The sequence below is a fragment of the Neopsephotus bourkii genome, unplaced genomic scaffold (assembly GCF_033783945.1).
Source record: "Neopsephotus bourkii isolate Nb327-2 ecotype Australia unplaced genomic scaffold, CSIRO-AGI_Nbou_v1 NB_768, whole genome shotgun sequence".
NCBI classification, from domain to species: domain Eukaryota; kingdom Metazoa; phylum Chordata; class Aves; order Psittaciformes; family Psittacidae; genus Neopsephotus; species Neopsephotus bourkii.
The window spans coordinates 1211587-1333482 of NW_026901264.1; the positions used below are offsets into that span (position 1 = coordinate 1211587).

The following is a 121896-nucleotide window of genomic DNA, read 5'->3' on the forward strand; positions in this document are numbered from 1 at the left end:
CTATTGGAACAAGTCCAGAGAAGGGCCACGAGGATGATCAGGGGACTGGAGCATCCCCCGTATGAAGATAGGCTGAGAAAGTTGGGGCTGTTCAGCCTGGAGAAGGCTGCATGGAGACCTCATAGCAGCCTTCCAGCATCTGAAGGAGGCCTATAGGGATGCTGGGGAGGGACTCTTCATTAGGGGCTGTAGTGGTAGGACAAGGGGTAATGGGTTAAAACTTAAACAGGGGAAGTTTAGACTGGATATAAGGAGAAAACTCTTTCCTGTTAGGGTGGTGAGGCGATGGAATATGTTGCCAGGGAGGTTGTGAATGCTCCACCCTTGGCAGTGTTCAAGGCCAGGCTGGAGGAGGCCTTGGGTGATATGGTTTAATGTGAGGTGTCCTTGCCCATGGCAGGGGGGTTGGAACTTGCTGATCTTAAGGTCCTTTCCAGCCCTAACTATTCTATGATTCTACACCACCACTGCTATCTTTCCTCATGCTCTGTTTTATGCCTTCCACTAGGCAGCTCCCTTGGCTGTAGTATCTACCTCCTAATCGCTCCTAAGCAAAGTGGTGGCTTACATTCCCTACAGGAAGCACATTACATCATTACTGAGAAATTTGCTCATTTTGAACCTACCAAAGCATTGCTGATGCCTCCAAGGCTGCCACCCTTCTTTGTTTTACCATGATAGAAAATCCTCTCGCTACTCTACTGCAGAGCTAAAACCAGAAGATGCCACAGAGACACAGTTTTTATATGTAGACATATATATATGTTTATACAAAAATATATACTTTGTGAGAGAGAGGGACACAGATACATACAGATATGCAGACACACTTCTGGGGAGAAATCTTGTATCTCAAACACATAGTCCTCTCTCACCATAGATATCATTTCAAGATCTCATTTCAACCTACCAGCATCAGAAACGGACAGAACTACAGTTCCTGCTGCCTTTATTTTGTTGGGATGCCATGGGAAGTGGTAAATGTTCTGCTGCCACCCAATGATTTTTCCTGGTATTGCCCATTTCTTAAGACGATGCCATCCTACTCCGTAGCCAGGTAAAAAAAAAAAAAAAAAAACAAAACAAACAAACAAGCAAAAAAAAAAAAAAATCAAGTTAAATTAAAGGCAGCACCTAGAGCTGAAGCACTTACATACCTGTGGTGCCTTGGCCTCTGGAACACGGCACATCACTTCTTCTCTTCACCTGTATGCAAATGGTCCCAGCTCTTTTTATCACAGAAGCAAAAACTTTATCTGAATTCCAAGTCACAAGCACATCATTGTGCTCTGGCAGTTAATTTTTACTGGTTTACAATGTACTTTCCTTTACACAAGAGAAAATGCCAGCTAAGCACAGCAAACCTTTGACACAGCTGTTATGCTTTATAGTTGATCAAAGCACTGACTTCACTGAATTACATCAATGCCAGACATGCTGATTCCCTTTACTGTTTTCACTCCGGGACTGTTCAATTCCTTTCTTTGGTCTCTACAAAGCACAACTTGTTTTATTCCTTAGTACTACATCTAAATTAATTTTGCAGTGGTATATAAACCCAAGTGCTAGCCTATCAGGTTTAAGTGAAAAGGTGAAATGCTATTACTTGTATCTTATTCACCCCACCTATAAGTCTTCAAATGTTTAAACACTTCAGCTTTCATTGCAGTATAAATGTACATTTGTAAAAAGCCAATTTAAAGAAATTCAAGAAACTAGCAAAGAAGTTTTTGTCACTAGGTACTTGCACACAAGAACAAGCTGCTCAGTTCTCAAGAATTTGCCCAGATTGCTAGGGCAGCAACATGTGCATCTCCTCAAATTAGTATAATTTAACATTTACAAGACCAGTTTGTACAATGAATTAAAGTGTGGTTTACATTTTCAGTTATCAGCTTCAGATGGTATAAAAGACCCTGACTGCTCAATGCATGAACGCTCAGTTGAGAGCTTATTGTTACAGAAGAACCACAATTATAGGTTGAAAGGAAGCCCAGCAGTGCTTGACTTATTTTCACATATTTTATTACTGTTCTTGCTTTGCCACATAAGATGTAGCCGCCAGAACATGCAGGTCCTGGAATACACACTAAAAACCTAAAGAAAGGAAAAAATCTGTCTACAGAAAACCTGTCTACAAGAAAATCTGATCACTGTATTAAAAGTCTGAGATTTCTAGAATGTTTTGTCCACTAACTGCTCTCTGGGGTTCTCAAAGATCAGAGATCGTTTTCAGACTCATTAGCAGTTACTGGTATTTATTTCATTCAGTTAGCACAAAGAAACTGGACTGGATACTTTGCAAGAGGTTTCACCTTCTTACTCTTACATTTTCACACTTTAAGCACAACCCAGAACTGTTCCAAATACAAACAGATGTGTATTACCGAATATTCAGTGCCTCAAAACATACCTTCTTACATTTTGCCATAAAAAACAAAACCCAATTGTTTTCCAATCCCCTGACTAAGGCCTCAGCACTTCACTATGCTGAGAATGTTCCATTAAGTGCATTCAGAACTGATGATCAACCAGCCCAACCTGGACGGTCAGTCTAAAGTGGGGTCTTGAACTCTCTCTGCTGGCTAAGATCGCAACTAGAGTATTAAAAATACCCTGCCATGCCAATTAAAAAAAAAAAAGGGGGGGGGGGGGAAATAGTACATAAAGTACCTTAAAAAAACCCACACTTTATAACTTCTTTATATCTAATTGCGCTGGTCTTTAACATTTTCTGTCTCCCTGCATCCCCATTTTCTTTTTACTTACCCCACCCCTGGCAGTGTTCAAGGCCAGGTTGGATGGGGCTTGAAGCAATGTGCTCTAGTAAAAGACATCTCTGCCTGTGGCAGGGGTCTGGAACTGGATGAGCTTTAGCGTCCCTTCCAACCCAAACCAGTCTGGGATTATGTGATTTTCTATAATAGCTAAGAGTTGCAGCTCAGCTTACAAATACATACCAAGCACAGATTTACAAAGGTAAGCCTTAAGTCCTGTACATGTTTGTGCTGCTTCTATGGCAAAGACTGTCCTGGGCTCCTGCTTGATAAGGCTGTTAACTCACCAACATGCTCCTGGAGACAGAAAATATAGTTGTCACAAATCTTGTCAAATTCCTTCTTACACAATGAAACTCCCTTCCTCTCCGTGGGACTCTTACATACACTGATGGATCACAACCCCTTTTTATCTGCACCACCATCTTATCTATATGGGATTTAATTCAACCCTTCCTCATTCAGTAAATTGGATATGGTCCTCCCCAAACACCTGCTCATGAGGTTCTGGTGAAAAGCCAGATAACACCTCTCTCAGTGCACAGCAGAAAATACACGCATGAAACTTCAGGGCAGAACTGAACATAAGGTGCTCCAGATCTAAATTTCACAGTGCCCACTTATACAATGTTGATGATTTTCATAAAATAGAAGCCTGAACCCAAACCTTCAGTCCATGCTTGACTTTCCAGTATCTGCACAATGAGGAAGTACAGGAGCCTGCTGTACAGATTCCTAAAGGACTGTATCAGGATCACTCAGAATACAAGAGAACCAAGGACTTTGGAGAATGTCAGAGGCAAACCTTAATAGTCACTGTGGAGGGTCTCAATCAAGCAGATGTTTCTAATGTGTGCCTAATTTTCAAGTACTGAGTTTGATAGCAGTAGATACTACAGTGGGCATCAAACCAAGGCAAAGTTCAGACTACTGGACAAAACAGGCAGAAAAGCAGAGCATGAAAAGCATTTTTTCACATGCTCTATTAGCCCAAGTAATCTACCCTTGAGAGGTTCCAGCAAGCCAAGTTAACTTCAGACCTCAATTACAACACGTGGGCAACTTTATTGCCCAACAAAAAGTACATTAGACATTTATGATCTCATTTTATTAAATTCTCCTACTTATGACAATCACCACTGGGTGCGTATGTGCACAAAGTTAACACAAAAATCTATACTATATTTGTATATTAACAAGACTAAAAGCTCACCTGCATGGCAGGTGTTACAGTGGCCACATGCATGGGTTATGGATTAACCAACTCCTATCACAAACTGGGGTATATCAACCAAATCTAAAGCAAGAAAAGCAGGTGCCTTTCCTGCTGATCTAGCTGAGGGCCCCGACTGAATTACATCAGGAAAGAATAGCTTTGCTTTCCTCATGAAATCTGATTAGAGAGAGAGGTAACACCTTACACAACGCAGTGAAGCTTAAAGGACAATCTGCTCTTTTCCTGGCCCCTGCTGCTGGCTACTTTGATCTACTTTGATCTGTCTGGCTTTAACACCTTCACCTTTGATTTTTGCAGAGAACTGCTTTAGAGCCGTTTTTTATACCAAGTAATTGTTCAACTCTTTTCAGAGAAACCACCAGTTATCCAGGATGCTGGAAACTAAAAACCTGTAGTTTTGGTGAAACACAAGATTATTCTCACTGGTATTAAGCAGGTAAGGGAAGACACATTAAAAGACTTAAGTTCTACTTTCTAAGATCATTACTTAATAAAAGCACTGGCAACAGCTCAGGACATTGTGCCTGGAACCTATTCATTCCTAAACGCAAGAAGAAGACCTAATATAATAAGATAGACTAGACTTGCTTTTCAACTCCCCTCAGTAGGATGCTCCTTGTACAAGGTCATAGCTACACCACCACTAGCCAGTTCAATGTTACAGCGTTACAGTTCTGTATCACACACTAAACAGTCATTCTTTTCTGGAAGCTAATAGACACCAGTCTGAGCTGAGTTAGAATTCTACAAAATTTGAAGCATAAAAATCAAAATCCTTTCTGGTCTTACCTTATATGACAGGCTGCGTAACAGAATCCTTACAATTTGACTCTAATTATGCATACAGCCCAGCAACCTGTAGTCATGTTAAAGACTTGTATTTCACATTACACCAGCACGCGCCTGCTACAGAATAGGACTTGGTCATAAAAATGCATTCCAGTTCCTATTTTGACATGAATTTCCATTCTCTCAGATGCTGATGACCCTTTGTCAGTGAGATCATGGAGGGCAACTGGCCTCTTAGACAGTCTTCCAAATTCAGTATGAGTTGGCAAGCACTCAGCAGCTCTGAAAAGCCAAACCATTCACTCACCTGAAAGAACTAAACATGCAGTAGAACCGTACATCCACTAAAGGGAAACTCAAGCATTCTTGAAGTGAGTTTCAGAACTAACAGAAATCAAAGTTGGAGCTGTGAAATAACTGCTGTTTAGGATGGGCATCCTGTATTTTTGTACAGCTACAGTAGTACCTTTAACTATTGGTACCAGTTTATTCACATCTACTCAAACTTCCAGCACATATGCCAGCTGCAGATCATCCCTCCTAAATACTTATCAATCAGATGGCAAACCTGTCCTCTTTTGATACGGTGGGAAATAAATAGAGTAAGTTTAGAGCTTCCTTCACTTTTTCTGCCGTTTAAAAAAAAAAAAAAAAAGCTGAAAAGCTGCATACAAGAATAAGCAGTAGCAAAACTTGAAACCAATTGATGTGGAAATGTCAACATCATCTAATAAACACAACTGAAGTTCACAGCTGCTGCAAAAAAAGAAGGCAGCATTGTCTGTTAGTAAAGGCACTGAGCAGGGACTGCAGGTTTTCTTCTTAACTCTCCCACGGATTTCAAGCTCAGCTGTGGGCAGATCACCAAATATCTCAGCTGATCATCTACAAACTATGGATAGTAGTATTTTCCTATCCCAGCAGGATGTTTTCAGGAAAGTACTTGGGAGGCATTCAAATAATGCAATGATGGGGACTGTGAAAGTATTTGTACAGAACAAAGACAACACCTGCTCAACTATCTTAATGGAAAAATGACTGGAAGTGTTACAAGCAGTTTCTAGCATTAAAGGACAACTTTTAAGTCTTCAACTTACAGTTCGAAGTTAAGAAAAGAAATCAGCACCAGTAAATCATTTTTTAAACAATCACTGTAGAAAAATTCTATGTATAGGACTAGATGCGAAACTCAATGAAAAAACGAACAAACAAACAAACAACAAAACAAAAAAAACCCCACCACTACATAATTGGGCTGGGATTGTAAATCAGAGAAGACATTTAGGTTTTCCCTTACAGTAGGTAATATCACAGTATCACAGTATGTTAGAGATTGGAAGGGACCTCAAAAGATCATCTAGTCCAATCCCCCTGCCGAAGCAGGAACACCTAGATAAGGTTACACACAATATGGGTAATTTATGACAAAACATCATTTTGGCAAACAAGTGCATATATGATGGAGGTAACTGTATACCAGTTTTTCCTTCAGAACTGCAACAATTTTAGTTAACTAAGACCCTTTTAAAAAACACACAGACTTACTCTGCCTTGTGACTCCATTGTCTTGAAGTTGTTCTCATGTTCATCATTTCAGGAGGAAATGATAGGTAGTTCCTCCAGTAGTCTGCTGCACATTTCACTATGTATTTAGTATTTGAAGAGTGACATCTCAGCCTCGAGCATTTCCTAAACATTTTCTCTCTTTATGCTGGCAAAATAGTACCTCTACAAATACAGAAAAAGATTTAAGTACAGAGTGAAATAAGAACTTCATCAGTAAGCAAGCTTGAGAATCTAGTGTTTATTCCCGAATTAGAAACAGATTTCCCATGACCTTAACTTCTACATTTCAACATTTTCACATAGATACTCCATCATCTATTTTATCTTTCAAAGAGAGAGATGGTATCCGTGAAGAATGCAGGAAAGCAGAGTGAACAGTTATGAAACACGTTAGCCCACACTTCTACAAACTGACTAATGATACTCAGCATGCTTAAGTCTCTGGACGATGTCCTTTTCTCTACACTGGAGTCTAAATGCTCAGTTCTCATTGGAAGGCTTCAGATCCAGTGAAATATCAGACCAACTTCAATTAACATCATTGCCAATAACAAGTGTTACTTTTTCTAAGATTTTCTTGCTGCTTCTAGGCATTACACAGCATCACTTCCCCAGTAATAACTTTCAATTTCATTTACCAAACCAAGTTTGATACACAAGCAGAAGTGTCAAAGACAGAAGTATCACACATTTTGTGACTACTGGTAGCAAGTAGAGCAGACTGCACAAATTTACTTCATCTTTCCCTTGGTGAGAACACTTATCTGATGTGCTCAGTTTGTCAGTGAGCAAAGACAAACTGGGAAAAGAGCATGTCCCTCCTCTTGCCCAAAAAGGTAAGGGGTGTAGAAATGAGATTAAAGGGAACTCAGCAAAGAACTGCATAGACAACTATGCAGGGACCAGGGCATGCTGGTCAAGTATCAGCCACAGGGATGCTGGTTAAATACCAGCTACAGAGCACATGGAACTAAATCTCATCTTCCTGTTTATAATGGGAAGCCAAGGGAGTTTCACTTTTTTCTCTCTATCCCTACTTGTAAAGTACATGCATGCTGTAAACATTTGTAAGCCATTAGTTAGAACCAAGAGCACATGCTGTAACAACAAAAGCTAGGTCTGTTACAGCTATGGGAATTCTTCCCAGTGAAACCACAGAAAGGGAGGCGGAACAGGATCTCAGGGATCAGCTGAAGCACCACCAAGCAGGGGCAGGTCCACAAACATCCAGACCAAGCTGCAGCAGGTGACTGTCTAACCCTTCCTAAAAGGGCACTCCAGTGAAGGGGGATCTGCAACAATTATGCACACTACAGCGCTCAGAGTTAGGAAGCATCCCTCACATCTAACCACTCTTTTTGCCAAAATCCAAAGCACAACTTGTTCTACAAGTGGCACACAGAGATTGCACAACACCAACAGTTTGCTCCTCTCAACCATTTACATACTTAAATATTATTTTAAAAACTCTTCAACTATCTTTTGTTTGCCTGAAATTATTTCCTTCAGAGTTCTCCCCAACTAAACGTTCCAAATTACAACTTCTGTTACTGTCCTGTAACAAATGCCTTGCCCTACCTATTTTAAAATGCAGGGTCCAAAACAGGACAGTGGGGCCTAAAGGGAAGTATTGTTACCAATTACATAAAAGCAATTTTCTTTTGATTTCTTCCAGATGCTGTTAGCTCATTTAATTGCAGTACATTTAGTAAGCCCTAGAATTAGTCTTCTAATACCACTGACTCCCTGCAATGTACTTTTACATTTTGTGATTCTAAACTGTAACAGCCCACATTTGTTTCTCAAATTTTATCTTGCTAATTTTGCCCATTTCCTCTAGCTTATTAAGATAATTTTGAAAGTGCCCTATATAATGAAGTGCTTAAGAGTTGGAACCGAAATCAAATCTCACCCCTCCATCTCCCCACCTCCAAATTATTTCTACCCAAAGTTCACAACAATATTCAGAGCCATTTGTTATAAAGACTGCAGATCAAGTCAAACCCACCTGATTTGTGGAAAACTCCTATTGGCTGAATGGGCTTTTAAATAGATTAAAATCTAGTTAAAAAAAAAATCATAGAAACCTACATGAAAAAGCAGACAGATACCTATTTCTGTTCTGTTTTCAATAAAAACCCAAGGCATCTGGAGCACTGAAGTGACTTCATCTGACTAAGGCACAACATTGAACAATAGCAGAAGCCACGGTAACATTATGTATTGCTTATAACACACTATCAGGCAAAAAGAGAAACCATCTAACAAGAAAAGGGACACCTTAACCTGACATTTCAGAAATAATTAATCTATACCCTGCACTAGTTTCCCATCGGCCCCATTTCTTCCAAAAGCTTCGTATGTCTCTGTGCTTTTGTGCATATTGAAGTGTTAGAAGGATGAAAAAGCAATGTTCCCTAAACGTGTCAAGAGACATACAGTCTCACCAACAAAGAGAAGCCAAGAAGGCATGCTCATGCACTTTACCACATAAAGCCCTGACACCCAAGTCAGTATTTCTTTTTTTGCCTGTCATTTCTACACAGTTGCTAAGTTGTCTGCCCTATTCACAGCTCTGACCAATATGAGCTCTTTAACTTTCTTCATATTTAAATGTGCTTGTGAGGCCTGACACTGGTTTTCTGGATTTCTACTGAAAGAATCAAGAACACTTAAATTGTGTTCATCCTCTCCTTCCACTCTTAAATCTTGAAGTAATACATAACCATAGCAAATCAGAAAGGAAAAATGTTAATAACCTGAGGACACAAGTTAGCCAACAGTCTGGTGATTAAGGCCCCCCTTCAGAAGCCTGATTTTGTCATGCAAGATGATCTTCTAGTTGCTTTCGTTTTCACATGCTTCACCTAAGCATCTGCAACAGTCATTGTCAGAGACAAGGGCAAGTTTAAGCCTTTAGCTTGACCTAGAATTGGTTTTGTTCTGTTCTTAAATAAATAAATAAAACAAAATCTTCTAAACCAGAACCCGTTTCAAAGGAATGCCACGGAACCTGCTGAATTCTATGCAAAATCTGCCCAATTTGAAATGGTATGAGAATGCTTATTGCACTAATATTTTCAGAAACAAAAATTGATGAAGGAATACCCAGTTTGCAGATGCAAAGACTGAAACACAAATGGAAATCAAGCTGTTCAACACTCTGAATGCCCAGTTCTAGTGAAGATTCACCTTAATAATTAAGTATATCAAGTATCTACAGATGCTGCTATGTGTTTCTAGAACTGGAGACTCAGGCAGCACACCTGAGGTCCCGCATTTTGAAACCAGGGAGTTGCATCCCACTTGTATATAACTTCTTTCATGGCCCCAGCCTTTCAACTAGTAAAAATAATGGGAGTACAGATGCTGAGCACAGCAGAAATCAATCACAAGGAGAAAAGCGAAACCAAACCACAAGAATAATTTCAACACCCCAGTTATTTTCATACTTTATGAATTCTTTTTTTAATAATAATGCAAACCTCAAAGTTCACCCAGTTACATACATTCATTTTCACGATTTATACAATTATTGCATAAGACTTGTGGTCATTTACGTCTTCCAGTTCAAGTGACACCAGGTACCACAATTCTGTGTTAAATTTTAGTTAAACTTTCAGGCAATTAAATGTGAAACAGAACAAGACTAAGATAATTCCATTCAGAAAGCCTTCTTTACATTTGTTCAGATGGAAAGGCTGCATAATGGAGACATCTGTGATATTTAAGATAATCCCAAACCAATTTGAACTGCTTTGGTAGACTGCAGTGGAATGTAATGATAAAAAAAAAAATATTAAAAATCCCAAGAAAAACACAAAACCCAAACAACCTTAATAAACAAAAACAATTAAGCTTGCAGGCTGATAAGAACTGGCCACTTCCTTTTTGGCAAGGCAAAGCTACTTCTTCAAGTATTTAGAAAAATGGACATTAAAAATAGTATTTCTTAGTAGAAAGGTAAAATAGACTATTTAACCTCTGCTAATAAGTGCCAATGAATTGCTGGCAGTGATGACACCATGCTAGGAGCAGAAACCATCTTGATGTAAAGCCATATGGAACAAAAACTCAAATCTAGCAAAAAAAAATGTCGGTCAATGCTTCTATCTACTTGCAACAATGTGTGCTGCAAGTGCATGGCTGAAAATAAGCATGGTAACACCTCAGAAACCAGTGCAAGTGAGTTACTGGGTGGATTATTCTGGAACAGAAACAAGAGACCAAACACATACAAGAGAATGGCTTAAGGGCAAGCTTACGAGAGTAAAGAAAGATTGCAGGAGTAGCACACAGCTCCACTCAGGTTTGTGCTACATATATGCAAGCTGCAATGCATTTTGTTCTGCAACACAAACAGAAGCTGAAGGAGACAAGAATTATTATGCAACTTCTGAACAGTGAAACAACACCACAGAACTATGCTTTTGAGATCAAATGCAATAGCATACCAGGCATTTTTCTCTCCCTTATGCAGGAAAGGAAAAGATGGAAGGATGAAGAGGAGGAAAAGTGTCTGTGCTTTTATCAGTGCAGAGAACATCACAAGAAATTTCAGTTTTGGTGACCAGCATCTCAGCGAGAAGGCAGCACCCCAAAGGGTAGTTTCATTTTTACACATAGAAACAGTAGTTGGGATTGATTCTATTCTTCATAGTGATTTACTACTTATGTGACAAAGATTCAGGCACACACACCTTTTTTTAGAGGAATACTAAGGAATAATGAAAAGCACATGGCCATGGCTTACTGTTCATTCTCCAGTTTAGATTTGTGGACAGTTATTTACCTAAAAAGCATTAACCAGGTGAAAGTGAGTGGAATACAGCATGTGGTTCATTAAGCCAGAAAAGAATGTGATCTTGCAACAGTGGTTGAGTCCTTTCAGTTCCCACAGACACATATGAAAATCTCAACTGCTAAGCATTTTGATTATCCCATTCAACCTTTTTTCCTCTCCCTCTTCTTCTCCCCCCCAACCCTGAAGCAAGAGACTCACAGTGCTACATTCCAGCCAAAGTTCATTCCCTTCAGCTTTTTCTCAGAATATGATACAGCGTAGAACAGGACTTGGGAGAAAGTAGAAAAGGTTCGCTAAAAAGCAACATGAGAATAATTCCTCTACAGAGCTCTATTTTACCACACTAAGAATCACAAGTGCAATTGCTTTGTTTGAAGTTCTAACTGCTCACAAAGTTATCAGCATGATGCAACCCTCGATCAAAACCAAAGAGATTGTGTTCTGACATGATGAATAGATTTTCAGGAGGTGGTAAGATATGCTGGTGTCTCATTTCAATAAAAATAGTGTTTCAACTCTCACTGCAAAAAGCTTATAATTTTGTTCTGGTCCTGCCTAATCCACTCCTGAGCTGCAGAACACAGCCCCTGCCAAGCGGGCCTACCAGAAAAGGCAGTTCCATTTTCTTGTGATGAAAGAAGTAGCAGGCTCAGTGGTTACAAAGTTCATGTTTTAAAGTGCATAGTCATTTTAAACACACTTTCCCTTCTTCCTTAAATAAAAAATAAAATGTTCGGATATCAACAGCTTATAAAAATAACAGCTGCAAAACTCCGCTAAAATCACAACTTAAAATCAAATCCAATCAGCAAGATTCAGATCTTTCACATAAAAAAAAAAAAAAAAAAGAGATGAACCAGAAATAAAACCCTCTTTCTGCAGTGAATTGCCAAGCCAAACCTCACATGCTGTCCTACAAGCCTCTCTCCTAACAGCACCTCCCAGAAAATCCATTCAGTTTCTTCCAGCTGACAACCTCAAGAAAACGGAGGTCTAAATACGTCAGTCCTTCCCAGAAGTCACCTACACAACTGCAGGTGTGGATGCTGGTGCAGTTTTTCCATTAGCTCTTCCTCTGTGGGTTCTTCCAAAACATCTCTACAAGAAAATGCATGAGTTGTTAGGGGCAGCAAAGCAAACTTCTCAGCATTTATTTTTGCAATGCACATACTGAGATGTAACATGGGCTTGTTTCAAGAATGAAACAACTAATTAAAGTTACAATAAGTTGATGCTCCCTGAAGATGCATCTCCTTGCATCTTTCCTTTGTGATCCATCCTTCACAGATGTGTCATGGAAACCAACAGCTGTTTTCCCATAAGAAGCAGGGAAGCAATTTCCTGCACACAGTACAACACAACTGAAGGTCAGGAGATGTGTTTTCCTGAAGAAACTCCCAAATGAGAACATGCTCCAAATGCTACTATTGAATATCCAATGTGCACCAGAAGTTCCATTTATGCAGGATCATCAAGTATCAACTCCTCACCCACAATTTCCTACTAAGCCAACAATGTGCATCATTTTGCTCATCTTCCCTTTTCTTCTCCCTCCCAGCACAGTTGCCCCCATCCCCCCCAATACCTCTTCTCCCAGCATGCTATGGACAAAAACCATATGAAGGTTAGGTGACCAAATCAGCTGAAGCCAGACTAAAGTACTTATTGTACTTTTTGAAACTAACAGATGACACAGTTTGCTTCAGAGGGAGAAAATAGAAGACAAGCCTTTTACCCTCTTGCAACCGGCCCACTCTCTTTAAAACAGATGAACATCAAACACCAGACTGATTATCAAGCCCACGTCAACTCACCTGAACATGAGATCAACTGTCCTCTGGTATTCAATGTCTGAAAGAGGCTCTCGATGACAGTGACGGTCCCACTTGTGAATAAAGTTCTGAAGTGTAAAAGGAATAGGGGGGAAAAGAAATTAAGGCTACTTCTGGTGACATCAGAACAGCGGTTCTATCAGGTCAGTATGTTTGTGGGTAAAGCTTGGGACGGAATGAAGTTTGACTTTAAATGCAGAGTGTCAGAGAAGTGATTTATTCAGGCATATTTTTGGGCTGCTTTAGTAGAGCCTCTTGTTCAAGAATGAGATCACTTTCTCTTCACACACTGGAAGAACAGCAGAGCAAAAATAGCCCTGCTGCCTTCTACTCCTAGCAAGGACTGCCTCTCCAGGAAAACTGTGTGAACTACACACATGAGTTCACCTGCTTGGAATTTTTTCTTCTTATAAAAATCTGACCATACATAAACATACTCCTAAGTCCAGACATCACAACTTAAACTCAGCTTCTGGTTTTGTCATGTTCTCTTATCCACTTTGAACTACTCTAACAAATCAACACCTAGGGAGCAGACAGACAGCTGAGGCAAAGAAAGGGAGAAAATCAGTGACATCCTACTCTCCTGCTACGGAATGCTGCATCTTGGCTATTACAGCAAACTTAGGGAACAGCCCTGCAGAAGGAAGCAGGTAGAAGACTTCATGAGGTTAGCTTCCACCTAGAACTGAAAGTCTTTTCTGAAACACTTATGGGCAAGACTAAGGCTCCACATGAGACTCATGCCTAAGTTACTGTCTAAATATTTGCCACTCTGACTACAGTAGTAAATTTTATTTCTCAATGCAGACAAGAGCATCTTCAACAGAAATGTGCGTAAGTCTTAAGGTGGGGTGAAGTGCCCTCTACAGGTACTTTCCGAAAAAGTTGTCTGGGTTCTTTTCATTCCCCACACAAATCAGAACCTGTCTTTAGTATCTAATACCAAATAAACACATTTCCTTACCTCTAGAAGTAAAGCTACAAAGAGATTAACCCAGATCACAGAAGAGATCAACCACCAGGCTACAAAATAGATTTTTGCCCACCTGAAATAAAGTAAAGTAGGCAGTAAACAACCTCAGCCCAAAAACAATCAAACAGAGCCATGAAAACACATTTTTCCTTGAAATATAATGCATAATGAATCTTAATGTCTAAGAAGGTCTGGTACAGAAAATTAAAGTCTTTGCCTTTCATTAAAGTTAGCCAAAGAGACTCGTTTCCCCCATTTAACATACCTAACTGAAGTCTGAAGGGACAGAAAAGCAACTCTAGTAGAAACTGTACTGGATCACAGCAAAAGATCCATCTGGGCTAGTATCCTCTGAGAGTGGTCAAAGCAGAAGTGCAGGAAAGAGTGCAAAATCATGGCCAGATACCTAAGATGCTACTCCCTAAGTGCTCTCCCAGTCTCCAGCCATTTGCAGTTCAGAGATTTCTTGACCTAGAGGTAGTTTCCACTAACTGCAGATCCCAATGGATTTCTCTTTCACATCCTGTGCAGTTTTCACCAGACCACGTTTAACCATTTATCACACACAAGATGTAAATAAGCACTCCACAACTTCACTATATGCTGGGTTAACCAGCCAAGGACCACTGGAACAACCCAGAGACTAGCCCAGTCCTTTCAAACATTCCCATAAAATAAATACAAATGAAATACATGTCCAAGGTTTTAACTCTACAAAAGATTGTTCATCCACAGGGAAAATATAGTATCAGCCCAAAATGAATTACAGTGATTTGCTAATATCTCACCTCCGTGAGATTGACTCTACAGAGAGCACCACCTACCCAACATGTTGCAAGTTTATAACCCACTTAAGTCATCCACTACCATTTTTTGGAACAAGATGACTCCCAAGCAAGTTTCCAGTCCCTTCTATACGTGACAAAGCATTTCATGGCATCCAACAAGTACCAGACCAACCATCAAGTTGCCCAAGTTAAAGAACAGCCATGAAGTATTAACTTAATTTCCTGTATACCTGAATTGATGCAAAAGAAAGGTAAGCAGCACCCCTCTTCACAGATGTAGGAACTGTGCTATGTGTATAATACTTGTTCAATTACTTTATAAGCTGGATTTATAGAGGACTTCTTTAGTATCATTCCTGCTACTTACGGACTTGAGTATCTTGAAAACGCTTCCAGAAAGACTTGCCAGTTGTTCACCACCATCACATCCCAGAGGGTCACTACTGCTGCCTAAATAACACAAGTAAAACAGGCGTTGGGTGGCTATATTACACATCTAAAGCTCAAAACATGAGGGGAAGGGATAAGCAGAGAGGGGAAAAGCGACAGATTCCACTGATGATCAGACGCACAGCAAAGTCATCAAAGTTGTTTGGCCAATATTCCAGCTGTTCGTAGGTCCCACACTGCAGAGTCCCATTATCATATGTTGTATTGATGGCACTGTAAGAGAATTACAGGATGATGTGAGCATAGCTTTCTACGTATTAGACCTTAACACCAAGATTCTTCCGAGAAGGGAAATAGTTCAAATATTTAAGCTACAGAAGGGTACAATTTCAAGCTACATATAAGCATTCCTGTAATTTCAATACAGCAAGAAGAAACAGAAGGAGTAACAGCTAAAAAGTCTATGTAATTTAACATTAAAAGAAGGGTGACTCCAAGCCAAAAACCAACAAAACCAACCACAAGCAACAACTGAGAGATACTGAGCTGCAGATCTGCTGAAAAAACAGAGTGGTGATGTTACCTGATATTTCCAAAGGGAACAACAGCACCTTTGAATAGCATTATACCAGATATAGCAAATGCATAGAAAACCACCTGGAAGAAATATAAGTAGGTATTAGATTTGAGTATTTCTGTCACTAAGTAACAATGCAGTTAATATGGAAATCACATGAACACCACAGTCCAAGGAACTTCATGAACAAACAATGCCTGAAGGTCTTGAAGTAAAAATACTTCTCAACGTCTGTATTAAACTGTTTGTTCTTCTTTTTAATATCCTATTTAACTTTCAGCTGTTAAAACACATTAGATCAATTTACTCTATTTTAATTTCCTGTGTCTCAGAATGATGATATTTAGCTTTTAACACTGCAGAATAATGACTTAAAAAACAAAACCGGTACCTGTATTCCTTAGGACTAATCTAAATATCTGAGGAGCTTCCTGCTAGATCCAGTAAAAATATGCTTCAACTAAACTTAACCAAAAACAAAACTAAGTATTTAAATTTACATCAGCAACTTCTTCAACACATTTCTGTATTTTGCTACAAAACAGACCCAAGTGGGAAATCTGAGCACAAAAGAGGAACAGCCCTGACCTATGAACCACAGCACTTTGAACAGTCAGTTAAGTTGAAGCTGACATTCCACAGCCTGCCAGAAGATGGGGTATCTGGCTTGGCAGTAATAAAGGTAATTTTATTCTTTGAAAAAGATTATTTAACACACTCACTGCTTCAGAAACTAGCTGATCAGTGACCTTCTCAGCACATGTTTCAGGCTAACCTTATGAAAGATGCTTTGAATCAGCAAGTAATGGAGTCAGACTTCACTTCAGTATAAGCTCAGTGACAGCCTCCACATAGCCTCAAGTAAAAGCAATTTTACTTTAAATTAATGGAAGTGTCAGATCTGCCTCATGATTGGTGCAAAACTACAATTCACACTCCCAGCACTAAGGATAACTAGAAGCAGACATTTAAACAACGTCATAAGCTTTGTGTCTTACATACATGTATAAGGACACCTCATTGAAACATGCATATTTCCTAAAAATAAAATCAAGCCTATTACTACAGCTTCCTGCCATCTTTCTAGAATGCAATTTAAGGCCCCTCCCCTACAAAAAAGCAGACATTACTAGTGACAAAACCAGCTACTCTGGGTAAATTGCATGCTAAGTATACAGACTAGAACAACTTTTTAGACAATACTAACACAAGGCAAATCCTTGGTCTCCAACCATTACCTCAAATTAAGATATCCTAAAAAACCCTACAAGCAACAGAAAAACTACCCAGGAACTTCTTTGCTCTACCGGGAAGACATCATCACAAAGCCAGAAACTCAGGAGTTGGGAAACGGAGAATTTTTGTAGTGGACATGTCCTGATCCACCCTTTAATCACACATCTACACATATTCTACACACCAAAAACAGGATGGCAGAGGCTTTTAAAAATCATGTCCAAACATGCCATCTCAGGACCTTCTCAACTGAAAAGACTGGTAAAGCTGTTTTGCTATTTAATATAACATAATCAAGCCAGAGTAAGGAAAACTAGGCTACTTTTCACACTGGATGAATTTTTATTTGAAACTAGAGTATCCAGCCTGAGGCAGACACTCTGAGGAAGTTCCAATCTATTTTTTAAAGGCACTCCTAAAGTAAACTCATAATTCAGGTACTATCACTGTGCGCAGCCCATAACAAAACAGTAGTTTGTTTGGGCTTTGCAAGTCCTGGAGAAGGACTGGTTGGTTAAGGTGCAATATGACCATTCACGGTTATTGTCAATGAACTTTGTTTGCTTTGGTGATGACATACCCTTCTTACACTGCTAACTATAAGAAAGGAAATTACAACCTTGCATCATGACTTACCACAAGAATTCCTGCAAAGGCTCTCAAGTTTTTTACCAGATCCAGCAACGTAGTTACAACCAAAGCCATGAACTAAAACAAAACAGAATTTTATATGCAAGACAGGGAAAACTAAGTTTGTGAGGTGCTGTGTAGCAGGGTCTGGAGCAGTAGCTAGAGCCGAGTTATAATCCCACTCAGGTGCAAGAGATTGTTATTTTATTTCAAAAGGTTTTAACACATTTACAATTTGACCCACAAAGAAGTGAGAAGCGCGGAGGGATAAACACACACCTTCATATTAGGAATAATCCGTAAGAACCTGAACACAATTAACATGTTCACCAATCGCACCATATCCCACAGGGACAATAAACCCATGAACTCGGGTCTCCTAGGAAAGACAGAAGAAAATAACAAATCAGAGAAACAGCTCATGACAGAAAGACACAGTAAAATCTGCTCATGCAGGTAACTTTAAACTCCCCACAACTTTTGGTTAATTTACTCAGCAGTAATCTCAGCTACAGTAAACTCTAATAATTGATGAAGAGGTCCATTTAGCCTGGGCTCTTAAATATGCATACAGCGCTCTTTAAAGGGCATGTTTGTCCTAAAATACTTGCATAAGTGGTCTTCCTTCTGCTGGGAGGTGCAAGGACCAAAGGGGGTCCTTTCAGAAAACAAAACAATACAAAGATATTGCTATAGTGAGATACTTCAGGAGCCTGCACAAAGATGTGAATTAATCCTTCAGGATATGCCTGGCTGAAGTTAGAAGTACTAATTAGAAGGCTGTTTTGACAGCCTTCTTCCACATATTCATATTCCACAGGTGATACGCATACACTTCAAATGTCAGCCTGAGTTTTAACAGACTTTTACATTGGCATGCTGGATGCTTCTTTGCTGGAACGGTGGGGGATGGAAGATGTTAATGAAAAAGTTCCTTCATAACACAGATGCTAAATCATGATTTGTAGCATTAGTATCTTCAACTCTAATAATGGAGGAAATTAATTAAGACAACATGACGTAGAACACATTCTAGAATACAGTCACATATTAGTCCTGTCCTGAAGATGTTAACCTACAGACCAAGCAATTACCACCAGCACATACCACAAGCAGCATTAGGACTTGGAATGACTCATCTGGGTTGTTATCTGTTGGCAGCCACTGACACAAAAAACTATCAAGTACTACTGGTGCTTCAAGGTACTATTATAGAGCAAACAAGTGTCTACAACAGAATCAAAGGGCAAAAATCAAACCCAAATATAAACAACCAAAAGTTAGGTCAACAGTTAATGCCATTAGACTGTTAGCAGCTAATATCCAAGATTCAGGAAATCTTCCCGAAGCCCTTTGCTTTCTTCTTTCATTGTGGTGGCAGTTGTCAAGTTTTAAGAGGCAAAACTGATTTTTATGCTTGTGTTAACACAAGCAATACAGGATAGGTATCCAAGAACTGTCTGAACATAAGAAAAACCAAACTATAACTCCTAGCTATTGTATTATAAATGGTTTAAGTACATGGGAATTTTTCTTCTAAATTTTACAGCACAAAATTCAGACTTCAAGGGGTTTCACCAGCTGTTCAGGAAGTCGCAACTGACCTTATGGGCAATCCGGTAGTGAAACATACTAGGTTAGCTGGTTGTGTATACTGTACCAAATTCCCACTCCTGCACCTTCAGTAAGCATAGGTCTGCTAACACTTCATTTTACATCAGACTGCAAGTAATACAAATGTATCCTTCTCAGAACACCTAAAGAGAACTCTAAATTTCTTTTTTAAAAATTTATAAATTTTTTTCACTCATCCATACTGCATGGCCACCAGCAACTACAATAATGAGAAATTCTCCTAGGTTTGGTAAATTACTGCCTGCACTGACAATCGTAGTGTCATGACATGAGTGCGTATGAACTTGTGTGTATATTCCCCTGACCCAACCCAGACAACACGCAAAGTGCAACAGTTCAGAGATTACATACCAACCAGGATGAGGAAATCCATATACAGCAAAAGTTGCAACTTCCAAAATCTTTATTTAGGAAAGAAAAAAAGGCAAAACCTTAAATTATATTTCTGAGTTTCAAAAGGCGCATAAGTTCCTTGACAAGAAATACCTTCAAGAGCTTTAAGCAACTAAATTCACCCACTCTGAAGCACTGAAGTCATATTTGACTAAGTATTTACCAAATTAATACAACCCACACACATCATCCAACAGTGACACATAAGAGGACATAGAGTGCATTAGATTCACCATGACTTTGGCCATCCGCCATATGGGTTTCAGGTTTTTACAAAATAACAAGAACAACAATAAGATAAAGAAGAATTTGGGGGGGGTTAATTCAAAAAGTAAAGTGATTTTTAGCTATGTAGCAGAATTCCTTATGTAATTACTCCAAGAGCTGAATTTTTCTAAACAACATTTAAAAGGTTGCTTATAGGAAAGCTCACCTTTTCCATGAATGTAAGAAAAGCCTACCTCCAGAAAGGAGACCTTAAGAGAAACAAATGTTCAAGCCATTGCAAACCACAACACTGTCTTATGATGCTTAGCTTAGCATATTAGTGTTGAAGCAAAAGCAAACCCATAGTTCCTGCAGCTCCTAATCATCCTAGTCAATAAATACAGGAATACAGAAGTCAAAAAGAACTTACCAGCAAAATCACAGTCAGAAGACCATCAAATCTATTGCTTGGGTAGGACAAGTATCTTTTTAAGCCCATTGCTAGGTTTTTTAGCAACATTTCCAGCAGATAGTACAGGATAAAGAAGCAGTTGATAGCCTTCACCCCAAAAAATAAAAATAAGAATTAGAATTACTGACACCTCAGGGAACAGAACTAACTGTAGGAAAATGCTGCATCTTACCCCCAGAAAGAAGTCATCTCTTTTGGATGGCTGCTTATCTGCATCCATCACCAAGACCACCTAAACCAACAAGAAACATTTTATGAAACCACTCTTCTACTTCTGTAGATTTTTAAATACAAGAACAGTTTTTCATGCTTTGCAGAAATCTTTTTAATATGTATTTTTTGTATATTTTTTTAACTGCAGGTATTCTCTTCTTAGACTTGGGCATAACCAAAGCATGACAAACATGGACATTTGATACAAAAAGTGGTATTAAACTAGAGACTGGAGAACAACTGAAGTTTGTAGCAGGGAAAAAATTAACAAGCAAACAACCCCCCTCCCCCACATAGACACCCTTTTACTTACACAGATAGAAACAATGTTTGCAAGGGCTACAACATTCCCCAAATACCCAAAGTAGGGATGGCCAAAGGCAAACTGCATTTTCTGCATAAATTGTGATTGGTACTCCGGACTGGGAGGATGCTGGAAAAGAACACAAAGATTTGCTAAGGCACAAAGCATAAGCATTTTAGTGATATTATTAATAATGCAGGAAACACACATCTCCTCTCAGAGTTAAGAAACAGACATTTTCAAAGCAAAACTTAAAACCCACAGGCTAATTTTGACATTTTAGCACAAAGATGTTTTCAACCTGTCGCTATGAGCAGCAAGAGATCATTTCTGATTAGCAAGTGGATTGACTGTTATAGTATAATACAAGATAATGGCAAAGAAGGGAGATAATCCAACCTCTCTCCAATGCCCCAAGCATCTGAACTGAACACCAAGCTACTAATTGCAAAATTCCTACCCTATTTCTCAACATTTTATCTATATTAAAAGATTCAGAAGTCTTAGTTATATAGCAGAGAACATTTCCTAACCCTTGAAAAGTCTGATTATTCTTTTTCTTTCTTTCCCCAAGTGGATAATGCATTCTGTGCATCTTCATCTGAACACTTAGAGAACCCGCATTTCACTTTTCAATCAAGGACCAGAGGAAAGACTTCGCCTGAGTATATTTAAGTGTTACCCTGCAAAGACTAATATATAGCAGAGATGCATTGCTTTAATATAGGAGTGTCACAACAAGACAAATTCCTCACATTTCACCAAAACAAGTTTACTACAGAGGTATTCATTTCTCCACAAGGCTTTTCAGAAAAGCTATGACATAAGGTCTAAATCCTATCCCCCATTTCCTTGTAATGAATCTTCCCAACATAAACAACCATGCTTTTTGTACATTTAACACTACCTGGCAAGCACAGTCTAATGCTGTAAAAGCCCCCAAAGCAATGCTGCTTGTGACTATAACAACAATCCATGAGCAACTTCAAAAATCAGTAAGTTCAGAAAGTTGTGAAGTTTGCTTATATGCTTTATAGCAGAACACAATCACTTATTTTTGTGCAAGACCATACCGAACTTATGACACTTTGTAAATGATTGTCAGATACATACTTGCTTAATGGCGTCTTTGTCTAGTTCTTCAAAGAGCTTCTGAAACTGGGCAGCTGACAGCTGGTCACAGGAGCATGTTTTGAGCAGCTTCATGGGAAAGAGAAACATTCAAATCAACAACTGCAATAGATGCATCTTCAAAGAGTGCCAACACTCTCAGACCATCTTAAAAGCCCAGGAATAGATATATAATAAAACCTACACCAGGTATTAGAGTGAGCTTCTGTACTTATTTGCTTTAACACAAAACTGCCACATGATGGGATTTTTCTCACCATTTCTATTTTCCCTCTCCAGGATCACATGCTGGTTAAGAAGGAGCATGCTCTTTTGATGTACTTGAACTTTTAGTGCCATCTAGTATTGCCATTATGTTATGATCCAAACAATTAAGATACTATGTCAATTATCACTGTTCTGCCGAAATTACTACCTGAAAGGATGGAGTTATTTCACACACCAACATGATAAACAATTCCACAACATGCTAAATACTAACTACAACTGTAGCACACACAACAATTAAAAAAACTGAAAAAACACACAAGCTACAAGAAGGAAAACTAAAACCTGGATTTGTGTAACTAACGCCATGGACAGCTAAGGATAATTACAGTGCAGAGGCAGTATTTTCATGCAACTCTGCTTATACATCCCCTACCCCAGTCAACAACCATCAGAAAAAAATACATGTGTACCTCTTCCAACCTTCACATTAGAGGCAGACAACTGCTTATGCTGTAACTGTCAGCCTGGAATTGCCACCTCCTTTTGGCAGAAGATCTTACAATATGGACTTCAAAGGACTCGCAATGTTGCTCTCAAAAAGCAACATCACTTTCAGATACTTTTTCTGAAACCACACCAATAATCTCAGCATTTCTTGATAGAGCCAAGTAATTTCTCTAGTCCCTGCAAATCATGGCATGAACTGCAATGTTGATTAAGTTTTCAGTTAAGCAAAACCAACCCCTCTGTACCCTGATACAAATATTAATACCTAGAGAGAACAGCACAGCTAAAATCCAATGAAAAAAAGATGTTTTCAGATGGTAGAGGGAAGCTTCTAAAGACAGCAGTTCTAGAGTACAGTGAGAAATGCCTCACTTAGAAAGTAAAGCAAACAAAAAAATAGCCAAAACAAGAGTTTTCATTACTCTATACCTCTCTACAGGTGAATGCATTCCTCATCACACCAATCAAAGTAGCAGCAGACTTTAAGTGAAATCACTGCCTGGACACTGGTTTTGTTCTGAGAACAAACACTGAGATGGCCCTCTGTTCACACTTAAAGTAGCATTAATGAAACAGAGCTGAAAGCTCCTACATCAAACGGTGTGATTAAGGAAACTTCAGTTTCTACAGCTGTCTCATCATAGGGTTTGCTAGCCACCAATATAAAGGCTAAGAAAATACAGTTCTTACTCTCATGATGGCTTGCTTGCAGCGAGAATCCATTTCAACTTTCTGCAGCACTTGTAGTAAGGCCCCAGTGCCAACATGCAACCTATTGAAAATAAAATAGAACGGCCCAAGGAACAGGTAACTGTCTTGACGGCAAGAACAGCTGTTCCAAATGCATTCCTGCTGCCTCTTTTTTTTTTTAAAAAAAGCAGATAAAATTAGAAATAAAAAGGAAACAGACCCCATAGGAGTCATAAACAGTGAGTTATAAACATCCAGTTAAAGAAAAAAAAATGAGAGATAAGCAAATTGACATTTTTCCAAGACAGGATTTTCAGTAATTATACTAAATAAGATGATAAAAAAAAAAAAAATCTGCTCTTTTCTCTTAGGTAATCTACTGTTTCAACATTCTCCACTTACTGTTGTGCATTAGTAGGAGTCTCTCTGAGGGAAGAAAGCACTTCAAATGCAGCCCGGATTCCCAGTCGTCTCCTGAAGAGGGAGGACTGAACTGATTTCTGGACAGTCAAAACACCAGGGGAGACAACTTACTCACACTTGTTTAAAGGAAACCCAACTAGGTGATGTAAGTAAGACCAGTAAATTATTTGCCCAGCTCTTTGGCAGAACCTACTGCAAGCCTCAGAAAAAGCCATATCTGTTCAACCAGAGTAATTTTTCAGGTAGGAAAAATATTGGGGTTTTTTTACCCTGCTGCTAAAGTCCCCATCATCAGCCACTAGATCGAGCTGTCTAAAGATGAGGTCCAACCAGACAGAAACTCCACAGTTTAAAAGGAATACCATAAAGAGTCATGGGCTGAAATCAGCAAAGTCCACTCCTATCCTTAAGAAGAACTTAAGGAATATCAGGGCTACCCAGCCCCTCATGCAGTGCTCTTATGGTCAGAAAATATACCGATCCTCTAGATGTACGATTAGAGATTGGAACAGGAGACCTAGGCCTCACTCCCCTCAAGAACTCCCTGTACAAGAAGGAAGGAAGCAAGCAAACAAGTTTCTGGAGGTCAAGTAAACATCCAGGTCATGGTTTATTTTTAATTCTGGATTGACATGCCAGTTCTCCAACTTCAGCTTCTTGCCAAGCAAAAAGAGAGCCAGAGCCACAGTTTTTCATGCTGCTTTCCCTCCCCTTCCCCCCACCCCCAACCTTAACTGCTTTCTTAAGTCAGATTATTGCATACTCTCACAAGGGAAAGCAAAAAACTGACACAGATTTTTCTTAGAAGAAACCAAGAAGGAAGAAAGGTAGGAATTCCTCTTTGCATGTATTAAACATCCTTTTCCCACAAGAAGGCGGAAGCAATTCCTTTTCTGTTATACTCCTTTAGGCTCACTATCCAACAAGAATTACATTCTGTCTGTAGCTCTACCAAAGCAGCTATTATTTCACTTTCACCCCCAGTCCCTCAACTCCACTCCTCTGAAGGACTGAATGATCTATATGAGTATTTAGGTAAGGAGAAGGAACTATAAGACTATATATAAGTAGAAGGGAGAAGAAGTAATGAAGGAACTGTAAAACCATACGTAAACAATGGGAGATGATACCCAAAGTCAAAGGTACAGTTTCCCCTGCCACTAAACCTGAAGGAAACTATATACATAAGAAAAGACCAGTTGGAACATACACAACGAGGAACCACTGTTCATTCCAAGCTACAGAGACTGATCCCTATACTGGCACAAAGGGAAAAAATCTTAACCTACAGCCCAGAGGTTTAGCTGTCAGATTCCAATGCTTTTGCATAGCATTACCCTGACTCAGATTTACCAAACACATTGCTGCTGAGTTGTGAAGTCTTCTAAAATATGCAAGAGGAAAGTAAAAAATAGAGGTGGAATTGAAACTGCTGAAAAACTCAAGAAGGAAAAAAAAAAAAAATCGCCATGGAAGTTACAAAGCTTAAAGAAAACTCTCAAACACTTTGAAGGTAACACCACAGAGAGTCTTGGCCTGTTCCAAGGAGCAAGAGACCAACCCTTTTGACTGATGACTGCCTGACCAAAGATTCAGTTGTGTGCTGTGAGCATGATGAACATTAATACTTAGCCTAGCACTGTGTTCTTTCTACTAACCTACCATGTGTGTTAACTGCTAAGTAGCTGCAATGTGCCTTGGATGTTCTGTATTCATTGCTGGAAATAAACCCAGTTCTGGAGATCTCCAAATGCACCCATGCAGCCAGTCAGTTACTTCTTTTTGGAATAGCTATAGGAAAGTCACAAATTTAACCTCCTGCATGAAGTACATTTTATTGGAAGTAACTGAAATGATCTTTAATTTGACTTACTTTGTCCCTGCTTTCCAAAATATTCTTACCTCAGCTCATTAAAATTCCTCCCAGATTGTTCAACTGCACTACCTTGTATAGAAACAAAAGCAATTAACACTATTTCCTGCTAAGGGAATCCAGACTGCACTCCCAGCTGGAAAATATACAACTCATGTACATAATACAACAAAACACACTGCACAGCTTGTTAGCAAAGGAAAAAGAACTTTTAGTGATGAGTTTAATTGTCGCCACAGATTGCACACTCCTTGAACAACATGCAGAAGTACACTCAGTCAGCTTCTACTTCTCAAATATAAATACCTGAGTCAAGAGGTACACTACACTTCAGATTCAGTGCACAAAATGGGGGGAATCATGAATGATCAGGCACCTTCCAGAATCACATTAAAGTATTACATGAATAACTGGCATTGCATGGACAGTAACCACAGGTTCCTTTTATTTAACACTGAATACTACCAAGAATATCTACTATCTCTACTGGCAACTACTCTGGTACAAGTTAACCACAAGGCCCAACTCAAGTCCATCTTTCAGTAGCAGCAGACTGCCTTAATCATTCTAACATTACATCCGCCCACCATAGTAAGGATGAAGTGAAAAATACCAAATGCAAATAAGTTTTAGTCAGCAATTCTGTTATATTGAAGGTTCCTAATGCCATGCTACTCAGACAAAATAAGTGTCAGGGTTTGCAACAATAGCTATTTAAATAGTACAGCAGGTTTTGTTCCCAGAGGCCAAGTTTAAGTTCCTTGTTCACTTGTCCTTGTTCAATTTTCTAATAGTTTGGGGTATAACCCCTCTATAATATTCAAAGTATATGGAAGTATACAAGCAGGTAATTTTGTCATGGAAGGGGTATCAAGCCACAGCAGCATATAAGGGAAAAAGTATCTACATCAAAGATTCTTTAGTATCTTAAAACTGTATCTACAATCAGGGTGGGCATACTGCTTTAAAACACAGTTGAAACTTTTAATACTCAGGGCTTCACAGTTTAAAGGTTATGGTAGAACAGAGAAATTAGGAATGCTTTACTCACCAGAAGGTAACCTCGAAACTGGTTGTATATTATTGCTGTAAGCAAGTTCATTAAAAATAAGTTGCCTATTGGAGAAAAAGAGGCAATAACAATCATAAAAATATACTGAAACGTCTTTTAAAAACAGATACGTACATTGCAAGTCAGATGTAAAACTGAAAAAGGATTAGTTTTCTTCTGTTTGGTTTCCAAAATGTTTTTCATGTCTGAATATGATGTAATGTATCCATTCCCCTATCACCTGCTGCTGACAAAACCCCAAACCAAAGTACCTTCCATGAAAGTTATTTTACAAGCCACTACGCAGTAACTGGAGACACTACACACACACACACCCACACACAAAAAAAAAAAAGAAAAAAAAAAGGAGAATTTTACGATTAAACTTTCCTAGCAAACACTGTAGCTGGCATGCACAAGTGTCAAAGTTAAAGTGCATTTAAATGACTGAGGGCAGGAGGCAGCTTACCCAATACAGTGAAAAGTATGAAGAAGATTGAATATGCTCGATTCTTAGAATATGCAGGAATCATCACTGTAGAATTAACAAAAAAAATATTTAATCCTTAAGATAAAAACTAGATATCTCTATCAATTTTTGGCAATTGGTAGAAGCTGTTATATAGCTCCACTTTAGAGATGCATATAAAATTACACCAAAGGGAAGGCAAGAAACAAGTTACTAAAGGCATGAAAAATGTCTACATAACCTTCCTCTAGCTCTGCTAAGAACTATCAGCTGAAAGAATGGTTACAGTAGTCTGAAGATAACCTTACTCTATTATTCTTTGAAAAGAGATATAAAAGCTACTTCTGAAAGACTGCTCACCATCAGGATTATTTGCAGTAGTCAGCAGGACCAGCAGGGATGTCAGTGAATCTGGCAAATTCCGGAAATACCCCACCCACTCCTTATCCTGCTGGCCATCCTAGTCAAAGAGATGGAGGAACACCAAAGAATCGCTCAGATTGTCTTACCAAGGAAGGGAAAAAGAAATTTTAAATATATCAATCAATGTCTTCCGAAACACAATCACATCTACCCCATGAAAAAAAGCATGAGAAAAGCATAAAAATTAGGACAATGTGTAGGAATACAGTGCAATCACTTCACTTACTAACAGCCATTAAAGAACATAAGGAAGAACAGCAAGCCAAGCCAGACACAGGAAGCTCAATATAGAAATTATGTCTAGCTAGCACCTCAGACACTGGAAGAACAGCAATGCCACAAACAATACAGAAATCTGAAGCCACCCCTGATATAAAAAGCATCACCTCTTAGCCTGCAAGAGATATTAGTCTGTTGGAGATACAAGGACTCCCTAAACATGATTTTAAAAATGTAATTTAAAAATATAATCACATATTAATTCAGTCCCAACTTACATTATAAAATTAGCATAGAGTAGAAGCTGCCCTACAGCACGCTATAGATAGAAACCTAGTCAACCCTGAAATGTATACTCCAGGACTACACTCCAGGACTTGTCCAGAAGTATAATACAGTTTGAGGACAATATTAAAATAGATTTTGTCTATACTGAAGAACAGAAACAAAACAGCTTCCTCAGTAACGAAGAGCTGCCTCAACAACTACCATGCTACAAAGTAATCTTGCCTTTACATTAGAAGCAACTCTCAAACACCTACAGCCCTACTAGCACACTCACTGAGGAAGAAATGTGTCTCTCACTTCACCTTTGACTTCCAAATAGGAAACTTAACATCCTCTGCATTAGTTACTTGCACAAATGTTACTACCACTACTCAGAACAAAGTTTTTTCCCTTTCTTCGGTTATGCCCTTACATACCCAGGGGGTTTTGTTTAATTGAAGTAAGATCTACACAGAACACAGCCAGACAAGTTTTAGGACTCTCTTCAATAACATACTTGAAGGTGTACTTAAAAGAAGGAGTGCAAGGATAGTCCTCATCTTATTTTAGATGAAATAAATATTTACACAAGTAGGATTACACAATATAAGGCAATATGTTATAACTAGAATTAGAGCACATTTCAGGAGCTCTTGGTCAGCAAGAAAACACGGAACTGTTCTGTTTTCAAGAGAATAAAGATTCAAAATGCTATGTACACTATCAATAAAAAGATCACACAGCACTTAAACTCCTTCATGGAGGAGGGGAGAAGCAGTGCTATAGCACCCAAAAATTATTTCCAAATACTTTGGTGACTAAGGTGGTTCTGTGGCTCAGTGATAGCATCATCTGATATGCTGAAGCTCATATTTTATCATAATTTTCATCAAAAACCCACCAGGAGGCTAATCTTGGATCATTCACTTATTTATTTTTTCCTCCCAAGTTCAAGCAGAGACAGCTAAAAAAGATGCAGCGTGCAAACAATACAAACATTAATCATGCAGCACAGAACAAACAGCCTTTGAATCTGCTGCAGTGACAAAAAAATGTACCTCTAGAGGACATACACAAGCCAATGAAAAATCTATGGGCATGAATTTTACTACTAAATTTTCAGAACTTGCTTCCAGTGTTTTGCCTTGTTAGGTACTATTAGTTTGTAATGGTATTAGACTAGCAAGTCAAAAAAGTAAAGAGACTGCCCTCCAATTTGTTATTGTTCACCCAGATGTACACAAAATTGACTGGTTCAGGTGTACAAGTCATATTCTCATCTGCTGCAAATGCTCATAACTGATATTAGATGTGACATACAAAGATCAAACAAAGATCCAGTCTACAACTAAACAAAAGGGGAAAAATAAAGCTGTGCTTTAAATTCAGAACTTCTTTAACATGGAAATTCAAGGAATTTGCCTATCACAGAGGAAACTAGGGGCAGGCTCAAGTGCAAACTGCAGTAAGAATGAAGGTGCAAAACTGAGGTTAAGGAGAGGGCTAATATTATTGAGAGAAATGTGTGACTAATCTTTGTGCCCAGAGGAACACATTTATTGGAAGGCCTTAAAAAAAGTAAGGACAAAAAAAGATCTGCATGATATATTAACACACAGGAAGATTAGGAGAGAGGCAACATACCAGAAACACTGGGACACAAAAGTGATTTTAACCACAAAATTTCAAATTTGCTTTCTGGCAGCAGAAAGAGGGGAGGGGAAAATAAACAAAAAACACAGAGGAAAACACAGAAAGACCAGAAAACCTACCAAGGCATGGCCAGGGATAGCAGTATTGGATGATAAAAGAAAACACAGAAGAAACTAACCTTAGCAAAAAGCTAGATAAATGAGTGATAACATAAACAAAAAAGTGACAAGATGAAATGCTTTGGATACACAACAGCATAGAAGTTTTCAACAAAAGCAGAGAAAGTAACCCAAAGGATTAAAATGGAGAATCGTACAAGGAAGCCTCTTGTATAAACAGATTTTCAATTTCTTACCCATGATACTGGCATCAATACCAGTAAAATGCAGGACCATAAAGACGTGAACCACATTTTAGCAATGAACCATCTGATTTCACCCTGAGCAGCAGAGCTAGACTAATAAAATAATATGCAACAACCTACAGCAAGAGTGAAATATTTCACCTATGGTGTAGGAAGTAGCATTATCACTTCAGAAGCACAACATGGAAAATAAATTCTTCACTAAAAGACAGAGATTCTAACACTATTTTGAGGGGCCTTCTAATGCACACTTACAGAAACAACACTCTACATGAATACTATGCGCACCTTAAATCCCTTCAATTGGACTTCAAACTCATCTAAGTTTGACAAGTAACATGACCTTCTCAGGGGAAACAGGTTTCACTAGTTTCATTATAAAACTAGACATGCAGCAGCTAAGTGAGTAAAGAACAAAAAGACAACATTGAGATGTATTAAAGCATAAATATCATTGGTTACCTTTGTTCGAGCAAACAGCAGCATGGCAAACATGGCAAAGAGAGACAGATGAACAGCTAGAAGAAGAACAACACTGTTGGAAAGAAAACATATCATATGTATTAATGCCAACTTGATCTTAATCTTAATATCCTTTGCTAAAAGTGCAAAAGGATGCTCTGCAGAGAAAACCAGGGGTAGTTTCAGGAAGCTATATGGAGATAAATGAAGATGACCTGAGTTTTGATTCAAAGTAAGAATCATACTTGCTCAGGACTCCTCAGCATGAGCTTAGACAGTTGTGAGGTCAATGAGATTTGTTTCTCAAGATCAGGACTACACTTACACACCCCAATCAAAATACAACCTGGCTTGCATACACCTTTTATGCTCCTGGGATTTGTTAGTTAAAAAGTAATAGGCATGGACAGCAAGTCTTATGAGCTGCACACATACATGACCCATGTCACAGGAAGAGATCTCTTTCAAAAAGCATCATGCTGTCTTTAGTTAAGAACACATCTGTTGCTAAAACCATTTAGAAATTAAAAAGATGAAGTAAAGCACTTTGAAAATATAAAGAAAGAGATCTTCTTGTCTGGCACTCATGACTGGAAGACACGTCTGTCTACCCATACCTTCAAGAGGCCTTCTCAGAAAACACAGCATAGACCTTTACTCAGATGATGCCTCATCTGATGCCCTTACAAAAGGGCTGTAAATACACAGATTTAAAAAAAAACCCTCTCAATTAGCATCAAAAAAATCTTATCTGTCATATACAGAGTCACATCACATGCATTCTAGAAAATTTTACATATTAAAGGAATCAAAAAGTCAACACAACCTCCATCCACTGCTACGTATCTCACCAGCCACTTAGCTGGGCAGTCAAGAAAGAAGCTCATACACCAGAATTCTGAGGGTTACTACATGCTTGCTGGGAAAGAAGGTCTTCTAGACCGTTACCTACCTCCCCATTTCAGGCAATGTGCTGTTGATACTTTTTAATGTTTTCTTCATCATAGAAGAATTCTGAAGCAGAAAGAAAGGCCGTAGAATTCTTCTTATTCTCACATTCTGCAAAAGCCAGCAGATCAGACATGGAGTTCCCATTAAGACTAGCACCACAAATCTTTTTAATATAAATCTGTTGAAAACCACTGAGACACATATCAAAAAAAATAGCAGTTTAACGTAAAAAGGTTATGCTCAGAAGCTCAAACTGTCACATTGTGATCACAAAACTCACAAAAGATTTTCTATCTATGGGTGCCTCATTAAAGAGTAAGAGACTGCTTTTAAAAAAGCACAGTGACATTTCAATAGCCTCATCAGGCCACTAGTTATAAACTAACTTTACTGCTCGGTAGACATAAGCAGCTCAAGAGAGGACATTTTCAGATCTTCTGCCAAGGTCCACTCCAAGAAGGGAACAGGCAAGCTCCTTTCAATAATAACAGATTCCCATTCTGAAAATAAGTGCTTGATAACAATTTTCAGACTTTTTTTTTTTTTTTGCAACTTTTTACAATTAAAGGGCCTGCTTATTACTCAGCAATTTCTCTCTCTGGCAAGACTCAAACAGGTGATTGACTTTATCTTCCTTAACATGCACTAAAGCAATTAAGCTCTTTGATTCTTGCATCCAAGGCACTTGCCAGCCTTCAAGAGGTTTCTGTAACTTATCAGCTACTTCAAGGATTTCAGCATCCTGCATTGACCATCAGCCTTCTCAGTAACAGCAAAGAAGAGTCACTTTCTTCCTTGGTATTCCCTTGTTCATGCATTGCAGCAGCTAAACTGCTCCTTCTGCCACTGTTGTGTATGGAAGGCTCCTGGTCAAACAACTTGTTCACTACAATACCTAAAGATTTTACAATCATTTCTTTCCAAATCACATTCTCCATGTTGTAATTAACCTCTTTCAGCTGTATTATATTTATTTGGCTTGAACATCAAAAGAACATATGTATTTTTCTTATAGTTAGATGCTTATAAGCTTAACTGACATATTCTTTCAGCATTTTAAGATCATCTCTTCGAAACTACATCACAACCTTGTCAGCAGTATCCAGTGGTCAACTATGGCCATTGAAGTATGCACAATTACACACTGAGTTACTAATAGTAGCAACTTTATCCAACCTAACCCTGGCTAATACAGACAATTATTTGAAATAGGTTTGAAAGTTACCTGAAGCCAACAGATTATGGCTTTGACACAAGAACTTAGTCAAGCAGCAAAAATTAGGATTCCTGCCTCACTTCCCAGCATTTTTACCATATTAGTATTTTCTTCATTATGACTGTAAGTGAACAACTAATTTTATGCAGATTTATGTCATAGCAAAGACCACCAACTGGGAGATTGCATTATTCCATAAAAGAGGGCACTTAAAGAACAGCTTCACAAAACGGACATTCCTCTCAGGACACAAATGTTTCGAAGACAACATAAGCTCATCTTAGGAAACAGTTGTTAAACTGTACAATTATCTTTTACTTATATGTCACTACATAGACTCTGCCACTGAATCAAGTTAAGAACATAATTCTCCAAATGTACAATAAAATCAGTGCTATGCAACCAGAGTTCTCTCTATAGCCTGACTGTTGACAGGTTATAGCAGCAAAGCTTTATTTTAGCAAAGAACTCACATCTTCTATTAAGAATCAAACAGAATCCCTTGAGAAGCTACATTACACCAAACGTTTTCTATGGGTCAGTGTATTTTCCAGCTATCAAAATCCAAAAATGAACCATCTTGCCCTCCTCCTTTAATTCTCCAATAAACCACCACCAGTTTACAGGTTGCTTTTCTCTGCCATTCTCCACAATGAAGCTGCTGCTTGTTTCTGCAGAAAGAAGCTCTTACCTCTGTGCAGAAAAAACTCAGCGAAACTATCCAGTCAGCAAGGGAAATAATTAATGTCAGTATATACGCCATTAGCCATTTATTTTTCCAAAATTCTGCCCATCCAATTAAGTAACTCTGAGAAGGGAAAAAACAAAAAGCCAACTTACTTTAATAATAAATTCCAATACCCTAAAAAGTAAGCACCGATTGTTTTTCAAGTATTTGTAGTTTTACATCAGTGCTCATAAAGAAGTCCCCAAAATGCAAAGCAAAATACACTGATCAGAGATATTTTCTACAAGAACTAAATAAAGGTCAGTAGAAGTGAGAAGTGTACACTGGCCATGCAAGAGGAATCCCCTGAATGTAAGAAAAATGTCCATTTCATAAGCATAAAATAGATTTTCCAGAAATAAGTATCCAAATAAAGGTTCCATTTCTGACTTTTCATTAAGTTTAAATGAGCTAGCATATATTTGATTATTATATACACCAATTTTTATAACCTAATAAAAGCAGCTGAGGCAAAATCACTACTATTAGCAAAATTTCACTTTTTCCACACAGAGGTTTATATTTCATCATGAAAATCCAAGATTAGGATAACACTTCTAAGGCATTTCCTGAAATATAAAACGGAGAAAAGCCACATTGCCTACACCTACTGATCTGCCCAGTATGTCTGGCATTTCATTCAACACCATATGAATGTGATGCTCACCTTCACAGATACATCAGCTGTGAATACAAGAAAGCAAAGGAGCTCAATGCTTTCCGTTAGGCCACATGGAGGATTCCACGCAGGAAGGCGGTATCGTACATCCGATGTGACAGTAAGCGAAGAAGGGTTTTCAATGAAAGCCAAAGCCAGGATTATAGTGATGGTTAAACTCAAAATCCTATATGGATAGAGATGAAACACAACCCTCCAGAATGAGTCAAAACAAAAACGAAATACTTACAGTAAAGCAATTTTCTTACAAGTAAACCAAGCTTTATAATACCACATTTAACACAAATGGGTTTGGCAACAATGCCACAGTTGCTTAGAATAACTGCTGACCACCAAACAGAAAAAGATACTTGGAAAACTCTAACACACAGCCCTGTAAATCATGCCAACAGTCCATTCATGCACCAGCCCTGTTTGAAAGAGCCATCTACATGATCACACTTTAATTTGTTGCTTTCCACTTCTATCATGTTCACATATAATCAATCCACTTGATTCCTATTGTTAAGTTCTTAGAAGGATAAAAGCACAGCTATCTAATTAATTATCAACAATGAAAGATGAAGAATATTTTTTTATTAAGACTTACTCCTAAACAAAAAAGCAAAAAGAATACCAAGCTCTTACCACTGGCAAGTTCTCGAATAATACCATCGATAAAGCCACAGGGATCTGGAGTCCACACGGTGATTTATAGATCGATACTGAAAGAAAAACAAAAGGGATAATTCAGACATTATATTCAGTCAGAACCAAAGACAAAGATAAGGTTACCAAAATAAACCAAATACTAATCAACAAATATCAAGTCTTAAGATAATTCCAGTTTCACGATAAGATAAATTATTGCATAAGTTATTAAAGTATCAGTCACCAATTACAATAGCTGTACTCTACATGCATGGACTGAGATAATATTGTGTGCTCAGATAATCAAACTGTGTGACAGTCATCTGAGAGAGCCATTACCAACAGTACAAATAACAGCATCTGTAACAATTCAGTGCCTAGTCTAGTTACTCACCAAAACAGCCCACCTATTTAATTCACCTTTCTAGCATTCATTCCATTCATGGATCTTTTTTCTTTTGTCTTTCTTTTCCAAAAAGCCATAGGATGCAAAATAATTCTGAATATTATAGACCACAATCTATATCTTTCAATAAAATGTGCTTTAAGTTCAAGCAAGTACCTGTGATTCTTCAGAATGGGCCCTTCCTCTGTGACTGCTCCTTGACCACTGTTACCCTGCCTCTGCTAATAAAAATCCACTTACAAAAAGGGGTCGTGCACTTTAAATGTATCTGATCCACAGAAATCTCCCAACCAAAAGTAGCAAGAGAACTCATGAACTGCACTCCAGCATTCCCACTGCTTACAACTAGTAACTGGGAGATAACAGCATCTAGGAATCTGCACTAAAGGCCAGTAGAGACAGAGAGAGAAAAGAGACTTCCAAAGACACGAAGTTCAGCTGAAGCAAAAGAGTTCAAGCTTAGTGCCTGAAGCTAGCCTTAAACTTGATCACTTCTTAGCAAGTAATCAGATTTAGAAGCAAATTCCAGAGTCTGCTCAGCTTGTTCTAGCAGTAAGGCCAGTCACTCTCAAAAAAGTATAAAGAATAAAAAAAAAAAAAAAACCACAAAAAAAAAAACCCACAACTACCCAAACAAAAACCAAACAACCAAAACAAAAAACCGCCCCATAAAAATCATCTCTTTTTTACAACCTTGAAGAGAAGACACTATCTGTTTTATTATGTGGACAAACATGTTTTTCTCAGTCAAAAGTTCACTGAAATTTGCATACCACAGGAATCCTGAATTCTGATTCTGCTTTGTACATCAAGAGGACGTGAAATGTTGGTTGCCTGAACAGACAGACTCAAAAACTAGCAGAATGTGTGACAAGTAGCCAGCATGGGAGGCGTAATAGCCAGGAAACAAGTTATATTTACCTGTATTGCATCTTCAATGAATACTACAGCTTGGTTTATATAAAGGTCATTATCACCAGTACCTGAAAAGTTAAAAAGAAGTAAAAATCATTTGGGAGTTTGGATAAAGCTGACAGCTTGCTTATTAGTTAATATAAGCTCACAACCATGGCTCTCATGACAAATGACACTGTGCAAAAAGTAGAGACACAGCTCCTGCCACTGTGCTCCAACAGCAGCACCCTTCATTAATTAAAATAATCATCACCATGCATGTTTCTGTGTTTTGTGAAAAGGTTCTCTCTTATGCTTAGCTTAAGGAACTTAGGCAACTAGATTACATGAGTAGTTAAATAGCTGTCACAAGACTGGAATATTTCTATACAGAGACAAGTCCTAAGTAACAGGCATTATAATAGAGCTTCAACCAAAATGTTCCTTAACAAAGCATACAGCAAACTGAAGCTGGAAAAATCAAGACAACAGTATTCTAGGCATTTTTACTTCTGTTTAATAAAGGTACTGAGGTTTACACTGATCTCATTCTCTCCAAAAGCAATACAAATCTCCAGTCACTTGAGAATAAAATTAAGTCCTCTTTCAATTTGTCCTGATGATTATTATTAATGTATCAAACAGATCAAGACATGCAAAGGAGTGAAAGTACACAAAGTGAAATAAAATTATCACCAAGTTAGTTACTATACAATGTTTCGAAGCCCATTACTAGGAAGTCTGCATGAAGAATAAAGGACAATGATTTGTGTTCACTTAAGGACCTTTGAATAACTAATCTATTAATGAAGCCAACAAGAGAGACAAAGGCAGCTAAGCCCCAAATGCAAAGGAAAAAGAAAAAAAAAAAGGTGAAGGAGTGGGAAGAGAGAAAGCTGAGGGAGATAGAGATATGAAAATAAGTGCTACTGTAACCTTCCCACAGAGGGGAAGAGTCCTGAAGGGACCATCTTCTCCCAGCAGACAGCAATCACAGACGGGATACAATGAGACAGAATCAGTCCCAGTGCCAACACAATGTTCTCCAGACACCAAGCAACACCAGAAACACCACTGATCTGCATCCCAGATGGTTTTATCTTCCACATGATTCAGCGGCATCAGTTTTCCACAAAGACTGCAAACAGTTTTTAAATGTCACCTTTTATCAGAGCATGAGCAACAACAGTTTTGTACCAATTCTGATATGAATCACAGTGCAAAAAAGACTAAGCATAAACAGGAGACAAGCTAGGCTCATGCAGTGAAGATCTTATCTTTTCTGAGACATGACACATCAGTGAGATGAAAAACAAACTTGTTTGAATGAACAGTAGTTAAAGGAATTGCAAAACCAGCAAAAGGTTTAGGTTCTGAGAGCACACAGAAAGCCTGGAATTCATCCCAACAATTCTGAAAGGGCAGAATCTAAGCAGCTGTTCTTAACACAAAACAGGGAAATTACCAAGAAATGTTCACTTGAAAAATTTCATTAAAAAGTAAAAACTAACAACAACAAAAAAAACCCATCCCAGAAAACAAAACCACACATTCTCAAGGCATGCTACCAATAACATCCAATTTATCTTGCAACTCTTAGTCAGAGCAAGTGACACTTAGTCACAGTGATGAATGAAGTACTGCTCGGCTTGGATGTGCAGGATCTACCAGAAATTCCACACCAGTTTTGACACCGCAACAGAAAGAAATGGTTCACTTCAGTTACACGATACCCTGAAAACAGAGAAGCCGAGGTGTCGAACGATCCTTTCCTGAAGTAACTGAGAAATCAAACCTCCAACATTTACGGAGTTAGAGAAAAAACTTGTCAGAAACTTGAAACAAACAACAGCAACAAAAAAACAAACAAACCAAACCTGATGAAATGAAAAACAAGTAAGAATAATAATCACCGTGAAGCCGAATCGGCACAAGGTTTGCACCTGAGGTCAGCCAGTCGGGTCTGCCGTAGCCGGTCCCTTAGCACAGCCCCAGACAAAACCGGAGGGAGCCCCACGCCGAGACCCGACACCCCGCGGGGTTCCCCTTCGGCGACCGCCCCCCTTCCCGCGGAGAGCAAGCTCCGAAGGAAGGGCAACCTCAGCGGCGCCACCCGCCTCAGGCGCCGGCTCCCTCAGCACCTTACACGCAGCTCGCGGGCCCCCGGGCACGCCGCCACCGCGCTCCCCGCGGCACTCACCGTCCTCGGCGGCAGTGGGGGCGCCGGTCCGCCAGAACCCCCGGCCCGCTCGCCAGCTCCGTGGCGGCAACAGCGGCTCCGCCTCAGTGCCGGCCTCCATCGCCAACACTTACCGCGCTACGCCCGTGCCACCGCCGGGATGGGAGCGCACCGCCTGCCGCACGTGACCGGCTGCCGGGAGAGGGCGGGAACGGGGCTCCTCCCGCCCAGCGACCAGGCCCACTCCGGCGCCGGACGGGGGCGGGCAGTAAGTCTGTGGTACAAAGTGCATTTTCTTCCTCTGAACTGAGGAGAGGAGACCCCGGGCGTCGTCTACCGTGTGAAAAAAAAACATCTCTCGTGAGGAACTGGAGATTTTTTACCTCACGGCAGCTGTAAATCAGTGTCCTCGGCTGGGCGCTGCCTCGGGAGCTGCGGGACAGCCTGCCGCCCTTCGGGGCCGGGCTCAGGAAGCAGAGGAAATAATAGCTGCGTCCTGCTCGTAGTCACATTCCTCATCGTTTACTTTCCTGGCCGCAGAAAGTATTTAATTTGTATTTAATTACTTAGCCCAGAGGCAACTATATATTTAGCTCATGCTGGTGTGACTGTTAAAAGATGCTTCACTTTCGCTGCTCCCCCCCTTTCCTCACAGTCCCCTTCATATACAATATACAATAAAGCTGCGATTTCAAAAAGAAGATGATTTTACAACTACACACTTTTCTGCCACATGGTGGGAGCTGTGGCAGCAAAATGATGAACAGGGAAGTTTATTCATCCCTCACTCTAGTGTTCCAACCCGAGCACCAAAAGTACGTCCATCTTCTACTCTTTAGTTAGCGGTGGGGTAGTTTTTACCTTCAGTTACACGGCCAATGAGTCAAACATCAGTTTTACACGAACATCTAAATAATTCACCCTTTTTAAGAAGCTTAAACTAAATGGAAAACTCCATGACATGACCTTTACCATAACAGCCATCACTACTGAACAGTGAATGTCAGCAGCTACATGTTAGTTATTTCCTGTTCTCAGCACAGATAAAATAAGAGTTAGTGTTGATAATGGTTGAACTAGGGGCTACACACTACAGTGAAAAATTCAGAACAGTAAAAGGAAAGTAAGGGTGGGCTGGTACAATCTGTATTCAGCACTAGCAGGTAAGAAATAATATGCAATTTGCATACATGGTGTAAGTGCCATTGCTAAGAAGCACAACTGTCCAGTCATTGAATGTCTGAAATATTCAGGGTAACAAAAGTAACAGGGAACACATGTAAACACTGTTTTATTTTTGCTATTATTTTTTATTTGAATGAAAGAAAATGTTTCCTTTTTTCTTCCTGTGTGATTGTCACGGAAGAGAATCAGTAACTTCAGGGAATTAAAAAAAAAAAAAAAAGGAAGTAAGAAGCCTTCAAATGTACAGTGAACTTCTGTTCAACATTCATCCACTTCCCTCTGGCAGGAACAGGAAGCAGAAGTGCTCAAATGATGGTGAAGGAAGATGAATTGCAGCTGAGGTTTTCCTTCAAACATCTTAGTACCAGCCACAGTCACTAAGGTCTAAATGCATACCATATAACAAACCCACCAAGAACAATGCAGCATCTTTAACTGCAACTGAATTAACGCTGGCTTTCTGGACTGTGGAAAACAAATGTGGAGAACATGCCCTTTTAGCAGGCATTTTTCATTAGCACAATATATGACCAGTTTTAAGAGTCTCACATGGCCTAAGCTCTTCTGCTGTCGCAGTCACAGCATTGTTTGCCCAGAACCTCAGAAATGCACTTCTAGTTTTTGCTATTAAAAGCACAACTTTCAACTCTTTCTTTTTCTTTTTAAAGCAGGAGAACTGGCCAAACATTAAATGAATGAGCAGAAGAGAAACTCGTGAGAAGGAACCAGACTATCCTTGTACCTTTTTATTATTCCATAGCATGGGACACAGTTAAAAGACTGATGAAGCTCTGAAGTTAAAATAAGTTTTTGCAAACGGTAGATGAAGGTGCTGAAAGGAAGCTGGCTTTATACGCCATTCTGCAGTACTAACTCCATTTCCAGATGCTTGATTCAAACAGTAAAGGGATTACATGGACAACTCCAACCACTCATTGCTGGCATGGTCACTGATAACAGATCACACCTCCTGGACAAACAGCACCAGAGCATATAGGAAGAGCAACGGTGGCGTGGATACCACCCTTGTGTCCTCTCTATTCAAGATATAATGCACCAGAAGATATTTCATATTTCAGGTACATCAATTGCATTTACACATCAAAAATGCCAGGAGGGAAATCACACCAAGCCAACTTTATTCAAATTCCTTAAAATACAACTGAGGATCTTGGTGAGCAGTAAATGAAGCAATTCGCTAACCATCCTGATGAAGCAGGTATTGCTCCTTTCTGAGAAAATCAAGTCAAAGATTTTAAAGTTTATTGTCACAGGCTACACAGCAAGTACATGCAAAACAAGAAGCTGAACTCTAATTCGGATCCCACTAACAATGGGATTACCCATCTGCTTCAAGTTAGACTTACTTCGTTGCCAAATTACACCTTACGTGGCCACTGAAAACACTCGACCAGACTGCATGGCCCATGACAGCTAAATAAAAAACACATAAAGTAAGAACTGAGCCAATTAGCATTACAAAATTACAAGTTTATTGCAAAGTAAAATGAGGTTTTCCCCTCTACAACACATGCCAGAGCTGTTAAAATTTTATATTTTCAGTTAAATGTTATTTAAAAATCATATCCCAAGTTGTCAGAACCAAATTTACTACTTGTATATGTATTCACTTTCACAGAAGAGTAAGTACCCTGCCTTTATTTATGGTTGGTAGCCAAATATTTTTAATTAGAGGCTATTAACTCAAGAAGTTGAAGGAAATCCTTAATAAATGATTCCTTAGCTAAACTACAGTGTAAGTGTATTGGGAATAAAATGGGAAGTCAATCAAAACAAACAAAAAAAAAATTACAAATACCACTTACTATGGTCATGTCAACAACTGTTTGGGTCATCTCTGCCCATCATCACACTATTATCCTGTTTTGAACATTCTGCTATTCTGCTTAGCAAGTTAACTACCACAGTTAAACAAGACAGCAAATCAGTCCGTATCTTCAACTAGAGAAATTTCTTCTTTTTTTTCTAGCTTGGATACCTGCAAGTTAAAAGGAAATTAATAACAACTGAAATAATTGTATATATTTTATGCATATATAAAAAGTAATAGTACAAGTAAGTTTGCATTTAATGTCTCTGGTCTTCTCAGACTTCCATCACAAAGCAGTGTAGAGCCCAGATTTCCCAGTAACTGACAGTGGGGTATGCTCTAGAGGACAACTGAGCTAAACAGGGTGCTGCAGTCAAAACATAAGATCAGACTTTCTTCCTGCCTACCTCCCTAACCTTCCCACATCCGAGTTCCCACTTTTTGTGTTTTGGTCAGTTTGGCGGCTTCAGACCAGGCCATAACCTGAAATCCTGCCTCTAAGGGTCTAGAGTAATTAAAACTGAGAGGAAATGCTTTTCATACACACATACACAATTTTACAACAGTGACCTCCACTGTTCTTAAAACTTAAGAAAAGCAATTACCTTATATTAACTTATATTACCTCTTATTAAGCTAAGCCGTTGATAAGACTAACAATATAAACAGTTTCAGAAAGTATTCTACAAACTCAAGAGGACGAACTAAACACAGTGCTTTCTATGTTATCTATAACTCTGGAAAATCCAGTTCTACATTGCCCAGATCTGTGGGGATATACAGGGAGGGTCATATTAAAAATTCCCTGTTATATTCTTCCTTCAACATCTGCTACTGGTCATAAGAGATACACGCAAAGATACTCAGGTTGAGTTTGACCAAATGCAGCTGATCTCATGTAAGCACTGGAAAAAGCAGAAGACAGACTTGCAGATACCTAATCCTCAGGGGCAAGTGTGCCAGCTTTCTTCTGCACTCTGTCACTGTCCTTCATATTATGCCAGCTATTAAAATCCCAATGAACATTTCAGCACCTAGAAAGTGCACGCTCTGACCACGTATCCTTTATGTAAGGTACAACTCAAAGGCAGAAGCTACTGGAGTTCCTAGGGCTTCTCTATACCACTATAAATTTATCACCCAGGTGGAACCTTCAGCTAGCTAGAGGTTAATAATATTAAGACTCCAAGGGCAAATCTGGCAACTGCCAGCAAACACTATTAGCTCAACTTCCTCATACTGCTGTTCCTTCTGCAGCAAATACAGATGCACTCTTGCACTTCAAAGAATGGGTAACTACATTGGCTTGACTACAGTACAAGCATCCAAAGTAGAAAAGTGCTTTTCACAAATCCAACAGATTTCTCTGTCATAGGCACTCCAAACCATTTCCCTTCACACATGGGCTTAAGATTTAACTTGACTCTTCTACAAGAAAACCTGTAGAAGTTTTCATCTTTCAGCATTACCTAAGTAAAGGTGAATTTTACATCATTCAGAGTTTATGCCCTACTTTCAGTCCTGTTACTATACCAAAAAAGCCTTAAGTGCAGATTAAGTCCCAGAAGCACAATTATAAGTGAGACACTGTACTAGAGAGTGCTTGTCTTCAGAATTACAGTTGTGCTGGATATGCACAGTAAGTGGAAATGTTTACAGTATTCCCTTTTTTGAATAGGGAAGATCTGACTCATCTAACTGCAAGTCATCATTTTCCAGTCTTGCAAAAAGCTAACTCATCATTATGGGTATCAGTTCACATTACTGCTGCCTACATAACAGATTCCTCCCCAGACTTGACTCCCAGTTTCCAGGAATAAGTTGCAAGGGCTAGTACCCTTGCACAGCACTACTGCTATTACATACACATCTAGTTAAAGAATGTAATAATATCCTGGATCATGAAGAGAATATCTTTATCACAGTTACTGTAAGCATTAAATAATTACATTTTGGTCCAGGCCCTACAAAAATATTTTACCCAACTCCCACTGAGGCCAAAAGAACTTTTGTCATGGACTTCAGTGGGAAAAAGTCCAAAATGATGGAGAAAAATCTTCCACCATACAGACCTACAAAACACTGCTGTACATGGCAGGTTTCATACTAGGTTTAAAGGTAATAAAACACCATTACAACATGTCTGGCATTTCACAGACGAGGGAATTAATATTTTATTACACATATAAACATATTCTTAAAAGCAACTGAGGTGTAAAATCTCTGGCAGAAAAAAAGAACCTTCAAGGTGCTAAAATTCTTCAGCACTTTTGCCTTAAAAAATGCATTAAAATAACATCAAAGGCGTAACTAAAAAATACATTAAGCACAGTTCTGATAATTGCTTGAGCCCCTCCACACCTCACAGAGCTCAAACTAGGCACTGTACCATTACTATTGCTGTACCTGAGGAAACATATTTGTGAGTCAACTGACTTAAGGTTGTAGAAGCAGGTGGGAGAAGCTTTCACAACAAATTGTTGCCTCCTACTGGCTTTTCCTACACAGACACAGGTCAGATCTTAATCTCATAATTAAATCCCGAACTGAAACACATAAACTCGTTCTCTGCATTAGCACAGTGAGTATGAGTACATCTATTACTTTCTGGCCTCAGTACATATATTCTCTTTTTGCTCTCTTTTCACTTTCATAGCATTACAACATGCTGTACTTAACAGAAACAAAACAAACGACACAGCCTACACTGAACCCAGAGAATTCTGAGCCTCACAGCTATGTGAAAAGAACACTCAAGAAGAGTCTGTTATAACTATTACATGCTAAATGCTAGCTGTCTTCTATTGGAGATTCACTGGAACTGAGCTTGTCCCATTGTGAGGGCTTTAAATACAAAACTACACAAGAAGCAGAAGGCATTTACCTCTTCATCTATACACCTAAATTGCCAGGACCATGTAGTGTTATAAAGGAAAGGCCTCAGGTCAAATCGGTTGTCATCTGGACTGTAGTTTTCAGCATGGTAGGAAGGAGTGAGGGTTGTCATTTTATGTCTGTTAAGTGAATACATCCTGAAGAAATGCTTAACCTTCGATGCCACCTGGTGTACAAAGAATATAGCTTTAAATCACATGAAGTTTCTTATTTAAAAAATCTAGAGAACTGTATTTTGGAGACCGTGCTCTAGGTTTACACATCCATTTTATTCCATTAACATTTTAATAAATTATCTACCACTAGTATGAATCCCTGTGGATGACCCTGCCTATAAGAGGCATTTAAGACCATTTCCAGACACTTGGAAGACGTCTAAAAGTACACACCAACCTCTCCAATTCAGGTGAAAATCTGACCTTGTTCCTTTATGCACAGGAAGGGAAAAACTATGTAACAGCAAAGCAGATAGCTCTGCAGCATAGATATTCTTTCAAAGCAAGAGCCAAGTTCTGTCTCAGAATACACAACCACAAGGCTTCAAGAGTAGTTAGCCATGTGTATTTCAGAGAATACTTTTCCACTGAAGATACAGTTCTGAAGTAATTGTTTTCAAGTTACCCAATTACTGTTCTAACAATGTGCAACACAGACAACAGACTGCATTAATTCAGGAGATGCATACCAATTCTTCCAGCACATTATGCTATAGCTGTAGAATAATCTCTAAACACAGAATACTTAAACTATCCTTTTCCATTCAAAGGAACTCTACTTAACCTTTCTCCAAACATACTCTTTTTTGGCAAAGACATTATATGATTTGATTAGGTTTTTTTTAATATTACCTCTCTTGGAGTACAAATTTCCTTCCACATATTAATCAGCTTACAGAACATACTGTATGGTCCAGCCTTTGCAATTTTTCTTAATTTGCCATAGATGGAGAGCTCTGCATATGTCATTCCCATATCCACCTGCAATCCCACACACACAAAGTCACTGAAAATCTTAACTATGCAAATTATAATTCATAGTTTTATGAATATATTACAATAAACCAGTTTAATCAAACACCAAAATGAAATAGCCACTGATCACAAAGATAGATAATCATATTACAAGCAAAAGAAAAAGTACCTACTGAAATCTCTCTGAAATAGGAGGTGTCCCTGCCCATGGCAGGAGGGTTGGAACTTGATCTTAAGGTCCTTTCCAACCCTAACTATTCTATGATTCTATGTGAAATCCTTCCATGATCGTATTTGATTTGTATTTGATCTGGCCAGTGAAAACATTTCTTTTCTGACAAATAATGGTTCAGTTTCCCTTCTAGGTGGCTTAAACATAATGTATTTCAGTTAAGGTAAGGCCAAATAAAGAAAACCACTAATTCGAGTTCAGCAACCTACTGCTGTATCATAAAGACCTTCAGTCTTTAATAATTAAATTAAGACGTTTTACAACGTGCTGATCAATAAGCATGGATACATACAAAAGCAAACAGTAGTTATTGGACAAAAGTCAAATTTGGAGATAAGGCTTACCAGAGCATTTTAAAGTAACTGCCCATTACCTCATCAGTTTGAGCCACTTGTCCATCCACCAGGGGCTCTAACTCTGCAGTGGGTGGAGCTGACACAATACTGTAAGAAAAAGGTAAAAAGAAAAACATTAATTCTATCCAGCTTTGTAAATACTAGTTAACAAACTAGTATGCTAAGCCTGGTTTGTTAAAAATCAATACTTTATTCAAAACTTCTTCAGGACATAAGCTACTAAAGAACTAGATAATGCTAAAGAAGTGACACTTGCAAGCTGCTCCAGGTTTAAAAAGCAATGCTTTATACCAAAACATAAAGCATCTGGTTCACACAGTATGAAGACAGGCTAAGAAAGTTGGGCTGTTCAGCCTGGAGAAGAGAAGCTGCGTGGAGACATCAGAGCAGCCTTCCAGTATCTGAAAGGGGGCCTACAAGGATGCCAGAGAGGGACTCTTCATCGGGGACTCTTATGATAGCATAAGAGGTTATGGGTTTAAACTAAAACAGGGGAAGATCAGGTTAGATATAAGGAAGAAGTTCTTCCCTGTGAGGGTAGTGGGACATTGGCACAGGCTGCCCAGAAAAACTGTGGCTGCCCCATACCTGGCAGTATTCAAGGCCAGGTCGGACAGAACCTTGGGTGACGTGGTCTAGTGGGAAGGTGTCCCTGCCCATGGCAAGGGATTGGAACTGGATGATCTTAAGGTCCTTTCTAACCCAAACCATTCTGTGTATCTGTGATTGTATGATTAACACAACCAATGTTTGCATACAGTAACTCCTAAGCCTAGCAGCATTTTCAACACCCAGCAATTTACACTGTGTAAGCCACACAATCATTTAAAAACAGAGCGATGTGCAGAATGCTCTTCTTCACTAGTATTTGCATTATTACTGTAGCATAACTCTATTAATAGAAAAAAAACACCAAAGCGTATTGTCCACAGTATGCTGCATACAAATACAGTCACCAAACACCACTGCTTCACTACTCACCTCCTGAGGGCTGTGAGGTGAAAATTTTCAATGCAATACTGAATGAAGTTCTTCAGATCAGTCTTGCTGATTCCACCAATGGGATTGATATCAGCACTTGAGCAATCATACTTTGTGAGGTAACCTCGGAGACTGAGTAAGAGAGGACATGTTAGAGAGCAATAGGAAATAATAATGTAATATGAGTATAAATGATAATAGTTTATACTATAGAGAATATATGTATGTAGTATGAATACAGGGAAAACCAGACTGCATGTTGTTAATGTATTTATACATCAGAGGCAAACATGCTCAGCTGCAACAGGGCTATCCTAAAGCCAGAAAATTGCCAGGAGGATGAAAATGATATTTTAAACCATTCCGAAGCACTTCAAAACTGCCCATGCTAAGCTAATGGATCTGATGCAAAACACTCAAAATACTGCCCTGACCAACTAAAAAAAATCCAAAAAATTAACACCAAAACACTCACAGTATGAGCACATACTATTTTCATAGCTTTAGAGGTTATCAATCCCACAGTCTTATAGGGATTGCTTTAATCTTCAAACAGTCAGCTGTACGGTCAATAGCCCAAGTTTCTAAAAGCTCTTTTTTCAACTGATAGTTCACAGCTTAACTGCTGATACAGCAATTGAAAGATACAACCAATGAGAGATTGGAAAGTTAACCTGGTAACTACACAGGCAAGCTCTACTGGAAACAGCTAAGGAAGGAACATTTTAGTGGAAGACTTTGACAATACTTTGGCTAAATTTCTGAAAATTACACATTTTTCCATTGAGGCTGATCCAACTGTTTTCATTAATTTTACTGCTATCAGTGTACTTTTAGCTTATTACCTGTTCTTGGTAACACTACACTGGGATTGGTAGAGTTGCAAGAAAATGCAGTGACCTGCTCTCCATTCACCTGGCTTTAGGTCTCTAACTCCTACCAACCTTTCATCCACGTTGGCTGATCCTAGCACTAGAAGTCCCCCTGGCATCCCACGAGTCCATAGTGTCAGCTGGGCAAACAGGTAGGCAAGGACCATTCTTATTCTAGCCTGCAAAGCAAAATGAAAAATAAAGCTGACTTGAGAAGCAGAATAATTCCTCCCAAATCACTTTTCTTAATCAATTCCCTAAACAAACCAACCCACAAGGAACAAAATACAAGAGGGGCAAGCATTACTGCAAGAAGTATGCTCTTGTGGAGAAGACGCCAAACACATGTAGAAAAGCCAGGCTCAGTATCCACTACTGTCACAGACTTCCATGACCAAGCAAGTTCATTCTATTACAAATTGCAGAATGGGGAATAGTTGCCATTTCCTACCCTCTGCAAGCTTCAGTAAGGATCCCTGATGGATAAAGCATGCAGATAACCCATCTGTCTACTGTACCCTTTTATAGAGCATTAGACTAAAGGGATTTACTTACATAAAATATGTAAAAAGTTCTCTTTGCTTTTGTCCCCTGAAACTCAACCTTTTCTAAGGCTGATAACATGGTATAAGCCCAGTTGGTAACTCAGAACCATGCAGCTGTTCACTCACTCCCCCCGTTCTTACTCCCCCTCTCTCCCAGAGGGATGGGGAGGAGAATCGAAAGAATGTAACTCCCATGGGTTGAGATAAGAACAGTCCAGTAACTAAGGTATAACACAAATCACTACTGCTACCACCAATAATAATAATGATAAGGGAAATAACAAGGGAAGAGAATACAACTGCTCACCACCCATCAACCAATACCCAGCCTGACCCAAGCAGTGCTCTAGCCCTTCTGGGTAACTGCCCCCAGTTTATATACTGGGCATGACGTGCTGTGGTATGGAATACCCCTTAGGCTAGTTTGGGTCAGGTGTCCTGTCTCTGCTTCCTCCCAACTTCCTCTCCTCCCTGGCAGAGCATGAGACTCAGAAAGTCCTTGGTCAGAGTAAACATTACTGAGCAACAACTAAAAACATTGGTGTTATCAGTGCTGTTCCCAGACTGAAAGTCAAAAACACAGCGTGGCACCAGCTACTAAGAAGGAGAAAAATGACTGCTACTGCTGAATCCAGGACAGTATTCACCCCTTATTCCATACCATTCACGTCATGCTCAGATCCCAAATTTTTCAATATACCATTGCTTTATCACAGGAGCTGGAGTAAAATCAGCTCTTCCACTCCATCTGGGAACCTGCTCACTGACTGAAGCTGCAGCTTTCATGGGATGATCGTCCTTGACCTTTGTTCTCCTCTTCAATTCACGCACCCGTTCCTCCAGAACTGAGGTAGGTTTTCCATCCCACTTTCTCATGTCTTCTCCATGATCCCACAGGTAAAACTATAAGGTGGCCCGTGGCGTGTACCTTTTATATCTTCTCTGTCAAGCAGTAGGGTGCCTTTTGTTAATAGCTGAGACATGGGTTAGTACACATTGGGAGCTGGATGGATCAGATAGATCGTCTCTCAATTGTTTGAACTCCTGGGACAGTTTTTCCACAGCTGAAATGAGGCAAGGGGTGACACTGCCTTCAAACTCTCGGAGCTGATGAACCAATTCATCCACTGTTGGTCGTGTTACATCATGCCAGGTCATTGATGCCAATGAGTGGGCATATGATGATGGTGCACCCCGGGTAAATTTCTGCCACATGGGTTGTGTACATTCAAATTCACCTGGATCTATGGATGCATTCCCGGCATCCAGCGTGTGATAGATCAGCTCTATAATGGCTGATTCCCTCAGAGACTGGATGCCTTTCTCTAGAGTATCCCACTTGGCCGAACAACTCATAACATCGTCCTTGTATGGAAACCTTTCTTTGACAGCTGCCAAGAGTTACCTCCGAATGCTGAGGGACCATTTCCCTTTTGGAATCACTTAGTCAAATCTCCCTTCCCTAGCAAGTGATCCCAGCTGCTTAGCTTTGCTACCTTCTAGTTCCTGACCGTCGACCCCATTGTCCCAGGATCAGAGCAATCAGGTGATGATGTGCTCCCCTGGGTGATGGGTGAAATCTTTTCGCATATTGCGTAGCCCAGTTGAGGTCTGGGGTTGAGAAGTCACCTCTTCTTCTCCCTCTTCCTCTGATCCACATAACTTTTGTGCAGATGCTGTCCCATCTAGTAAGCCCATTGGTTCTTCATCTTTCTTCACTGCACGGGTTGCTTTTTTGTGCCTCTTGTTTGTTTTTCCCCTTGTGTACAGGGGCAACCAATACTGGCATGAACTGGTCCTTTGGTTTAGCTGCAACAATTATCCCTGTGGTTGGAGTGGCTGCGCTGTCTGCCACTAAGGTTGGAGTGGCTGCAGTATCTGTTGTCGCGGTTGGCACAGCCACTGTGTCTGGGGTTTGAGCAGCACGAGCAGCTGTGTCGTCTGTTGCTGGTCAGGGTTTGAGTACCTGCTGTACTTGTCACTGGGGTTGGTGTAGCTGTATTGCCTGTTGCTTTCCCATCATATCCAGAAACATCTTTTTCCCTTTGAAGGTGCTGGATAGTGTTGAACAGGCCGCTGTAGGTGTCAGCGAAGCCTCAGCACATTGCCATGATTTGTCCCTCTCTGGTATGACCAGGATGACAACACACCTCATTTAAATGTTTTACTAATTTTTCTGGATTTTGCACTTGTTCAGTGGTGAGGTTCCAAAGCACTGGAGGGGCCCACTGGTCTAGATACTTGTCCATACTATCCCACACACCCTGCCACTCATGACTGTCCAGCCTTGAGGAAAATCTCTTGGCCCTCCTTGAGTTTTAGGTATGTCATCTAACCCTAGACAAGACTCAAATCCGACTCTGCTTAACTTTTGAGATCAGACGAAATGGTCATGGGTAAAACACACTCTGTGTGCCAACATGATAATCCCCATCACAATCGGCAGGCAGGTCCCAAGGGTATTCAAAGGCCATTCAAAACCTTCAGAACCCTCAGATGATGCTATAAATAGTTTGGTGGGGGAGCTGGGAATGTAAGGGAATGTCTTCTTCCCAGGCTGACCACTGGCGGAGGGGAAAAAGATGTGTGATTGCTAAACACTTCCATTATATACTTCCCATAGTATAGAGGTGATGATGACATTGGGAACGCAAGCCAGACCAGTGTCATGATCAATAAGTCTATTGTATTACAAGTCATTACTGTAAAGTACAGCGAAACAAGAACCTTAGCCTAGGCCCCCCAGACAATAAACACTAAAACAGCAAATACTGGCTGTAAGTAAGGTACGACACACTGAAGCTCCGAGATCCAGAGCAACAACTTTGAGAGCCAATAAATCAGCATTGTGATGAGTGACTACCAATCTGAAACAATGAATGCTTTTCACAAATACGATTAGACATACTCCGGTCAGATATGTCGTTAACTCAACCCTTCATGCCCCACACTGGGCGCCAAAAAGGAACTGTCGTGGTTTAAGCCCAGTTGGTAACACAGAACCATGCAGTTGCTCATTCACTCCCCCCATTCTTACTCCCCCTGTTCTTTCTCCCCCCCTCTCCTGGAGGAATGGGGAGCAGAATCAAAACAATGTAACTCCCATGGGTTGAGATAAGAACAGTCCAGTAACTAAGGTATAACACAAATCACTACTGCTACCACCAATAATAGTAATGAGAAGGGAAATAACAAGGGAAGAGAATACAACTGCTCACCACCCATCAACCAATACCCAGCCTGACCCGAGCAGTGCTCTAGCTCTTCCAGGTAACTGCCCCAGTTTACATCCTGGGCATGACGTGCCGTGGTATGGTATACACCTTAGGCTAGTTTGGGTCAGGTGTCCTCTCTCTGCTTCCTCCCAACTTCCCCTCCTCCCTGGCAGAGCATGAGACTCACAAAGTCCTTGGTCAGACTAAACATTACTTAGCAACAGCTAAAAACATCGGTATTATCAGTGGTGTTTCCAGCCTGAAAGTAAAAAAATACAGCACTGCACCAGCTACTAAGAAGGAGAAAAATGACTGCTACTGCTGAACCAGGACAGGTGGCAATAACACCAGACCTGAGATTCAGCCTTCAGCTCTAGGCACAACTGTGTGCTGTTAGGCAAATCATTGCACTCCTCTGCAACTAAAGCCTGTTCCATTGCCAAAAAGCTCATAAAGGATTCAATGTTTACTTCCAGGTGAGACAGCTGGGTTTATCCAGCAACAGCAGGGGGAGAAAGATTAAGTCTCCTGCTAACAAAAACAACCAAAGATGTTAGCCAGAATCAATACTGAATTGCTGGTTAGGTTGGGAGCTTTTAAGAACAGGCCAAATAGAAAGCCACCAAGACAACAAAAGGTACAGGAACCAGGGATTAGAAGTCACTAGGAAGCTGTTTTCCATGAGTTTATAGGATATGTATACCAGCACTACCCAGGCACAGTACCAATCTGTTCCAACACAATGAAAAAGCATAATTGGTAGTGTGTATTTAAGTTGTTTTTTTATGAGTCTATCAAAGATTAAATACCTTCCAATGTAAAAAAAAAATAATAATAATTCTCTTCTTCCTTCTAAAACAGAGGACATCTAGGAATTGGGATGGGTAAACTTGACACCTCACACAGAGCCTTTCAAAGGCTGCTAACATTCACCAGAGGAAAGTCTAGTATCCGTCAGCAGTAATTTTGAGTCTTGACCTGCCATCATCCTACTAGATTTCAGACTTGTCTCTTAAAATAGTTTGCTGCTCCTTTTCCTGACCTGGCAATTCCTTTCTATTGGGATGTTTTTCCAAACAGCATCTGTACCAGTGCTATTGATGAGCTATAGGCATGTACGATTTCAGAAGGAGGGGGTAAATAGGAGGGGAAAAAAAAAAAGGAGAAGAAAAAAAAAGGGGGGGGGGTGGGAGGAGAAAAAAGGCAAAAAGCAAAGGTCTGATCTGATGCAGCCCACATGAAACCTACCTGCACATTCTGGAGAGCCAGGTTTTCTCTTCTGCTCCCTCCAAAGACAGAAAACAGGGGAGTTCGACCCGTCACCATGCTGAAAATTCCCACAATAGCTTTCACAGCCACATCTATGTTCAGATTGATGTGATAGCTGAGAATTCAGGAAGAAGTGACTCAATGGCACCATCTGGCCAGATAACAAAGCATTAAATAAAAGGCCAAAAACCCAGCTATCAAATGACATTTTAAAGCTGCTACCATCTCAGATTTGGTATAAAGAAACTTAGGAAAGAATAACACTTTCCAGACTGTTTCCAAATGTCCATGTCCTCCACCAATTGCTTCTAAGTTTGCCTCACGTTTACACACTTAATGAGTCATGTCTGTAGTACTGCTGTTTAACATACCTACTTTCCCACTTCTATAATTTCCCATTTTAGAGTTTGAAAGTTTTGCATTAAAGTCTATGCCACAACAAGATTAACCACCCCCATCATTTTTCAACTTGTACCTGCCTATTTGCTCAGCCAGGAGTTTTGCCCTGTTGCAAGTATCCTGGGAGGAGTTCTCACTAGCCATATAGCAAGTGGTAAAGACACGCTTGCAAAATTCTCGAGGATCCTCAGGGACATAGGTCTCATCATTCACAATCCTGCACACGTCAGCCAGCACATCTGCATCTGGGGACAGGGCAAAAGAGACAAGAGCAAGAGCAGAAATTGTGCTGCTGCTAGGCAAATACCTCATATGTGTCTTGTACTCTAATTAAGCTTTACACTGCCCCTCACAAATAAGATGACTCCATCGTTTAACTCCCCAAACTCATTTTCATATACCGAATAAAAGAATGACTGATTTTGCTCCTAATTTTTAACACGGAAATATTAAATCCTTTTGTTCTATGCCTTAAAGAAACTTCATACAAAATATGATCATATATGTACAAAGCATAGCTAAATGCATATAGCCTACTTAAAGCCAGTTTAAGAGCTCGATCCATATCTAATCATGTTTTGTAGTGCTGAATTTAACAAAAGGAGTAAATGCTCATGATACACTGAAATCCTAAAACTACAACAGCCAACATTTTGAACAATACCTTAAGACAGAAACCAGTCTGAGTTCCACATCTAATCCTTAAACCTAAAGTGAAAACTACTAAGCGAATTCAAAGAACTGAAATTTGGGATTTCTGAAGAGACACAAATGATTCCTTTAGAACAAATGGGCAAGAGTCCACCACTAATGACCTCTTGCAACTACTCTTAACTTGTCCATAACCATTAGTAAGCATAGCTACCCAGACACACGTATCTACTTACTTCCATTCTTGACTGCCAGGCAAACCTGGTGACACATAGAATATACTATGCAAGCTGTAGCAGAGCTGTCAATTCCACCACTAAGAGGTAGGAGGAATCCTGCCTTGAAAACAGAGCAAGAAAGACATTCCAAATAGTAAAATTAGAACAATATATACTGTACTGTTCAGAAACATACTCTTGTAAAAAAATTACACATGCATTGTTCAAGTCTACTTATATTCCGCTAGGAAAAAGCGGACTACCCAGACCTAGCAAACTCTCTTAAACTCTCATCAAAAGGATAATCAAACAAGTAGTCACTGTAAACCCTTGCTAGAAAATCTTTCATTATGCCTTTACCCTCCAGTAAGACAGAAAAGCTAATACTACATTTTTCAAATATATTTCACTGTTAAACTGAATTACTAGTTCACGTCACTGGGTGTTTTAAACACCTCCATTATGCCATTGAAATATTATCATACCTGGAAAAAAACCCAAAACCAAAACCAAACAAAAAAAAAAACAACAAACAAAAAACAACACCAAAACCAAACTAGTGTTTCAAAGGAAAATAAATCCCCTTTATTAGGTAAGCTTGACTGTTACTTTCAAAGAAAGCATGTCTGCTAAGGAAAAGGTCTGAAGAGCATACTGAGTTCACCCTTTCCATATAAGTTTTAAGTCCGATTGAGCTACCTCAATTGAGAAAAACTCAAACCTTGCACCTCCGACTAACATCAGTTTCCACCAACAGCAGAAAGGGTAACAATATGCAGTGTCCCTGTGGCATAGAAGATGATGTGCATGCCAAGACAACGAACAGAAACAATTCTTACCTGTTTGCTACGCCTTAAATAGTCCCAAAGCCAACATGCAGGACCAAGGCTGAAATCAGAGAACAGGTTTATTCGAAGAGGGTTAAGGAATAAGACGCAAGCCAGTCAACATTTTTACTGTGGTCTTCCAATTAGATATTTTCTTATTTAAATATAAATAAGATCTTGTGTTTATCTCTCTTACTTGAGGTTTGGGGTTTGCTTGTTTTAAATCAAAATAATTTTCAAGCAACAGATTCATTATGTACTTACCTGATCTCTTCCTCAGGACTATGATGTCTCCACTTGATTGGCATACAAGTAGGTACAGCTACAATATCAGAACTTGACAGGGCAAAATTCACTTTTACTCTGGGATAAGGATTTACTTTACTTGCCTAGCAAGACAACAGAAGAATTAGGAAGGCATTGATTTTAATGTAACATATTTGCAAAACATCAGATCTATAGAATACTAGGAAAATCAAGACATGCAAATACTTTTAAAATTCAGCAACTGTTCTAAGTTGGCAGAGTTTACAAACACAACCTTCCATCAGGAATTCTTACCGCTAAGTTACGAGAAGAAATCTCTGCTCTGTAACTTCGAACATCTTCCAAGTCCAGAGTGGCCACCAGCACCTCCTATGGAACGGTTTGCAACATTAGATTGCTTCTACACAAATAGACACACAATGTTTGACATGCCTGGACTACAAAAACTGTTGGGGAAGAAGAATGCATGCACTTTGTTTTTCAATACAGATTTTCATGCTCACTTCACAGGTCATTTCTGACTTGGTACAATTACTTACATTACCAAGAGAGCGCAACTCAGGGAGATTTACTTTGGATATGGGGAGATTTAGGTTGGATATAAAGAAGAAACTCTTCGCTGTGGGAGTAGTGAGACCCTGGCACAACCCTATCCCTGGCAGTGCTCAAGACCAGGCTGGATGGGGCTTGGAGCAACCTGGTCTAGTGGAAATTGTCCCTGCCTGTGGGAGGGGATGGAAGTGGATGAACTTTAAGGTCTCTTCCTACCAAAACCAGTCTCTGACTCTATGATTCTAACTGACTTTCCTCACTGAGTACACCAGGACACTCATAAATCACAACAAATTTACAGTGCTCATCAGATGGCCAAACAACAGGTTCACCATCAGTGGTGGCAAAAGACAAAAAGGAAAAGGCAATAAACATACTGGGGAAAGAGATTAATTTGGCACATACTGTAAGGAAACCTAGAACTTGGATAACCAATCTACTGAGAAAGGGTTTCTTGAACTAAAACTCAACCTATCAAACCTTTTGTCTACCAAACCAGGTCATAATCAGTAAACAGCAAGCTTTGACCATTTTTTTTTTTATTTTTTTTTACAAGGGAATACAAGTTCACAGGGTCTCTCCTACACACAGTGATTGCACACGTTAACATTTTCATGAGGTTCCTCCACTGTGACAGCTCTTCCTTGCTCACAAAAGCAGGAGAGCTACTGTAGATCAGGTCTGGGCAATTTTACTAGGAAAAAGCTTAGATCAAGTTAAACAGCATAAGAAAAATACATCTTTAGTGTAGAGACATGGGCCTAGTATCTGGAATGTCTGGAAAATGTTGAGCATAAATATAGCCATACTGATTTCAGCTGTAACTAGCAGCTGTAGGTTGAATGTATTACCACATCATCAAGTGAAAACTGGGATCCTTGTGCAACTGTTTCTCCATTCATCGAAATCATGGCACAGCCATCATAATACAGACGATCACCATCACAGCCTTTCTGGTTAGCTAAAATATATATTCCACCATTCTGGGAGGAAAACAAACACGCAGACAAAAAAAAGTGCTTTTCAGAACATTGCACCTGGCAGAATGTTAAAAGGCAAAATGTTATTTCTCTGTTCCTAACAATTTTGTGCTACAGACAGGGCACCCAAAGACGTACAGTCCCCCACAGCTGGTTCAATTAGGGAAAGTAACTGCAGATAAGAAAACAAGCAACTTAACAATACAGACTGTCAAGGCCCCCACACTCATGCTGTGTCCTTGTCACAGAAAACTGCTTTGAGAAAACAAAATAAATGAGATGCATAACCAAAACTGGTCGGTTTTTTGTAAGCATATACCTTTGCTGTGGCAGAATTCACCAAATCCACCCGGGTGTGAGCCTTCTGCAGCACATGGTGACTCCCTGAAGAGTTAGCAAAGATTTCCACACCATCCAGTCCCATTTCAATATGAGGGCTGTCAAAGCAAAAGGCAGAAATAAATTGAGCTGTGCTGTGAGGTATCATTTAAAATCACTGACAAATAAAAACATCTCTGACAGGTTTCTGCATGTCTTAGCTCAGGATTCTGAAAAACACCTGTTTTGTTGCACTTCCTCACTCTTCTCTCAAAGAGCACTAGCGACTGCAGAGGGCAGAAGGGCTTTTGCTTCTTCTGCTCTAAATTAAATGCCTCCTACTTGATAGAAACACAGACCTCAAAGAAAGAGAGAACAAGACAATCCTGGTCTGAAAGGGCAACACAGAGATATTCTTACAAGGTAAGTTGTCACATTTTCCTTCTCTCAGTAAATCCAAAAGCATAAGCAAACAGAACCATGAACAGGAAATTTTTACTGTTCTTTTTCTTTCTCCAATGTTAAAAGAACCACTGACACCCCCCCCCCCCATCCCTGTCTGTAACATATCACACCTGCAGTTACAGGGAAATGCGCGTCTGTAACTGGAAAATTTGGAATATCATTGGGAAGATATTTTCTGTTGACTGAACAGCTTTCATGCAATTGCATCTCCACTCACACCAGACCTTTGTGAATGGGATCTACTTTGTCATTGGGAAGAACTTCAAATTGCAATAGGAACTAAAATAGCAACAGGAAAAACTGCTTAAGGGCACTAAGTTTTGCTTGCCCTCAGTAACCTTTTGCTGTTTCCTGATGCATTGTCTGATGCTGCTTAAAAAGTAAAGCAGAAGGATTAAGCTAACAGCTAAAGAGAAGAAATGTAAGTGATGTACCTCAAAGTGATACTGTCTAAAAGCTTATGCTCTAGCTTGTCAAATCATAGAATCATAGAATGGTTTGGGTTGGAAGGGACCTTAAAGATCATAGAATCATAGAACAGTTACAGTTGGAAAGGACCTGAAGATCATCAAGTTCCAACCCCCCTGCCATGGGCAGGGATACCTTGCACTAAACCATATTACCCAAGGCCTCGTCCAGCCTGGCCTTGAACACTGCCAGGGATAGAGCATTCACAGCCTCCCTGGGTTCCAACACCCCTCTGTTAAGTGGAATGCTTTGGAGGAGTTGGTCAAAGCCAAAGATAAGAATAAGGTAATTAAAATAAAAAGAACTTCTATTAGTCTCAAATTGATGAGACTAGGTACAGTAAGTGGGGATAATACAGGATTATAATTGCTAGGAAAAAAAAAATCAATACTATAAACTGATACAAAATAACTTCGTCATTTTGACTCGATATGGATCCAGAGAGGACATTTCAACCTCAGGTAGAACTAAAAGCTGAGCAGTATATGGAATGCAAGCACTATAACCATCTGTCATTTGTTTCCTAAGGTCACCTTTTTCATTCTGCTTCTCATTGGTATTTCTCTCTCACTTTCTGTTTCAGGTGAATTTAGCTTACCCACCCTGCATCTAGCCTAGTGAAATCTTTCCCCATGATGTATTTATGGCTCTTAATGCTATTTTAGCTTGCTGGCACTTCCTGGAGGTTATACTACATGGAAGAATAATAAGCATATTTTTTTCCCAAACATTTAATTTGGGCAGGTCCAGGGTATGTTTTAGTTTACTTTTCATTTTGTCTCCTTTACCTGTTTGGTGCCCAGAGTTCTTCACATATTTCTGCTCCCAGGCAGGCATCTTTGGTTGCTAGCACTGCATCCCCAAAAGGAACAGTTTCCTGAGAAAAACCAAGAACACACAGGTAATAGAAAAATCACTTCAAAAAGTTAACCACAAATCTTAAAACCATACAAAAATTGAATTCTTATATGGAATGAGTAACACATTAATTGCACTATACCTTCCTTCATTTTATACCAAATAAAAAAAAAAAAAAAAAAAAAGCTCTAAACTGCAAACTTCTGGACTGTACTAATATTGTGTTGACAGTATTCATACCCAGTGCTTTGCTCCAGGACATGCTTCCAAAATAAGCAGTCAACAAAACAGAGACTGTCTTTTGCTAGGAATCATGCTCATGCTTTAGTGGAAAATAACCCAAGTTTTAGAGCCTTCTGAATCAAAAAGGGTATTTTTTTTTACCTCAAAAGACATAGTCATCTCTAGTCTCCAGCCCAGATACACTCAGAATTGTGCAAAATGAGACAGTCAAGTTCCAGTATATACAAATGACTGAGGCAAACTTAAGGTTTACTTGCTTTGCTGCCAAATGCTAACATAAAGGAAGTTAAATTATGCTCTATAACTTAACTGAGAGCTCACTGAAACCTGTGAAACTGCAACACAACTGAAAGCAGAATTTGGTGTACTACAGTTTTATGTCACCATTTCTATCCATTTAAATTGCTGAATCTGGAAGATGCTAAAGTTAAAAAGAAAAATTAAAAATTTCTTTTTACTTACCTGACCAGTTATTTCCTGAATTATCCTGGGTAGAAAATACTCCTCTACATGCCTAAAGCAGATTTATAGGTTGTTAATATACAGAGTTATGTAAATCACAGCATACACACCAATTGTCATGTCCACGTTTTGTCACCTTCTAACACTGATTAAAGAAACTGTACTTCAGCTCTACAGAGCCGTGTATGTTTAAAAGTCAAAAAAAAAAGACATTCATACTGTGAGATTAATCAGAAATATTAAGATTACAAGATAGCAACATCCCACTTTGCTTCAGAAATGCATGGTAAACACTGCTGCATCCTAACTATAACCTAGACCTGACAAAGAATCAGTTGTACCATAGAATCATAAAATCTCAGAATGGTTTGGGTTGGAAGGGACCTTAAAGCTCACCCAGTTCCAACCCCCTGCCATGGGCAGGGACACCTTCCACTACAGCAGGTTGCTCCAAGCCCTGTGCAACCTGGCCTTAACACTGCCACAGCTTCTCTCTGCAAGTCAAACACCAAATAAACATTTCTCTTTTTGCAGTATTACTACATGAGTAATTCAGAATTCATCCGGAACTGCCTGAGGTCAAGAGGACAGATGCTCTGGGGCTCTCTCAGAAGTACCTCACCGGACTACAAGGTAAGTGCACAGCATCAGAGACAAGCATCGAGAGTATTTTGGAACATCCCAAGGTATGCAGCTTTCATCCACTGCAGTCATTTACAATTCTGACAGAGCTAATCCATTTCACGTTGTTTTCCAGTTTAGTTGATATTGAAGAGGATGCAGCAATTGAGCAGATAAACACAGGCTCTTCCAATCCCAAACTACATATAGTTAAAAGTAAACAGGAAGAAAATGCTTCCTTCCAGCTCAGCAACTCAAGAGTTTCACTGCACTTAAGTTTTCTAACTGACCTTCAATTATGTAGCTCTGCTGACTCTGCCGTGCTGCTCACCCTGCAGCAGCACTCATCATTGCTATAGAGATTTCAGTCCTCCTGTTGGGTCTGCAAGCAGCAAGCTGTGGCTTTAAACACAATTTTAATACTATCCAGCCTACCTGGCTTTGGTCCAAGGGGTAAACCATCGAAGTTCCCTGTAGTTTCCTGTATTTGCCAATGATATTTTTGGTCTAATCAGAAGAATTTTTCTTACAACATAAAACAAAATAGAAAGGGTGAGTTAAGACCTGATGTACAGTAAAACAAAATAGAACATTAATACCAACTCTTTTTAGTATTATTATTATTTACATTAAACAACTACCACATACAGTAATTTTTAAGGCTTCTATTTGCAGAGGTAATGGGTTTGTTTTGTTTCTGGAATCTTTCAGAAAACAGTGAACATTTTCACAAATTCAGAAAGGAAAAAAGGGAAAAGGGAAAACATTAGCTGTCTCTCTAAAATGTAGCAGGTATGAAGACAGCTCTATCACTCTACATAGCACTGAAGAATCTTTCCTGAAGGCCACACAAGTCTCTGAAATTATATACTAATGTATTGTCTCGCAAAACTTACTTATTTAAAAAGATCACTCGACAATTGTAGCGAACATTTCTGTGCAGAACAGGCCTGTGAAAATAAGAGGCAACATTACCAGCAGCTGAGCTCATTAAACAAATAAGCCACAGAATCTATTTCACTGAACAAAACCTCTTTTTAAGACAGGACTTCTACACTGTGTCACAAAAGGGAATTAAACAAAACAAGATACTGAATTTTAGCTTCTAATTCTTTAACTCAAACAGCTGTTTGTAAAAATCAGAGTTACTGACCCTTTAGTCAGTCTCAAACATACCAGCTACTACCAGATTACTACTACTTCCAGCACCAGGAACAAGCAGACCAGAAGAATCCCCCTGGTTGGGATGACTAATTTGGACTTTAAACTAGAAGAGAGGAGACTAAGATGAGATTTTAGTTCTTCCCTGTGAGGGTGCTGAGGCGCTGGCACAGGCTGCCCAGAGAAGCTGTGGCTGCCCCATCCCTGGCAGTGTTCAAGGCCAGGCTGGACAGGGCTTGGAGCAACCTGGTCTAGTGGAAGGTGTCCCTGCCCGTGGCAGGGGCAGGTGGAACTGGATGAGCTTTAAGGTCCCTTTCAACACAAACTATTCTGGGATTCTATGATTTAATCAAGCCTGACTTCCTATGACAGTAGCAGGCTAGTTTGAAATAAAGCTAGCTTTACGTGTTTGTATTAATACTAACAAGCAGGTCTTACATGATAACTATAATTTATCACTCTTCACTGTCAGCATATGACTTGCAACAGTTTCAGCCATTCTGACATACAGGGATGTTAAAGATGTCTGCCAGTCAAAGCCAGCTATGTTAGCTCTGATATTCCTGAAGGAGAATCAATTAATAAGGCCTTTAGTACAGAGTTCTACCCATGGCATCAGGGTTCCTACTTGTCTCTTAAAGGGTTCTACCACCAGAAATCTTTCGAAGGATCATCCTTCAAATCGTGTTTTGCCTGATGCAGTACTAGTCATGGTATTTATAAGGGAAAGTAGTGCTGGTCCCAAGATGTTTAAACATTTGGTGAAGAGCCCTCAGCATCCAGATACACAGCAAGAGGCAGCACTCCCCAAGGACCTAACCCTTGGCCACAAGTACACAACCAAACTTACATTCCCACATCGCAGATAATATCTTGGGTAGCTGGAGACTCCAAAAGCTTTGCCAGAACTTGAAACGAATGCAGGAGGGTGTCAGACTCATAGTAGTGATCCAAGCACCCATAACCACTGCATTTAAAAAGAGAAAAAATAAGACAAAACATCACCACAACCAAGGGACCAGAACTTCCTCAGGCGAGGTACATCTCATCCACACAGGGAATTTATGTGGAACAGGAAGAAGCAACACTTCCAACACTGTCCCTGCTGACAGCATTTAAAACTCCATGGCATTGCTGAGATATTCCTTCCCAGAGCAGCAGCCTGGAAGGAATTCAGAGCACAACAGTTTCTGTGAAGGAAGACTCGCTGGAGAGGTCAAACAGAAGTGGTGGGTACCAGCCACGTTTCCAAGACAAGAGAACCAATGTGCTTTCAACTACCTTGGTTTTCTTTGCAGTGACAGCCGTGTGCTCTAAGCAACATCTCGGGCAATAGAAAGACCAATGGTACATTTTCTTACTGATGGTCCTTCAGTCATCAACTGGGAGCAAACCGAACCCAGACCCAACCAGGCAATCTTACCAGATCTCCAGCTCCGGACCGAGCCGGTACCGGGCTCCATTGCTCTTTGCGATGCCAATACCTGGAAGAAGGTTGGATCAAACACCAGCCGGAGGCACCGGATCACCCCACTCAGCACCACCCACAGCTCCCGCGCCTCCGGGAACCGGACGGCATAAACTTGCTTCCATTACCGCCCCGACAAGGAACGCGCGAGCGGACGGGCACACACACTCACTTCTGACAATCCTCTTCAGGTTGCCCTCAAAATCGAGGGCCCACTGGTTGAGGGCGCAGGCGGCCACTGTCACAGCTCTGCCCATGGTGACCCCGCCGCTTCCGGGGCGGTGCCGTGGAGCCGGCACCCCGCCGCCACGCCCGCTCCGTCCCCTCGGCCCATGGGTTGAGCGCGCTCCACCAATGGGGTGGCGTGAGGGGGAGAGGAGCGCGGCGCGGATTGGTCAGAGCGGAGGAGTGGAGGCGGAGCTTCCCTGAGGAGAGCGGGACGGCCGTGGGAAGCGGCTCAGGTGAGGTACCCTGAGCTGAGCTGGTTTGTGTAATAGGAAACGTGGTGCCGAGCCGAGCCGCGCCGCACCGAGCCGTGCCGCACCGGTAAGTAAGTTGCTCTGCCACTGTTTTCGGGAAGTGGGTAGTGTCCACTGGGCTAGTGAGCCCGCCCGTGGGTGCGTACCTGCCGGTTCTTGGCGAGGGCAGGTACGGATCTCACTAAGTGCTCCCTGACTCCGGAGGGTGTTCTTACCGTGCGACGCCTTCCCAATAATAGCGCCCGTGTCTCATGAAGGGCCTGGTGTGTGGAAAGGTGCTGCCTTACCTGCCCATATGGGCATGCTGAGTCCCTCTGCCCCGAGCAGCCTGCTGCTCTGATCTTCTGTGTAAAGCACGGGGCTATGCGGCATATCTGATGTTGGTAAGGGACTTTTCTTGAGAATACATGTTCTTGAGCAGGAGTCTGCCTTGGTTTTGTAGGACAAAATGTGGGGTTTTGCCATGCTTCCTCATCAAGGTTTCCTTTGGTGATTTTAGAGCATGCTGATTAAAAGCATCAAGCACATGTATTATTGTTTGCAAGGGCTTCATGTGACATTTACTTTGTGAATTGTATGTTAGATCTGCAGCTTAGGCACCAAATGGGGAGAGCTTCCAAGTGAATTGTGTGGTTGCTGTGACTACTAGTTTAACACAGTGTGAGCACTAATGCAGTACTTCATTGTTAAGCCCTGAGGTTTGGAATCTGAGGAAGAGTGCATCTGTGGAGTTCTCTGTGCAGGTGATACATCAATTGCAAATTTTGTTTCACGCTCTTGCTAAGAAGTTGGTTAAAGGTATTGGGTTTGCGTGCCCATGCTAGCCAGCTCCAAGATGGACTGACCAAGGCTGAGCCCATCAGTGACAGTGGTAGCACTTCTGGGATAACATATTCAAGAAGGGGGGAAGGGGAACGCCAAACTATACAATTTCAGCTGGAGAGAGGAGTGAGAATGTGTGAGAGAAACAACTTGTCAAACCCCAAGGTCAGTACAGAAGGTGGGAGGAGGTGCTCCAAGCACCAGAGCAGAGATTCCCCTGCAGGCTATGGTGAGCTAGGCCCCCATGTGGGCCAACAGTGGAGCAGTTATCTACCTATACCCTGGGGAGGACCCCGGCGACTAGCAGGGGGATGCCTGAAGGAGGCTGTGACCCCATGGGAACTGCTCTGTACACTGGAGCAAGCTCCTGGCAGAACCCGTGGCCCCATGGAGAGAGAAGCCCATGCCAGAGCAGGTTTGCTGGCAGGATTGGTGACCATGCAGGGAACCCGCACTGGAGCAGTGTATGAAGAACTGCAGGCTGTGGGAAGGAATGCCAGCACTTCTCATGTAGCTAGTTCTCAGTACTAGTAATCCGGTGATTATCCTGTCTTTGTGTTGTCTGATAGGATTAATGATACACTCTGTGTATCATTACACAGAATGGTGTAGCACCAAATCCCACCTGCTGCTGGCTGCAGGCAGGCTTTTTATGAGTGCTCAGCAGGCTGGGCACAGCTCTCACATAGAGTATGCTGAGCTCAGCAAAGCAGCTGGGCTATTTGGCTACTACAAGCCTAAACACTGGAAATTCTCAACCTAGGATTTCTTTTCTGGGCCTCTTAGAAAAGAGGCCTGCTCTTTCTCAGTAGTACTGACAAGTCATGTGGAATCTTTGGAAATACTCAAAATCTAACTGGGCAAGGTGCTGTTTTAAGTTGTCCTTGCTCTCAGTGAGGACTAAATGCTGTGAAAGGTTTCATCTGAGCCAAATATTTCCAGCTCTGATAATTCCTGAGTAAGAGCCTTTCTATATTGGTAAAATCTTTATTAGTATTGTAACTGCTTATTGTAAGAATTTGGACTACTGTTGTAAAGCAAAACCAGCACAAATAACTGGAGTAAGCTCACACACTGCAATCTTGATATGGTTATTCTCCTGTCATTCCTGTTTCTTGTACATGATCAATCCTCTAGAGGTTGTTTCATCGCTTGCTTTAAAAAATCTTGTAGTGAAAGTATTGATGCTGGGGAAGATGTAGACTTCTGGCTCAAAGTGAAGCAGAAGTTTGACTGTGTTTTGGAATGTTTCTGCTGCAGGATAGGGTGGTAGCACCTACAATAACTGAAATAGTAAATAACTGTAGTAGTAAGTAACATAGGCTTCTTGCCACCCATGTATCTTTTTGCATTATTCGATTAGGATTTCTGCCTAACCTGGTTGGCAATGTTACTTTTAGATTGTTTCTGAAAATAAGCACTTCTGTTGAAATGTGTTGCGTGGAGATGATCACTGCAGAGTAACATACCACATAGTTTTAATCTGAGTGTGGTGCATTATCCCTGCAGCTGGGCTGATCCTGTTTGAGTCCTTACTTTACCTTAATGTGAAATGCTGCTCCCTAGGGGGCTGGGAGCTTATTGGGGATAACACAGCTGTAGGCAGGGGGTTGCCTGTCAGTCCATCCCATAATAACTCCTTGAGGTGAGCACCAAAGACCCAGAGATTATGGACAGGTTAAACCAAGAGTCCAGATAGTCAGGCAGGTTCATGGTGAAACAGTGGGTCTATAGGTCAGGGTCTGGTCCCCTGGTTGCCAGGCAGTCCTGTGGTGATTAGGCCAGGCCAAGGCCAGGCAAGGGCCCATCAGCACAGGGGTAAGGGTCAGGCCTAGGGAGGAAAAGCAGTGTCAGACAGGGATGCAGAATGGCCAGACAGGACCATGGGGATGAGACTGGGCCAGGACATCAGGCCGTGGGACATCAGCAGGACCCATGGTTAGGCAGGGCTCTGGTGGAGCTGGAGACCAGTACTCTTGTGTTATCACTGGGGCAGAGACTGATGGCCCTGGGATGGGCTGAAATGGGTCAGGGCAGGCCCTGGGCCAGGCTGGGTAGGGACAGTAAGGCCTGTTAGTGTCCTCAGGGCACTGCCAGTGTTCTAATTTCTGTTTCAGTGGAAATAACTGCTGGTTTCTGGTTTGAGTTGAAATATTAAAGCCCAAAAAGGTACAAAACTAACAACTTTGCAAATGTCCCCTAAATGGCAAACTACAACTCTCCCTGTGTCTTAGAGTCTGTCTTGTCCGACAAGACCTTTTTTTTTTTTTTTTTTTTTTTTGCTGGAGGGGGGATTACCAAGTATTTGCTTTATGGGATGATGATTTTTAACAACAGAAGTATGTGGGCAAAGCAAAAGAAAGCTGTAATGCATGTTCCACAGAGAGAATTAGGTGTGGCCTAGTAAGTCCTTTTCCATTGCCACTGATTTCTGATTTAGGTGGGATTATAAACTGCTATCTTGTTTTCTGTGACGTAGCTGACAGGTATGAAGCAAGGGGTCTGGGGAAAAGTACATAGTATGCCAAGGTCCAGTACAGGTAATGTTGCAACAGTAGGAATTTCTCTAATTAAGAAAGTTATTTTCAGAGGTTTGTAAGCATGTGGCAAACCAGGGTTTTTTTCCCCTTTGCATCTCACAGGTAAGTAATAAGCCAGGACTTATACAATATATCTTAAAATAAATTTCCTGCTAGGAAGACGTTTAATGGTGTTAATCAGTGTTCTGATTATGTTTTGCTGAATATCAGATTGTAAGGAAGTAGGAAGGATTTTTTTCTTCCTACCTTCTTCTCCCAAATTTCTTGTCAGAAGGCTACATGATAGTTTTTTTAATAACTTCTATTCATGTTTCTCTTCTGTAGAGACATAAGAATTACTGAGAACCAGCTGGAGTAATACCATGAATATTTTCTTTCATACAGGACATCATGGGAGCCCAGCACGAGAAAAAACCTTCTGAAGAAAGAAAACACAAAAGTACCCAAAATAATACTCAAACATCTCAAGTCCAGTGGGGAAGAGCATGGTGAGAGAAGCTGATGACTCTAATTAGTCATTGTATCTCAAATTGGTTCACACTCCTATAGATGCTATATTCCTTTTAAACTTAACTCTATTAATAACAGATTGTTGCATTCCCCTCCTCTTGAAAGCTCATGGATAATGAGCTGTAGTAACAGATGCCAAAGAAGAGTCCTTGAAGATTTTTAGGACAGACAGCTTTCCAGGTGGCTTGGGTTAAAACACAGTCATCCTTGCATAAAACACAGTCATCCTTGCAAAAAGCAGATCATAAGAATCAGTCAAACTTGTAGTTCCTTCAAGGCCGGAACTTTAACCTCAATATTTCCTGAGATTTGAAGAAAAGGCATCCATCTGTGATATTGCCAGCTGACATCTCGTGCTGCAGCAAGACTTATGACTCGTATCCCTGTTCTCAAAGAGTCGTGCAAGCATTAGTACTGTGTTGCAGCCGGAAACAGCCATGGGTGTTTATATGGGTTGCCACTACAGTGTGTGGTAGAACAAGTACAACTCATGGCTGCCCAAGGCGTGTCTTTTCTGTGTTTCGAAGCTTTGCACAATATTCTTGTGATTCTGTTACCACTCCCAACAGAATATCAGTTGTACCTATGATTGCCATATCATAGGCAATCATATGTGATTTGATTGAAAGTTGTAATAATAATCTGTTTTTTGGGGAGGAGATAGTATCTGTTCTGTTGCTCTGATCAACTAGCATTGTTTTATAACAGATTGTGGTAAAGTATGTAACGCCCCATTTGACACAAAGAAATATAAGTGCCCTGAAAATATTTTCAGTTTTCTTCCAGTTAGATGAGGAGGTCCACTGAAAATATTGCCTAACTTCATCAAACCCCTATTCTAACTGAAAACTGAGGGGGTAAAAACTGCTCTGTTTTGAATTACAGGGAGGTGGACTGGTTTTCCTTGGCAAGCGTCCTTTTCCTGCTTATGTTTGCACCACTTATCGTGTATTACTTCATAATGTCCTGTGACCAGTACCAATGCTCTCTGATGAATCCACTCATTGACTTGCTGGCGGGGAATAAACATCTGTCTGACATCTGGAACAAGACTCCTATGCCGACCTATAGGGCTGCTGGCATCTATGCCATTTGGGTGACTTTCCAGGTATGTTATTGAGTTAAAATCTAAATGTAGTGTCTGTTTCTTCAAACAGCTGCTTGATGAATACTTTTACATGATGGATAATGGAATGTCACAGAGGCATCTACTTAGTGTTTCTTGTGTGCCATGGCTTTTTGGAATCCAAATGCCTATTATGCATTCAAAAAATAAATATGTAGGAAATATACACAAATATTCCTCATGTGATAAAACCTTTATGTGTTTTTTAAGAACAAGCAACTATATATGACCAATACCCATTTGTCTTAAATTAATACACAATAAATAATCATAAACTAACACTGCAGAAGGGGTGATATTTTCTACAGACAGGCTGTAAAAGAATACTGACATTACATATATTTGTAAAATATCTTCAAACTTAACCATATCACTACTTTTTTTTTTTTTCCCAAATTGGAGATCAACTTACTTATAATACAGATAAACTTCAAAGTAAAAGGATAAGGAATCCAGTTAGCAAATGTCCTGCCTCTCTACGAAAAAGGGTTGCCAGCCATACATGAAGTACATCTTTAGAGCTGTTTAATAACTAAACAACAGCAAAATTGTGCTGTATTTGCTTATCCAATCCTTATTTGAAGCTGCCATGTGTTATATCTGGTATGTGCGTGAAAAGGGCAGTGGTTTGGAGGGTTTTATCTTGTCTTCTTTTGCTGTTAATACATTCTCCTCCTTTTAGGTGGTTTTGTATATATGCCTTCCCGACTTCTGCCATAAATTTCTTCCTGGATATGTAGGTGGTGTACAAGAAGGTGCTGTCACCCCTGCTGGTAAGTTCTTCCTTAAAATACCTGCCAACCATATAGTCTTTTAAAATATTTCTGTGCTTACTCTTTATAACCCATGTGGAACTGAAGGAAACATGGCCATAAATGCTTTCACCTTCCTCATGTTTGCTACAAAGGAAAATAAAAAGCAATCTATGTCATCCTTTAGGATAAGTTATAGAATTTCCAACTCATGCTGTTAGTAAAACTAATGATGTGGCAGGCACTGCACCAGCAATGGAAGAATACAGACTGGTAGTTTTGGCACTTAGAATCAGCAGTGGACTACTGCTGGTATTTGACAATAAAGTTAACCCATGGGATTCGAACAAAATCAGCAGTGGACTACTGCTGGTATTTGACAATGAAGTTAACCCATGGGACTTGAACAAAATGTGTAACGTAAACTTAGCATGTGAAAGGGTAACTTCATACCTTAGGCAATTTTAAGGGAGACAGTAACTTGATTGATTGAAGAGAAAAAACTCAGCCTAGCAGAGCCTGATGGTTACAGTGGAGTCTAATGAAACTTTCAGGTAAGTATCTGAAGACATTTAATTGGGAGGCTGAGGAGTGTAAGGTCATAGACCTTGATTAAGCTTCTGTATGTTGTATGCATATGTCTAAAAGAAAAAGCTGTATTAATGCAATGCCACTAAACACTCATATTTTCTTCATATTTTAGGTATAGTGAATAAGTATGAAATAAATGGACTTCAGGCTTGGATCTTTACCCACGTGCTTTGGTTTGCAAATGCCTATTATTTCCACTACTTCTCCCCTACCATCATTTTTGACAACTGGATTCCTCTCATGTGGTGTGCCAATATCCTGGGATATGCAGTTTCTACATTTGCAATGATTAAAGGCTACTTTTTCCCTACCAATCCGAAAGACTGGTATGTGATTTGTAACAACAGGACATATAAATTGAATGCTGCACAGAATAACAATAGAATATATTTTACTGGCACAGATAGGCCAATATATGACTGGTGTTTTGCTTCGTTAGCACCTTCCTCTGTTTCATGCTACATATCATGTGACTGGTAGCCTCAGTGTCACAAATAAATCCTATTTGTGACAAATAGGGAAGGTTGCATTTAAACTGTTCAAAAATGTTACCAAGAAAAAAACTAGGGTACCTCTGAAGCTAAAATTTCTCTCTGCTAATGGAATGCTTTGGATGAGTCAGTTTGTGTTGTCTTGCACAGCACTGTATGGTTTTACAGTTTTATTATCGTTATATCAAGTAAATCTGAAATGTGCAGTTAGAATAGTATTTGTATGTAACTGCATATATTTCCAATTTTTTATGCTTTCTAGCAAATTCACTGGCAACTTCTTTTACGACTACATGATGGGGATTGAATTTAACCCTCGAATAGGAAAATGGTTTGATTTCAAGCTCTTCTTCAATGGGCGCCCTGGTATTGTAGCTTGGACTCTAATTAATCTTTCCTGTGCTGCTAAACAACAGGAGCTGTATGGCCAAGTAACTAACTCCATGATCCTTGTCAACGTCCTTCAGGTAAATTCAGAGAAGCAAAGTAAGAACTCAATTTGGAAATAAACTCTTTTTATTAAAGTAGAAAAAAAAATTTGTATTGAAATTGATTTGGGGGCCCCCCCGGCCCGAGCAACCTCTTTCAGAGAACATGCACTGGAATTTGATTTTTTGGACACTTTTGTTCATTCAGAGTGCCAGTGTAAATTGCTGTATTCATGCAGTGCCACTAGTGGCATGGTCATACCTGCACCAGCAGATTTCAGTGTGAACTTAAGAAATGCTTCTCTGATCCTATGTTCTGGAAACAGGCATAGCGTGATTTTGAATCCAAAGAGAATAATCACAAATTCTATGGCTTTAGTTGCAGCTAAATTCGACGGGGTTTTTTACGGGGAGCAGCACTACATCTAAGTTGCTGTGTGTGTGTGTGTGTGTGTGTGTGTGTGTGTGTGTGTGTGAGAGAGAGAGAGAGAGAGAGAGATGCAGAACTAGAGATGTCTCTACACCTAAAAACAGCCAGTCTGGTGCCATACTCTATACTGAAGAGACCCCAAAGTCCAAAGTACAAATAATAGTTTGGATTTATCCATTGATAAATGTAAATAAAATCCCACTCAATGGGATCTCTGTTTCCCTTCTCTGAAAGCATAAGGCTCTTTAAGTTGAAGAGAGGTATGGGTGGTTAAGTGCGAGTATACTTCTGAAGTCTGTGCCCTTATGTAGCACACTTGTCTTAATCATTGAATCATAGAATGCTTAGGGTTGGAAAGGATCTTAAGATCATCTAGTTCCACCCCCCTGCCACAGGCAGTGATGCCTCGCACTAGACCGTGTTGCCCAAGGCTGTGTCCAACCTGGCCTTGAACACTGCCAGAGATGGAGTAATTACCACTTCTTTGGGCAACCTGTACCAGTGCCTCACCACCCTCACAGTAAAGAACTTCTTCCTGAAGTTAATATTGCTTTGTGTGACTTATTATTGCTTTATCCATCTGGATGGAGTATATTTGTATGATGCGTTCCTCTTACTACCCTATTTTTGAGGTGTTAACATAAAAAAGCAAGTCAGTTTTATGCTCTTATCACAAGACAGCACAGAAAGATGAGGCTGATGCTGTTAAAAAGGATAATTGGTGACTGTGCTCTGTTATTAATGTGAATAATGTTGTTGGTCTGTTTCAGGGTATTTATGTTTTGGACTTCTTCTGGAATGAAGCCTGGTATTTGAAAACCATTGATATCTGCCACGATCATTTTGGATGGTATTTGGGCTGGGGAGACTGTGTTTGGTTGCCTTATCTCTATACTTTGCAGGTAAAAATGTGGTACGATATGTGTTGGGGCTAAAAGGAAAGAAACATTCCAGAAACATTCTCCTTGACAGTTTGATTTATATCTTCGACAGTTTGATTTGTATCTTCAACCGTTTCTAGACAGTTTGAATGTAACCATTACAATATCCTTTGTAATGATGCACTTGTAGGAAGGCTTACTGTGCTTGCATGGACTTGATATCTTTTCCTCTCCCCCCTTCTTCAGTGTCTTCTTCTATCACTACCTTGTGTCTATATGTTTTTCTAAATCCTTTTAATTCCTTTTTGCACTCCAGCATGTTGAGGGTTTTTTTTTTTGGTGGGTGTTGGTTCATATTTTAACACAAATTCATACATGGGAACATATATTTAAGGTAAATCCCTAATTATTTCCTTTCATTCCCCCTAGGGCTTGTATTTGGTTTACCACCCTGTCCAACTGGGCACAGCCAATGCCATAGGGATATTGATACTGGGCTTCATTGGCTATTACATCTTCAGAATGACCAACCACCAGAAGGACCTTTTCCGTCGTACCAACGGCAACTGCAAGATATGGGGAAAGAAACCAGAGTACATAGAGTGCTCCTACATGTCTGTAGAAGGCACCAAGTACTACAGCAAGCTGATGACCTCAGGATTCTGGGGGTGGGCACGTCATTTTAACTACACAGGTGACCTAATGGGTTCCCTAGCCTACTGCCTGGCTTGTGGCTTTGAGCACATCTTGCCTTACTTCTACATAGTTTATATGACTATTCTGCTAACCCACCGGTGCATTAGGGATGAACACCGTTGTCTCAGCAAATACGGGAAGGACTGGAAGCGCTACACGGCAGCGGTCCCTTACCGGCTCCTACCAGGTGTGTTTTAAGGCTAACACAGAAACCAAGGGAAAGATAAGAAAGACTTTTTGGAGGCGAAGAGAGTTTATCCACATTGTTAAACTAACAAAAACACTTTGTGAAGGACACTCATACTGTTCTGAAGGAGAAGGGGTGGCTGGACAATAATGCTTATTGTACTAAAGGAACATGCAGGTGGACTGTATTTAAAGTAAATGAAATGAGGTATTGGAATGTCCTGGGTTTTGAGAGGACTCTTTTACCTGGAACTTTCTTTTTCCCTCCTATTCAAAATTACCTTGGAATTGAAGAAAAATTCATGTATTGAGACTCCTGAAATATCCCAAAGCTGGAAGAAACAGCAGAGTTCCTCCTGGAATCAGCTTCCTGTGACTTAGAAGAGGAGGAAAACAGTTGTGTGATCCATGTAGGAAAGAAGTTGTTTGATATGGTTGGTTGTGATGGTCATACCTACAGTCAGTAACTCCCGCAAAGGAGGTTTTACTGTGTTTTTGCTTTTCAGGAGGTTAACTGGGGGACCTTATATACTGGTGTGTGGGAAGGTTGTTATAATCTAATACAAATGCTTGTGAAAACTGGTGTAAATTGGTACAGTTCAGGAGTTAGTTTAGTTTACAGCACCTGATAATATGGTGCATGACCAACTGAGTGTTATTTTGAGACTGAAACCAAACTTGCTTTGTGAAGATACTGAGCAGTGCTGATTTTGGTTGAGATAGTTAATTTTCTTCATAGTAGCTGGTATGGGGTGATGTTTTGTATTTGTGCTGAAAATAGTGTTGATAATTCAGGGATCTTTCTGTTATGCTGAGCAGTGCTTGCACAGCATCAAGGCCTTTTCTGCTCCTCACCCCACCAGTGAGGAGGCACAAGATGTTGGGAGGGGACATAGCTGGAACAGCTGACTCTGACTGACCCAAGGGATGTCCCATGCCATAGGACATCATGCTCCACATATGAAGCTGGGGGAAGAAGGAAGGGGTACATGTTTGGTATGATGGCCTTTGTCTTCCCAAGTAACCACTATGCATAATGGATCCCTGCTGTCCTGGAGATTGCTGATCACCTGTCTTCCTATGGGAACTTATGAATTAATTCCTTGGTTTTCTGGTTTGAGCATGTGGCTTCTGCTTTACCTATTAAACTGCCTTTATCTCAAACCACGAGTTATCTCATTTTTACCCTTACAGTTCTCCATCCCACGGTAGGGGGAGTGAGTGAGTGGCTATATGGGGCTTAGCAGCTTGTTGTGGTTAAACCATGGCAGTTCTTTTTAGTGCCCAATGTAGGTCTTGAAGGGTTTTAGATAATGCCAGATTTGTCTGGAATGTGCTAGATGGAAATTGTAGCTGTTATTGCTGTTTAGCTGTTCACTGGCAGACTTCTGTGCTTGCCATGGGGCTTGCTTGTTTTACTGTATATTGCAAACAGTCTAGTGCTTGTTAGTGGCTGCTTTTTTTGCTTTTGGTGCTTGCTGTAGTGCTTATCTTCCTGTGCCATGCCTGGGAACGGTCTGATAACAGCAATGGCCATGTGCCTGGGCTGGCAATGGCCAGGCATGGCTCCTGTGTCTGTGCTGCTCTACTGGACAGACTGGAATTCCGCTGTGAACTTCAGTCAAAGGGACTGTCACCTGTGGATAAATCCACATGGGAGCCATGGATAAGCCCATGCAAGAGCAGGTACATCTACAAGTATCTGTGACCATGGTTGTGCCACAGCAGGTATACCTCTGAAAGGATTGTGGTCCAAGGATAAGCCCACACTGGAGGAGGTATACCTCCAAGTATCTGTGGCTGTGCATGAGGTCACACTGGAGTACCTCAAAGTGTATGGCCATGGATAAGCCCATGACAGAATAGGTATACCCCTGGAGGAGCTGCAGCCATGGGTAAGGCCATGTTGATTTCTTTTGTGTGGATAGAAAACTGTTCATTGTCATTTGTATGAAATAATAATTGTAAAAAAAAATAAGAAATAAATTCTTGGGTTTAAGACAAGTAAAAAAAAAATATTGCTAACTTTCCTTTTAGCTATTCCTTTTCTTATTACATAGTTGTCTTTCTAAGTTGCCAGATTCAAAAGGAGCTCTAGAGTATAATTCCAAGAGCTGGTTCAAGAATGTGTAAAGGACACAGAAATAAAGAGATATCATAATATTAATCATTTATCTTGTAACAAGCTTCGTAGTTACATTCAAGCTAAAACTCGTTTGTTTTTTTGTCATTTTTACACAAAAATATAACCTTAGTTTTTACTGTAAGTAGATAACTGTAAACTGGGTTGGGTTGTTTTGTTTTTTGTTTTTTTTTTTCTTTGTAGGAGCTGCTAAATGCAGTGATCTTCATGGTGAAAAAGCTGGTGTGTGTTGGTTTTGTTGCAGTAATTCCTGGAAGGATCGTTTTGGCAGGAGAAAAAGAGCCTCCCCAAATCTAGAAAACAAATACATGTAGCTTGGCTTTGTTTCAGAGCTGGATGTACAAGGATGTATAGCGATGCCTTCTAAGACAGAGTTCTTGTACACCTAACTAGTTACTAGTAATATCTGCAGACCTTGTAACTGTTTTATTGCAATTTTTTGGATAACAATTTTAATACATTACAGTGCTGTTAATAGCAGAGAAGGAATGATGGCTGTAACAATAATGCAGTCACTGGCAACACATATTGCTGTGTTAGAACGTTTGAACATTGAACTCCTATGGATTAAGAAGACTTTTAATACTGAAATGGGGGAGGAAATAAATGCCAATTGCCTTTATAGAAAATATAGAGCCCAATATCATAACAGTTCGTCAAGGCACAATGCTTGATTTGAGAGAACTCCAATTCAGAAGAAGGGAAAACTTGAGGGGTGGGTTTCTAGGACTGTTGGACCCCATCAGTCCCTGGCAGTGCATTACTTCAGGCTGCCCTTGACTTTGCTGGAGTAATTGGATAGTTTCTTTCCTCAGCTTTTTTAAGGCCCCATACTTGTATCTTTTTCTTATGTAGCCTTGGAAACTGCACCGTCAGTTTGCTGTTAATGTCAAGGCGACTTAAATACTGCAAGGTAACCTGGACTTGAAATCATTGTAGCCTTGCGTGGCACAGTATGCTCTCTTTTTATCACTGATAAATCCTGGATTATTAGTGGAAGAAATTGCCCATTTAAGACCAATGATCAGCACTTTCAATTGGGGAAAATTGAAGCAGAAAGGCATTATTGTGAGTAATAAAAGCCTTATGCATTCAGATGCCTCTTTTAGGTGATTTCTGTTACATCTAATATTGTTCAAAGGACTTTCTGTACTGACATTGGAGCACAGAATAAGCACTTTTATCTCTCTGGTGCAGATTGCTACTCCTGCTGAGAATACTCTACCCTGCAGATAGCCTAGTTGCCCATGTGAGAGCTCATTGTCAGCCAGATTGTTAAACTCATAGTAGGAAGCAATTAGTCAAGGTTTTTTCAAGCAAGAGGCCGTTGCCAGGCTAAACTCACATCCTATTTGTTGTATGGATGACAGATTCTGCTTCTTCAGACTTCTCTGCTGTCCATACAGATATCTTTTTGTTCTACCTGTACGGAGTACAGACCAAGTAAGTATGTACTATATGTTTAAAGGGGCCTGTATTAGGCTAGAAAAGGAAGTGTTAATTTTGTTGAGGTTTGTATTCCTTACAAATAAATTATTTTTGGAGAAGCATAAAAACCACTTTATCGATCTATTTAGCTTCATCCTAATATAAGCAATATGTAACCGGTACTCTAAGCAGCATCCAATTATTGTCCTTTAAAACTTAATCATTTGAATTACTATCAACTTCCTCAACTTCACATAGGGTGATGCTTGTGTCATATTTTGTTGTATGCATGGCAGTGCTGTTAAATTTGCTTCTTCCAGAATAGAAAATAAATAAAAAAATTTAAAAAAAAACAAAACAAAACTGCTTTGAAGATTCTGAGGGTGTATTAGATTTAGCTTTTGTTCTGATATTTAATATTTGATACTATGCTGTCAATATCATCTATTGAGTTTTGAAAGCTTATTTCTCTAGTAGGTTGGGAATTTCACATACAGAATTGCCAGTGTTTGTAAAATGGTACTTATTTAACTTGGGTTATAACTAATGGAAGAATACAGCAAAAGCTTCTGGTAACAACTTGGAGCAGTAACAAAGTAGTTTGGATTATTGTAGGAAGAAAAGTAAGACATGGCTACCTGAGCAGGACCTTGCAGGCTAAGCCACATATCCACCAAAGGGGAAAAAATAACTGACAATTTTCTACTATATAATCACTGTAGTCTGTCGATATTGGATCTACAGATGGAGTGGGGCAGGGAACTTCCAATACCTGGAGAGAGGGAGGATGCCTTCCCATATCTGAAGGGGGCCTACACGGAACCTGGAGGGGGCTTTGAAGAAGGGCCTGTAGGGACAGGACAGAGGGGGAATGGCTTTAATCTGACAGAGAAGAGAGAGAGATGAGATCTTAGGAAGAAGTTCTTCCCTATGAAGGTGGTGAGGCACTGGCACAGGGTGCCCAGAGAAGCTGTGGCTGCACCATCCCTGGCAGTGTTCAGGGCCTGCTTGAACGGGGCTTGCACCAATCTGGTCTAGTGGAAGGTGTTCCTGCCTGTGGCAGGGGTTGGAACTTGACCAGCTTCAAGGTCCCCTCCAACTCAAACTAGTCTGTGATTTAAACTTCCTGTCACTAGATGGCATCACGATACGATAGCATTTCTGAGATCACAGCTCCACCTTTCAGCGTAAAGGTTGTTAATTATTTATAACTCTTCATGCAAAGCTGCAGCTCAATTTATTCTTATACAGCCTGCAAGAATGCTGACACCATTCAGTGGAGGACTATCACATATATAATGTATTTAGACTTTAAACACGTTCATAAATATGTAAATTCCCTTTTAAATCTATGTCTCAGAGCAACTTGGTGCTTTGGATATAATGAGATGTGAGTCTGTAATTCCAGTTTTAGTCAGATAATGTGAATGACAACTGAATTACATGCTGTTGCCTCACAGTGGCAGCCACATAATATTTGCTGCTCTAAATTATCGAAGTTCTAATCATGTGCTAAGCTTAACCTAGAGCTGCACTGCATTACTTGTTTAGATAATGCATTGTCCTCATTGAAAGTTGAAAGCGATGTGCAGTTGAAGGTGAAACTGTAATAGTGTATTTTTCTGCTTCAGTTCATACAGGGGGTGGGTGGGGGAAGTCTAAATGTGTGTCAAAAAGGGTGGAAAGCTGTTTCTGATTTTTGGGTTACAGATATGGACCTACTTTATGATAAGTGGACAGGTAATGAAACTACTATTTCTTTAATTATTCTATTCAAATATTTTCTGGTTTAATCTTTTCCCTTAATTATGTAACAAACTTGCAATTCAGTGTAATTTTAAATACATATTTCATCCTCTTAGCTTAGCTTAAAGTAAATTAAAACAAAAAAAAAGTAAGAAGTACATGTGCTTGTACTGTAGAAGGATCAGAAGATGATTACAAGAATAAACCATAGGAAGGCTCTTCCGGGTGAAGGAAGTGAAAGCTGCAACAGGATTAGTTGAGAAGGAAACCAACTCACCACGCCTTTGCAAAACTTGAAATTAACAAATGAAGTGTCTTTTCTGTGATTAGTATGGAGCTTGTAACTACTGGAAATGAAGAATTTTAATTTCTGATTGTGTTTATCTGGACAATCCAGATAACTAAACTTAGTAATTCTTGCAATTCTGTTATTAGTTCATAAACATGGTTTATAATGCAGGTTATGTTAAAGGTTTTGACAAAGAGTTTATATATATATTTTTGTAAGTTCAAAAGTGTTACGAAAGAGTTGATTAATTCAACGGATAAAGAGCTGGCTGGGTGGCCGCACACAAAGAGTTGTGGTCAATGGCTCAGTGGCCAGCTGAAGACCAGTAAGGAGTGGCGTCACTCAGGGATCTGTGTTGGGACCGGTCTTGTTCAACATCTTCTTCACTGACAGGGACAGTGGGATTGAGTGCGCCCGCAGCAAGTTTGCTGAAGACACCAAGCTGTGTGGTTCGGTTGATACGCTGGAGGGAAGGAATGCCATCCAGAGGGACCTTGACACGCTTGTGAGGTGAGCTGATGCCAACCTCATGAAGTTTAACCATGCCAAGTGCAAGGTCCTACACCTGGGTCGGAGCAATCCCAGGCACAGCTACAGCCTGGGCAGAGAAGAGATTCAGAGCAGCCCTGTGGAGAAGGACTTGGGGGTGCTGGTCCATGAGAAAATGAACATGAGCTGGCTCCAGTGTGCACTCACAGCCCAGAAAGCCAACCCTATCCTGGGCTGCATCAAAAGCAGCATGACCAGCAGGTTGAAGGAGGTGATCCTGCCCCTCTGCTCTGCTCTCACGAGACCTCACTTGGAGTATTGTGTGCAGTTCTGGTGTCCTCAACATAAAAAGGATATGGATCTGTTGGAACAAGTCCAGAGGAGGGCCACGAGAATGATCAGGGGACTGGAGCACCTCTTGTATGAAGACAGGCTGAGAAAGTTGGAGCTGTTCAGCCTGGAGAAGAGAAGGCTGCTTGGAGACCTCATAGCAGCCTTCCAGTACCTGAAGGGGGCCTATAAGGATGCTGGGGAGAGACTCTTCATTAGGGGCTGTAGTGATAGGACAAGGGGTAACGGGTTAAAACGTAAACAGGGGAAGTTTAGATTGGATATAAGGAGGAAGTTCTTTACTGTAAGGGTGGTGAGGCACTGGAATGGGTTGCCCAGGGAAGCTGCTAATGCTCCATCCCTGGCAGTGTTCAAGGCCAGGTTGGACAGAGCCTTGGGTGACACAGTTTAGTGGGAGTGTCCCTGCCCATGGCAGGGGGGTTGGAACTTGCTGATCTTAAGGTCCTTTCCAACCCTAACTATACTACTACTATGATTCATAGTTAGCTACTCCAGGAGCCAATTCCTTCAGCCTTTTTTGTTTAGGCAGGAAATTGATTCAGTTTGGTAACTCCCAGATTAAAAACCCCGCAGCATTGTGCAACACTTAAACCAACATACAATTGTAGATCTTATATGGATTAATGGAAAATTGAGCAGTCATTTGTATCTCTGCTCTGCCTTTCTTTTTAATGTCATACGTCTCTTGAAATATGAAAGGCTTAAGCTACCAGATGAGCAAAACTTGTCAGTTGTGACTATAAAAATGTTTAGTTCCCTTTTTTATTGTGAGTCAGGAGTGCTTGAGGTAACATTTAAGGCAGCTTAGAGTTTTACTCACACTATCAGTCTGAACCTTGCCTTTTGGATTATCAGCCATCAACTATAAATTCAAAGAGCATGACTACATGAAATGAATTCCTGCTACTTTTCTCTGAGAGTAGAAAAAGCACTTAGTTTTGTTCCTTCAGTCAACCTGGGGGCCTAACCAAAGAAAGACAGGATATTCCAACCCTAAATGTGCAGCATGAATGGGAGGTGCTGCACCTTTGTGGGGTTGTGGAAGGTGTCTTAGGCCAGGTAGAGTGCACGACCCACCAGAGCGAGCCCAGCACAGGCAAGAGAAATAACTTCGCAATACCTGAGAGCTTGATAGCGAATAGCTTAACACATTAATTTAGTGTGCTCATGAACATCAGCATTTCTCCTTTTCAGTAGCTACTGTGGATCCCCTTGTAGCAGTTTCCTTTCAGACAAATGAGGATGAGAGGGGGGTTGGAACTGGGAACAAAAGATAACAACGGAGGGTATAAGGATGAAGCCTGAAAGATGGGAAGATCAGACAGTAGAGATGAGGAAAAGCAAATAAAACCCAAGTATAGGAGTGCTCTGAGCAGTATTTACCTACCTCATAAACATACGTAAACCAATTTAAAACCTCAGCTGAAGTTTATACAAAGTGCAAAGTACTATCAGCAGTCATAAAAAAATTAAGTTGCTTTTGTGACTGTAAAGCACCCTGACAGCTGCTTTCTCTGCACGGTCCCATCATTCTCCACAGCATTCTGGTGGGGTTTGTGAGTGTTTTCAATGTAACATTTGACAAGCCTAAGGGCTGTAGGGGTGACACATTCCCGTTTATTTCTTACAAAAAAGTGTTTTGAGTGTTTCTTGCTGAAATTTTCCTTCTCGTCCAGGCATTCACACCTTACAGAAAGTTTGGTAGCTGGCAAGCTCACTAACACAGTATGACCTCCTTCAGGAGCATTGTGAAGAACCAGCCCTTCTCCAAGGCAGCAACACTGAGCTGGAAATACAGCTGAAATGCCAGGCCAGGTTTGTGCTTACCAGATTGGAAATCTCTGCACACAGTCCCCAGGCCTATTCAGATCTCTGTCAGCTCACACTGAGATTTTCCATGCATCGAAGAGGGAGAAGAGGAGGAACAAGAACAAGGAGCAAGGGCATCTTCCAGCTGACTTCCAGACCACAGTGTGAAACCAACAGCCATTTCCAGTTCTCCCAAGATAGCTATTAATGTGGCCATTTGCCAAGAAATACAGAGACATGCCAAACGACTGTTACAAAGGTTGCAAGATCAAACCCCAGAGCAGTGGAGAATGGGTTTATGATTGCCTTAATAACTCTTCTTCTGCCCCTGCTTTACATGCCTTATAATAGAGCCTGTACACTCTCCTCTCCCAGTGTTTTGACCAGTGCTTGGACTGCTAGCAATGAGGCAGTGGGCTCCACACTGGGATAATTCTTTGGTAACCTTTCATACTGTAGTATTTGCTTATAACATTACCAGGTGTCAATACACTTGCAAGCTTTAGGAGGATTGCAAACTCCTCCTCCCATTTTAAAACCTACTGAGAACTCTGTGCTGCTTCCAGGCGTCCTCTGGGCTCCTCCTGTTGTACGAGGTGGTGTGAGCGGGAAAGTTATACCCTTCTTAAGTCCTTCGTAGGCGAGAACTGCGGCTATACCGCTGTCGGCCAGACCTTCTTGCCGCGGCCGGCTGAGGCACAGCGCCCCAGGTGAGGCCGCGGGATATAGCTAGCCCGCACCGCGGCTGCCCGGGCCGTTAGGGCCCGGGCCCGCCCCCCGTAGCCGGTAACCAGGAAGCGGGAGCAGGAAGCTGCGGCAGGCGCGGAGCTGTGGGCACAGCGAGGATGGCTGGTGGCGGCCCGGCGGTGAGGGGAGCCCCGGGAGCGCTGGGGGGAGGGGTGCTGGGCCTGCCCTCGGTTAGTCCAGGGCCTCGCTGCCTAGTTCTTGAGGGCCCCGAGGCCCCGTGAGGCGACGGCTGGGGCCGGCCGGCGGTTTCGGGCTCCGGCGACAGGCTGTCGGCGGGGTGCAGGCGGTTGGAGCCAGGGAGAGGCGCCGGACCCGCTGTGCACCCTTTGCTGGGGCTGCCCCGCTCCCGTGGGGTTGGGGGCACTGGGCGGGCCCTCGCAGCCCCGTGCGAGGCTGAGGAGGGCGGGGGCTTCCTCGCAGAGAGCAGGGAGGGAGCGGGAGGTGTCCGCCGGCTCGTGAGGGCTCTTGCGGCCGCGCTTAACAGTGAGGGGAGGCCCGTGTTCTTCCTGGAGGGCTCCTCTCCTGGAACCGCCCTGCCGGCGGGCCCTGTGGATTCCAACTGTTCTGGCGGTTCAAAACCTGCTCAAGAGATCACAGAATGGTTTTGGTTGGAAGGGACCTTAAAGCTCACCCAGTCCCAACCCCCTGGCACAGGCAGGGACACCTTCCACTAGACCAGGTTGCTCCAAGCTCTGTCCAGCCTGGCCTTGAACACTGCCAGGGATGGGGCAGCCACAGCTTCTCTGGGCAACCTGTGCCAGCACCTCAGCACCCTCACAGGGAAGAACTTATCTAAACCTATCCTACCTAATCCAAACCTTTCTTACCTAACCTATCTTACCTAATCCAAATCTTTCCTTTTCTAGTTTAAGGCCTTTTCCCCTTACCTAATCACTAGGATATCCTTGTAAAAAGTTCCTTTCCAGGTTTCTTGTAGGTATAGGCTGGCATTTCTAGTATGGCAGCATTGCTGTAGGTAAGGGTGTTTTGACAGGAGCCAGCTCTGCAAGGTGCTTAATATCCTTTGTAACTGATGGATCTTAACCGTCACTCTTCCATCTTCCATGTCCCTGTGCTAAATAAAAGGACTAGTCTCTTGTCAGATGGCTTTAACTGTGCTTTAAATGAGCTTGCTTATTCTTATTAATACAATAAGGAGGTGTGGTGTACAGTATATGAAAAGTGTTTGTTGACAGATGCTTTGTTAACCAACAGTGTAAAGGCCATTGCCATGGACCTCATCGACCTCATATGCACAACTGCCACAGTGTCCATGGGGATAAAGATCTCCCAGTGCTACCAGGACTGTATCCCGTCGTTGAAGACCCCAGCATTTGTGATATTGTCAAGGCTACACAGTAAGTATATGTTCTATGTGTGCAGAATGTTGAAATAGGTGGGAGTGTCCTCAAATGTGAGCCAGGTTGGTTGTTTTTGCAAAGGAAAATTTTAGTTTAGTTTTCTCCCCATAGCGAAAGAAGGAAAATAATTTAAAAGTATTGTTGCAAGCATTTTTATCAGAAACAATAGTATCTCAACCATATTAGTTAGGTAGAAAGTTCTGTTCATCAAGGTTCAGGCCAACTCTTTTTGCTAGACTTCCACTGAATGCAATGTGAAATTCGCTGAAATAGGAGCTGCTGGTGATTCTTGATGAGATTTGTTTTTCTTTAGTATGTGGCTGTCTCTAAACTGGGGGATACTTAACAAATGGATGATAAGTATATTGATTATTTTTTTCTCATTTAAGATATGGAATGATAGAGCGATGCAAAGAATTGGTAGAAGCGGGATATGATGTTCGACAACCAGACAAAGAAAATGTGACTCTTCTTCACTGGGCAGCAATAAACAACAGACAGGAGCTGGTTAAGTAAGCTCTAGAGTCCTTGGGAAAGTAACATGAGTATTCTGCCTCCGTTGTTTATAATCACTTTGCCACTATTTTACTTCAAAAGAAGCAAACTTTGTTTGGGAAGAAAAGCATAAAATTCACATTTTTAACCCAATTACATTTGTGAGAATGTCACTTAAATGTAAAATTACCTTGGTTTCTTTATATGTAAAATTACATAGTACATGAAATCATTAGATTTTCCTGCGTTGGTTTTTTAAACAAAGATTGAAGCTGATTTTATAAGTGCCTTGCTAATGACTGTATTTGTTCTTAACCATTTTTTCAAACCAGCATTCTTTACTGAAAAAATCCTCTTGTCCATTTGCTTCTCTAAGTGAATTTTTGTTCCAAGCTATTTACTACTAGAGCTATTTTATCCTTAGTATCATGTTTTAATGTTTTTGGCTATTCTTAATCTTAATGTTCCTGTTACACAGGTATTATATTTCCAAAGGTGCAATAGTGGATCAGCTAGGTGGAGATTTGAATTCAACTCCCCTTCATTGGGCCGTTAGGTATGCTGCTTGCAACTCCTATTGTAAATCTGTTAGTATTAACAGTCATAGTAGCATTTTGTGTAGTACAGCAGTGGTCATTGTAAATCAAACACTGGTGGGTTTAATTTATTGAGGTATAAGAGATTTTGCAGCATGTGCATAGTAGTGGTGAAATCTGTTCTCTGATCCCTGGTGGCTTTGCAAGCCACGGAGTTATGTGAGTATCTGTGCTTCAGTCACTTGAACTCCCATTTTGAAGTTTCTCTGGGGCTGGAACAGTGCTGTTCAGACTTCCTAAGTCCTGCCTTAGGGCAAAGAAAGTTTGTTATATTAGGGTACTGAAGATTGCTGGTGGTGCTTATTAGGGCGCAGTTTAAGTCTGAAAAATTTGTGGTCACCGTTCCCCTCAGCAGCCTGTCTAGTTAGTATGCTTTCAATTGTTTTATCTTCTGTACTAAACACTTCTTAGCTTCTGCACACCACACCTTGGTGTGCTCTCATTAGACTCAGTGTTGCCAGTCCTGGACTTGAAACACAAGTTTATAGCAGTAGGACCACTGTAAGCCACCTTGTTGTTCAGAGGCATGTAGGGAGGACTTTGGCCTTTATCTCCCAGTGCCACCAGCTTTTTCTCCTGGGTTCCTTAGAGCTGCCACCACAAACATAAAATTATAGAATGGATTGGGTTGGAAGGCACATTAAAGTTCATCAAGTTCCAACCCCCTAGCATGCAGTGTCTTCCTGGGCGATGGTGTCTATTGGTGCTTGCATATGTTTAACGTCAGTTTGGATCTGCTCTTTCTGGATATGCTCTAGATGACATCAGGTGATACTTTTAAAATCATTCAACTTTGGCTTCTAGGTCAGTATTTGAGTTAAATGACCAAAAGAACAAAAGCACTGCTCATCTGGGAAGAAGCATAGCCTTAAGTAATTATTCTGGGATAACTTCTCTGAATGCAGATTTTCATATCAGGAGATCAGTACTTTCTACTGGGCTGTCTTAGTCTTCTGCCAAAGTTAGATACTTCTTCAGAGGAAGATTGCTCACAGGAGAAATTACTGTAGAATAACCATTGTATTCTAAATTAATGGTTTGCCTTAGGTTGATCTATTAAGATGTATTTTTAATACAATTTTCTGCTATAAAATTTAATTTAAAAAAAAGTAATTTCCTTAATAAAACCACAACAATTTGAACAGATTCTTTTTCAGAGTACCCATGAGAATTATTAAGGCAATGATTTCATTAGAATGTCTGCCTTTTTTGTCATTTCTAATTTCATTTTATGTATTATTACAGACAAGGACATCTACCTATGGTCATGCTATTGTTGAAATGTGGAGCAGATCCCAGTCTTATTGATGGGGAAGGATTCAGTAGCATTCATTTAGCAGTGCTGTTCCAACACGTTCCCATTGTTGCTTACCTCATATCCAAAGGCCAGGTATGTTGTTGATGTCCCACTGTTGTTTTCTACTTTGAGTACATACCTCTGTGTATGATACGTTTCAGAATTAACTGCTTTGTTTTCTAGATGACAAGCAGGTATTTGACAGCTATTTCCCTGTGCCCCAAGTTCAGAGTAACTTAAATTATTCATCATTTATATGTGTTTGGTTTTTTGTTTTAATACCCTCCCCTGTTCTTGTCACATTCACACACAATTGAGAGCGTTTAAGGAGAGTTGTTAAGACTGCGCAGATTTGTGGTGCTGTAAAGTAACTGGCTCTTACCTGAGAACAAAAAGCACAATATGCCATATCTACATCAGGAAGCATTTACTATTTGATTACAGTTTTATAACTAATGGTCTGTGCAATTGTCCATCAATTGAAGTGTGCAAAATAGATGACCAGCCTAGGTCTGAATTCTATATTACAAATGTTTGTATATTCTGTCCTTTTATATTGTATCTACTCTAGTTGATTTCTGCTTAACTTACATCTGAAATAAGCAGAATTAATTCCAAGTGTAATAATTTGCTAATAAAAATAAGAGTAGAGTTTTACGTGATCTAGATTATTTCTTTGAAGGACTGAGTATTAAGATTTAAAGATTTGGTAAGTTTCTCATAGAGCTCTCTAGTAGAGTGACTGACTTCTAGAATGTAGGTATGGATGGTATACATCCCAGACTTAAGGAAGCTTTTAGCCCATCTATCTTCAACTAAAAAATTCAAGTGATTAAACATTTAAGTTATTCTGCTTTGACTTAACAGTGGGTGGAAGCAGGGAAGAAGGAAATTTTCATTGTGAAGACTATTAGGTAATGCAAGTTAGATGATTAAATAATTATGTTGTAAGATATGTAATCCTTTTTTTTGTTGTTGTTTTAATAAACCAGTTTTTTGTACTTGAACATTCTGTTATTTACTTCTGTTCATACAAAGAAGGTGGTTAACATTGCTTTTCAAACTCCATTTTATGTATAATATCTTTGTGCAAAACAGGACAAGAAATGTGGTTAACATGGTTCCCTTAAAAATGTCCTTAGTGGAGACTCAGTGTGTTAGGAAGGGAATGCTCATGGAATGCTCACAGAGCAAAGAGAAAAATTTTTAAATGAGCATCGGCTTCTTGGCTGGTACAATTTGGTTTCTTTCCATTTTCTTTCTGTTAGTGCAGCTAAGCCAGTTGTATAGCTCCAAATCTGACCATCTAACTCTGTCTCCTGAAATCCCTGGTAATCATGTGCTTGTTATCTTTTTCTTGTACTTAGAACGTAGACACAACAGACTTCAATGGACAAACACCTTTAATGTTAGCAGCACAAAAAGCCATTGGGTAAGTAGCAAGTAACTTCAGAAGAATCTGTTGTACCCAAGAAGCAGTGAGGTGAATCTTGTGAATTTTTTTTTGTTAAACTGACATTTTTTTCCCTTTTAGTTGTACTAAAATATTCAGTATTTCAGAGATCAGGAGTTATGAAGTGGCTAATTGGACATAGCAAAGAAAGTCAAAAGAATTTCTAAAATAAACTTAGTTTTGTGACTGAACCATGTGCAGCATTATTATGCTTTCCCAGAAATCAAAATCAAGAGGTGGCTGCATTTAGAATAAATAAAATTTGAAGATGTAAGCTGATGTGCAGTATTGTAGAAAGATGCGATCATAGAATCACAGAACGGTTTGGGTTGGAAGGGAGACTTTAAAGCTCATCCAGTTCCACCTCCCTGCCGTGGGCAGGGACACCTTCCACTAGGCCAGGTTGCTCAAAACCTGGTCTGTATACAACATGTGTATAGACTCCATATTTGTTAAAATGGTAAAATAATATAGTCTGGAGAAAAACCCTGGAGCCAGGTCCTGAACTGTAAACTCAAGATTTACTGTTGATGAGCAGGGTCTGAACAAGGCTTTGTGTATCTGCTGTTATTTCACAGAGAGGAACAGTGTCTTTTATAAGATGTTCAAAAGTTTCATATCCAGTATCTTCTTCATATTCCAAGATACTCATATCTTCATATCAAAGATTTTCTGTCTGTTAACTTTTATACTTTATTTTCACCTAGACCAGAACCCACGAGGCTTCTCTTAAAGTTTAACCCCTCTCTCAATGCTGTAGACAATGTTCAAAAGAATACTGCACTGCATTGGGCAATAGCATCGGGAAATACTAGTGCAGTGGATCTGTTGCTGGAAGCTGGTGCTAGCCTGGACATAAAAAATGTCAAGGTACAATTTCTTTCATGATACTTCATTCCATGGCACATGGGTGTGTAAAATGAATGTAAAGAAAAACCTGAGTCCTCTCCACTTCGGGTATCCTTTGCACTGGGGGTTGACTAGGAGGTTCTTAGTCTTTCCCGAAAGGAATTATCCCCTTTCTTGTGGTGTGGCTGAAAGTATGGATGCAGAGAATCTTTGCAATATTCATTATATGAACAGCTGAGCCTTTCAGTCACTGATTTTCTTTTGCAAATTTTGTTGCCCTCTCTCCCTCTTTCAGTTCAGTGCTTCAGGTTGTTGGAGACAGTCCAGCAGGTAACTCGAACAGATGCAATCTGAAAACAAGCAGCAGCTTTCTGAACTACAAAGCACTGGATTAAGCATGTTAAAACTCTGAATTTAGCTTTTTCTTGCCTTAAAATAAAAGGGGAGGGGCTGGGAAGTGATTGCCCAGTTATTCTTGTTTTAGCTATATTTATTTATTGCTTCTGTTAAAAGGGAAAGCATATACGTGTTAAGTGCATAAATAACTAAACATTTCTGTTGTTAAAGGGAGAGACACCATGTGACCTTGCTTATCAAAGTCTGAATCGCTTCATGGTTTATATGGTAAAAGAGGAAGAAAGAATGCGGAGCAGAAGAAATGATATGTTGCTGAAAATAGTAGAGAAATATGAGGTAATTTCCTGAGTAAAAACTAAGAAATAAATCTAGAGCAGTCTGTGTTTAGAATAATAATGCAGGCCAACTCCTTCCTAACAAGAGGATCACCTATGGTTTCTGAAACTGGGTGCACAAAACCGAAATTCTTTAAAGCATGTAGCAGTGGTTTGGGTGGGGATTTTGTGTTGTCTATCACCTTACCTTACCTATCTTGAGCCTTTCAGCATTTGTTATTACATTAGCTAAATACTTTTGAAGTAAGTCCTGCTTGAATACTTTGTCATATTTTAACCATAATAATCTTAATAGCTCGTCCTGCTGTTTGCATCTTCCTTGACATTTATGTGGGCCATAGGATACGTCATGAACTTAAGTTCTGATTCTTGGCTTTTGAAAGGAGGTCTGCTCCTCTTCCTGCTGTTTGGGATGGCTCTGTTTGTGAGGTTTGTGGCTCTTTCTCTCTATACATGTATTTCGTTGGTACAGATACCATATAAGGTACCTATTGCAATATTCTTTTCAGAGTTTAGTTTCACTTAGCAAAAAAATACTTCCTGAGAAATGGTTGCAGTGTATGTGAAGGATTTAAATATATGTACTTTTTAGAATGACCATAGAAATGGAATGTCTTTAGGTGTGCAAAATAATAGTTTCACTGAAAAATTTGGGTAAAAAACCCCAAACCACTAAAGTGTTTAAGCAGGCCCACTAGCTAATTTTAGTGATAAAGAGGGTGTTACTGAAGATCTGCTGCCAGTATGATGTCAATGTCAATGCACAATGCTCAGAAATGTACTTTATCTCAATTTTCCGTCTGTATTTGTGGCACAGCATGAGCTTTAATGAACCATTCCATCCCCTCCTGCTCCCCAGAGTTCCCAGTGTTATCCTGAGATGTTTCACAGCTTTCCTGCTTTTTTCAACAGTTTCTACAGCAATGTGCAAATAGACAGAGATTGCAATTTTCACCCACTGCTGCAGCACTTCTGATATTTAATACCAGGCTGGAGTAGAGCACTCTGCAGTTTAATTTGTTGCAGTTAACTCCCTGCACATCTGGCTGAATAATGCATTTGAGTGAGGAGAACTGATTACTTTGAGAGATGTGAAGTGCACTGCATGTGTGAAATTTTAAAAATAACTGAGCAGATGGTGGATACTCTGCGGAGTTATGGTTTAAATACATTTTTTTAATTTTTTTTTTTCTTTTAACATCCTTTTTAGGCAACTTGTGGGGCTCAAGAATCTAAGGTACCTTCCCACAGCATTTCTGCTAAGTTCCATATTTTGGATGTCTGTGACCTGGATTTTCTGGTTCCTGCCTGATATCCTTTATACGCAAGAAATTCAATAGAACTCTCCCTAACAGTTCTTAATAACTGTAGGCCTGGTCATGCAAGTAGTAATGAGCAGTGCCAGATAATTCTACGTGACTGTTAACATCTGGTAAGACTGGTTTACTTCCATCAGGCAGGGGTAAAATAAATTTGACTTTAATTTCAAGTTATATATGGACTAAAAATTTATACCTTTTTATCTGTATCAGATAATTTGTGTATAAATCTGAACTATTTCTTATCTTCCTGGAATATGAAAAGGAAGGCATCTTGGTTATAAACCTGATTGTCTCTTAACATGTCCATGTGACTTTACTGTATGAGAGTCTCAATTAGGAAGGTTAATGTATTTTGGCATGTGGTATAACAGGATAACGAATGCATTAATAATAAACATCTCTTCTTTCTAAAATGACAAGGATTTGACAGTCAGTGAAATTCATGCTTCTGCTTTTTAAAATAAAAACAGTATCCTTACCACCAAAAAAACAAGGAACAAATTTCTTCAGGTCTCTCCGAAGTAGATCTTCCAGTCTCCTATCCATTCACAGGTTATGCTGCATCCTTAGTGTGCAGTGAAGTAATTTCTACGTTTCCTTTGCTTTCTTTCAAGAGGCTTTGCACTGATTAGTACAAAAAAGTTGTAGTAGTTTACGCTTGCTTTTCAGTGCCCTGCGCTTATGGAAACATAAGATCAACTGGGTTGGAAAAGACCTTTAAGATCATCAAGTCCAGCCTTTACCCCAGCATTGCCAAAGCTACTCCTAAACCATGGCACTGACAGCCTTGTCTACATGGTTTGCGAACACTTCCAGGGACAGAGATTCCACCGCTGCCCTAGGAAGTTACACAGGAGACCTCTGTTTATTCATTGGTTGATTTTTATGAAAAAACCCTTTAGAGACATACTTAGAACTGTAAATAATTTTGTGCTAAACCAGCTGAAATACAGTGCTACACAGTTTTAATGAAATTTTTGATTACTTCATCCTTTAAATGGCGTTTTCTTTTGTATTGTTCCCAATTAAGATGTCCTTAATAGAATTAATCAGGATTAACTTGGGAAAACTGATCAAGTATATTCCCTGTGGGGATACATGCATATGCTTGTCTAAATGAAAATCATGCTATTCAGGGTTACACTGTGAAGTTTTAAGATTTTTCTTGGTGTCATATACATGAAAAGTAGATCAAATTCCAACAGTAGGATGTTGAGTCAGGCACTCTGCTGAAGGTAGGGAGCAGAGCAATATTCTTGAAGGTCTAGCCAGAGCTTGGTGACATGGGCAAGTGGATAGTTTCCATTTCAGTATCTAGCCCTTTTCCTCGTGAATGTGTTTTCCTTCTGGAGCTGCTCACAGATTTGAGTGTTATAAAATTGTTCACTGTTTTAGTTAGCTGTATTTATCAAACTGTCAAACTGATCCTCTAGACTGAATGAAAATCCAGCCATTCTAATTAAGGGCTTCTCTCAGCCCTAACACAGCTATAGGTCTGCTAAAATTCAGTGCTAATATGTCATAATTTATCATCTAGATTTTAATTAGAGGTATCTGCAATATTGTTAGTTTGTAAGACAAAACAACCTTGAGGTTGCAGAACTTGGTCTTTAAGAGTTATTCACATTGTGTGGTTATATAGCAATTGAGAGGTCACTGGAGATGAAATCCAGGCTTGGGAGCTCTGACTGCTCCTTGGTGGTATCATGGACTGTTCTTTAGCTATCTGGGCTCTCAAGGTCAATGTTTGGATTTAATTGTTGTGAAATTTGTCCCCCTCCTCAGTCCTCTGTTGCTGTATAGAGACAGTTAATCTTGACATGTTGTTCTCCCCCTTTCACCTGACATACAGATGTTTTGAGTACCTAGTGTAAAAATCATGTTCCTAATGACTGTATATCCTCCCTCTTGCATAATAATTTGTCTGCTAGAGATGTTGCAGCAAATAACCGTACTGAATTTCAATCTGCTTCTACGGCATTCATGAGAGATGAATTCTCTCCATAGACTTAAATGAAAATAGTCAGCCACTGGGTAAAAGCAAATGGTATGCAAGAGGAAAAATGTCTAATTAGACCAGAAGTTTGTCATTTGATCATCATGGCAGAGGTTGCCCAGAGAAGCTGTGGCTGCCCCATCCCTGGCAGTGTTAAGGCCAGGTTGGACAGGGCTTGGGGCAGCCCCTTCTAGTGGAAGGTATCGCTGCCTATGGCAGGGAGTTGGAGCTGGATGAACTTTGAGATCCCTTCCATCCCAACCATTCTGTGATTCCATGGATTTTATCATATATTTGTGAGAGAAGAAGGATTCCCAGTAGCTATCCCATTACCTTCAGAAGTGTTTTGTCAGTGTGTGCTTAGTATAGTTTTTTGTAGTGACAAAGGTATTTCCAGGATGATTTCCAGTTGCATCTTTCTGTCTGAGTTTACTTAGTGGTTTTAGCTAAAACAAACAGGAGGGCAGGACCTAGAAAACAGTACAGGCATGTTCAGTGACTTCGGGGTGTGTGCTGCAGTTAGCCAAATCGCACAGCTGTTGGAAGTTCAAAAACTATGCATGTCTGCTATGCATGTCTGATTGGTATTGCAATCAAATAGACAAACTTGAGTGAGAAAAAGAAGAAATTGAATTCACTTTGAACCTGTGAAACACTCAAAGGCAAAAATCTGCACTCTGCTAGTCAGGATGACAGCTATATTGTTTGTGCAGTTGTAAAAGTCTTCTCAAGTGCTCAAACTGGGCAGAGTATTCAACTTCTGCAATATGATGTCCTCTAAAAGGCAGAAAGGATCCTCCTAGAAAAGTGAAATTTATTCTTTTTCTTTTTGTGTGTTGCTTGTGAAGTAATAAACTAGTTTTAGAGTATTTTCTTTGACAGATAGCAGTGATAGAATATATTCCTTAACCTGAATATTACATGGAACAGATAGAATTCTTGAAATCACTGTCATGCTCAGCATGGTGGGTCTGCTTTATTATTTCTATAAAACTTGGAGAACTGATCCTGGATATATTAAGACCTCAGAAAAAGAAAGGAAAGAGGTAGGTGACTTCATAAAAACAGAGGGAAGGGCTCATCTGGTGCAAGAGATGATCATATTCGTCATCATGTGCAGTTTTGTTAGTCTTGAAAGCAGTGAAATATGAAGGGTTTTTAGCAACAGCATTGAACAATGTAGATAGTAGATAATGTGTCCTTCTACTGCTTGTTTCCTTATCTTCATAATCCTGCCATAATGGCCTTGCTTCCGTCTTCACTGAAATGTGACCTTTGGCAAAACAGTGTACAGAACCACTGTTGTTATCTGTGATATAAACTCACATAGAACTTCACTTCATAAATGTGAATTTTGAATGGTTGCCACTCCAGTTGTCTCAGGTTAGCAAGAGATATTCACAATGCTTTCCTACAACTCTCGGTGCTCATAAAACTAGACATTTCTAACTCAAAGGCTAGAAATAACATAGATTTTGTTAGAAGCTTTCAAGATGCATATAATGGTTTGATTTTTGTGGTTAGGCATCATGTAAATGACATGCAATTTCCTAGCTCTGTCTTAGAATGGCAAAAAGAAATCAGCAGGGACTTTGATATTTGGTCTCCCCAACTTGTGGATTAAGGAAAGCATTGTGTTTGTGATTTCATTACTCTCCAAGAGGTTGTATTTGTTCAGATTGCCAGTGAGAACTGCGTTTTGAACTTTTTGCCACAGGACTAGGAAATGTTGTCTACCTAGTATGCATGACAGAGCAGTGAAGACAGCAGCTCTCATATCTCTGAGGTCTGGCTGACTACATGAGAAGTATCTTGTATCTTAGAATCATAGAATAGTTACGGTTGGAAAGGACCTTAAGATCGGCAAGTTCCAACCCCCCTCCCATGGGCAGGGGTGCCTCATAGTAAACGATGTCACCTAAGGCTCTGTCCAACCTGGCCTTGAACACCGCCAGGAATGGAGCATTCACAACCCCCCTGGGCAACCCATTCCAGTGCCTCACCACCCTAACAGTAAAGAACTTCCTCCTTATATCCAATCTAAACTTCCCCTGTTTAAGTTTAAAACCATCACCCCTTGTCCTATCACTACAGTCCCTAAGGAAGAGTCTCTCCCCAGCATCCTTATAGGCCCCCTTCAGGTACTGGAAGGCTGCTATGAGGTCTCCAAGCAGCCTTTTCCAGGCTGAACAGCTCCAACTTTCTCAGCCTGTCTTCATACAAGAGGTGCTCCAGTCCCCTGATCATCCTCGTGGCCCTCCTCTGGACTTGTTCCAACAGATCCATGTCCTTTTTATGTTGAGGACACCAGAACTGCACACAATACTCCAAGTGAGGTCTCATGAGAGCAGAGTAGAGGGGCAGGATCACCTCATTCGACCTGCTGGTCATGCTGCTTTTGATGCAGCCCAGGATAGGGTTGGCTTTCTGGGCTGTGAGTGCACACTGCAGCCGGCTCATGTTAAGTTTCTCATCAACCAACACCCCCACGTCTTTATCCACAGGGCTGCTCTGAATCTCTTCTCTGCCCAGCCTGTAGCTGTGCCTGGGATTGCTCCTTCCCAGGTGTAGGACCTTGCACTTGGCATGGATAGATGAGATGGCCTTAAGACCATCTCATTTTGAAGAATACTTCATCCACATGATTAATTAATTTTGGCAACGGAGATAGTTTTCTGGATAATTCTGCATGGGGGGAGTTACATCAGTCTTTGCTGTTTGGTGTTTCTCACAGACCTTTTTTAAACATCAAGCACTTATTCCTATCAATGCTTGGCACTCAAAATGCTGATGAGTTGTGAAAGGCCTAATGTAAACATCTTCACATCCCTCTGGAAATGCGATCCAAACACAAGCACAAACTACTTTGTCTTTCAGAACATTGTAGCTCTTGCAGAAGCAAATTCCTTGGACTTCAGAATGTTTTGCACATCATGTCTTGTAAGTGAGGTTTTGGTATTTGTTTGCTTTTTGAACCTGGCTTTTACTCAGTACTGCTATAAAACGCTTTCTTCTTATTGCTTGTCATGTAAGTGTTAGATGCATAGTTTGTTTTGTGTTATTTAGATTTACGTTTTTCTTTTATAGTGACAAAAGAGATGCTTTGATATCCTTGGACTCTAATCTTAATAAAATAATTCTATTATTTTTTTTGTAAAATTAAGATTCATAGTTCTTGTGTATGTTGCTTGTTGTGAGTCTGTTAGAGTATAAAATACGTTTGTTGTACAAAGTAAATTTATGTTATAGAGAACAAAATATGATGATGCCCATGAGTAGATGCTCTAAGGTTTAGTGAAATAGATGCTTTTTCTATGGCTGTATTCTTTTCTTTCCCCTCAACTAGGTAAGGAAGCCTTTGAGATCTGTGCATTGCCTTGCTTGTGATTCATGTGTAGCCAGATACGATCATCATTCTCTGTGGACTGGACAGTGCATTGGTGAGAGGGTTTATTTTATTAGAAAATGCCACATATTTAAAAAGTTGCAGAAATAACATTTATCTCCTGAGAGAGAGAGCACACCCCATGTAAGAATACATAGTTGATGCTGAAGGGCTTACTGATAGGTGCCAGAGGGAAATGATTTTTGAGAGAAAGGCAACTGTAATTGTTAAAGAGATGGGTTGGTCAGCCTGGAAGTAGGGACCAAAAAGTCTGAGACTTCTGCTTTTGAGAGAAAGAGTAACAGGAACAACAGGAAGCAATGAAATAGGTGGCTAAAGTGAATGCAGAACTGGTATTTGCCAGGCACATCATACTAGGGAAGGCTCAGTGAGAATAGCATCTGGATTTAAAATTGGTAAAGAAAAAAAAAAAAGTCTTTACATTGCAGGCAGAGGAAATTTGGAGCTTGCTGCCATAAGAGTTTGTAGATACAGGCAGCATCAAAAGGTTCAGAAAGGGATTAGACAAATGGTTGTACAGTGTGTCCAAAAGTAGCTACTAAAAGAACTAGAAAAGTGTGTACGTATCTGATTTTAAGACAGAAGCTGTGGATGAGGAGAATGAGCTGAAGAAAGTGGCCAGCCTCACATGTCCTCCTGGACTGATGTCCGTTGTCACTGTTAGAGACAGTGCAGTGGAGCAGATGGACCATTTAACCCTGTAGAGCGCTTTGTTTTGGTGTTCTTTGAGAAACTCCCACTTTTACAGAATCAGCTGGGTTGGAAAAGACCTTTAGGATTATCAAGTCCCCCAGCACTGCCAAGGCCACCACTAAACCAGGTCACTGAGGGCCTCATCTACACAGTCTGTGAACACTTACTTCCAAGGATGGTGTTTACATCAGTACTCTGGGAAGCAAGCATATTCTTCCTTTCTGTCTCATTGCTGGTGATGCTCAAGACAGAAAAGTTAGAATTTTCTATCTGTAGCAATGTATTGTGGTGGTGAGACATCCTTCTGATGCATTGTTTCAAAGCTTTGATCAATACTGATTGTAATTTAAAGGAAAATATTTGTGTATCTTCATGTAACAGTTTCTCTGACAGAAGTCTGGGGTTTTTCATGCCTGTGTTTGCAGTTCTGAAGCACACAAAGGTCAAACGATTAAATTGAACAGCTTAGATTTTTCAGTTATAAGGGACAACTGTACTGTGCATATTTAGAGCTGTGGTTGCACAGTTAGTCCTCATCTAGCCAAAACAGCTAAAGGCATGCTCTGAAGAAGAGAGAAATCTGGCTGACTTCTTAGTCCTATGAACTTAAAGGGAAATGCAAGTACTGCTGAATTTTAGAAAGTCAACCTTTTTTTTTATCTTGTCTCAAATTCAGGCATTGGGAACCATTGTTACTACCTGCTGTTCCTGTCTTTCCTTACTATGACCGGTGTCTGGGTGCTTTATGGAACTCTTCTGTGTATGTATCCATGAATTTATTTCAAGTTATCTTTCGAAGATGTGTGTGTATGGTCTTCAGTTTTCAGTATTTCATTTCCAGCAAGCATGATGATACTTGCACAAATAATACCATATTTCAGCAGTGCTACTATCTTGGAATTCCATCTTTAAATGAAAATACATCATATCTGAGTCTTTGGTCAAATGTCTACTTACGTGTGTGCTGAGTAAGAGCTACTCTGCAGCTCTAGTGGGATGCCCATTGGAAAATACAATATCAGTAAGCATTTATCTTAGGTGAAATAGGACAGCCATGTGGAGGAATGTCAGTTACAGGTTCTAGCCTGGATAGCCTTCATTGTAATGGAAAATCAGTTTGTAAATACTTTATTGCAAAGGCTTTATTGATTTTTGTTATTTGGAAATAGCTACATTGAACACTTGCCAAAGTGTCTTTTTAAGGTAGTGATGACTTTGAGAACTGTCTATCTAACTGATAAATCCAAAATGGAAAATAGAGACATTTCTTGGAGAGAGTAGAGCCCTTAGAATGTATTTATACAGCTAACCACTAACCTTTAAGTAAAAAGTTCTAGATTTTGTTTTATATTACTTTACATTATATTGAAATGGGTCAATGTTCAAGATAGTGAAGTGAACCAGCTATGGCAGTGGAGAATGCAGGATACTTGTATGAACATGTGTTGCTTTCCTGTCTTTTAGTGGTGGTCTTATATATATGCAGAAAGCATATGGGTTTTCTCTGTTCCCTTTGTGTGCAGGATCATGGGAGGAAAGTAGAACCTTTTCATTGTTCTACTGACACAGAAGCAAAAAGAAGTTGCTCTGCTTCTAGCTTGTGGGGTTTTTTTTCATAGGTTAAATGTCTGTATAGTAGGCTTTAAGTATCTCTTAAGAAGTTTACAGAAGGTAGGTGTTCCAGTTTACATCTATTTAGTAGTGCTAAATGCGGCTTTCTTGGCATTTTCACCATCGTGTCTTCTTTTGTTGATGATGGTATTAAGGATAAATGATAAGTTCTTGCCCTAAAATTACAAATGTGCATGAAGCAAAATTTCAGAAGTCTTGACAGTGAGAGGTGATGACTTATTTCAATATAATATCACGAATGTAGTCAGTGCCTTGAATGGTCCTTCAAGGAACATGGGGTTATGTGGGTTATAAGTACATAATGTAATGATTATGCAGCCAGAATAGCAAGCAGTCACAGATCTCTGTGGGTGCTTTTAAATGGGAACATGATATATCAAGCATGGTATTCTAGATCATATTGCTAGGTAATATTAATTCCCCATGCAAACAATCCTTGTTCAGTTCTTAAGTGGCCTAATAACATAATTAACTGATTATTCATCTTGCCAGATTGGACAAATCATTGTGCAACAAGTTACCATCAAGATGGAGCATGGACATACTTCACACAGATAATCTATTGTTCCCCGTGGGTTTTCTACATGTTTGTACTAGCCTGTTTTCATACTGGATGGGCTTTGTTGTGGCTGATTGTTCAGCTTTATCAGGTAGTAGTTTGTTTCAGTTTCTGCTCCTCTCTTTAAGAGTCATCATGTTAAAGCTTTTCCCTACATGATCTGCTCCCATAAGAACTGTGCCTGTTTTCTTTGATTGATGAATGTCACATCTAGGTGCTTTCCTTAAATCTCAGTGCACTCCTTTCAGTTTCATAGGTACTTGTGCATTCAGCATTTCCATGTTAAAAGTAGGATTACAGCCTGCAAATCATTCCTGTCACTGAGTTCTGGGTTTAGTGGTCATCAAAAATTCCAAACCTATAAAGACTTATTTAAAGATATTTTCTAATAGAAGCGGTATTACTGCCCCCAAAATGGCACAAAAACTCAATAACGTGATTAGCCTGAATCAAAGATTCCATGGCAGAGCTCAGCAGTGCATCATTAAACTGCATTAAATCCCATTACTGCAATAAAAAGATGAGATCCTGGTGGGGACTGTCGAATTTCTTGGTTATGTTGTTCTCAGACAGCACTTGGCTATGCAAACAAGATGGAGAACAGCTGTCTTAAGAACATGTAGGAAACAGCTTGTTTAGCAGGTTTTAGGAAAGATGTGTCATGCGAATATGTGTTAAGCATACTGAGCTAAAGCCTTTTTTACCATCTTGTTTAAAAAAAATATCCACAACTTGCAGTGTGTACTGCTAGATGTCTGTAATGTCCATGCTTACCTTCCATCACGTCCATTACTGAGATACCATGCTGGAAAAAAACAAAAAACGGTTCTAGGTAGGATATTTACAGTTAACTACCATGTTTTGTGTGCAGTCATTTGTAAATGTACTGCTTTATGATAATGTGGCATTCAGCAAAGACTGTATAAGATTTTGCTAAGAAAAGCAGAAAATGGAAGAAGGAATAGGTAAGCAAATATGCAAAAAAAACCAACTTTCATTTTACGAAGCTCAGTAAAGAAGACATGGAATAAAGAAAAGGGAGAAGTTGAGTCTCTGACATTTACTTTTTTTTTTTTTTACATCTACATCTTTTTTGCTAAGCTACTTGGTCCTTTTGGAGGATCTTTCTTTACCAATTTGTGTGGTAGATTACAGACAAAATCTGAGGAGATAAGTGCTTAATGCCTGTAATCTTAAACTTCTGTAGACATCTGTGAAAGTACAGTCTTGACAGTACAGTAAAGTCATCCCAAATAAGCTTGCCTCCTCAGCACAAGTGTTAATGTTACAGTTTGCTGGGTTGTTTTAGTCCAATTGACATGTAAAAACATACTTTTCAGTCTAATTATGGCAGTAGTTACTTGTTAGATATGGCAAACCTCTTCCCATCCCTCCCTTCCCAGTAGTAGCTTTTGGTAGCACCAGAATTTGAATTTGTGATGTTCGTGTTTTAACCATGTTTTACATATTCATTTTGGTAAGATTGCATTCTTGGGATTGACCTCGCATGAAAGAATGAACCTCCTGATACAGAGAAAATCTTCTAAACATGCTGTTTCACTCAGGAGAACTCCATACAAGTGAGTATTCATGAAGAGCACGTTTTAAACACATTTCAGTACTGATTTGCTTCACTGTTTCATAAATGCAAAAAAGTGGTGTTCTGTGGGTGTGCTGATCATGCCTGTTGGGAGCTGTGCTAAGAGAAGGGAGTGGACCTCATTTATCTTGCAGAGAACTTGCTTTGCGCTGGGAAATAAATTGCCAGCATAAGAGCTGCTGGGGTTCTTTCTTGCATGGCTGAATATATAGGAAAAAAAGGTGCATAGCATAGTGGATCCATAGCATCAGTCCATAGCATTCATCAGTAGACACTATTTTGGGCGTGAGGGGATATTGTCCTTTAATTTATTCATTAATATGTGTGTGTGTGCTGTAGATTCAGAAAGAGACTTAAGCTATGAAGTGACTTCTTTCTGCCTTCTCTTGCAGTAGTTAGTTCAACAGAGAAACCAGTACCAAGGTTTCCCCGTTATACTAGGACTCTCTGTTTCCTCATGTGTGGGAGCAGATGAGATCTTACTAACTTTTTAATATTTGAGGTGAACTTAATTTGTTCTCATTCTATAATGTAATACAGGTTGTAGAAGTCTTTAATGTAATACAAGTTGTAAGAGTTCAACAAAGGAATGATGGTCAATGGAGACCTGTGCTTATGTTTCTTCTCCCAGAGCTGTCTTCATTGACAGCCTTATGTCTGTCTTATGTAGTGTCTTATGGTGAATGTGTATGTTTGATGCTTGCAGTCCTCTTATGTTAAGTTTTATTAATGGGTATTTCTTTCCTTTTCAGTCTCGGATGCTTCCAGAACCTTGCAGACTTTTTTCAGTGCAGTTGCTTTGGTAGGTTCAAACCCAGTGTAATTGACTGGACCAAGCAATACAACCTTCTTTATCTGGCAAAGGAGAAAACTGTTCATTCTGTATGAAGTTTTGCTTAATTTCTAAAACCACTGAGCTGAAAGCTAAATAAAACTGGATATTTTGTTAGTTTTTACAAATTCTTCTGAAGTTCCTTGTTTTTGTTTTCATTACCATTTCAAATATTAAACCTATCATGCATAAGCTACAACAGATTTGTATATGGAACAATCACTATATGTCTGTGATGCATAGTTTGAACCGAAACGATCTGAAATTTTATGTGACTAAGAGTGTATTTTTCAAGGTAAGTTTATAGGGTGGAATTTCAAAACCATATTTTTAGCCTTTGCTTTATTTTGCAGATAATAAAAGAAAATTATATTGTAAATGAAGGGGAGTGTTCATATTTAAAAAAAAAATTGTTACATTTGCACTATAATTTTATTACTGATATTGTGAAAAACTCTTTTAAGTATTTGTGTTTGGAGGGCTTATATGTAATAAAATAGGTCTTTCTAGCTTCTAAGGGTGTTTTTACAGACTGAAATAGTCAAGGGATTTGTGGCCAGTGAGGTATGGTAAGAACAGCTAGGCACAAAGACATAAGAAAACACCTGACTCTTTGCCTCCTGTTTTGCATGTATATATGCCCTGTTAGTGTGTGAAAATGGCTGTTGGTGGTGAAAAAGAGCAATTGTCGTGGTTTAAACCCAGCCAGACAGCTTGTGCACTTGCTCCCAGTGAGTGGTGCCGGGCTGGAAGCAGTCGAGGCCCACATCCCCCCTGCTCCCGGCAGCTCCCCCACTTCCCTGCTCCCGGAGGGATGGAGAGGAGAATCGAAAGAATGCAACTCCCATGGGCTGAGATAAGAGCAGTCCAGCAACCAATGTACAACACAAATCACCACCGCTACCACCAGTAACAACAATGGTAAGAGATAATAGCAAGGGAAAAGAGTACAACACCACCCGCTGAACAATGAGTCTGACCCAGCAGACCCCCTGTCCTTCTGGGTAACTCCCAGTTCCCCCCTGGGCATGACGTGGAATGGAATACCTCTTTGGTCAGTTTGGGTCAGGTGTCCTGTCTCTGCTTCCTCCCGGCTTCCCCTCCTCCCTGGCAGAGCATGAGGCTCACAAAGTCCTTGGCCAAACCAAAACATCATTTTTATCAGCTCTGTTCCCAGCCCGAAAGTCAAAACACAGCACTGCACCAGCTACCAAGAAAGAGAAAAAATGACTGCTACTGCTGAACCCAGGACAGCAATGTTGTCTTGGGTTCAGCTGTACCAGTTATTTTTCTCCTTCTTAGTAACTGGTGCAGTGCTGTGTTTTTTACTTTAGCCTGAGAACAGTGCTGATAACACACCATTGTTTTTAGTTGTTGCCAAGTATGCTTATCCTGATCACGGGCTTGTCAGTCTCTCATTCTCTGCCAGTGAGAGGGGCACAAGAAGCTGGGAGGAAGCAGGGACAGGACACCTGACTCAAACTAACCAAAGGGGTATTCCATACCACAGCACGTCATGCCCAGTATATAAATGGGGGGAGATATCTGGCAAGCCCAGATGGCTTCTTTGGGTCAGGCTAGGTATTGGTGAGCAGGTGGTGGGCAATTGTATTGTGCATCACTTGTGTTCTTTGGTTTCCTTCTCCCCTGTCAGTTTCATATTCTCACCTCTTGTTTTTTCCATTATTATTATTGGTGGTAGCAGTAGTGATTTGTGTTATACCTTAGTTACTGGACTGTTCTTATCTCAACCTGTGGGAGTTACATTCTTTCGATTCCCTTCCCCATCCTTCTGGGTGTGAGGGGGGAAGAAAGAGGGAGAGTGAGCGAGCAGCTTTGTGGTTCTGAGTTACAGGCTGGGCTTAAACCATGACAAATGCATACAAAATGAGGGATTTTGCATAGATCTTTAATAACCAGGTGTCAGCCATGTTCCCAAGAAGAGCAGTGTGGGTTTGACTATAAGTGAAAGTAGCTAATAATGAAAACCAGAAGGGAAACAGATCAAGATCAGAAAAATAAATACCATCTGGAATTGGTAACATGAAAGTAAAGTACTGCAATGAAATGCAGTTCCTGTGGTTAAGACGTGGGGTATTTAATTCATCTCAGTGAAATGCATTTATCTGTGACATTGTAGAGGAATGCACAAGCAAATTCAAGTAAAAACAATGTGAAGCAGTAGCAGAACTTTATTGTAGCTTGTAAACGTACAATAACAAAACTTACAACACTGTATTCTAAGAAAATGTTGATTTTCTTCAGAAATACCTCCCTTTGAGAGAAACAGACACTCAAAAGAGATTTGAAATTCAAAGTGAATCACATCTACTTTGCCTTTCCTAAACTAATCTAAGAATTTCTTAAGATATAAGCTCACAAGTTTTTTCCTGCAAAGTGAAAAAGATTAAACAAATGCCCTAGGTTCTTAGCAATATGTGATCTTTAATGTTGTACTTGACAGCTGTCAGGTGGTGGCATCAACAGCAGCTTGAGTCTGTTGCATCCTTTGCTTCTCATTCACACTCCTTCTTTTCCACTTGAGTGAGCCCACCAAAGCCGATTCCTTTGGGACCAAAATTTTTTGCGTAGCAAACTGCAAAAGGAGAAGAGTGGTAAATGGCATTCTGAATGTTTTCACATAGAGGTAAATGACTTCTGGCTTTAGTACTACTGCAAAATTAAAATTACTAAAAGGAAGGAAATCTGAATGCTTTCTTTCCCAAAGTGTCGACAGTGTGCAACTGGAGTCACATGTTTGAATTAAACAAAAGTCACATCTGGTCTTCTAAAAAAAACCCCTTAAAAACAGTTAATGGACTCTGTATTTAAGATGTAACATTTTCATTAAAGCTACTTTGCTACCTGAAAACACCCAGTAAAACTTGCTCTGCACAAGTAATACAGGTAGAGTAAGAAGTCAGAAATTTTACAAGGAGGTTAAAAGAGGATAGTTCAGAAACTATTGATGGTATTTTAAACCATTCCATTTCAGCTTTGTATTGCTAAGTGTATGCGTAACTGTTGGTCAGAACTCTGCTAAGGAAGTAATACAGATCAGCAGATTTCTGCAGATATGATAATTTGATGACATGCAGTTGTCAGACTGTACCTAAAGCCACAGAATTTAAGTATTCTTCTCCAGGTTTCCCTATCTATTCTAGCCTAGGATATAAAAACTTCGCATATATTTCCTCTTAAGCTGCTTCTAAGAGTCAGGTGAAATCTGTGAACTTTCTTGATCCTAGAAAAACATTTGGATGTATAATGTAGCATTAATGTAGAAGAATCTGAACTTTTACGGTCAAGAATTCAAATTAGGACCGTGACCTGACATGGATGACAACCTTTAGAGCTCTGTATCTTTGTGTATTTTTTACTTTCCTTTTAGTGAGTGAGATTTTGCAGGTACAAGAGACTGCCCAACAGATCTGGCCACTGTTCCTGTCTGAGAACAGAGGTGAGAGGGTGTTATATTTGTAGAAAAATTACAACTTGAAAAATTACATGTTTACAATAGAAGACGAAACTGCAATGTTACCTCTGCTTTCCAAAAGTTGTTAAAAAAAGATAAAATGCAGTTCTGTGGAGTTGTGAAGCCTGCACCAAGGTAAATCATGATGGCAGTGCTACGTCTGAAGAGACTCATTTTTGATTGTCTCAGTAACCCAGTTCAGCTCATTGCAGTTCTTACCCTTACAGTAGAGCTCTCCGTCTTTGTCTGTAACGTTTGTGGATTCTAAGCTCTTCCCACAAATAGCACAACGGAAGCATGTCTTATGCCAAGGCTGAGGAAATGAAGGCAATTCACTGTATATTACCAAAAGCACACAGCTGGCAGATACAAGGAGCAAACTATTTTTAAGGTGTGAAAAGGTTAGCATCATTTTGGTGGTCTTACGGCTTCCATTTTTAGGCATTATGGGTTAGTCTTTCTTCAATTACTTCATTATCCCATGTCAAGGTCTTATCCAGTCACTTTGTTATTAATGGAGGTCAGGTGAAAAGCAGGGAGATATATTCTTACTCTTGGTTTGGCCACTTTGTTTGATATGCAGAGATAATATTCTAGTGAGAGTTCCTAGAGCAGAGAGCTAGCATGTCTGTGAGACAGGCCTTTAGTTTTTCTATTTGCAGGATCTCTTTGATATATCTGCAATTGTCACTACTAATAATTGTTTAAACAGTAAATATCCCCAAAGATGGTAGTAGAATAACAGTGCTAGTAGAGTTAGCCTGAATAGAGACCAGGAGTTGTTCTTCAGACATAAACAAGATGTATAAACTTGAAGGCAACTTACAAAAAGCACATGGTTTTAAACCTTGAATGTACATCAGACTCCAACAATTTGCTGATTCATCCTCATGTTTTTTTTCAGTTGATACTGAGCAAAAACTTCAAATGTCAAGGACCCATTTGCTGTGGTTTCTCACCATTATAGAAGTGTGTTTTGTTTCTGGTCCTGTAGTAACTACTTACTTTTCCTCCTCCCATAATCTTCTCTGCAGCATACACAGATTTGCCACAACGGGGACATTTATCCACATCTACCATCATTTTGGCAAATTTTGATGGATTAGTTGGTGTAGAAGGGCAAGCAGGCTTCGGTGAGCCCCTAAAAGAGAAGTTTCCAGTGGTTTAAAATACTGCTTAAAATGTGGTTGTCATTCTAGAAATGTAATTTAATGATTTTATTTTTTTTAGGAGGTAAATATTAAATGACTGGTTTTAGACATGTGAAAGGGAAAAAAATTGAAAATTTCTATTGAATTCTCTATTGTGTGATTGAAAAGCTGATGTTGTAACCTGTTTGGGACTAAGTACACAGAGCTGATAGCAGCCACATGCAAAAAAGGTTACACTTAATGAAAAGTAAAAGTAGAAGAATGTTGTGTTACTGGGAGGCAAGAGGGAAAATAAAAGCAAAAGACTTCTCTGTTCCTTCTAACTGGCTGTCTCCTGGCACTCAGATAGTGGAAAACAGAAATAAGATGCTGCTGTTTCATTAGTCTGTTTGAGATTTGGACAGGGAACTTAGAAAAGGGGTTATTGACTTGCCTAGCGTCAAAAGCACATCAGGAGAGCAGCTTTGCTTTGTATTTCTATGCTTTGTGCTTTACGTCTTGGTGCACGCTGAAGCCTTTCACAGACTGGCTTTTAAATTATTGGCTTGTTTGGCTGCAACAGGTCACTGAATCTACAGGATCTGACAGTTTTGTGTGCAGAACTGTGCCCATAATGGATTAAAATCTTACAAGGAGCTACAGTTAAATGCATTATTTAAGCTTTTATTTCCTGCACAGAATATTGGTTAATTGGCTTCCCTTATACAAGAAGAAAGCATGACTGATTTGGGAATGTGCAGCTTTTGGTTCAGCTGTAGCAGTTATTTTTCTCCTTCCTAGTAGCTGGTGCAGTGCTGTGTTTCAGCTTTAGCCTCATGTCGTGGCTTAAGCTCAGCTGTAAATCAGCCACGCAGTCTCTCTCTCACTCCCCCCTGCCTATTCTTCCCTCCCCCCACTCCTGGAGGGATGGGGAGGTAACTCCCACGGGTTGAGATAAGAACAGTTTAGTAACTAAGGTATAACACAAATCACTGCTGCTACCACCAATAATAATAATGATAAGGGAAATAACAAGGGAAGAGAATACAGCCGCTCACCACCTGCCAACTGATACCTAGCCTGATCCAGCAGTGAACCAGCCCTTACAGGTAACTCTCAGTTTACATCCTGGGCATGACGTACTGTGGTATGGAATACCTCTTTGGTCAGTTTGGGTCAGGTGTCCTGTTTCTGCTTCCTCCTGGCTTCCCCTCCTCCCTGGCAGAGCATGAGACTCACAAAGTGCTTGGTCAGAGTAAACATTACTGAGCAACAACTAAAAACATCGGTGTTATCAATGCTGTTCCCAGGCTGAAAGTCAAAACCACAGTGCTGCACCAGCTGCTAAGAAGGAGAAAAACAACTGCTACTGCTGACCCCATGGATGGATAAGGAGCTCCTGAGGAAAATTCAAATGAAAAAAAGAGGCTTATAGAAAGTAGAAACAAGGACAGGCGGCCTGGGAAGAGCACAGGGATGTTGTCTGGGAAGCTAGGGACCAGGTTAGGAAAGCTAAGACCCAGTTAGAATTAAACTTGGCTAGGGATGTTAAGGATAACAGGAAGGCATGCTGCAGGTACGTAGCGAATAAAAAACAGACTAGGGAGAATGTAGGCCCCCTCAGGAAGCTCTCGGGTGAACTAGCTACACAGGATTTGGAGAAGGCTGAGGTTCTGAATGACTTCTTTGCCTCGGTCTTCTCACACCACCCAAGTCTTGGAAGGCAGATGCAGGGACTGTGAGAATGAAGACCTTGGGCCCACTGTAGGAGAGGAACTCGTTCGAGACCATCTTAAAAATCTGAATGTGCACAAGCCCATGGGTCCTGATGAAATCCATCCGCAGGTCCTGAAGGAGCTGGCGAATGAAGTTGCTAAGCCACTGTCCATCATATTTGAAAAATCATGGCAGTCAGGTGAAGTTCCCGATGACTGGAAAAAGGGAAATATAACCCCCATTTTCAAGAAGGGGAAAATGGATGACCCAGGCAATTACAGAGCAGTCAGTCTCACCTCTGTGCCTGGCAAAATCTTGGAGCAGATTCTCCTGGAAGGCATGCTAAGGCACATGAAAATCAACAGGGTGCTTGGTGACAGCCAGCATGGCTTCACTAAGGGGAAATCCTGCCTGACTAATTTGGTGGCCTTCTATGATGGGACTACAGAACTGATGGGCACGGGTAGAGCAGTTGATGCCATCTACCTGGATTTGTGTAAAGCGTTCAACACTGTCCCACACGACATCCTTGTCTCTGAATTGGAGAGACATCAGTTTGATGGATGGACCACTGGGTGGATAAAGAACTGGCTGGATGACCGCACACAAAAAGTTGTGGTCATTGGCTCAATGTCCACCTGGAGACCAGTAACAATTGGTGTCCCTCAGGGATCAATGTTGGGACCGGTCTTGTTCAACATCTTCGTTGCTGACATGGACAGTGGGATTGAGTGCGCCCTCAGCAAGTTTGCCGATGACACCAAGCTGTGTGGTTCGGTTGATACGCTGGAGGGAAGGAATGCCATCCAGAGGGACCTTGACACACTTGTGAGGTGGGCTGATGCCAACCTCAGCAACTTTAACCATGCCAAGTGCAAGGTCCTACACCTGGGTCGGAGCAATCCCAGGCACAGCTACAGCCTGGGCAGAGAAGAGATTCAGAGCAGCCCTGCAGAGAAGGGCTTGGGGGTGTTGATCAATGAGCAAATGAACATCAGCTGGCTTCAGTGTGTACTTGCAGCCCAGAAAGCCAACCCTATCCTGGGCTGCATCAAAAGCAGCATGACCAGCAGGTTGAAGGAGGTGATCCTGCCCATTTATTCTGCTCTCGTGAGACCTCACCTGGAGTATTGTGTGCAGTTCTGGTGTCCTCAACATAAAAAGGACATGGATCTGTTGGAACAAGTCCAGAGGAGGGCCACGAGAATGATCAGGGGACTGGAGCACCTCCTGTATGAAGATAGGCTGAGAAAGTTGGGGCTGTTCAGCCTGGAGAAGAGAAGGCTGCTTGGAGACCTCATAGCAGCCTTCCAGTATCTGAAGGGGGCCTATAGGGATGCTGGGGATGGACTCTTCATTAGGGACTGTAGTGATAGGACAAGGGGTTATGGGTTAAAACTTAAACTTAAGGGAAGTTTAGATTGGATGTAAGGAGGAAATTCTTTCCTGTTAGGGTGGTGAGGCACTGGAATGTGTTGCCCAAGGAGGTTGTGAATGCTCCATCCCTGGCGGTGTTCAAGGCCAGGTTGGACGAGGCCTTGGGTGATATGGTTCAGAGCGAGGTGTCCCTGCCCATGGCAGGGGTGTTGGAACTTGCTGATCTTAAGGTCCTTTCCAACCCTAACTATTCTATGATTCTGATTCCTTAATGCATGGACCAACCCCTATAAAGCTTCTGAGTACATCCGGTCCATGATGTCAGGCTCTTTCAGAGCAGGAGAGGCTATGTGCAGTGTTCACACTTGTCAATAACCTGGGCAACAGTGTCCATTGCTAAGTCCACCCCTCGATCATGAGTCCATCTCTGTGTTGCATCTCTGCCCCGATTGCTTGAAGTGTCTTGGGCCTACCAGGCCCAAAATAATCCACCCTTCCCTTCATCAGTTTCTGCAGCTTATTGCTGGAGACTCCATACAGCTGCCTTCCATCTCTGATGCTTCCAGAGTACTGGAGGGTCCCAGTGGACTAGATACTCACCCATATTGTCCCACACACCCATTCCACTCATGACTGTCCAGCCTTGGGTAAAACCTCTTGGTCCTCCTATACTGTAGTCTAACCCTAGACAAAACTCAAGTTAAGCTCTGCTTAACTTTTGAGATCAGACAAAATGGTGGTGGGTAAAACACACTCTGTGTGTGTGCCAACATGCTGATCCCCATCACAATCAGCAGGCAGGTCCCAAGGATACCCAAAGGCCATTCGAAACCTTCAGAACTCTCAAACGATGCTGCTGTACTTGTCACTGGGGCTGGTGTAGCTGCTGTGCTTGCCGGCTCTCCCACCACCAGCTTCTCTTTTCCTGAGTCCAGATCTTCCTCCTCTGCCTTGCTGGGAAATGCTGCGGGGTCTCCTGCATCCTCCACTTGTTCTGGGTGCCTGAGACTGGACCCAGCTGAGGCATCCAAAGGTGGTACTTGCACTCTGCATCCTCCTGGGGCTGGGGCTTGGCAAGCAGCTGCCAGGGGATGCTCTCAGCCGCTATGGGGCTGGGCTCAGCCATGGGGCTCCTCTGCCACCTCCTCCTGCTGCTCACCAGCTGCCTCCTTGCCCTCCTTGACCACCCTGGTCTCCTTCATCAGCAGCTGCCTCCTTCCTGGCCTCTGGCCCCACTCCCGCCACTGCTTGTCCCCGGGGCCGCTCTCCCAGGCTGCTTTGGCCACCGCCGGCTCCTGGGGCCGCTTCCTTTCGGCTCCCTGCAGCCTCACGAAGCTGGAAGTGAGGATGAGGGCCAGGACAGTGAAGAGCAGTGGGACGGCCAGGTTCATCCTGCCCTGCTGCTGGAGCCCGCCCATATTACAAGTCATTACCATAAACTACAGTGAAACAAGAACTTTAGCCCAAGCACCTTATCTGATAAACACCGACACAGCAAATACCAGCTGTAAGTAAGGTACAACATGCTGAAACTGTGAGATAAAGAGCAACAACTTTGAGAGCCAATAAATCAGCATTGTGACGAGTGACTATTAATCCGGTCAGATCTGTCATTATCTCAACCCTTCATGCCCCACATTGGGCACCACAAAGGACTGTTGTAGTTTAAACCCAGTCAGTAACCCAGAACCATGTAGCCACTCACTATTCCCCCTCTTCCTCCCGCTTGCTCTTGGAGAGATGGGGAGGAGAATCGAAAGAACGTAACTCCCACGGGCTGAGATAAGAACAGTTTAGTAACTAAGGTATAACACAAATCACTACTGCTACCACCAATAATAGTAATGATAAAGGAAATAACAAGGGAAGAGAATACAATACCACCCACCGAACGATACCTAGCATGACCCAGCAATGAACCAGCCCTTCCAGCTAACTCTGTTTACATCCTGGGCATGGCGTGCTGTGGTATGGAATACCTCTTTGGCTAGTTTAACCTCTTTGGCTAGAGTAAACATTTGAGCAGTAACTAAAACATTGGTGTTATCAGCTCTGTTCCCAGGCCAACAGTCAAAAACACAGCGCTGCACCAGCTACTAAGAGGGAGAAAAAATGACTGTTACTGCTGAACCCAGGACACCTGAGAACAGTGCTGATAACACACCAATATTTTAGTTGTTGCTCAGTAATGTATAGTCTGACCAAGGACTTTGTGAGCCTCATGCTCTGCCAGGGAGGAGGGGAAGCTGGGAGGAAGCAGAGAGAGGACACCTGACCCAAACTGGCCAAAGAGGTATTCCATACCACAGCACGTCATGCCCAGTATATAAACTGGGGGCAGTTACCTGGAAGGGCAGGATCGCTGCTCAGGTCTGGCTGGGTATCGGTCAGCGGGTGGTGAACAGTTGTATTGTGTTTCACTTGTTTATTGGGTTGTTTTTTTCCTTTCCTCTTTTAGTTTCATATTCTCTCCTCTTGTTATTTCCCTTCTCATTACTATTATTGGTGGTAGCAGTAGTGATTTGTGTTATACCTTAGTTACTAAACTGTTCTTATCTCAACCTGTGGGAGTTATATTCCTTCATTTCTCCTCTGCATCCCTCTGGGAGCTTGGGGGAAAAAGTGGGGGGAGTGAGCGAGCGATTGCATGTTTCTGACTTACCTGCTCAGCTTAAACCACAACAGAATCATAGAAAAATACTACAAAAATGCTCTGTCGGAGAGGACTATGTGCTTTTGGAAGACAGTATCCCATTAGAATTCCTTTGTTCAAACATCTCAGTGTGTTTGTAAGTTTGTGTGTTTTGGCTCTTAAGCCACAGGGGATTTTGAAGTGTTATTTCCTTCACTGAGAGGAGAGCTAACAGTATGTAGTAGTGTGATTATTTCTGTAGCAGTAAAACTTCACTGACTTTTAGCTTCTGACAGGAGGAAAAAAAATAATTCTTATGTTCTGTGATGAACGTGACATTACAACAACTGTGCTACTAATGGTAGATTGCAATTGCAGTTAATATTTATGCCTATGGTGATATATAAGGGCCAGGAAAAGCACCAGCAAAAGGTGCCATCGGTGGGATGTAACTCACTGTTGCAGATTCAAGCCCAGATGGTCACCAGTATCAGTGCTGAGACATCCTGCCCCTTGTCCAAAGCCAATTCCTTTGGGACCATATTTTCTCCCGTAACAAGTTTTGCAGTAGATTTCAGATTCATGCGCTGCCACTGTGGTACTGTCCAGAGCTTTCCTGCAAGCCACTGAGAGCAAGAGAAAAAAAGAGGCATTTTTATACATCAGCATTTTCAAATTGGAATTCATAGGGTTCAGAGTAATGACAATTAGTGTTTAGTTTTGCTTATCTTTATAAATACAGGAAAATAAGATATCCTGTAGTCAGTCTAGAACTTCATTGAGCTGCTGCTGAAGTAGTTGTGCATGCGCTCAGTGTGTTCTTTTACCACTTTGAAGTTCTACTTTAACCCTAGGAAAATCATGGGCTCACCAAGACAATTTGGATCTTGTGAAGGTGAAGATGGATTTGAGAGCATCATCCTAAACTCCCAACCTTAAAAAAAAAAGGCAAAAAGGAGGTTGCAGGGGTGTTGATTCTGCAGTGCATCTGCATCTTTTGAACTAGTCACTTTGAGTCTGTGGCACCTTTCTCATCCCAGCCCATGCTGGCTTATGTGGCATGTTTCTAAAAGAGGATATAAGGTCCAGGGTCAAGCAGGACATGTGTTTTTATTTATTTGATGAGTTGTGTAAGGCAAAGCAATGATCCCAAGTAACTGGTGGGCTCTGCTCTGGTAGTCTTCCTCCAGGAGGGCAAGAGTACAATTACAGCTGTTTCAAAACCAGAGACCTCTTCCTAGTCATGTTCTTATACAGAGATACTTCTTGGCTTAGCTCACTAGGAGCAGCCCAGGAGACTTTTAAACAGGAGGTGCCATAGGAATGCCCAGCATTTGTAATGAAATACAAGTTACATCTTCTACAACACTGCTTGAAGCCAAGCCGCAGCTTGGAGAGACTGAAAGTTAAATGAGTGCTAACAGCTGCTTATTTGGGGAGCTCAACAAGAAAGTATCCATGTTCTGGGAAACACAAGCTGCACCCAGAGCTAAGCAGCATTGCTGAGGTGGGTCTTGCACATGGTTATTCTACTCTGAAACATGGTCAGCATTTAGAGGCTGGATCTGTTAGCACTCCAGGGGGATCTCCTTGCTGCTGATGGATACAAAGTGGACAGAAACGAACGGCAAAAAAAATGGTAGTTTCACTCCTCATCTGCCTGGTGTGCACTGTGTGCTGCAGTGTCCTGGGTACTCAGCATGAGGTAGTTCCCACCCCACTGCGAGAAGGAGAAGCTTTTGGTTCAGAGGGCTTCTAGGGAAGTCAGGGTTCGTAGTATGCTTAGAAATTGAAATCTCAACACTCCGAAATCGTTCACTGTGTCAATGGTGTTTGATATGGGAGAGAGCAGAATAAGCAAAAACTCTCTCTCCACCTCCCTTTTAACCAGTATGTGCCCCGCAGAGCGCATTCCAGTCATGCACAGGCTCTTGAGAGCTGGTAAGTGAAGCTGCTTATCTCACATAAGCCACAGAAACCAGTGAAATACAGAAGTATTGGCAGTGGTCGAAAGTTCAAGCTCTTGCAGAGTTAGGTGTCTGATTAGTCCCTTTCCCCCCATGCTTATTTTCACTGTCCTGCTGTGAGTCTAAAGTCACCCTCAGCAGGGAATTTGAGCTGATACTGGAGCCTTTGCAGTTTTAATTCTATTACTCTGTGTGTGTGTGTGTGTTTGGGGGAGATAATTTGCAAGGACCTTTACAGTTAATAGAAATAAAACTAAGGGCTTCTGTAAATGTGTGAACCTGATCTCGTCATGCTACAGTCTCGTCTGCTTTGAGATGGTAATTGTGTTTGCTAAGGGAGTTAAGGAATGATGGAAACTCTAGGAGTAGATAAAGCGTTTCTATTTCTGACACTTTAGGGATACAGTATCAATTCGCCACAACAGATGGAGCAAAAGCCCTTGGAAGTGCTACTGTTGAAATAACTTTGAGACCTGTCATCTGCCAATAGATACTGTTGGTGAGCTGGCACCAAGAAGTTTCAGGTTAATGATATGGATCCTGCCAAATGTCCATCACACCTGCAGACTGAGTAAAAAGGTGTCAGGGAAACAAGGTAGGCAAACAGCAATCTCATGTTTGGGGGGAAAAACTGTGGAGTGAAGAGAGTGTGATTTATAGTTTAGTTTCTCTGGTTCTTACTGTGTTCACAGGTTGGTTGGACTCATTCATAATTTTGTCCAAATCGAACTTCTTGTTTGTTCTTGTTGAAAACCACGTGGTGTGGTTTGTGTGTCTGCTCTAATAAAATGTAAAATATCAAATATCTTTGAAATATATTTGAGATAAAAATCTAGAAAAGTCTGGATAGGTTAAGTGTTTGTGTACCTGAGATTAGGCTGGGGAGGATTCTTTTTGAAATCCTAGAACTGGCTAATTGAAAAGCCTATGAACATGATATGATACTGAGTTATCCAGAGCTGCTGATTAGTGTGTGAATCATGGGGCAAATAAATCCAATTAACATACCTCTCATACGCCATCTGGGCTTAGATACATCTTTAGCTTCTGACCTTAAACATACTTCTGCTGGGAATCCTTTTTTTAGTATCTAACCTATTTAATTCACACTTACGACTACCAGGGGCCAACCAAACAAACTCCCCAAAACCCCCAACCAACCAAAACCAACCAACAAAAGAAAACCCACAACAAACCAAACAAACAGCTGGTATGTATGTTGCTGATCATGAATCACTAGGAAAAAAACAGTTATGCTAAGAATGAAGCTTAAACTTGTTCCAGTATTAGGAGGGAGAGAAATGTTATTAACTATGCCCTATTAGGACAACTGTTTATATTAGACACTAGAGAGTCTACTCATTTTTTTCCTGATGTATCATTTTCTAGTGTTTAGTAAAGCACGAGCATCATTTAAAGCTCTTTTCATAAATGCTGCAGTCGTGTCCCTTTCCCTGTAGTTTCTCTGATACCCAGTATTAATTGCTATAGTCAGCACATGGAAGCAATAAGAAGTCTCTCGGTTCAATAAAACCGAGCCTTTTTAACCATTCTGTAAGCACCAAGCTGAACGTTGTCAATTAACTGAAAACTTCTTGAGGAAATTCTTTCTTAGTGTTTTAGGCATCCCTTGCAGGGTACTTACAGAAAGGCAAAGACAGCTTTAGGGTGTCCTTCAGACTGAATTCTGCATAGCACTATACCATGCTGTCTGGTCATGTTGGGTCAGTCTCATGCCTCCAAAATGAGAAAGGAGGGTGAAAAACTGGATTCAGTGGCTTCCAAACTGTCATGCTGGAATTCATACTGCTAAATCTCAAGTACTACATCTCAAGCATTGCCTGCAAAGTAAACTATTTAGCTATCTTTAGTTCTTATCTAGATAATGGCTTTAAGCTGACAGAGGGGAGATTTAGATTAGGCATTAGGCAGAAGTTCTTCCTTGTGAGGCTGGTGAGGTGATGGTACAGGATGCCTGGAGAAGCTGTGGCTGCCCCATCCCTGGCAGTGTTCAAGGCCAGGTTGGATGGGGCTTGGAGCAACCTGGTCTAGTGGAAGGTGTCCCTGCCTGTGGCAGGGGGTTGGAACTGGGTGGACTTTAAGGTCCCTTCCAACCCAAACCAGTCTGGGATTGTTTGCTGCAAAGGGCTAGAAAATGGGGCTTGATTACTGAGAGCTGCTTTGGGTGGCATGATGGCATTTCAGAAAACTGGCTGCTGCGTTTAAAAAGAGATATGGTAGTTTTCCATCCTTCCATGACTAAAAAGATGGGAAAGGGCTTTTACCTTTAGGTTTCTAGAGAGTGCCAGACCAGAATCCATCTGACTGTGCTGTACTTCGGGTAGGATGACTAACATGTGACTGCCCTCTACTTTGAACTTCCCCAGAAGTAAGATGCAAAGCTTCACAGAACTTTCTCTGTGTGAAATCCAGTGTGATGCTGGTTGCTTCCACCATCCTGTATGTTGCTCAGGGTGTTTAAACTGCTGTAGGCATCCCATGAGCAAACGCATTAAATTGGGGAACTATGAAACTTCTTTATTGCATGCAGAGTAGTACAAAAGCAAATTCACTGTCTTTAATGGGAACTTTTTGCAGAGCTATGTGAATACGGTGGAGTTAGAAGGGCGTAGCCCAGCTTACTGCACAGGAAGCATGTCTTGTGGAAACTCCTTCCATTGCACTGGATTTCCTCAGCATGGTACACAGTCTTTTCACAGGCACCGCATTTGGCTCCACCTCCCCAGTTCGGCATCTTTATATCTGAAGAGTAGCCTAGAAAATCAAATTATATCATTAAATACATCACCAGAAGTGAATTATTTAAAAAACAACTGTCCTGGGGGGTCCTTTTCTGTAAATAAGGGTATTCCTTAGCTCCGTATATCATGATGGCAAATACGTGAAAGGTGTGTCTGTGAAAAGGTGCCAAGATCACTCAAACCTCCTCTGGAGAGGTGGATCTAGCATTTATTTTCCAACAAATTATCATTTTCTTTCGATTCTGCCCTCCCGTGTACCCCAGGGTAGCCTTTTCCCCTCTGTTTTTTGCTCTATGTGTGTTGATCTGGTTTGGCGAGGAAATTTTTAGTGGAGGTGAGCAGTCATTTTGAAGCATTACAGGAGTTTAAGCAAACATGTGGGCAGTATTTGGCACTGTTTTCTACAGAAGAGCATTCTACTGAGAGTCTCTGCTAAGAGACAGCAGGTAGAACTATTTGTTCCTCCCAAAGCAAGTGCTAGTGCATCCAGTGCCACATGAGCTCCCTTGGTGACAGGTATAGAGGTAAACTTTGGTGTCAGTTATGATATCATTTTACACAATTCAAACCTGGATAATTCCACCTTGAAGTTTCACGGATGTCCAATGTTATTTCGGAGGACATATTAACAGAAACAAGCTCTTTCTTGCTTTCTTGCATGCAACAGCTTCAAGATCACTGTGCTGCATAGCCATTATAAACAAATAATAGCTGGGTTCCTGAGGTGCTTAAGGTTTTTCTTTGCCGATTGTTTTTAACTATCAGGGCAGTGGTTACTGTTCAGTCCTTGTCATTCCAGTTACTGTTGGAGTGACTTGCCCAAGGTCACACAGGAGGGCACGGTGGGAGCCAGCAGCCCAGCTCGAGTCCCCTGACCTAAGTGAGTGCCCTTCCTGATGACTGTGCTATCACTCACCTGAAACAACCCTAACCTATGGTTTGCTCTTCTGATTTCTTGTTTGAGTCACCGTTTCTGGAAAGACTGGGACGTCATCTTGTCACCTGCACGTCGCATTATCGGGTTGTTCCAAGCTGCTGGCACAAGCTTTCCTTCTCCTTCTTGGAAAACCAGTCACCTTCTTTTTATAGTTCTTTTGAAGCCTGCTTCTGCTGTTTGTGTTTGATTAAATTCACCAGAAGACAGTCTTTACTAAGAGAAGGATTTTGAATGTGAATCAGGCCTGGTAACAGAGAATTTTCTTCTGAGGTTGAGAGAGGGGAATTTATCACAGCAGTGCTCTAACACAGCTACTCTTTTCAGTGGCTTGGATTTCAGTCTAACATTTGATGATTTCTGTACATTGGATTCTAATGTCTCATGTTTATCATCCTCTTGGAGACTTCTGCACCGTATCTTGTCAATTTCAGCCTGAAATGAACAAATTCTACATGCTGGCTCTGCAGGCTGGACCTGAAGGTGATACTTTCTGGCATCTAACATTAAAAATTGTGCCGTGGTCTATACATATTATAGGCACATTTGCTGCCTTCCAGCAAAAGGAAGGTAGCATACGAGTGTGTGCACACAGTGAATCAGTACTGCTGAAGACATACATAGATACATGCTCATGTTTTACAATCAGTGTTTGAGAACAGTGGGGATACCAGCATATCCAAACATCTTCACTGTGGTTTTAGTATATCCTTAACCCTGTATAATTCCATTTCACTGTTGGGGCTGTTACCTGTGGTAGGCAGCATACCTGATGTCCTCATGTGAGATCCAACCTGTTCTCCTCTTTGTAAGGCTAGTTTAGGCTCAGCTGAACAACCTCCCTGGCTCATACAACAAGTCCTCTGCTGTCATAGAGCATTCTTCCTCTCCTTCAGGCCCTATCTGCTCTCTTGAGAGGCTGTTCACAAGCTCAACTGCTCTGACAGCCAGAAAATGGTAATACATAAAGGAGAAGAAAACTCAGCTTTTCTCTAACTCTGTTTATTTGTAATGCAACAAGTAAGGAGCAAAAATAACCACACACAGGGAACACACTGAGTTTTGTCCCTTCTTACTAAGAGAAGGCGTTACTCAACAGCACTGTTAAAATCTTTTTTTCCATCGTTTAAATGGGAGATGAAGGAATGGGGAGAAACCTTTCATGTAGATAAAATCTGATTGTCTCATTCCACCATTCTAGCTTTTCTCCTATTTTATAGTACTTTTGTTATGTGCCATTTTTTATTTTTTTGATTAAAGTAATTCAAGTAATGCATTGACTGTTCCAAGAGAAGGGAGATTTAAAAGAGATAAATCAGTTTGGTGGTGCTTTCTTGAATATTCAGATGAGGGTTTTGTGTTCACAGTGTTCCCTTTCAAACCACATTTCCAGTCAGCTCCCTGCCCTGCTGAAGCAGCACCGACAGCTGCCTGGGAGGAGAGCACGTTCTACATCCAGTCTCTGTCAAACTGCTTCTGCTGGTTTAGTTCCCTTCAAACACACACCAAGCATCTTAGTCTGCGGCAAAGGGATACTTGTTGGAAAGCAGCTCTAATTACATCATTAGCTGAAGGGAAAAAATAACTTCTGAATAAAGGCTGATAGTGCGCGATAGTGAACCTTGTGCTGTTACAGGCTGGGGTTAGAGCTCTGAAGAGAGCCATTGCTCCTGGGGCTAATTATGGCAACATGACTGGGCATGCATACACATTTTCCATGTTTTTCTGGAATCACCTGATGGGAAGCTGTAGGAGAAAGAAGTCACAGTGACAACATTCCCATGAGGATCCCAGTGTAAGAAGGGCAACGTGTGCTTGGATTAACTGCTAGGTGAGGAAGCAGGGCAGGTCCCTGCTCCTCATGTCATTTCTGTGCTCATCTATCCAAACACTGAACTGCAGGGGCCATCCCTGGGGGATGCTGCCTGTGCAGCAAGCAGCGTTACTACAGGCAAGTAAATTCCATAGGGGATGTGGCACTCAAGAGATTACTCATCTAAATTATAATGGTGGATAAAGTGAAAATAGAACTCCATCTCCCGTTTGTCATAAGAAAAAATACACCTAAAATCTTGATTTAATTTAATTTCACAGGGTGTCACTATGTAAATCTCCTTGAAATTCCCTGACCGTTGTTGTCTTAATCTGGTTACCTTGCGGTCATTGCTAACCACAGGGTATACAGTGAGGAGTAGAGTGGACCCATTCTAAATATATCAAGTGCATGACAGGGAAACTTGCATGTGTCAGTATGGCAACATTTGCAGGCACTTGCTGTACTCTTAAACTGGAAGAGTGTTTTGGGCTTGCTCTAATAATACGCAGCAGCTTGTATCATTCCCCTTCAAAATGCAGCTGCTACCGGAGCAGAATTTACACACAGTGGATGTGCAGGCAAGGATAGGTGCTCCTCCTTATTTAGGGCTTGTGACATTGCTCTACAGGCCAGCCTCAGAACAAGGGAGCCTTTGAAGTGCTTCTGTGCTCCTGCACAGGCACGAAGAAAAGTGGGCTGTGAGTCGTAGCATACAGATCTGGATGTCACTGATCTGTCAGAGTGTCTCTAATCAGGGTGCTATTGGTAAGGATATATTTAGATCCATTGATCTAAGTGGGAAGTGGATGCCTGATGTAGTTGTGTAGAGGAGTAAAAGGCAGCGCCAGTGCTAGGCAGTGTGGTGCAGGTGAAAAAGATGCTAAAAGCAATTCTGGTATTTCCTTGCCAAGCATGAGGTTTTTCCCTTCAAAACGCCTACATGTGTGATAGTCTAGAGCTCAGGTTGTATCTGAATGGACTATAGAAGTCCTGTATGGTGTGGGTGGGAGGATTAGCTCAGGGGACCACAAGTGCTACAGAATGGCTTTGAAGGATAAATGGAATGAGAAATGTTGATTCTTGAACACTGGTACAAATGGTAGTAAAAGTGCTGGATCAGGACCGATAGCCTGGCATCCCTCTCTGGTTTAGTCCCAGCTAGCTGTTTGGTGTAGACTCGGTTAGAATCATAGAATCCCAGTCTGGTTTGGGTTGGAAGGGACCTTAAAACTCATCCAGTTCCAACCCCTGCCATGAGCAGCGACACCTTCCACCAGACCAGGTTGCTCCAAGCACCGTCCAACCTGGCCTTGAACACTGTCAGGGATGGGGCAGCCACAGCTTCTCTGGGCACCCTGTGCCAGTGCCTCACCATGCTCACAGGGAAGAACTTCTGCCTAGGAGCTCATCTCAATCTCCCCTCTGTCAGGTTAAAGCCATTCACCCTTATCCTGTCCTTACAAGCCCTTGCTCAAAGCCCCTCTCCAGGTTTCTTGTTGCCCCTTTAGGCACTGGATGCTGCTCTAGATTCTTCCTGGAGCCTTCTCTTCCCCAGGCTGAATGAGCCTAGTTAAAAGTGTAAGAATACCAATTTTTTACCTAATAAATAACCAATAATAATATCAAATCAAATCACTGTCTACACTGAAACGCAAGTATCAAGGCCACGCTGAAAATTCTTTTCCCAGCTCCAGTCTTTGGGAAGTGCCAGTGCAGCCAGGACTTCATTGTGGTATCTAATCATAGCAATGCTGCTGACCTGTCCTGTGACCACCAGTGACTCTTCAACTGCCCTTAGTGTTACTGGTCTCTCCAGCAGCGTGGGGATAAGGATATAGATCTTCTTTTTTCAAAACAGTAATAAATGCTTCTATTGTTTTTTCCCTGCAACCACTGCTCACTCTTTTTTTACCTGTATGTCTCTGCAGCAGAAAGCACAATTCCTGACACTGCATGTCATTAAACCTGACTATGGTTTTGCCCAAATCTAATCCATCACAGCAAGCACTCTCTCAGCAGAATAGATTCCCAACAGAGAGAACATTTGTCTTTGAAGATGGAGCTTGTTTAATGAAGACATAATATTATTAGGTATTTATAATTATAGAATTATATAGTCATAGACTGGTTTGAGTTGGAAAGGACCTTAAGATCATCTAGTTCCAACACCCATCTCTTCTATTCCAGTGCATTCAATGGCCTGTGGATACAGGTACACTTTAAGATTACTAAATAGTGTTGTACATTTAGCCTCTACCACCATCTCCTAATAACTAGCATGGTTCCTTTATTTCTGCAGTAAACCAACACATAAGAGATGTGAATTTCCACACTGACACAAGGAAGGAAGTAGTTTCATTGACACTGGTCAGTCCAAGTTACACGAGCCCTTTTGAAACAAAGATTTTAGATGCCTTGATGTGAAGCACAAGTTGTGTAAAGCTGATAGAAAACCCAGAGTCCTGTGTCTGAGTCCTTTGCTTTCACCTCTGCCCTTCCAGGTGATGTATTAATTTATTGCATGGCGATGCCACATTTCTTGTCAAACCTCCTTGATCTCCAGTTTTTCAAGAATTTGAGATAGCACTTGCAAAAAATGCATCCTGGCACTAGAACAAGGTACTTGGTTCTGACTTAAAATACAAGGACCCCGCACACGTTTGCATGTAACCTGCTCAGAGTTCAGTTGATCTGCTGAATCCTGCTGCACAGAAGACCCATTCTTTTTTATAGACCTAATCCTGGGATGTCAGCTTTTACTTTTTCTTCCATAAGATCCTTCTCTAAACCCTTATCTGTGCACTAAGTCTTCTAAGTGCCAAACAAAACTGTTACAGACTGAAACGGTGCCATGATAATTGAGATCACTAATGAGGATCCCCACAGCCCTGGTCTTGCAACACTAGTGGCTACCCAACAGGCTGAGAAGCAGTTGGCTACTCCAAGCCTTAACTACTGCTCTCAGCTCTGTAGCAGTCATATTTCTGTACTATACCTACACATTTATCTTTGTCAAGCAACGAGTTTTTTCTACCACCTGTTAGGAAAAAACAAAGAATATGCAAGCCCTTATATTATTCTTGATAGAACCCAACATATCTACTTACCAGAGTTGCCTGATGTTCCTCCTTATTTTCTTAGGCCTTGAAGGGTTTGAACACTAGGGTTTCCGGCACTCTTTAAATGCAATGGCCACCGCTATCGGCCCTATAAGCTGGAAGGGGAGGGAAATGAGAGAGAGTTTCAGGGATCTGAGCAATGCCATTGCTATCACGAAGCTGAAAATAACCTCTGACAAAAGCCTGGCATTTCATTACCCTGATGTCCACTTGTGAGTAGGTGGACAACAATGCAGCCCCTCAGATTACACTTAGAGGGCATTCCAAACTGCAGTCGAATAGATCAGAAATAAAGATTCAAGTTGTAGAGCTGTTGCTGCATTGCTTAAATGTGAATCATAAAAGTAATGGCTCCTGAGATGAGGATTTAGTCAGAAAGGGTCATGCTGCCAAAAGTAAATTTCCAAAATAGTTATTTAAAAAGCCCCAAAATCAACAACCAAAAACTGTTTGTAGGAACCTCTAAAACTCACTTTAAAAACAAGAATTTCCCTCTGATCTGATAGATACGACTAGTTCATCTTTTAGGGTACAGAGAACTACTCTTTTTACTCTAATCCTTTTACTGTTTAATTCTTACTGGTTTTACACATTAAGGTGGCTAGTACTATATGTGATGTTTAGCATCTCTAATCACTGCAGCTATATTGTCCATGCCTAACTGAGCCTCCTTGGAAATGGATGATTCTGC

At 40.7% G+C, this 121896-nt stretch overlaps 5 protein-coding genes and 1 long non-coding RNA gene across 11 annotated transcripts; 2 read left to right on the plus strand and 4 right to left on the minus strand.

Annotated features, from left to right (window-relative positions):
* Window positions 1-11822: 11822 nt before the first annotated feature.
* Window positions 11823-38490, minus strand: TPCN2 (two pore segment channel 2). Of its 2 annotated transcripts, none has more exons than XM_061355016.1 (25): window positions 38272-38490; window positions 36099-36160; window positions 34769-34845; window positions 34130-34307; window positions 33427-33543; window positions 31521-31627; window positions 30569-30641; window positions 27541-27640; window positions 27181-27246; window positions 26712-26776; window positions 23767-23864; window positions 23365-23446; window positions 21940-22026; window positions 20836-20955; window positions 20482-20541; window positions 20268-20396; window positions 19589-19638; window positions 17882-17981; window positions 17609-17680; window positions 15743-15816; window positions 15342-15432; window positions 15137-15219; window positions 13973-14054; window positions 12988-13073; window positions 11823-12271 (listed from the first exon to the last, which is right to left on the minus strand). In XM_061355016.1, exons 1-25 carry the CDS (start codon window positions 38369-38371, stop codon window positions 12193-12195), a joined length of 2238 nt encoding a protein of 745 aa, XP_061211000.1. In that variant the 5' UTR covers window positions 38372-38490; the 3' UTR covers window positions 11823-12192. The 2 variants fall into 2 exon arrangements, with proteins under 2 accessions (XP_061211000.1, XP_061210998.1); XM_061355014.1 differs by lacking the exon at window positions 38272-38490 and adding an exon at window positions 37067-37556.
* Window positions 38491-40905: 2415 nt separating this feature from the next.
* NADSYN1 (NAD synthetase 1) lies at window positions 40906-62857 on the minus strand. 4 transcript variants are annotated; one of them, XR_009725681.1, is made up of 22 exons: window positions 62733-62855; window positions 62516-62576; window positions 61943-62059; window positions 60828-60881; window positions 60367-60456; window positions 59311-59362; window positions 58536-58624; window positions 56816-56933; window positions 56368-56499; window positions 55259-55333; window positions 54962-55086; window positions 54710-54758; window positions 53889-53991; window positions 53078-53246; window positions 52582-52717; window positions 47646-47752; window positions 46702-46833; window positions 45738-45807; window positions 45010-45138; window positions 44151-44327; window positions 42204-42300; window positions 40906-41434 (listed from the first exon to the last, which is right to left on the minus strand). XR_009725681.1 is itself a non-coding variant. In XM_061355017.1 (21 exons), the coding sequence occupies exons 1-21, from the start codon at window positions 62815-62817 to the stop codon at window positions 41381-41383; spliced, it is 2124 nt and encodes a 707-aa protein (XP_061211001.1). In that variant the 5' UTR covers window positions 62818-62855; the 3' UTR covers window positions 40906-41380. The 4 variants fall into 4 exon arrangements, 2 of the variants coding, with proteins under 2 accessions (XP_061211001.1, XP_061211002.1); XM_061355017.1 differs by lacking the exon at window positions 42204-42300; XM_061355018.1 differs by lacking the exons at window positions 42204-42300; window positions 62516-62576 and having other exon boundaries at window positions 62733-62857.
* A 2445-nt stretch (window positions 62858-65302) lies between these two features.
* On the minus strand, window positions 65303-69110 carry LOC133213060 (uncharacterized). The gene is made up of 2 exons (XR_009725683.1): window positions 68872-69110; window positions 65303-65692 (listed from the first exon to the last, which is right to left on the minus strand). It is a non-coding gene; the product is annotated as an uncharacterized LOC133213060 (long non-coding RNA).
* DHCR7 (7-dehydrocholesterol reductase) lies at window positions 66731-73656 on the plus strand. The gene is made up of 7 exons (XM_061355019.1): window positions 66731-66889; window positions 67797-68019; window positions 68720-68810; window positions 69493-69706; window positions 70134-70338; window positions 71500-71631; window positions 72040-73656. The coding sequence occupies exons 1-7, from the start codon at window positions 66792-66794 to the stop codon at window positions 72502-72504; spliced, it is 1428 nt and encodes a 475-aa protein (XP_061211003.1). The 5' UTR covers window positions 66731-66791; the 3' UTR covers window positions 72505-73656.
* Window positions 73657-81528: 7872 nt separating this feature from the next.
* On the plus strand, window positions 81529-100406 carry ZDHHC13 (zinc finger DHHC-type palmitoyltransferase 13). 2 transcript variants are annotated; one of them, XM_061355021.1, is made up of 17 exons: window positions 81529-81613; window positions 82710-82852; window positions 83245-83367; window positions 83829-83906; window positions 85192-85336; window positions 86611-86675; window positions 87404-87566; window positions 88113-88238; window positions 88533-88666; window positions 89448-89548; window positions 92477-92601; window positions 94433-94495; window positions 94902-94995; window positions 96331-96414; window positions 97779-97936; window positions 99328-99425; window positions 100198-100406. In XM_061355021.1, exons 1-17 carry the CDS (start codon window positions 81593-81595, stop codon window positions 100331-100333), a joined length of 1857 nt encoding a protein of 618 aa, XP_061211005.1. In that variant the 5' UTR covers window positions 81529-81592; the 3' UTR covers window positions 100334-100406. The 2 variants fall into 2 exon arrangements, with proteins under 2 accessions (XP_061211005.1, XP_061211004.1); XM_061355020.1 differs by having other exon boundaries at window positions 81566-81664.
* Window positions 100407-102451: 2045 nt separating this feature from the next.
* On the minus strand, window positions 102452-121314 carry CSRP3 (cysteine and glycine rich protein 3). Its single transcript, XM_061355023.1, has 6 exons — window positions 121194-121314; window positions 115218-115349; window positions 111065-111233; window positions 104758-104893; window positions 103972-104065; window positions 102452-102873 (listed from the first exon to the last, which is right to left on the minus strand). The coding sequence occupies exons 2-6, from the start codon at window positions 115327-115329 to the stop codon at window positions 102794-102796; spliced, it is 591 nt and encodes a 196-aa protein (XP_061211007.1). The 5' UTR covers window positions 115330-115349; window positions 121194-121314; the 3' UTR covers window positions 102452-102793.
* Window positions 121315-121896: the final 582 nt, after the last annotated feature.

What these genes read in the sequence shown, in the direction of transcription:
- TPCN2 (XM_061355014.1), bottom strand. Translation starts at nt 37,193, where the DNA reads ATGCCGCTGAATCATGTGGAAGATAAAACCATCTGGGATGCAGATCAG. An exon ending in ACTCCTACTAATGCACAACA is followed by an intron (nt 23,447 to 23,766) that starts GTAAGTGGAGAA and finishes TATTTTCAATAG; the next exon opens with GTTGCATGTTGGCACTGGGG. An exon ending in ACAACTTTGATGACTTTGCT is followed by an intron (nt 15,220 to 15,341) that starts GTGCGTCTGATC and finishes TGTGTTATTTAG; the next exon opens with GCAGCAGTAGTGACCCTCTG.
- NADSYN1 (XM_061355017.1), bottom strand. Translation starts at nt 62,817, where the DNA reads ATGGGCAGAGCTGTGACAGTGGCCGCCTGCGCCCTCAACCAGTGGGCC. An exon ending in CCTGAAGAGGATTGTCAGAA is followed by an intron (nt 62,577 to 62,732) that starts GTGAGTGTGTGT and finishes ACCTTCTTCCAG; the next exon opens with GTATTGGCATCGCAAAGAGC. An exon ending in AAATTTGTACTCCAAGAGAG is followed by an intron (nt 44,328 to 45,009) that starts GTAATATTAAAA and finishes TTTGTACACCAG; the next exon opens with GTGGCATCGAAGGTTAAGCA.
- DHCR7 (XM_061355019.1), top strand. Translation starts at nt 66,792, where the DNA reads ATGGGAGCCCAGCACGAGAAAAAACCTTCTGAAGAAAGAAAACACAAA. An exon ending in GTCCAGTGGGGAAGAGCATG is followed by an intron (nt 66,890 to 67,796) that starts GTGAGAGAAGCT and finishes TTTGAATTACAG; the next exon opens with GGAGGTGGACTGGTTTTCCT. An exon ending in TCCTTGTCAACGTCCTTCAG is followed by an intron (nt 70,339 to 71,499) that starts GTAAATTCAGAG and finishes GGTCTGTTTCAG; the next exon opens with GGTATTTATGTTTTGGACTT.
- ZDHHC13 (XM_061355020.1), top strand. Translation starts at nt 81,593, where the DNA reads ATGGCTGGTGGCGGCCCGGCGGTGAGGGGAGCCCCGGGAGCGCTGGGG. An exon ending in AAATAGTAGAGAAATATGAG is followed by an intron (nt 88,239 to 88,532) that starts GTAATTTCCTGA and finishes TAATCTTAATAG; the next exon opens with CTCGTCCTGCTGTTTGCATC. An exon ending in GGGATGGCTCTGTTTGTGAG is followed by an intron (nt 88,667 to 89,447) that starts GTTTGTGGCTCT and finishes CATCCTTTTTAG; the next exon opens with GCAACTTGTGGGGCTCAAGA.
- CSRP3 (XM_061355023.1), bottom strand. Translation starts at nt 115,329, where the DNA reads ATGCCGAACTGGGGAGGTGGAGCCAAATGCGGTGCCTGTGAAAAGACT. An exon ending in CAAGACATGCTTCCTGTGCA is followed by an intron (nt 111,234 to 115,217) that starts GTAAGCTGGGCT and finishes TCTTGCTCTCAG; the next exon opens with TGGCTTGCAGGAAAGCTCTG. An exon ending in CGGAGAGCTCTACTGTAAGG is followed by an intron (nt 102,874 to 103,971) that starts GTAAGAACTGCA and finishes CTCCTTTTGCAG; the next exon opens with TTTGCTACGCAAAAAATTTT.